This window comes from Ursus arctos, unplaced genomic scaffold (assembly GCF_023065955.2).
Source record: "Ursus arctos isolate Adak ecotype North America unplaced genomic scaffold, UrsArc2.0 scaffold_8, whole genome shotgun sequence".
In the NCBI taxonomy this organism is placed as follows: Eukaryota; Metazoa; Chordata; class Mammalia; order Carnivora; family Ursidae; genus Ursus; species Ursus arctos.
The window spans coordinates 4,147,292-4,290,412 of NW_026623100.1; the positions used below are offsets into that span (position 1 = coordinate 4,147,292).

Below are 143,121 nucleotides of genomic sequence, written 5' to 3' on the forward strand. Positions count from 1 at the left end.
TTATCTCCACCCCCTTTCCACCATGACATCTGGTGGGTTCCTGCTCCTGTCAACCTGGGCTGTTGTGCACCTCCCGTGACTGTTCCTACTCTGGTCCCTGCTGCCAGGAGAGCTGCTGGACAACGGGTGCTGCTGCCCTGGGGGGGGGGGGGGGTTGGGGGGGGTGCAGTCACACCCAGTGCCTACAGACTAAAGACCAATCCCTGAGCCTGATCGGGCTTGGGAGGATATTTTAGGGTGACACTAGAGTATTTCATAGAAAGGGAACTGTATTTGCTTAGAAAGATGGAAGGGGAGGCAACTGGGGTATGGACTGAACAAGGGGACACAAAGTGTACTGCGTAAAGATAAACAGGAATTCCAGGGTTGGGGTGAGATGGGGGGCCTGGGCATGGGGGGAAGGGCAGAGGAGAGAGGAGAAGACAGGGGTGCATGTGTGTGTCTATGTGTGTGTATAGGGGGGAAGGGACGGAAGACTGCACAGATGGCCATCCCCAGTGCTGCAGCAGTCAAAGAACTCTTAGGTGACACTGCTGTACGGGAGTATTGTAACCAGATGATGAAGCAAACAGACGGTGGATGGCAGGAGCCAGGTTTCTCGCTGGGAGGAGCAAGGGAGGAGGCTAGAGGGATCCACGTCGCAATGGATTGGAGTTGGAGACATCAGGAGAAATGCATTCTGGGACCGGGGCCGGAAATACACAATATGAACCTGGAACACTTGCATGCCAGAAAGTAAGGATGATGGATTGGATAATTGAATAATTAGGTATTTATGAATGGGTTCGATGAGACAAAACTTCCTTAATGAAGAATTCCAAATAACTTATAGAGCTACGACTCCCTCGAGGAGGTGGCGTGTAAGTCCCCACTTCGCATGTGTAGGCTGTGCAGGGCGGCTTTCTTGCAAAGAGGACGGAATGGGAAGGGGACAAAGAGTAGCTGTGCAGTGGAGGAACCTGACAAACACACCTTAGCCAGGCGAGCAAGGCCAACATCAGGCTGTCACAAATCATGTTGACAGTATGAAGCCTTGACATGAAGGGACATAAATCCTATGTGAATGCCAAACGTCAACGACACTGGAAAATGGGTGCCTGGGAATGCCCTGTATTACCTTCTCAATTTTTCTGCAAGTCTAAAGCTGTTATTTTTTGAAGCATAAAGCTATTCAAAAAAATAAGGTGTATTTTTTAAAAAGACTCCTAGGAATGGGAATGTTAGATATGCAATTTCAAATTGTTCACATGGCTGGCATATTAAACCCTCCTGCATCCCCAAACCTGACGGAAGGTCTAGTGTACTCATTCATGCTGGTGCGACAGTGGTATGGAGACCTACCTCCCGCCTGTCCGTCTCCTGAGACCCGTGGTGGTAATGTCCTCTAAAAAGGGACTCCAAGGCAGGCATCAGGGTCAGCGCCCAGCAGGAAACTAGCAGTGGCCTCTGGCAGAGCTGGCATGGCATGGAGGAGAGCTTCACGACAAGCAGCTCCAGATTAAACCTCAGACCCGCTAAGGTATTTGCGGAAGATGTGTTCGCCAATGTCTAGTCCCGAAAACTATTCTAAGTATTTCAAACAGAAGGAATGTAATACAGGAGATTGGTGACAAAGCTGTTGGAAGGCTTAAGAAGATAAAGAAGAGAGATTTTGGAGGAATAAGAAAGAATGGAGTGATACCCAGAGATGAGAAGCGGTGAATGGCCCTGGATGGTCAGCCCTGGAATCACCCAGAAGACAAGCCTTGATTCTCCGACAAGATGCTCTGGATTGCTGGGGTCTGGAATCACCCACCTTTGCTAGCAAACAGCTAATGCTCGAAACTTCCAGCAATCACTAGCAATGGCCACCCTTGGGAGCCAGAAGCTGAAGCCGTCTCTTCCTGCCGGTTTTCGACCAGGACCTCCGAGGGGCAGCTCCTGCCAGCGACTGGACAATGTAGTGCACGCACCCTCAGCCCCCGCAGAGCAGAACCGAGACCCCAAGTACAGATGGAGGTGGAAGTGACCGGTAAGTCGCCAGGAAAGAAAGTGACCCTTGACCAGGGCCTGACGCACTCTTGGTTTGTACTAAGCCTCAAGGCCTTCCAGAATCCTTCTTTTCCAACATCTGTACCTTCTCTTCTCAATCTCTGCCCCTTCAGCCGACCAAACCTCCCCACTGTGCCCTCTGGGATCCTCTCCCTCCCCAGCGCTCCTGCCCTTGCTATTTACCGAGGGAGACCCCGCTCAAAGTGCGTGAGTAAAAATCTCACCATGCTTTCAAATTCCGCTCACGCAGTTCCTATTCTGCCAAACCTTCCTCTCACTGTTCTCACCTGGACACAGAGGTGTGCTGGTTAAAGGGGAGGAAAAAAAAAAAGCCCTGGTTTATAGCCTCATTGCCGTGGTATAAACACTCGCGCTGCAGCTGCTGCACCTCAACTTTGGTGAGCGTGTACCTGCGGACTCGGTGCCCCGAACTTCCTAGGAGCAGTGCGTCTGGTGAAATGCCTTAGCCTTCCACAGCGCCTGTCCCACCACACTCACCACTTGCTACTAGGAATTACAGTTGTTTCTGCAAATGTATGTGGTCATTCTCCTGGCCTACAAGGCCTGGGCTAAAACCCCATTCCCAGGCCCTCAGCTACTACTGCCTAAACTCCCAGGGCTCTGTCTCTCCTCTATGAAACACAGCAGCAGCAACAGCGCCCCTATGCCATTGGGCTGTTACAAGAATTACAAGAGCCCACAGGTCAAAGCATCTGGCGTCAAAGTCCCTGGCCCGTGATAGAGGTGTAATGAATGTTGTTTCCTGCCCTTCTTAGGTTTTTAGCAGCCATATTATGATTCAGTTTTTAATCACCCTTTGGAACTAGTAACTGCTCAAAAATATTCTTGTTAACATATCCATAAAGAATGAAGTCCTTGCTAGCAAGGGCAAGGTGGGGGTGGGGACGTGAGCCCAGACCTGTTGGGGTAAGTGGAGGTGGGCGGGTTGGAAATGGACAAAAGAAAACAGAGAAGAGGGGCAGAAGGAATGACAGACTCAAGCCCCTGGTATCTTTGATGAGTTTGGAGGGCCTCTTTGGCGCCTCCTTTCCCTCACGCCTTCACACCTCCACTGGGCACAATGCATACTTCCCAATTCTGGCTTTGGTTGCGCTGGTAGTCAGGGTCCCTGGCCACCAACAGCTTTCTTGGTGGTAATGATGGCAGCAGCAGCATTTTACCTGCATCCGCTGATGACATTTCCAAATACTCCAGTGGGGCAGAAGAACATGGCAATGGTATATGGTAGCAGAAAAAATGCTCAACTAGGAATGCAATTTAGTTTTGTACAGAAATAGCGTGTATTTCACAATGTGGTCCTGTTTGAATTGATAGATACCTATCAACTAAATCCTACCTACAACCGAATATGCTTGAAATCTACTTATAGCTTCAATCTGATTTTCCCAGTAGGGCAAGTGTCAACAAAATCTTTTCTCACATCTCTGCTTCTCACCTTTAATCTAAAACTCACAGGTTCAGAGAATCAGAGGAGCCCAGAGCCCTGCCTGCTCCAGGCACTTGAGTGCAACAGTCATAGATCGAACCCAACCAAAATGTTAACGATAGGTAAACTAAGATTCACAGGCAAAAAGCGATTTGTTCCAGGCTCACAGGTGGGCTCTGGAAACGCTGCCCATGTGGGAACCTAGGCTTCTGGTTCCCACGGTAGGGCTCTCTCTGCCTCCAAACAAAGTAAAGGAAGTATCATCCAGCAGCTTCCTTTGATACTTCAGTCTGGGATCTCGGCTTCTTGAAAGTAGGCCACTCCATCTGTGGGCAGCATGACAGCAGAATGGCTCTTGCCGTGGCAAAACTGCTCAGCATGTTTCCTCCCATTCAGTGATTCTCAGCGAGTCACTGGCGGAGACCAGGGATGGGGGGGAAGGTTGGATTTGAATCACACAATCACAGCATTTGCTCTGTGTAGTTTCAAGGCTGTAACATATGACTGCTTTGACTTACTGCTAGTTGTGTATTATTCTTGGAGATTTCTAATAAAGCTAACACAAAGTATTTGATTTTGGCAAAATGACCTGGCACTCCAGAGATGCTGCTGGCTCCTCTGATTTCTCCCTGTGGCTGAGTATCAGCACTTCGAGCCAGTAGCTCCCCAACATTTTCTGGGTCTCACTTGACTTGGCATCACAGGTCTGTGCGTACCATCTTTTCTTCTCCGTCGGGACCAGCTTTCCGTGGCTCCGACGACAAGCCTCTGGTATCTGTGTACTCTCTGACACACGTCCTTGTCTGCAGCTGGCATTCAATAAATGTTTATGGAATCAATACATTCAGCCACCAATCTGTACACTACCGCAGTTCACCTCCCTAACTACTTGACTATACACTCAACAAAAAGCTTGGAATGAAAACGCATGTGCTGACATGTTCGGTGTTTTTCTCCAGGCGGAGACAAAGCGCGGTTTCATCCCTTCCTTTTCCTGGTTTGTCCTAATTCTATAATACCACCAGCACTACGTTTTCATAATAATAACAAACTATTTTTAGAAGAAAGACATCCCAGTCCATCATAGCAGAGAAAAAAAACAACGCATCGGGTTTTGACTTCAGTGTTTAGAGAATAATTTTCGCTGCCGCTATTGTAACTGAAGCAACACAACAGCCCACAGAACTGGTCAACTTTCTGAAAGAGGCGTTCAAAGAACTTCAAAGACATGGCTAAATTTAGCATAAATATTTCTTTTCATCGCTACAGATGAGTGCCCACCGCTTGCCACCCGCTGGGCTGGGTTCGGAAACCTGGAGACCGCGGTCCCGCCGTCGGTTAGGTGACGCTCCTTTTAGGTACAGAACCCCAACGGCACCTCGGGGGAAAACAAGCCGGCTGGCGCATGCGCCGCGCCCGCCCCGCCCCGGCTCGCAGCCACATTCTTCGAAAACTGAGGCGCTAGCGCGGCAATTGCGCCTGCGGGGAGAGGGGGCGGAGGGGCGGGGCGTTGGGAGGGCGAAGGAGGAGGCGGGGCGAGGGAGGAGTCGCGCGTGCGCGGTGGTGTCGCTAGCAGGAAACTCGGCGCGCGGGGGCGGGACCGCGCGGGCCGGAGGCAGGGGGCGGGGCTCTCCCGGGCCGCCGCCGCCGCTGCCGCCGCCGCCGCCGCCGTTGCCGCTGCCACCGCCGCCGTCCCTGCCGCCGCGCATTGTGCAGCAGGCGGCCCCGCGCGGCAGGGCCCTGGACCCGCGCGGCTCCTGGGGATGGTGAGCAAGGCGCTCATGCGCCTCGTGTCTGCCGTCAACCGCAGGAGGATGAAGCTGCTGCTGGGTATCGCGCTGCTCGCCTACGTAGCCTGTGAGTTCGCGCCTGGGGCCGGCGGGGAGCCCCATTCATTCCTGGGCGCCGTGGCGGCGGGGCCGGGGCCGGCGGGCTGCGTGCGGCCCTGGGCGGCCCTGCTGCCCGGTCTCCCGTCCGGCATGGGGCGGGACCTGCGCTCCCGGCTTTCACCCCATTTCGGGGGCTGCGGACCGGTCTCCGCCTTTCTGCTCCTGCGGCAAAGCAGTTGGCCAACTTGGGCGCAGACCCTCGGGCGCTTAGGCCCCGCGCGGAGACTGGGCGGCCGGGCGGGTCCTTGCCCCGCGGCTCTGGGACAGCTGGGTCCCGCTCGCCGAGACGCCTCCGGCCTCGGCCGACCTCGCGCGCGCGGCCCCAGCCCGCTGCCTCGGTCCCCCCCGCCCCGACGCGTGGGACTGCTGTCCACGTCGCCCCGGCAGCCGGCGAGGGTCCAGCCGGCGATTCCCGAGCGTGCCGCGCGAGGACACCCTAGGGACAGCCGCGGCCGTGCCGCTGTGTTGGTTAAGTAGGATAAAAATACTGTTGCCGTTGGCAGAGCCCCCGCTTCGACTGTTTGCTCCGCAGGAAAATTACTCAGCATTTAACTGTTGGGGAGCCAAGTGTTGCTGGCCCCCGCTGGCCCGTGGCCTCACCCAGACGTCCGAGTGCGCGGGGTCCCCGGAACGCGGCGGGTCGGCCCAGTGGGAAGGCGCAGCGCCGGGAAACCCGGGGCGGCGTTTTGCTGTGTACGGTGTGTAAGGTTCTCGTGTCTGTCATGACTCCCAGCCTCTGCCTGAGACAAGGCAGGAGCGGCACTTCGCAGGCAGGTGGTAGACCCTTGTCTTCTTAGAGGCAGAAACGGTCCTTTGCTTGCTTGCTTTTTTTCTTTTTTTAAAGATCTATTCGATGGGAATATATTTTAATTGTTGCTATTAATACTTTGCTAACTACCACAGTTGGACTAGAAATAGCTCCCAGCGTGAGCTCCGTTTGAGTCCTAGCCACCAGATACACTCTTAAATGAAACAACCTGCTAACTGGTTGAGTTACGAAGATCTGATTCCAGAAGTGACAGGGGACTTGAGAAAGTGACTTCAGTTGAGCTCTAGGAAGACATGTGTTATTCAGACCCAGACTGTCCAGCACAGCCCAGCTGTTCCAGGAGGTGGAGCAGAGAAAGCTCCAGCTGGGCTCTTAGATCCTAGACAGTTTCAAGCCAGGGATGGGTGTTAGATGTGAGTAGTTTGAAAGGGAGAAAGCTACTCTTAAGTGCTTGTGGTCAATCTTGAGTAAGAAAGCTGAGACCCAGGGGAAAGATCACTTAAAATTGCATAATTATTGTTATGAAATAATAATACCTAAATTTGCTGAGTGTTTACATGTATGTGCAGGCATGAGTGGCACTGGCTTATTTACCTCAACAATCTTAGGAAATACTATGGTTATTCTTATTTTAGAGGTGAGGAAATAAAGAACAAGAAAAACTAGTAACATTTATGGATGATTACAGAGGTGACAAACGATAGAGAGCCAAGTTTTGAACCCAAAAAGGCCAGGGAGCTGGGGGAGGACCCAGTCTGCAGCAGGCTCAGTGTCGATTATAGAACTTCTAAAGTTGGACAGAGGTGTTTAGAATTAATAAAAGGGGATCTAGGGAACCATGGGAAGTTTTTCACCATCCAGTCCACCAGGAAATCCTGCCAAGTCCTTACCGTTTTCTGTGACAGTGCTTGGTGTCAGGGGACGCCTAGAAGTGCCATCTTGGCACCTAGAGCAGTGGTTCTCAAACTGGAGTGTGCATCAGAATTGCTCTGAGGGTTTTCAAATTAGATTTTTGCCTCCCACCTCAAGTTTTTGATTGAGCAGGTCTGGGATGTGTCTTTCTCATAGCTTCACCTGGGAAGCTGTTGCTGTGATCTGGGGACCACTGGCCTAGAAGGTAAAGTGGCCAAGAATTAGATAATCACACCAATGAGGGTTAATTTACAAACTGATATGAAGGAGAGGAATGCATGAGAGCTTATGACAGGGACTCCTGAGTTAGAGTGATCAGGGGCATTTATTTCCATGAGGAATTGAGGCTCTCGCTGAGAATTGAAGGATGTGGAGAATCAGGAGGTCTAGGAGGGAATGTGTTCTAGAAAGAACAGCATGTGCAGAGGTCCTGTGGTAGCCAGGAACAGGGAGTGCTATAGGAATGCAAAGAAGGGTAGTGTTCTTGGAGCATGAAAACAAGGTACAGCAATGAGGCTGGCCAGCAGACAGGGGCCAGAGTGGGCCAGCTTGGGAGAGGCCTTGGGCCAGCTTATAAAATGTGTGATTTTAGTTATTAGGGGCTCAAGAATAGGGTGAATCAGTGTTACTAATGAGCAGGGATGGTATATCTGAGACAGTGCAGGAAAAATGTTACTGGGCTTCTGATTGGTAGTGTCCTAGGACACTGAAAATGTGAGTCAACAGGGAGCCCATTGACAATCTTGCCCTCCCTGTTAGGAGTGAAATCTTTTTGAAATAACCGTCCACACTCCCACTTAACACACACCGTCACAGCTAGCCAGTCCTTGTTCTGGAAGTGCACTGCCTGTTCCTCTCTCAAGTTCTGCTAGGCTTTCTTATTCCACTTGGATCTTTCTCAAAGGTTTTTTTTGTTTGTTTTTTTTGTTTTGTTTTTTTTCCCTACTTGGACCAGAGTCTCCCTTGCTGCTCTCCGTGAACATTCTGGACCATGCCTAGGGGAGTGAGCCTGTGCCACCTTACACTGCACGTGCCTGTGTTTTCTGCTCAATAAAATTCCCAATCCTTGAGGACAGGGATTGTCTCTTAAGTGTTTCAGCCCTCGTAGCACTTGGATCAGTGCTGTTAGCTCTTTGGAAGATCTCAGAGGTCTGACTGAAAATCATGCCAGCCTACTAGGCAGAGGCTCCCCAGGCAGAGGCTAAACTGGAATTACCTTTAGTGTTTTTTAACATGCAAATAGTTTGAAAAGTCAATAGCCTCTGTGGGGTTTGTTAGGGAAAACAGAGTCCCTGCCTCTATTTTCCCCCACTCAGAAGCGAGCGCTTAACTCTGGTATTTCTTTGTGCCATAGAATGATATGCTTTCTGATTTGTCATTTGTAGGTATCACCTAGTGACTTTATTCTTTGGAAGATGATTGTTTATTCTCTTAAGCTGCGCTCCCCGCCCCCGCCATGTTCACCATCTCCCATGTAGATGTGGTGTAATTTTGAGATCAACATTTAGTATATATGTGTATGACTAAATGCTGTTCTGATTGCTAGTGAGCCATGCTGTGCGTGCTTTGTTTTCCCTGGAGCTAATCATTGACTTTTCTTTCCTTTCCCTTTCCTTTCTTTTTCTTTTTCTTTTTCTTTTCTTTTCTTTTCTTTTCTTTTCTTTTCTTTTCTTTTCTTTCCTCTTTCTTTCTTCCTTTCTTCCTTCCTTTCCTTTCCTTTCTTTCTTTCTTTCTTTCTTTCTTTCTTTCTTTCTTTCTTTCTTTCTTTTCTATGTACTATTTCTGATTCAACTCCAAACGCTTTCTCAGTTGTTTGCGTCTTTCCCCAAGATGTTCAGGAGCAGCAGGACCTCTTGACAGGAAACCTTCCTCAAGAAGGGCCCCCAGAGCCTTCGGACCTGCCCTGCCCATCACAGACGTCCTGTCCCCCGACTTCCCCTTGCTTATTTCACTTGAACACGCATTGGAGGAGAATCTCAAGACTGTCATAAGTGTCTTTCTTCACCTTTAATTGATAAATTGATAATGTAGAATTCTAGAACAAGTTTCCTTCAGAACTTTTCAGGAATGGTTCCATTACTTTCTGGCTTCTAGTGTTGACAAGTTGTTTCAGGTCTGTCCCTTTCCATGGGACTTGTGTTTTCCTTCTGGAAGATTGCAGGATCTTCTTATGGCCCATAATAGTCATCGTCAACCACACATTTCCAGCTTTCTAGAGCCCCACGGCCTCCGGCAGTCACCATGCCCAGCAGTGGAGGTGGAGTGGGGGGAATCCCTGCTTCACTTCTGGACCCAGTGAGTGGTCGTGAACATGTTGCCTACCCTCTGGTGTGATAACTGGCATCATTTAAGGTGATGGCACTCTGTGTGCAGCCCCTCCCATCTCCCACTCCCTTAGAGTGACATGAACTTGAAGAATGCATCTTTGTTTTTAAGTCTCGTCAGGTCTGGGGCTTCTCTTGCTGCCATTCAGCAGAGCCTGCCCTGACCGACCTGTCCCCTGTGGTCCCAGGGGCGCCTGGCCCGCCTTGCATGCCTCTGTGCACCGCGTGCTGGCAACCCAGAAACTCTTCCGTTTCAGTTCCGGGGATTTTCTTAAATGATTCTTTGGTTGTTTCCTGTCCTCCAATCTGTTTTCTCTCTCTGGAATATTATTATGCTGATGTAGCATTGCCAGTTTTAGTCCTTTTATTTCCTATTTTCCCCCCTTTTTAAACGTTTTGCTCTACTTTTTGGAAACTTTTGCTTTGTATTTTAATGCTTCTAGTGATTTTTTAAAAAATTTACTTTTGCTAACGTTTTTCATTTTTTTTTTTAAAGATTTTTTATTTATTTTTATTTATTTGACAGAGATAGAGACTGCCAGCGAGAGAGGGAACACAAGCAGGGGGAGTGGGAGAGGAAGAAACAGGCTCATAGCGGAGGAGCCTGATGTGGGGCTCAATCCCAGAACGCCGGGATCACGCCCTGAGCCGAAGGCAGACGCTTAAACACTGTGCCACCCAGGCGCCCCTAACGTTTTTCATTTTAAGAGTCTTTTTTTCTTCTGGATTTAAAAAAGAACTAAAAAAAAAAATGGTCTTCATTTCATGGTTATAGTCTCTTCTTGGAAGTTTTGTTTGCTCTTTCTCACTGAAGAGTCTGTTCCCTCCGGGTCCCTTCCCACTTTTCTTGTGCGAGGCTTCCCTTGGCTTTCTGGTGGCCCTAAGTTGTCTGCTCCTGTTTGGGAGGAGTACTGTAGGTCTGTCCTCTGGGCTCTGAGCTCTGGCGACAAGGCTCTGCCAGGCTTCTGCCAGACAGGGAGGTGCCTGTGTCTTGGGGGCCCAGGGGGGACAGGGCTTCGGGTCCCAGCAGTACTTTGATCATCATCCCAGGTGGACTTGGGCTCCCCAGTCCGAGACCCCCTTCCCAGGATAGGTCTGCCCATCTTCTGCCAGGGCAGGGAGTGGAGCTGCCACTCATCCTGTTGTTTAGACAGACTTGAGAGTCAGACCCTCCGTCTCAGTGGCTTTGTCACCCCATTTTGGGATGCATCAGGCATGACTATTCCTGACACCTGGGGTGTGGCCCGGCCTTCCCTGCTTCCTGCCTCATCCTCCTTTCAACTTCTAGCCTCGTTCTGTTCCCCTGTACCCATCTACCTAGGCTCAGATCTTAAGCAAGAATGAAAAATAAGTTTACTTGCTGATGTTGTAGTGAGTTTAGGAGCCATTATTTTCACCTTCAGCTCTTGAAATGTAGTGTTGTGATGTCCTGTAATATTCATTTGGTGTATCATGGATCTCGCGGTAATGACACTACATTTGTGGTACTTCCTGTCCTGTTGCTCTTACTCCACTGGAGAGGAAAGCCACTAAATGAAACGCTGAAAACCATATAGAAGCATGGTGTTTGCATTTATGGAAGAGACTTCAGCCTTGTCTGAGTTGGGCTTCCCTTAGAATACTTTTGCCCTTAAGCTAATCAGCCCCACGTGGCTAGGGGACTGTCCTCGTGAATTCCCTCAGTAAACATCCACTGGCCTGCTGCCAGGGAGACACAGGGAGTTAGCATCGTGATGCCAGCGGACTCCAGGGAGAAAAGGTAGGGGGAAAACAAGCAAACAGTCCAGGTACTCGTTCCAGATTCGCCTGAGCGCGAGCATCAGCTCTGGCTTGTTGCATGCAGGTTCTCAGGATGGTCCTGAAACCCACCAGGCAGAAGCCTGGGAATCTTCCTCCTGTCCCTCCTTGGGGGTTGGGGAGGGGCACTTTGAAATTGTTTGGCGCCCTCAACGTTTTATTGTAAGAATTTCCACACCTATTTTCTATTCTTTCTGTTGAAAGAATAATTCAGTCAACACCCAAATACTCCTCTGCCCAGATTTACCAGCTGTTCTTCGTTTCCACATTTGTTCTTTTTTTCTTAATGTATACATTTTTTGTTGAAATATTTGAAAGTTGCAGACATAATATTGCTTCACCTTTAAATACTTGAACGTAGACCTCCTAAGACTAAAAGCATCTTCTGTATAATCTCATACCCTAAAAATTAACGTAAACAGTATTGTCTAACATACAGTCCATGTTTGAATTTCCCCCAATTGTACCGTCCACGTCTTTGATAGCCTTTCCTGTTTTGTTTTGTTTTTAACTGTAGGATCAGTCAAGGTTTATATGCTGCATTTGGCTGTTAGGTCTCTAATTTTTTTTTGATTTTTCATAACACTTACCTTTTAAAAAAAGCCCAGGCCAGTTGTCCTGTAAAACGTCTTGCATTCTGTGTTTATCCGATTGTTTCCTTACAATTAAATTCAGCTGGACATTTTTTATAATAGGGTTTGTTGATTTGCATTCCGTCAGGGTTGTCGCACCCTTCATCATACGTTGGACGCCTGGAAGGGCTGGCCGTCACCGCATTTCATTGTAAAGGTGCCCTTTCCCTGTACACAGTCCCGGTTATTGGGGACTCTGAGTATCTTCTTGTCCAGCCAGTGCATTCAGTGTCCATGGGCAGTCCTCGCCTGGATCACTTTTTACGTTGGGAAATCCAAAGTGGTGATTTTCTGATTCTATAAGCCCTTCTGTGTTTATAAACACGTGTTCTTCTGGAAAGAACTTGCCTCCCTCGTTCATCTCTCGCTTTCGATGGTAGTTTCCTGTGCCTACTGTAAGAAATTGCCGCAAACTAGGTGACTTTCACATAGGAGTGTATTATCTCACAGTTTGGAGGCCAGAGGCCTGAAATCAAGGTGCTTGCAAGGCCGCTGGCCCTCAGAAGGTCCTTCGAGCCTCCAGATATTTGGGCCTGTGGGTGCATCCTGCCATCTGTCTCTGTGGGTGGTCACATTGCCTTCTGTCTGTCACATCTCTGTGTCCCTTATCCGGACACTTGACACTGGATTTAGGGCCCAACTGGATAATCTAGGGTGAACTTTTTGTCTCAGGATCCTTAATTATATCTTTTAAGGACTCCTTTCCAAGGGAGATCCCATTCAAAGTTCCAGGGATTAGGATGTGGACATATTTTGGGGGAGGCGTCACCAATCAATTCACCTCTCTCCCCCGTTTTAAAAAAATCTTTGTGGACTCATAGATTCTTTGAGTCTTTGGGCACTTCCTTGCTCTCCAGATTTCCAGGCTCATCTTGCTCTTTCCCTGCGCCAGTTCTGGAATTAGCTATTTCTTGAAGGAGTCCTGCTTCCTTTCACTGGGGAACATTGTTAAGGAATCAGAGCCTGCGCCCTGGCCGTGTGCACTGCCATCGAGGTGTCCTTGCTCCCTTCTCTTTCAGGGGACACAGCCAGGAAACGTACACACTTTTTCCAATAATGAGTTTATGCCCATACTACCGGTTTAAATCTTAACAGGTTTCTGCCTTACCTTCCCCCGTTCCATATTGCTGTGTCCTTTCTCCCCCACTGTAAAAATCTCATTTCTGATATCGATAAAAAGTCATTGGCTCTCTACCACTGTACAGACAGAACGGTTTCAGAATTACTATGTCAGTACCATACCAACAACAAACTTAACCAAATTCAGGATTTCTTTGTACTTTTTGTCCTCCCAATATGTCCCACTGAGGATGTGCAGTTGGAGTATTGTGTTAAAAAGCTACTTGTGATGATTTTTTTAAATACCTGATACAAGTCAGGTTCATTTCTTGGTTTGTGTTCCGTTTTCTTCTTCTTTTTTTTTTTTTTTAAGATTTTATTTATTTATTCAACAGAGATAGAGACAGCCAGCGAGAGAGGGAACACAAACAGGGGGAGTGGGAGAGGAAGAAGCAGGCTCATAGTGGAGGAGCCTGATGTGGAGCTCTATCCCAGAACACTGGGATCACACCCTGAGCCGAAGGCAGACGCTTAACCGCTGTGCCACCCAGGCGCCCCCGTTTTCTTCTTTCTGATAAAGTATTTTAACCATATACATGGTTCAAAAGTCAAAGTACCTAAAAAATTAGCTGCCTCTTGGGGACATCTCATGCCTTCTGCACCCTTTCAGTGTGTTTTATCCATCTTGCTGCAAATGTTGGCACGTGTCTGTGTGGACGTGTGCCCTTACGGTGGGTGTTTACCCAGCAGGTAGCATCCTTGCAGACTCTTTGCCTCCCTTTCCTGGAGAGCGAGTGCTCGGTGTGGATGCACACTGATGCCCCCGCACTGTTGCGCGGCTGCCTGATACTCCGTGCACACGCACCTGTCTCCTATGGAAGGCGTTACAGTGATGTCAGATGTGCTGCGGTCGCAAAGACTGCTGCAGCGCAGAAACTCGTGCACACGCCCCCACCAGGGCCGCGAGCAGCTGGTTCTCTCAGCCTCCCCAGCAGAGGCTATGGGCAAATGTTTGCATTTTCAACAGTCTGAAAAATGGCATCTCCTCGTTTTAATTCACGTTTCTCTTATTGGGAGTGTTATGAAGCATCTGAGAACTGTTTATGGGTTTGCTCATTTTTCTATTGAGTTGTTGGTTCTTTTTTCCACTCATTTTTTTTTAAGTAGTCTCCACACCCAACATGGGGCTTGAACTCACAACGCCGAGGTCCAGAGTCACATCCTCCTCCCACTGAGCCAGCCAGGCACCCCCTCTTTTCCACTGACTTTTAAGAACTCTTTATAAATGTGTTAACTGTTCTCTGTGAAGTAAATGGTGATTATTTTCTCATGCCTGGTGTGGTGTGGAGAAAAATATATTTGGTCTTTGTCACCTGTTGGCACAAAGGTCCTAAACCTCTTGGGATTTCCTGAGTGATAGGAGTGTCTTTTGTTGCTCATGAGAGCACCTCTTTGGTCACACTTGAGTTGATGCCAATGAAGTGATGTAGGTTGGGCTCCTAGGTAGCCAGGATGGGGCCGGTCACGAGAAGGACCAGCCCTGTGCACAGAGGGTTGGCACTTCAGCCCCACCCGCCCACCTCCAGGAAGAGAATGGGGTGTGGAACTTGAGCTCTTGAAGTTGAACAGTGGGATTTGTAGCGCTCCCCAGTTGTTGACCTCAAGGGGGCATTGGGAGGGCAGTATCCCAGAGAGGACATGGAAGCTCTAGTCCGCTCCCCATACCTTGCCCTGGGCATCTCTTCCACTTGGCTGCTTCTGGGCTGTATCCTTTATAATGAACCAGTACATGTAAGTAAACTGTTTGCCTGAGTTCCAGGAGCCATTCTAGCAAATTATCAAACCCAACAACGGGGGGGGGGGGGGTGTGTCATGAGAACGCCCAGTTTGTAGCTACTTCATCAGAAGTATAGGGACTTGTGATTGGTGTCCGAAGTGGGGGCAGCCTTGTGGGACTGAGCCCTTAACTTGGGTCTGTCCTAACTCTAGGTTGTTAGTGTGGGACTTGAATTGAATTGTTGGACACCCACACAGTGAGTGTCCAGAGAGTTGGAGAATTGGTTGTTAGTGTGGAAAAAACCAACACATTTGGTGTTAGAGGTGTTCTGAGGGCAGAAACAGATTTTAGGACCTAGGAATCTTTATTTTCAACCGTTTTCCTATTTCCCCACGTCGTTCTTAAGAAACTGGCCAAGGTATTTGACGAGAGCATTGAGACTAGGGACTGGGAAGGAATAGGGGTGCCCTCAAGGCCGGGGTTGGTACTTCAGAGGATGGAGAGGATTTGGACAGGAGGGTTGAAGGCAGAGGTGGCAGCATGACCACGGGCACGGAGGTGATGGTGCAAGGAGCGGGTCCTTCTGGTCCGGAACGGCAGCATTTGAAGTCTGCCCCCACATAAACTTCATTCAGTGAGCTGAGTAAACATTCGATCCAAATTCATGCAGCATGAGAAGGTAGAGATTTCGATGAACATATTTCACGATATGCAAGCATTAGGGCAGGGCCAGATAGAATTAGCTTTACATTTGAGGGCGGCCAACCTAGCCTGGCTGTTGCATTCTGCTGCAGGCATCCCCCTACCTTGTGTAGATGTGCTGGCAGGTTTTAGGCCTGGTGTGTGGTACTGCTGTGTAGGCCAGGATATTGAGAGCCTGGTTGTTGTGATGTCAAAGAGCGTTCATGAGTAGATGTTTAACAGGCAGGACTGGTTGCCAGATTCTCCATATGCGTTGAATCCATATTAATGCCTACTCCTCCCCTTTTTTTCTTGCTTTATATTCTACAAATGTTTGGGTTTTAGGAGCTCCTGCAGGGTACGTGTGGGAGGAATGATTCAGGGTTGGCCCTTTTTGGAGAAGGGCAATTTCATCTGCCTTCATTCGGCTCATTCTGTGGCTTGGGGACAGTTATCTAACCCTGCTGTTTCATTTTCATGCACTTACAGCATGGAGCGACTGTGTTCTCTTATACCTTGCAGGTGATAATACTTTTTTAGAAAACACTATGAGGGGCACCTGGGTGGCACAGCGGTTGAGCGTCTGCCTTCGGCTCAGGGCGTGATCCCGGCGTTATGGGATCGAGCCCCACATCGGGCTCCTCTGCTATGAGCCTGCTTCTTCCTCTCCTACTCCCCCTGCTTGTGTTCCCTCTCTCGCTGGCTGTCTCTATCTCTGTCAAATAAATAAATAAAATCTTAAAAAAAAAAAAAAAAAGAAAACACTATGAGGAATTGACAGAATTTCTTTAAACAGATGATAGCTTCATTTGCGAGCCACCTGGGAAAAAGAATATTTCCAGGTATAGGTGTGAGAAAGTGATGTGTGGGGAGGGCCTGTCCTCATGTAGGAAGGTCAGTGACAACAGGCAAACAGGTGTTCCCCGGAGGGTAGGCCAAGGTGTTCTTTCTCTCCATTTCATACAGAAGGGCAAGGAGTGAATTTCAAGTTAATCCATGAGTTTCTTTGAGTTTTTGGTTAAGCTTTCTATTTTTCTAACCAAAATAAGTAAGTGCCATAAAGCAGCAGCAACAACCACTTGAACTCCCCTTATCATAGTCTTTTTCAGAAAGAGTCTGAACATCTTGGAAAATGAAAACAATTTTGATAGGGTGGTGAGACCTTGAAATTTTATTCTTAGTATCTTTGAACATTTTTATACTCTTTCTGAAAAACAAGCAAGCTGTTTCTAAGTTAGAATTCAGTTGACATATGTAATGTAAGTGAGCTGAGTTTCGTTTATTTATTTATCTATTTTTAAAGATTTATTTTTTTCATTTAGAGAGAGAGTACACGCAGGGCGGGAGGAGCAGAGGGAGAGGGAGAGAGAGAATCCCAAGTAGACTCCCTACTTAGTGGGGAGCTTAACACAGACTCGATCCCACCACCCTGAGATCATGACCTGAGCCAAAACCAAGAGCCGGACACTTAACTGACTGAGCCACCCAGGTACCCCTGTTTGTTTATTTTTAAAAATGTGAGTGACAGCTGTGTTATACCAGCAACAGAAAATTGAAGGGGTAGGATGGCTCCGTTGGAATGAAGTGAAAGAATCACATTAATCTGACGCTGTCAGGGGCCAATGACAGTCCTTGTGGAAATGGTTACTAGTGAATGATAAGGGACCAGAAATGGTGGTTCTCCTTGAAACTCGCATGTAGCCGAATCAGGATCTTAGTTCTGTTCTTCCTCTTAGTTTTTTTCTTAAATTTATTTTTATAAAATTTTATCCTGTTTCCTTGCTATCCTTACTCCCAGTGCATCTTAATTATTTAAAAGACCAAATTTCTGTCCTAGGCTCTCAAAGTGATGAAAGCCCGCCCCCCACTTCCACCACTGCTGCAGGTGCAGAAATGCAGTGTGAGGCGTGACCTATTTTGATAATGCTACTGTTTTGCAGTGAAGCATGGGAGAGGATAATCTCCCCATTTTATAGATGGGGAAACTGAGGCAGAGGGTGATTATGTGACCTGTGCCAGTTCTTAGTCTGGTACTCCATGGTGGTGTAGAGGGACCTGAAGGAACCCCAAGGCTGCATCTACCCCATTTCTTAGCTTCATTATAGACTTTAAGTGACACTTGTCCTGGAAGAATGTTTCATTTTGAAGCAGCCCTGTTGGGGTGCCTACAAGGTGGACGGGGCAGGAGGCATTTTAGAGGATCCTTGGGCATTGCCCTTGTCTTGTTGGTTGGTGATTGACTGGCTTCTGGACCTCTTGTTTGGCCCTGCAATAGGAGTCCACCCACTTCTTTATGATTCTAACCTGGTTGATGAGCCTGGTGGGCCCAGGTGACTGCTGGATAGCTGGTCTGCAGTGGAGCCCCCACAGCCCCCATGCCCCAGCTTGGGTGGTTGGAAGGCCTGTCCCTCTGTTCCAGCAGCAGTGTCCTGTCCAGGCTGGGGTGCTGAGTTTGCAAGGCATGCAACCCTTCTGCGCCAGAGTAGCAAGTCTTGTACCTGCACCTGCCTGGCTCACCGGCCTGATCTCCCACCATGGAGCACCTGGGACCTTCTTGGGGCCTTTAAGGCACCTGCCCCGTCATGCTCCAAACACTCCCTCCCCCCACCCCACCTGCCTGCCACCCACTCTTACCCTTCCCCTTTCCACATGCTTACCTCCCCCTTCTCACACACCCAACCCACCTAGTCCCTGGTAGTACACTCCCCCCACTGTCCACTCACTTCCCCCTTCCTCTCTCCTCTCCCCCTCAATCTCACCCCTTCCTCTACAGAACGCCTTACTCTGTACCTGTCCCCTTCTCCCCTCCCCTGCTGTCCTCCCCACTCCCCCACCTAGGCCATACTACTTCCATCTCTTTCCCTCCCTGTTCTCACCCCCTCTAAACACCCCTTCCACATTAGCCCGCATCTGGCTTCTCCCATGTGCCCCTTTCCTCATGTTCTCCTGAACTGTGCCATCCCTGACAAAGGCTTGGGCAGAAGGCTGGCATTTTCCAGGCCTGTTAGGGTGACATACAGACACAGCCGTTTCATGTGATTCTGACCCTGTGGATGGCCACCCCACCAGTGGGAAATCTGTGCACTGGTCCCAGGGGCGGGGCATACCTGGGTGCCATCTAAATGACACCAGTGGGTGGTTTGAGATGTCCCTCCTCAATCCCTCCCGCACCTTCTTTCCCTCTCCACCTCTTCAAATACGAAATGAAAAGGCCGACTTAAAAGCATTGTCAAGGTTTTTACAGTTCCCATTTAAAACTAAATAATTTGTAAATAGGGAAATAGTGTACTCAATGTGGAAAAACTAGAGAGTGAAGTACAAAGATAAAATCTCAATCCTCACAATTTTAGCATTTTAAAATATCTTTCCCTACAGAAATAGTGATATCTCTTCATTTTAAATGAGGTCTTTCTTTTTGACCCTCAATAAAGTTTTATAATTTCTTTCATGTAGGTTTTGTATATATATATATTTAAATTTTATTTATTTATTTGACAGAGAGGCAGTGAGAGAGGGAACACAAGTAGGGGGAGTGGGAGAGGGAGAAGCAGGCTTCCCGCTGAGCAGGGCGCCCGATGTGGGACTCTATCCCAGGACCCTGGGATCATGACCTGAGCCGAAGGCAGATGCTTAACGACTGGGCCACCCAGGCACCCCGGTTTTGTATATTTCTTGTGAAGTTTATCAAGTTTCTCTATAGCATTCTAAGTAAAGATCCAATAGCAAATATATTATTAATAAAGCAACTTTTAACATCAGGCTGCAAAATTACTCCCTAAAGCTGTATTCCATTTTGTAAAAATATTTCTTCTTTATGCTTTACACTAATTCTTATATATACACATATTACCTTCTCTTTCTGTCTTGTTCTTAATCATAGTGTTCTACTTTCTAAAAAATGTTACTACACCTCTAGGTGTTACCTGGTATCTTCGCATTCTGGGTTTGGTCACATGATGGCTCCTTTCTCCGTTTGGAAGTTGTGATGAGGAGTGTGAATTTTCCTTTTCTTCCTGCCTACTTAAAAATTTTTTGGGGGGAGGTGTTCTTTGCCTTCAGTATTCTAAAAATAGATTCAACAGCGTTTGTTATCAGACTTGATAGGTGGTGTTCATGGGAAGCTGGTTGGAAAGGAAGTGCTTGTACAGAGAGCTGTGGCTTTGTCCGTTTTCAGCAGATTCATCACCCACTTGGCAGCAAGTGTTTCTTGAGTGGCCTGCTCTGTGCTGGGATGTGCAAATGCACGCTTTCTCCTGACTTCTGTTTCCATCGGTGGGTCAGAAGGGAAGAGCCCTGGTCAATTTCAGAGGTCTGTGATTGTGACTTAGCTCCACGGGCTGTCACAGGGACAGTGCAGGCAGGTGGTGCTTTCATCTCTCCTGCCCCCAGCCCCAGGCTGGGCTGGGAAGGATTCACCCTTTGTTGCTCTCCTTTTTCTTCAGTGAATCTTTTTCTTCTTTTTGTCAGAAAACTAAGGCAATGCCTTTATTTGGTAGCCTCAGGGGACGTCTATTTCGGGTTCTATTGTTGGAGAGAAAATATTGCCACACTTCCGTAGGTTGAGGCTACATCTGTTTAAGTGGGAAAAAGCAAAAGAAATAATGTGGCCACTTTGTATCATGCTAGACATCTATTGGTATCCTGAAGCTACAGGAGGGGAGAAGGGAGAGTCTACTTCTTGTCACTTATATCTGTCTCTAGTGTGATTTGAAGAATCAAAGTGCATGTTTGCTTTCTGGGGTGGTCTGGCATTTTTCTATCTTCTTTGTACCTGTTTCTCTAAGCAGCTTTCGAATGTTTAATTAAATAGTACTATGGGACATCTGGGTGGCTCAGTCAGTTAAGCATCTGCCTTCAGCTCAGGTCGTGATCCCAGGGTCCTGGGATGAAGCCGCATGTTAGGCTCCCTGCTCAGTGGGGAGTCAGCTTCTCCCTCTCCCTCTGCAGCTCCCCCTGCTTGTGCTCTCTCTGTCAAATAAAGAAATAAAATCTTAAAAAAAAATAATAGTACTGTGCACTAGAACCTTGAGAATATGTGTGAGTGGAACATGTTTACAAATTTATTGGTGTCCTGTTGTGAAGAGGCGGAAGTCATTTTCTTAGGTGAAGTTTGGGGACAGAACGCATCTTAATTCCAGCTGCAAGAAATAGACACATAGTCGTTATAACATATGGTAAATATCGTCGTAGCTTTCTGTTGATAGATTGTTGCCTCTGAGTATTGACTTCAAGAACCTGGAGGAAACTAAGATATTTTATGGTGGTTAAGAGTTTGTTACAGTTTGGATGCAAAGTAGGGCGCAAAGGGCATTGGTCTCTTATATGTCTCCTGGGGCTTAGTTTTAATTCACAGTTTTAACATTCTAACAATATGGAAACATTTGGAAGATCTCTTTCCTTTTTCCACCTTCCAGCTAACCCTGTTTCCCTTCCTGTCAGTTACTGGTTGACATTTTAGTATGTATGTATGAATCATCTAGATAGTTTCCTCTGCATTATGTGTTCATAAAATATATTTAGGTACTTCTAAGATGTAAATGATTTTATACCTTGGATTTTTCTGTGGTTTGCTTTTGTACTTAACATATGGAGAAAATCTTTCAATGCAGAGATCTCATTTGTCTAAATGGTTGCCTAGAGCTCAGTGGTAGATGTGTATCATGAGTTGTCCTCACTTAAAGGAAGGCGTTGCGTGGCTGAGGCTTTCAATGGGACAGTTCTTTCCCTTCAAACTTGTTCTTATAGCTTTCTTGAATAAAAGTGACACCTGTTAAGTATCAATATTTAGAATTTTAAACCTTTACCTTAAAGACTGTCTTGGGTTTTCAAGGTCAGTGTGTGGAATTTCTGTTGTAATTTTCATTCTGCTAGTGTTTATGTTGCAGAGTAGTACATAGGATGGATAGAACAGGGGACCTTGACTTTGACCTCAGCAATCTTGGTGGGGAGATAGAGACAGAAGCAGGTATAAGGCTCTGCAGTGGTGTGAAAGAAGGGTCAGAGAGGGCATCTGAAGGATGGTAAGGCACCGCAGAGCTTGGAAAGACAATAGAACAGAGTCACCCAACCCAGAGAGGTGGAGGGGTAGGGAGGGCCTCTGTGAAAAGGGGAAGAATGGGGGCCATGATTTGAAGTCAGAGAAAGTGCAGTGCACTCCAACATTGGGGTTCAGTGTTGTGGTGGAGGGGGGAGCATGAGGGGACAGTGACTCCTGGGAGGTGAGGCTGGGGGGGCTGCAGATGGGTCCTTTGGACATCTTACTGAGGAGAATGGGCAGGGGGAGCCCTGGGATTGGCCTCTTTGGAGAGGGCACTCCTTCTGGGCCTCGAGCATGAGGGAGCCAAGGGAGGGAGCATTGGACACCCTTTGGGGAGAAAGTCAGTTGCCACGGTTATGCCAGGGCTTTGCTGTGCAGACTGACTTGGACACCCAGTTTCTGTCCCTGAGTGTGCCAGGTTGAGCTCATGGGGACCCAGTCCTAAGCAATCTTTGTCTCAGTGGCACCTTGCTTTCTATTAGAGATGAGACCATCTATGTTAAGGCTCTGATTATTTCATAATTGGGAAGCACAAATATGATGTAAGAATCCCCCATACATTCAGTGGGGTAGGAAGTCTGGGGAGGGTTGAGTGTGTTCAGAACTGCACTGGCCTGCTGGTGACAGGTGATGGAGGAGTGCGGGCCAGGGTGCTGGGGATGAGGGCGTCCTGTGTGGTTGGCATTAGGGTGGGGGGGGGCATGCCCCATGGAACCCTTCAGATGGAGGCAGTGAAAAGAAATTCTGGAACATATATATGCAGTTTTTACCTCCGCCTTTACAGTGTGCATATACATATAAATATGAGGTGCTGGGGTTCATGCTCAGGACTTTAGATAATTGGAGTGGGCAGTCAAAATTATTTGGAGAACTTGGAAATCTTGAGCAGGAAAATGACAAAGGCAGCAGCTTTCAGGACAGGACACCTGGTAAGGAGGGAGAAGTGCCACGCAGAGATGGATTAAGTGGGAGGACTGCAGTGGAGGGCTTCTGGTCTTGGTCGTGCAGTGATCAAAGCCCATGCCAGAGGCTGGCACAGGGTTGGAATGGGGCATGAACTGAAGGGACGTGTCACGTCAGGGTTGGCCAGTGGCCTGGGAAGGAAGGGAAGGCAGTGCAGAGGAAGAAGGGGCATCTAGAAATGCGCTACGATGGGAGGGAGTGTCCGCAGTGGGCTTATTTGGACATTGTTCAACTCTGTTGTCCTCTTAACAAAACTGTGTTAGGAGGATATGAGTGGGGGAGAACAACAGAGATAGGCAGTTTACCGCAGGGAATCTCAGATTCTGGGTGAATCGGCATCACCTGGAGCTCTCATTAAAACCCAAGGACTGTGTCCCACCCTGGAGCTTCTGATGCAGGAAACCACAGTGGGCCCTAGAATCTGCGTTTCCGACAAGTCCCACGTGACGCTCCTGCCACTGCTCGGGGGACACACGTTGTGTAGCTCTGTTCTAAGCAACCATTTGTCCTGTACACCTATGGAGGGTCCCTGTGGAAGAGAGTTTCTCTTATCCAGGCTTTTAAAACGGAATGGTAGAGTTCTTTGATACGATAGTTGTCCTCACTTAAAGGAAGGCTTTGCATGGCTGAGGCTTTCAATGGGACAGTTCTTTCCCTTCAAACTTGTTCTTACAGCTTTCATGAATAAAAATGACACCTGTTAAGTGTAAATATTTAGAATTTTTAATAGGATTCTGGATTTTTCTCACTTACCAGTTTGGGGGATTTTAATAGGTCACCGTGTGCTTTTGCAAACCGTGATGCTGCCCACCTGGAATGGATAGAAGCAGCTCAGCGTCCTCTCTGGACCTAAAAAATGGATCTCAGACTTCCTTCCTGTGAGTTGTAGAAATTAAAATAATACAGAACTATATAAAAAGGTCTTACCCCATGTCTCTCAGACCTCTGTGAAGACACTTGCATGTAGTTTTAAACATGGATATAGTTTTAAAAAGCAAAAAGTTGATTTTACTAAGTTTCTGTTTTCACTTGGTATCGACATTTTTACATGTAATAAAGACTCTTCAGAGGACCATATGTCCTCTGCAAAGCCCATGGTTTCTTGCCTTTTTAACCACTTTGTAAAAAAAAAAAGGAACATCTTGGGGCAAATTTTTTTCCCATGGGAATGTCAGTACAATTTTATTAGATAAGCCTATGAGACTGTATGAGTCACTTAAAATGTTTTATAGCTGAAGTTTGGGACCTGCCAGCTGGGACTGCAGGGAGCACAGGGCAGGGCCTAGAAGGTGCTGCTGTTCTGCCTCCTTCTGGTACTTGCCTGCTTGCACAGCCTGGCCTGGGCGAGGCCCCAGAGCGGGGCGAGTGTCACGGGGAGGTCGCAGAGGCAGGTGCCAGCCGTGAGGCTTGTGAAGCTCGCCAGTTACTGGAGTCTGCTCGGCCACCCCAAGTAGCCTTTTTGTCTGGGACAGTGTTCATCCTGTCTAACTGCTCAGGACAGTCAGAGGCCTCACTGGCTGGCTGCGTGGGGTTCAGGGTTTTGGGCTAGGCTCCTTCAGGGTAGGCAGGAGACAAAGATCCCCATTCAGTGACTGCTACGCTTTGAGGTGTGATGCTGCCTGACCCTGAACCCCTAATTCTTTTAGTGGGAACTGGAGGCGGTGAATCTCCCCCCTTCTGCACATCTCCCTCTCTTCGAAGAATTGATAGCAGAAGAGTATCTCTTAATTTGAACCTTCTCTATTTTAACAACTCTTTTAAAGCTTTTCTTATTGCACGAGTAGTGTATTAAAAAAAAAAAAAAAGAGTAGGGGCGCCTGGGTGGCACAGTCCCGGTAAGCATCCAACTCTTGGTTTTGGCTCAGGTTGTGATCTCAGGGTCGTGGGATCAAGCCCTGCGTCAGGCTCGGGATTCTCTCCCCCTCTCCCTGTGCCCCTCCTGCTCATGCTCTTGACCACTGTCTCTGTCTCTCTTTCAAATAAATCAGTACATCTTTTTAAAAAGTGATATATTCTTACCTTCTTTGAAAAGCATGTCAGTTGTGCTACTTCCGAATTTACCCGAGGGGACTCAGGTATTTGCCGTGTTCTGGTTCGAGGATTGTTGAGGTTCCTTGGTGGTGAGCAAGGGGTGCCTCTTTCCTTGGCACGTTTGAAGTTCTGTTCGGGTGGAGGCAGGCAGCCTGGGTGGTTGGGGAGGGAGGGTTTCCCCAGGTGCAGCCTCAATCCAGGCTTTTTTTTTTTTTTTTTTTAAGATTTTATTTATTTATTCAACAGAGATAGAGACAGCCAGCGAGAGAGGGAACACAAGCAGGGGGAGTGGGAGAGGAAGAAGCAGGCTCATAGCAGAGGAGCCTGATGTGGGGCTCGATCCCATAAAGTCGGGATCACGCCCTGAGCCCAAGGCAGATGTTTAACTGCTGTGCCACCCAGGCGCCCCGATCCAGGCTTTTTACCAAGGTGGTGAGTCTGCAAAGGTGTACCTTGGGCGTGGGGAAAGGTGCAGGTGCACTTGGTGGGGAACGCATCAGGTGGGAGGGATGAAGCCCTGTATCTTGGGTTGACTTAAGGCCGCCTCAGTGCTAGATTGAAGGGCTGGGGACATGCTGTTTTGATTCTGCTTATGTTTTTGCTGCTTGACGAACTACTTCAAAACTCAGGAGTATAAAATAGCAACCATTTTATTGTGCCTACGGGCTCATTGGGTCAGGAATTTGAAACGAGGACAGCTCTCCTCTGCTACATGATGTCTGGGACTTGAGTTGGGATGGCTCAAACAGCGGAGGCTGGGGAATGTACTTCCTGGGGGCTTCTTCGCTGGCACATCTGGCCCCTGTGGACAGGCTCAGTGGGGACTGGCTCTTAGCACCCACACAGCACCTGCTGGGACCCGTCTAGCGGTGGGGTGGGCAGACTTTGTCCACAGAGACCCAGTGGCCCCAGAGACAACATGCCAGCGAACTCGAGGGAAGAGCATGCTGTTTATGACCAGCTCCCGCAGCCACATCAGGTCACTTCCGGCGTCCCCCATAGTGGAAATGGTCCCACGTCCTCCCGACTCAAGGGGAGGGTGCACAGACCCCACCTCCCGACAGGAGGCGTGTCAGAGAATTTTTGGGCTGGTGTTATGGTGCCACCAGGAAGGCGCTGTGTGAAAAACACAATGACACCATACAGCTCTGCAGTGAGCACTTGGCACAAAGTGAGTCATAGCTTAGACGAGGCGTTCTGTTGTAGTTAACACGCTCAGAAAACCTGGGGAGGAACAGTAAACAGAGTCACAGCGGAGCGCGCGCAGCAGGGTGGATGGGCTCTAGTGTTGCTGCGACTGCCTCACCACTGATACTCATTTGCAGGGAGCCCGAGGTGCCCAGTGTTTGTACAGGCTGCTGATTTGCATGCTTCTCTCAGAGTGTTCTTGGCCTGAGCAGACGGGGATTGGAATTGCTGCGCAGTCTCTCGAGACACGGAACCTCCTCAGCACGTACAGCAGCTTTGCTGTTCCCCGAAGGATTTGATGACCTCGGTGTTACTCAGTTTTAGCTGGCGCACCTGCCGCACACAGGGCTCAGAGGCCAGGGGATTAGCTTAGAGGACAAGTTTAGAAAAAAACAAAACCAAGATGCCTTTTTTCACTGGAGATGGTGGTGACTCTGGGGCCCTGGATGAAGTCTCCCACTTGGAAGCGTTGGCAGAGTGTGCATGGTGACTGGCCGTGTGACCTTGCGCAAGTCCCATGAGGCTCCTCTTGGTGCTGGCCGTCGGCTGTGAAGCGGAGGTGACAGCGTGACCTCGTGACTAGAAACAGTGAGCAGGAAAGGCTGGTGTGGGGTAGCTGGCGGCAGTGACATCATTGCGTGCTGCTCGCATGCCTTGGCCTTGTCGTGAGACTCCCCAGGGCTGTGGCCGTCGCCGGGCTGGATGCACAGTCAGGGCCACGTTCTGTTGAACCTTTGACATGCTGGCCTCAAGCGGGTGCCATGCCTGCACCTCCAGCTGGCGCTGGCCTTCCCGGCTCTGGGCCTCGGTTTCTACTTGCCTGGTAGACGGCTTTAGCCTGGATCACTACAGAATGCTTCCAGCGGGAGTGTATGCTAATCCCCTACCAATATCCCCTCCCCGCGCCGCCATCCTCCACCTCTGGTGTTCTTGTCTCCTGATTACACCCATTCACCCTCCCACCCTGATACACCCACCCATCCTCTTCTGTCCTCGGCATTCTCAACCCATCTGTCCCTCACACTCCTGCTTCCTGTTCAGCCGGAACACAGCTGCCCTGCAGCACACTCAGAGCCATTGCTGGTTGCCCACCCACCAGAGCCCCGCTATCTTGGAATGCTAGGAGGAGGAAGCAGGGTGCTCAGATTTGGTTCATCAGCAGAATGTCCATGGTTGGGAGGCGGGGGAGGCGGGGCAGGGGCAGAGCTTGCTAAGAAAACCACCTTGGCCCATCTGAGCCTACACCTTCATCTTTCCCTTCCAGGGTACTTCTGCTAGCATTGCCCTCCCCACCCTTCTCCTCCAAGGACATCTTCTTCACAGGCCAGTAGACGTCCCCGCCGTGTGCCGCCCGCACCCCCATCTCCACAGGTCACGGACCTGTTGCCTCCTCTCTGCTCCCCAGGACTGGGTCACCTACAGCCTTTACTTCTCTGATGTGTGTTATGTAGAGGTGGCTTTGGCGCTTCTCCCTGTGACGACAGGACCTCCTACACTGGAGTGACACCTAGTCCTTCTGCAATCTCTTAGAGCAGGGATGGATGAGCAACTGTGGCCCATGAGACAAATCCAGCCCACCCTTGAGCTAAGGAAGTTTTTTTTTTTTTTTTTTTTTAAAGATTTTATTTATTTATTTATTTGACAGAGAGAGAGACAGCCAGCGAGAGAGGGAACACAAGCAGGGGGAGCGGGAGAGGAAGAAGCAGGCTCCCAGCAGAGCAGGGATTCCGATGCGGGGCTCGATCCCAGAACACCGGGATCACGCCCTGAGCCGAAGGCAGACGCTTAACGACTGCGCCCCCTAGGCGCCCCGAGCTAAGGAAGTTTTAACAATTTTTACATGGTTGAAACAAAGTCAAAAAAGGAATGTATTTCATAACACACGAAATTCAAATTTCTGTATCCTTGAATGAAGTTGTGCGGGGCAGGTCATGCTTTTACGAATTACCTATGACTGTGTCACACTTCAGTGGCGACGTGGAGTCGTGGCTTCAGAGATCAAATGGCCCACAAAGCCTAACATATTTACTCTCTGCCCCTTTACAGAAAAAATTTGCTGACTCGTGCCTTAGAGCAGTGATTCCCAGGTGTTTGGGAGAGCTTTTCATTCATGCATTCGTTCTTCCAACAAATATTGAGTGAGCACTGAATATTTTGTGGAAGTATCTCAACATCATCGAGAACAGCAGTGAACGAAATAGTCTTTGCTGTCTTGAGGCTTCCATTTTCATGGCTGGAAACATAAGCCCAGAGGCTTATAGATAGAAACGTGGGTATATTATCTGGCGGTAAGTGCTGTGAAGAAAAAGAAAGCAGGTTGAGTGTGGGTAGGGAGGAAAGAGGGGAGTGGGCGGCACTGTTAGGGATAGATTGGTCAGGAAGACCTCACTGAGTTGATAACTGGATGAACTGAGGAAGGCAGATGAAGAAGCATCTGGGAGAAGAGTACAGAGTACAAGGACCCGGCGGCAAGTTGGAGAAATTACCAGGGACCAGAGTGGCTGGAGCCTGGACTGTCGGAGCAGATAGTTGGGCAGCCTTTGAGGTGTGCTGTGGCAGGCCACCAGATCCCTTGGGATGCAGGCTTTCCACCTTCTCTCTCCAGGGGACTCTGCCCCCTGGGGCACTTGAGAAAATGCAACGCCTAGGCTCCTCTGCAGAGATCCTGATTCACAGGGTCTGAAGACAATGTAGGGCCTCCCAGGCTCTGGGAAGCCCAGATTTTATCCCTTGAGGCTGGAGAAGGCAGACCCTGCCTCCCCTCTCCCCCTAGACCTCCTGCCAGTTCCTAGTCACTGTTAGGTCCTGGAGAAACTTTTCAGTCTAAAGGGCACCATGGATTAGGAGCCTTTGCTGCAAGACCTCATCAAGGGCCTCACTCCTAGCAGGGACTCAATACCCAGAAGTTTGCGTTTTTAAAAAGAGACTTGCATTTATGCCAGTGACCAGCCCCTCCTACTGGAGTTTGTGGGCATGCCGTTTCTCCCACTGCCCTGTCTTTGAAGGACTGTTTATGATCTGGGTCAGTTCCCCACTGTCTTGTGGGTGGCTGGCGAGCCCCACCTTTTCCTGCATGAGCGGGGTCAAGCTGTTTCCCCTTGTGGTTCCAGGTGGACCCCTGGTGCGTCTTGTCAGCCTCGCCCTGCCTCCTCCTCTGGCCCACCTCTCTTGGGGTCCTCCCTTACCATCATGTGTATGTTGCCTACCATACAGGTGAGGTTGTGCATAGGGTCTTAGTGCTCTGCTCATCTGTAGGCACCAGTTTTGTTGGACCGATGGCTGGTGGATGAGCAAAGAAAGGATTCTAGCAAATACTGAAGACAGAATGCAAATCTTGCATGGGTTCTCCATGCGGTTATTCTGTCTAATGTCACCAAGCCGAGTTGGTGAGCCCCTAGCATGCTGGTTTGTAGGACGTCTGGTTGTCTGTGCTTGCTGCAGGCATGCTGGGTATAATTGTGTGCAGTATAGGTGTGTGCCCATTAGCCGAGCTGGAGAGTGGTTCTCTAACTCACACTCCTTCCTCTGACTTAGGATAAAAAGTACATGTGCTTTCTAGGTGAAAATGGTGACCAGGATGCCCAACAAAAACATGCTAAAGCATAGTGCAGCCGTTTAAAATGTACAGGTGTGAGAGGGAGCTGGTTTTGTTTGATCCAGGATCATAACTACTTAAAATAGGGTAATAGGATTCCTGGTGAAGAATCCGCAGCGTCTGTGAGGCCTGGTATTCGAGGACTCAGAATCTATCCCCATTCTAAAACATTCTGAAACCAGCGCACCTCTGAAATTTCAAGCTTTTCTGGGGGATTTTTTGAGAGCTTTGTATGCATGGTTTTGCATGGACTTTCAAGGATTTTCCCCCTAGACTTCCTGAGATTCATTCAGGAATCTGGTGGAGACCCACAGGTTTCAGATTGAGAAATTATGTTCTAAAAGGATTTGTCTCTAGTGCTATCTGACTAATATCTAAAGAACCATGTTAGACTAATAGGGACTACGAAAGCATTGAGCATTTTAATTTTTTCTCTGTTGGAAAAGGACACTCATTTTTTTTTTTTTAAGATTTTATTTATTTATGTGACAGATACCAGCGAGAGAGAGAACACAGCAGGGGAGTGGGAAAGGGAGAAGCAGGCTCCCAGCGGAGGAGCCCGATGTGGGACTCTATCCCGGAACGCCGGGATCACGCCCTGAGCCGAAGGCAGACGCTTAACGACTGCGCTACCCAGGCGCCCCAAGGACACTCATTTTTAATCATACTCTTAAAAAAAAAAATCACTCAATTTTTTTGCCCTCGATGAAAATTTCTATGTGAAAGATTTTCTTGAACGGGATTTTCCTGCATAGCATGAAGTCTGGATACAGACAGAGAATTGGGAAACCAGTGTGCCTCAGTTTGGGTACAAAGTATTTTTAAAATAAAAATCAGAATAAATTAAAATATCTTGAAAGCTATGTAATGGAATTTGATTTTAAGCCCTTTGTCAATGATGGTGAATGATTATCTTTTTAAAATACTTTTCTTAATACCGAGTCCTTGTATGTAATTGACTTAATTTAGTTCCATTTAGTTCAGGTATCTGTGGAGTCAGCTCTTAGTAATTCCCAGTGATCCCTTTGCGTCACTGTAAGGTGGGTCAGATTCACTTAAGCAGGTTGCAGAATTCTAAAAGCAACATTAATTTTTAATACTGTTTAACTTTTAAACTCCGTGCCCTCCAAGGTTCCAGGCCAATCTACACAGAATACCGAGAGCAAGGCTTCGTAATTATTGGGAATTGCCTGTGTTTTCCTCCTTGGAATGAGTCCGCAGTAATACAGGAACTTTTCCTGCCTGCTGTTTGTCTTTGGTCTGTGCTGGGTGCTGAGTCCTTTTTGTTCTCTAACACAAAGCATGCGGAGCTTTTGAGAGTTTAGAAGGAGGCCAGAAACACTTGACATAAAAACATCTTAAAGATTAATTGGTAATAACACCTCTGAAGAAAAAAAGTACAAAGCACGGGATAAATGTAATAAAGTGAAAACATTCTTTGACCTCCTCCATTCCTCTAATTTTGGTGGTTGGCCTGCTTGTGTTTGGTGTTGCAAATGTGAATCAGAAACCCCTCCCCTCAGGGAGACCCACCTGTAAACTGCCAATTAAAAAAAAGTATGTTGTGGGTGCTGTGACAACTCAGAGGGCTCCTGATGTCCCCTGGAGCAGGCAGGGAGTTTGGCGAGGTTTTCCCAAGAGTGTCATGCTCAGGTGAGGTGTGTACGCTTCTGGCCAAGGAAAGCACTGTATTTGGAGCTGCTTTAGGGAGGGTGGAGGCTGCAAGTGGGCAGGGAATGTTGGGGGGGGAAGCCTTACATGGAGGACTGATTGGTGAGGAGGAGAGATGGGGTTCATGAAGCTCTCTGGTGGTGAACTGGGAAGAGCAGGATGAGTTTCCAAGTGCAGGGAGCCAATCGAAGATGTCTTAGCCAAAGAATAGGTTTGGGCGTTAGCCATGTATGGTCGTTATTACCTCCTTATAAAGGGTTGCAAAGATGTGGCCATGGGCATCATTCCCTGGGGCGGATCCCAAGGCCCTCACCTGCTTCCCAGGGGAGGGATGCTTGCACAGGACCAGTAGGAAAGAGGAGAGCCCCCAGAGCCCTGATGTCGTACTTCAAGGAGGGAGAAGACATCCAGGAAGGGCAGGTAGCCTTACGTGCTCTCAGATGGTCTAAGGGATGATAGAAGGATTGAGAAACATCTCTGAGACAGACCATTTATTTATTTATTTATTTAAAAAGAGTTTTTATTTATTTGACAGAGATAGAGACAGCCAGTGAGAGAGGAAACACAAGCAGAGGGAGTGGGAGAGGAAGAAGAAGGCTCCCAGCGGAGGAGCCTGATGTGGGGCTCCATCCCAGAATGCCGGGATCACGCCCTGAGCCGAAGGCAGACGCTTAACGACTGAGCCACCCAGGCGCCCCTGAGACAGACCTTTTAAACTAACTCAAGAAAAGGCTAAAAAGAAAACTAGTAACCATGGAATGATTTGAAAAGGTTGTCAAAGGGCATTATCTACCCTAAGGCATCTTAAGGAGTAGGTAATTCCCCTCCCGAGTTTCCACAGCCAGAGAGGGACCACTTCCTGGTGTATTTAGACAAGCAACAGAATCCTAAAGCCAAAATGAGACAGTATGTTTATTTGAGATACACAGTGAAGAACAGGGCCCATGGGGTTTGGCAACTGCAGGTTCGTCCACAATGCCAGCTGCCTGAGCTGACCCCTGGCCCACGAGTTCCCAGGTCTTCTGGGGGGAGGGGCATGGCGTTCAGCAAGGGTTTGGAAATCTTTTCCCCCTTTTTTTAAAAGCCAAGGTAAGAACATAGATACAAGGAAAGATAAACAATTATGTCACCATTTAAACTATATTTTGGCATCTTCAGACAGTCTTATTCTGTGTGGTTTTTAGTAGAAGTCATACTGCATATATATTTTCTCATCTGGAATTGTCATAAGTGCATTACCATGTTACAGTGTATTGTCATAACCATATTTTTAAACCAAGATATAATTGACATGTAACATTATATATAGTATTATATTAATAACATCTGTAATATTACAGATATTATAGCAGCTCCCCAATAATATTTGTAATATTACAGATGTTATAGCATCTCCCCAATTGTAGGATATTTGGGTTTATTTCCCTCTTTTTTATTTTTAATAAGTAAAGCCGTGATTTGTGAAGGCAGCTTTCCCGTACATATTTGTATATGAGGATAATACTCAAAAGTAAGCTCACACGATCCAAAGGTATAAACAGTCTTTATTTTTTTTAATGAATAAGGAATATAGTATGGATTTAGTTTAATTTCTCCTATTTCTTTCTTATTCGGCACTTTAGTTATTTATTGCTATCTTTTGTATCAGTTGCTTACTACTCTGTTTGGAGAGGAATGTACTTGTATGGAATCAGCAACACGTGATTTTGGAAACCGAGTCCTATTCAGTAAACATTTATTAAACCCCTGCTATGTACCAGACAATGACATTAAGAAGATGCCTGGGAGTAGATCCTAACCTGAAGGCCTTCCTGAGCTCACAGAATCGCCATCTCTGGGATTGGGGGTGGGGGGGGGGGTGTTTGCATTTGCTCTCTGTTTTTCTCTAGCACCTAAGAGCATCTGGCCCCTAGGAGGTATTCAGTATTTGGGGAATGACTACAGGAGGGCCAAAGAGGAATGAGTACAAATATTAGAGACACCCATTCATGGGAAAGATTTCTTTATTACAGAATTCTCTGTTCAGTAACTTCACGTGGTGGCTCATAGTCTAGTATTATGTTTTTAAGGTAATCCATGGCAAAACTTCACGGTGGCAGCTGGGCTGGTTTATTCCCATTTATTGAGCACCAGCTGTGTACACATGATAACCCTCCCTCCAGGTGTCTATAATCAAGGGAGCAGGCCGGCAGACGGGAACCTAGACTATAAGAGAGATGTGGGAAGTGTGAGAAAGGATGGGCTTCCAGGTGAAGGTAAGCCCCAGTGTCAGGCCATTATCTAACCTCCCTGGGTTTTGGTTTCATAGACATTTAAAGGAAAAGGCTGGACTGAGCGCTAGGATCTCTTTCAGACATGCAGTTCTTTGATGCTTATGACGGGCTCTTCCTCAGACAAAGGTTGGGGACATAGTCTTTATCAAAACACAAGCACAGCTGAACTCCAGACCACAAAAGAGGTTTTCCAGAATTAAAGAGCTGTATCGGATCCTCTTTTCACTTATTTTTGGTAGGACTCAATACTTCAAAGTATGTGTTTTGTTGTCTTCATGAGCCATAATTTAGATTTCTTACTGTACTTGAAAATATTGGTTAAACATTAAAATTGTATTAGTTGGAATCCTTGAATACCACGAAGTTAAATATTGACCTATTTTCTTCTTCTTTCCCTTCCAGCTGTTTGGGGCAACTTCGTTAATATGAGGTAACTGTTTTTAATAACTTGATGTTGTGGTCGGGTTTTATGGAAACATTTCAGTTATTACAAATAGACTGTAGATGGCAGGGGTTAATTGAACATTTTAAAAATGAAACTTTTTTTTTTTTTTTTTGCCATTCACACATCTGAGCTTTGTCTTTTTTTCTTATGGGTATTCTCGAGGACTACATCTGATTTTACTCTTTACTCTGGTAAAGCCCCTTTCTCCTGGCCGGCACCTCAGCATTGCCCACCTCAGGATCCCTTCCGTCGTTTTGTACACAGGAGAGGGTTGAGCCTAGTTTTTACCCTGCTAAAACGTGATTGTGTTTCTGAGTGGCTTGGACAAGAACACGGTGGGGCGAGTGTCTTTCCAAAGCCTTTTGAGAAGGGGGCTGTTTTAAGGAAAGCCTGCCTGGCCCCCGGCCCTGGGAGCGGACCAGTGCATTCTGAGGCCACCTGTTTATCTCAGGATTCAGCGCCGAGGAGCCTTCTGGCCCGAGTGTACATTATCTGTGCTTTGTGATAAATGTAGGAGGGGCACTCAGAAGAGTAAAATCCTGTGTTGATATTCTTAAAAAAAAAATTAAACATTTGTTGTAAAAACAAATTTGGCACTGCTAGTACAGTTTTACATTTAAAGAAAAATTCGTTCCACTTTGTATTCCTTGGTCGTGAAAATCAAAGGGCAGCAATCACAGTTGCTGTGCTGGCGGTGGGCTTGGCAGTCAAATGCCCCTGCACTGGGCTACTGGGTCAAGGATTGCTGTGCCCCCACCAGGCTTTTCATATTGAGTACGTCTCGCAAGGCTAGTGGGGTCTCGCAAGGCTAGTGGGGCGGTGATGATCTGATTCCTACCACCAGGGTGTAAGTGTCTCCTGACAAAGACTTCTGTGTGTGGCTGGGAGGGGTGCTCAGATCCCATTTAAAGAAACTGTTTTTTCACTTAGAAAAGCTCCATTTTGCATCAAATTTCCGGGAAAGCCCAGCAGAGAGACTTGGACTCCTATAGACACACTTCCTGCCTCTAATTTAAAATCTAATTTAAAATTTGAGTATAACATTAAAGTGAGATTATTTTAGTGGAATAGAAATAACCCTTAAAAGGTAGAGGCGAGATGAATTTGATTTCCTCTCCTCCATTGTCTCCCGTGCCTCTGGTGCACCCCCTTCTGGAGGGAATTGGAACCCGGGACTGATGTTTGGGAAGGGGAGTAGCGAGATGGTCTGCAGCCTTTGGTTTGTGTTGTCATTTGTTCAGAAATAAATCTTGAGGTCATCAAGATTCTCAATGGATCTCAGTTTCGCAGCTTTCTACTCAACAGGTCTATCCAGGAGAATGGTGAACTCAAAATCGAGAGCAAGATCGAAGAGGTTAGTTCCTTTCCTGTATTTTGCTCCTGGTTTCTCATTATGTCTGTCAATTTCGGTTCCTTTGCTTGTGCTGGTACCTTTCTTGTGGGAGCCTGATGCTAACCTGTGATTTGGAAACATCTCATCAAAAATTACTCCCTTTCCAGCTGTTACGCTGTGGATACACCTCTGTGTCAGCCATTTGATCAAGGTGTGATGTACTAAATTCTCCCTCAGGGGCAAAATGGGATTTAAAAGTTTGTCTGGCTTTTCAAGTGACCTTCCCAGAATTTCTTAGAGAAAGGGAAGCGAGTACCTTCATCAGGGATGGAGGCAAGTGCCAGCCAGCATCCACTCACCCCAGCAGTTGCTGTATGGAAAACTGGGATGCTGGGACTCAGGGAAACATAGGGAGGTTCCACATGCACACACCTGCTCACGGAAAGCTGGCTCCTCTGGTTGATTATATACCTTCTTTTTAAAAATAATTACTTATGTTTTTGTCAAATAATTACAGATACAGGTACGCTAGTGTAACGTGGGCTGTGGGAGGAGATGGGGAGTCAGTCATTTTGATCTGAAGCCAATATCAGGTCATGGGGAAGCTCTAAGACTGCTCTTTCCTTCTGTCCCAGCTCCCGGTGTTAACACGCAGGAATAGGGTCTGCTCACAGCCTGCCCTTCATTTGCGTGCTGAGTAGATGATGTGGAGATAATGTGCAGAAACAAGGGGTTAAGCTTTGTGGGCAGCATTGAGGGGATTCTTTCATTCCTGAAAAGAAGAGGGTGGTATGGATCTGCCTGTTTTTGTGAGCCTCAACCACCTCGCTTGTCGTAAGGAAATTAAAAGGTTAATTTTCCCAGAGACTTAAGAGTCCGTGGAGTAAGAGTTCCGACATGCAGTGTATCATCTTGATTCTTGACTTGTGATTCAAGTGGTATAACTTAATCTCAGACTGAAGGTGGATAGAAGAAATTAAAATCTGTTTTGCGGGGTGTCGTGCCCGTGTGGAACATCAGAGAGGGAGGAAGTGGGGGAGAACTGTGTTTGCTTCAAAACTGATGTTGGTTATTTTTGTTTTAGATCGTTGAACCACTAAGAGAGAAAATCAGAGATTTGGAAAAAAGGTATGTATACTTTTGAGTTTTTGGTTTTTGTTTTTTTTAGGAAAATACTTCTATCTTGTTGACTTTAGAGGGTCAGTATCTGATATAAATTCATCTCAACTGTGCAATTCTTTTTTTTTCATCTGTGTAATTCTGTAATATGAAAGATATCAGGCACTTTCAACACAGGAGCTTGTCTGAGAGAAGGTAGATGTTTACTGTAAAATTTGGATGCAGTGTTTTTAAACTTTTTATTCATTTATTTTTTTTTGCTTTTATCATTATGAACTATTTCTGATGAAAGCTGCGGAAAGCTTTTTTGGAAGCTATGGAAGCTTTTTTTTCTCTCTAGGAAGAAAATTATTTATTTTAATAAAGTTATTTTTTTCAGGAGTCTTCCTGAAGCCCAGCCACACAGATCCTACATTAAAAGTCCTTCCTCTGTTATCCTCTGTCAGTTTGATTTCTACAAACTATGATGATGTCAACAAATGCCCATATAAATGTTCTGGCTTTTTTTCTTAACCCTGATTTGAATATGATACTCAAATAGTCCAAACATTAGAAGAAAAGAGGATCTAGGTGTGTTGAAATCTTCCTTTTCCAAACCCTGTGAATTTCTCAATTCCTGCAAATTCATGGCATACAAGTTGAGGCTAAGCCTTACCTTCTTTTAAGTTATGCAGGGCGATCAGGTGGTTTCTAGCATATATTGATTCGTCTGAGAGAATTCCAAAACAAGGAAGTAAAGCTGAAAGGGCCTAAAACCTAGTACTGTGTGTAAGTACTGTAAGAAATTAGGGTCAGTTATTTGCTTGTCACCAAACACCAGGAAGGTTCCAGAAACTGAGTCCAGGTAAAGTGGCTGGAAGGGAAGAATTATATAATACGATGGGAACTTATTTGAATGAGATACCAAAGCAAATTGCTTCTTACCTTTTGTGGTGTCGTGTCCTGTCCATGCCCCCCGCCCACCACCATGTGTGGCTCTGCTGCACCCACATTCCCTCTTTTTCTAAAACAGTTGAGCTCCAGGTGCTGGAACTTTTCCCTGGAGTTTATCAGGGAACTGTGTGTTGAGAGTGACAGTTGGGTCTTTAGAGGTTTGGAATAAAAACTTTCATTAAAGTTTATGTAATTTTTTTTTTCTTTTCTTGGGATGAGTTTGGATGATGCGTGTCAGCGTTTGTATGAGCCTTTTGTCAAGCCCAGATTAAAAAGAAAGAAATGGAGAGGAGTTTTTCTTTGGTTTCCGTGTTTACAGTAAGTGATCAAAGAGAACTAAGGGTGGAGAAGAGTCATCAAACAAAACGCATTCATTCATTTTCTTCTTGTCTTCAACTGATTATATGCAGTCAGGCAAACTATTAATTTCAACTCTTACTGGGCTACAAGTTATTTTTTAACAGCTCACATTAAGTAATATAAATTTGTTATTTGTACTTTAAATTTTCTTGCCATCATTTGGGCTGAAATTATGCTGCTTCTAACATTACATTGGATGGGAGCCAGAAATTCCACCTTCAGTAAGGCTGGAATAATTTGAGAGATTTTAACTGAAACTTAAAAAAATTGTTTATGATAAGAATAACCCACCAGGTTTTATGTTGGGTGCCCTCCTAAAAAATTGCTCACCACCAATATATTCTTTAGAGAGTAATATTTACGAAAAGTGACTTAATTGGATAACTTCCTTAAGGCAATGGTTTACAGACACGATCTCTTGAAATAGGAGAATTTTATGATTCCTTTTGATACTTTGGTGATTTTCTTTGTCCTTTTTAAATCGGAAAGTGAAATACAAGTATAAATATAATCTTGAAGAATGTACCAGTAACTCATTCTTGTCAAACTGTGAGAGTTACCTTTAAGATAGGTGCAGAGGTTAAGCGTTTTCTACTTACGACTGCTTTACTAGTTACTCATCCTAAAATGGTTCTGGTCTCTAGGTTGCTGAGCCAGTCAGGTGACAGATGAGCCCCGGTTGTTGTGTTAGCTAGAAAGTCAAGTACGGACATGACTTTGTGGTAGAAATTGATGGAGCTCTGTCTGGTTTTATTTTTCCTGACTGATTTGTATGATAAGAATGATCAAACACCCATCTTGACACGAACAAGATAAAAATGTAACTGGACTATGTTGTCTTGATGTGCTTGTCATTTGGGGGCAAAGTGACCGCCAGGAAATAAGGATATTTTTGAAAGGTAGGGATTATATGTATATGCGGAAAGAAATGGGGACATTCCATTCTAGAAGCCTGAGTAAGTGGGTTATGTGAGTTTTTTCTCTTCTTTACTACACCCCCATTTCTTAACAATTTGATTGCCTGCCATTTGTTTAATTTCATCTCAATATCTTTAAATGTCCTGTGACTAGATAGGAAGTAATGATGAGAATTTAAATTCTAAGTAAAAAGGCTTCTTACTGGCTACCTTATTGAACAGGAACGTTAGAGTCTGTAATGGCATAAAATAATTACTAAAGGATTAATTTTGGGGTGTAAGAAAAGATCCATTATTCAATTCCTGTTTCATTCACCTCCCTTGCTTGTCTCTCTCACACTCAGAAATGAAGAATGCAGGTTGCATGTAGGCAAGGCCTTGCCTCTACGTTGTTTTCTTCTGTGTCCTCAGTGTGTGGCACAGAATAGGTGCCCACTAAAAATTTCCTGAATAAATGAGTATATGGATGAGCCAGTACACTGCTGCATAGGGTTTTAACCTACTTCAGGCCTTTAAAAAAGCCCGTGCCTTTCCCTTGCCCACTTTGCCCAATGCTGTAAAGTGCGGGAGGGGAAAGCTGAGTGGCATGGTGAAGGAGTGGCCCAGCTAGCACCGTGCCAGAGTCACCTCACACAATCCCCTCATGCCATCACCTCAGAGTCACCTCACACAGTCCCCTCACGCAGTCCCCTCAGGGTCACCTCACACAATCCCCTCATGCAGTCCCTCCAATCACCTCACACAGTCCCCTCACGCAGTCCCCTCAGGGTCTCTCACACATTCCCCCCAGAGTCACCTCAGCAGTCCCCTCAAGCTGTCACCTCAGAGTCACCTCACACAATCCTTTCACACTCACACAGTCCCTTCACACAGTCACCTCAAAGTTATCACTCAGCCCCCTCACTCAGTCCCCTCACGCAGTTCCCTCAGAGTCACCTCACACAGTCCCCTCATGCAGTCGCCTGAGAGTCACCTCACGCAGTCCCCTCAGAGTCATGTCACGCAGTCCCCTTACACGGTCACCTCAGAGTCACCTCACACAGTCCCCTCACACACCCCCTTAGCTCTGTCATCCGTGACTGCAGGAAGGCAAAGAGTGTAAAGTGCAGACTGAGGAGGACCCTGAAGGAGCTTACCCCTGCTCTTATTTCTGGCTTTGTGTGCCTGACTTCTCAAAGGAAGAAATGAGGGTTATAAGAAAGTTCTTCCAACAGTCTAATAACTTGATCATACTTATGAAATCTGAAACTTGGTTTGCTGCATGTTGAAGAAAAACAAAGCAAGAAGCCCAGCCAGTGTTCTCGTTTTTTAAAGGTTTTAGCACAGTGTTTGAAGTAGGTTAATCAGTCCGTGCTCCACATGGGTCCACGTGTCAGGCAGTTGTATTTTTGCTTCAGTTTTATTGAACTGTATTCTTGTAAGAAAACTGCTCTTTTGTCTCCGGTACAAATGGGCAGCACTGGACAGGTGGGAGAGGGTCAGCCTGGAACGAGAGAGCCGCCGTAGGTGCGCCACATGGCTGGCTGCGGGGTTTGGGCTGGAGGCTGGAGGGGTGGATGTGGGGTGCTTAGAGAAGACAGTGGATGTCAGGGCCATGTGAGGGTTGCACACAGTCAGTGCTATGGTTTGCTTGGCCACCAGCTGACTGATGGGGAAAGTATTTGGAATGACAAGAAGTGTCACTTCACAAACAAGGCATCTGTGAGGCTCCCTGAAGGCTTCCACTGTTCCAGCAGGCCAAATGTGCCCTGCCCCACAGCCACTGTGAGAACAGTCACTGGGCCACTGCTGTGTGGTCTGTGGTAAGGACAGCTCCTTCCCGGGCAGCCCTCTGGGGAAGGTGCTGTGATTACCCTTTGACGCAGGAAGCCCCGAGGTGCACAGGGCTTTTGGGGGTCTTGCTCTGGGTCACAGAATAATAAGAGGGAAGGCCAAGATTCTCACTTATTCCCTCAGATACTCCCACTTGCCTGCTTCTGGTTTTGTAGTCTGCAAGGGGAACTTGACCTTTCGAGAATCAGGAAGCTCTTAATAGGGGAATTAATCTGCTTTGTAAAAGAAAGCCCTCCTGCCCCAAGCTCCAATTTAAGCATGTTTCCACTCTTCCAAGAGATGAGAAACATTTGCTTCAAGGTCTTCTGTCTAATGACCTGTCATATTCTGTTCAGTTCAGCGTCCATTAAGGAAATGCCTTCTGTATCCCAGCTGGGGATGGGGAGGGGATGAGACAGTGCCCCTGGCACCTCTCCAATTAAAATAATGACTGTGAAGTTGGTTTCTCTGAATTTACTAAAAGCACTTTTGTTCCTAACTGAATCACTTAACCACTTTAAGAATGGATATTTCAAATCTTCATTTATCAACTCTCATTTGATCTTTTATCTGCTGCTTGCAGTGCCCTGCTCCCGAAAGAAACATCGGGAGGGGTTGGGGACCCATGTGACCTTTTCTGGGGGCAAGAGGCATTATGGAAAAATGAGGTGAGACTTCAGATGGGTTCAGAGCAGACCACGGGAGGCAGAAAGTGCTGATGCCCAGCCATTTGGTCCAGGGGCACCAGTGCAGAAGGAGGGGCTTCCATTGTGAAATTGCGCAGAATGAGGGAACAAGCTTAGTTAGTTTTTTCTTTTCTTCCCCTTGCAAGACACAGTGTCCTGCTTTGGGTCTGTGACGTCATGCAGCTGCTTTCTTCCTTCCAGACATCGATACAGCATTGTGAGGAGGCCACCACATCCCTTACTTTGTGTTTCGCTCTGGCTGCTCGTAGCCTGTACCTTGGTAAATTTTCCTTTCTCCAGGATGGAATCTCTACCCCAGCTTGATTCTACACAAGGAGCAGGTTGCAAATTTCTTGAATTCCTATGAGCCAATAACCACTTGGTTCCTACAGCCCTCCCTTGGAATGGATAGAAGGAGCAGACAATAAAAATGCCACAATCTAGCCTTTGTTTTGATGTAGTAGAGAAAACCCCCCACAGGAGATGTTTGACTTTTCTTTTCTCATCTCTTCATGTTCTACAGCTTCACCCAGAAATACCCGCCAGTAAAATTTTTATCAGAAAAGGACCGTAAAAGAATTTTGGTAAGTTTGTACATCTGATTAATATTTGTAGTATCAAGAAACTGGCTTTTTAAATGGAGGTATAATTCACATACCCTAAGTCACCTGTACAGAATGTAAGTTTACTGCTTTATTGTATGTTCACAAAGTCCTACGACAGCACTGCATTCTAATTCCAGAAGATTTTCATCACTCCAGGAAAAACCCCATCCCTGTTGTCAGCCATCCTCCTCCCAGCTCCTGGCAATCACTGAAACTACTTTCTGTCTCAATGGATTTGCCTGTTTTGGACATTTCCCATGAATGAAATGATACAATATGTGGTCTTTAGTATCTGATTTCTTAAACTTAGAGTAATGTTTCTAAAGTTTATAGCACAAATCAGTACTTCATTCCTTTCTGTGGTTGGATAATATTTCATATTATGGATATACCACATTTTTGTTGATCCATTTGTCAATTGATGGACATTTGGGGTTGTTTCTACTTGGAGGCCATTGTGAATAATGCTGCTATGAAACATAAGTGTACAAGTTTTTGTACAGACATAGTTTTTTGGTTCTCTTGGGAATATACCTAGTGCCACTAGCTGATGAGACTAATCGTGTCCCATTGAATTGTTTTGGCACCCTTGTCAAAAATCAGCTGACCATAAATGAAAATATTTTTTTCTAGACTCTTAGTTCTGTTCCATTGATCCTGCCTGTCCTTATGCCAGTACCACTGTCTTGGTTACTTGGTTTATAGTAAGTTTTGAAATTGGGAAGTGTGAATCCTCCCACTTTGTCTTCTTTTCCAAGATAGTTTTGACTGTTCTCGATCCCTTACAGTTCGTGGTGAATTTTAGGATTAGCTCATCAGTTTGTTCAAAGAAGCCACCTGAGATTTCATTACAGACCACATTGAATCTGTGGATGAATTTGGGCAATATTGTCATCTTAACAGTATTGTCTTCCGATCCTTGAACATGGGGTGTCTTTCTATTTTATTTAGGTCTTCATTAATTTTTTTTAACATTCTTTTTATAGTTTTCAGAGTATAAGTTTTACACTTTTGTTAGATTTATTCTAAAGTGTTTTACCCTTTTTGATATTAGCATTCATGGAATTGTTTTTTAGTTTCATTTTTATATTTTGTATTGCCAGTAAATAGAAATATAATAGATTTTTGTATTTTCTTATATCCTGCAACTTTGCTGAAATCTTTGGGTTCTAATAGTTTCAAGTAGATTCCTGAGGAGTTTTTATGTACTGTTCAAGATCATGTCATCTGCAATTATGGGTGGTTTAACTTCTGCCTTATCAGTGTGGATGCTTTCTTATTTCACTTCCCTGCCTAATTGTCCTGGCATAGAAGTGGGAAGAACAGACATCCTTGTCTTGTTCCTCATCTTAGGGGAAAGCTTTTAGTCTTTCACTTTGAGGTATGATGTTAGCTGAGAGCTTGTCATAGATGCCTTTTGTCAGGTTGACCAGATCCCTTCTAGCCCTGGTTTGTTCAGTTTGCAACCCAATCTTGCATATCTGGGGTAAATCTCTATTGGTTAATGTATAATCCTTTTTTATATACTGGTAGATTTGATTTGCTAGCATTTTGTTGAGGATATTTTTATCTGTATTTATGAGAGATTTTGGTCTGTAATTTTCCTTTCTTCTGATGTCTTTTGCTTGTTTTGGTATCAGGGTAATACTGACCTCATAGGATAAGTGGGAAAGTGTTCCCTCCTCTTCTGTTTTTAAGATGAATTTGTGAAGATTTGGTATTAATTCTTATTAAAGTGTTTGGTGAAATTCACCACAGAAGTTATCTGGGCTTAAGCTTTTTTTGGTTAATATCTTTTTTAACATTGCTAATTCACTCTCTGGTTATAGATCTATTCAGATTTTCCATTTCTTCTTGAGTTATTTTGGTAGTTTGTATCTTTAGAAATTACATTGCTTTAGCCGCCTACCCTAAGTTTTGGTGTGCTAGTTCCTCATAGTCACCCATTTCAAAGTATTTTCTAATTTTTCTTATAACTTATTCTTTGATCCTTTAGTCATCAGGAAGTGTGCTGGCTAATTTCTGCATACTTGTGAATTTCTCAAATTTCTTTGTTATTGAGGTCTAATTTCATTCTATTGTAGTCAGAGAACTTACTTTGTATGATTCAATTCCTTTTAAATTATTGAGGCTTTTTTTATGGTCTAGGATATCATCTGTCCTAGAGAATATTTCATGTACTCTTTTTTTTTCTTTTAAAGATTTTATTTTTGAGTAAACTTTACACCCAGTATGGAGCTTGAACTCACAACCCTGAGATCAAGAGTCTCATGTTCCACTAACTGAGCCAGCCAGGCGCCCGTCATATATTCTTAAAAGGACTGTGTATTGTGCTGTTGTTGAGTGTTCTATAGATATCTGTTAGGTCTAGCTGGATTACAATGTTTTTCAAGTCCTTTATTTCCTTGCTAATCTTCTGTATAGTTCTGTCCATTATTGGGAGTGAGGTGTTGATGCCTCCAGCTATGATTGTTGAATTCTCTAGTTCTTCCTTCAGTTCTTTCCACTTTTGCTTTTTATATTTTGGGTCTCTGTTAGGTGTATAAATGTTTATAACTGTTTATCTACTTGATGGATTGACCCTTTTGTCATTATAAAATGCCCCTCTTTATCTATTAACATTTTTTTGTTTTAAAGTTTATTTTGTCTGATATCATCATAGCCACTCCAGCTTTCTTATTATTTCTATGCTATGTGTTATACTTTTTTACATTCAACACATTGTAACTTCCAGTCTTCAGTCTGTTTCCTTAAGATTTTATATAGTTGGACCTTGTTTTATTTTGTTTTTTTCCAGTCTGGCAGTCACTGCCTTTTGAGTGGTTGGTTTAATCCATTCACATTTAATGTTATTACCAACATAGTTGGATTTATAACTGCCATTTTATTTTGTGTTTCCCATATGCCTCACATCTTCTTTGTTCTTCCAGTCTTCCATTTTTCTTTTCTTATGCATTAAGTAAATCTTTTCTTATGTGACTTTTGAATTCCTTTAATTATTTTTTACTGTATTTTAAAAATTCATTTTGTTGCTATTTATTCTAGTGGTTACCATCTACATTTTAACTTAGGATACTCTACTTCAGTTTTATACTGAGTTCCAGTGAGATATAGAAATGCCAGTCCTACGTAGTTCTGTTACCCACCCCTTCTCGTGATATTATTCTATACATTTTATGTATTACTTTAGTCCAGGTTATAAACTCCACAATACATTGTTATAATTGTTTTATATTTTATAATGTTTAAATTTTATATCTTTTAAATAAGCTGAGGGAATAAAGGGTAGTTAAGATGTATTTACAGAATTTGTTACATCATCCTTTTCATTACCCTGTCTAGTTTCCTTCATTTGTTCCTGTGGGTTTGAGTCAACTTTTGATGTCATTGCCTTACAGTAATACAACTGCCATCTACCCACTTCATGCTGTTGTCAAATATATTTCTGTATTTTACAGGGCAAATAATACAGTAATATACATATTATTTTATACAGTTGTTTTGCTGTGGTGATGGTGGTGGTAAAATATACGTAACACAATTTATCATTGTATCATTTAAGTATGTAGTTCTGTGGCTTTAAGTATGTTCACATTGTGCTATACAATTTGGTCTTTAAATCGATTAAGAGTAGAAAGGAGAGAGTGCCATTATATTGTCTTTTATAATTACCTAATTACTTTATTTGTTCCTCCTTCTTTTGTTTCCTCTGTGGGAAATGCTGCCTGGAATCGTTTGCTTTCAGCCTGAAGAACACACTTTAGTATTTCTTGTATGGCGGGGCTGCTGGCAATGAATACTCTCATTTTTTGTTTATCTGTTTTTGTTTTTCAGTTTTAGAAGTTTGAGTTGTATATAAAATTCTTGGCTGACAGTTTTCTTTCTTTTCTTTCTTTGAATGTGTTACCCCACTTCTTCCTCCGCTACTTGTGATCGAGAGTAGGCTGTTATTCATGTTGGGGTCCCTTGTATGTGAGGAGTCCTTTTCTTTGTCTCCTGTCTACTTTCTACAGGCCTCTGTCACAATTATGAGCTCAGCGGCTTAAAACAACAGAAACTGAAACTCTCCCACTACTGGAAGCTAGAATTCTGATGTCAGGGTGTTGGCAGGGCGCTGCTCTCTCTGGAGTTCCTAGGAGGAAATCTGTTTCATGCCTTTCTCTTAGCTTCTGGTGTGGCCACTAGTCCTTGATTTCTTGTCCTGTAGACACATCCATCTTTGTATCCATCATCACACGGTGTTCTCCCGTGGGTCTCATACTGGATTCAGGATTTACCCTACTCCAGTATGACCGGATCTCAACTGATTACATCTGCAGTCGCCCTGTTTCCAAATAAGGTCATGTTCTGAGATTCTAAGAAGGATATAAATTTTGTAGGGCAGTATTGAACCCCGTACAACCGCTTCCAAAATTTTATCTCTGTCTCTGATTTTCAGCATTTTTAGTATGATCTGACTACATGCATCTATTTCTGTTTGCATTTATCCTGCTTGGATGGAATTTGTTGAGATTCTTGAATGTGTAGATTCATGTGTTTTATGAGTCTGGGTAACTTTTCAGCCATTATTTCTTTGAATATTTTTTCTGTTCCTCTCTTTCTTCCTTTCTGGTGCTGCCATTACATGCATGTTGGTGTGTTTACTGGTGTCCCATGCTGGTCTGAGGTAATTCACTTTCCTTTCTTTTTTCTCTCTGCTCTTCAGGTTGCATAAACTCTCTTTGATTTATCTTCAGGTTTGCTTTCTTTCTTCTGCCACATCCAATCAGTTGTTGACTCTCATGAATTTTTCTATACCTGTCAACCCCCAAATTTCCATTTGGAAATTTTTAGTCTCCGTTTACTTCTTCAAGCATGGTTTCCTCCCATTCTTGTGAACTTGTTTATGCTGGCTGACTTGAGGACTGTTGAATGTGACAGCTGGGCCCTGACACAGGCAGTTTTTGTCGCCTGGTGGTTTTCCCTGTGTCCACATCCCACATTCCTGTTTCTTTGCATGTCTCAAAGTCTTTTGTAGAGAACTGGGTATTTTGGGTAGTATATTGTAGCAACTCTGGGTACTATTTTCCTCTTTCTCCAAGCTTTGTTTTATTTTTCTTGTTTGTTTACTTGTTTAGTGACTCGGCTGGTCTCTTTCAGTGGTGTCTGCTCCCCTGGAGTATGGGATTCTGATGACCGCTGCTCAGAGGCTACAGCCTTGGAGATGGACACAGTCACCCTGGGATGGCAGTGGTTCTACCAGGGCTCTCTTTGACCATCTCTTAGCCTGATTTCTCTGTTAAGCTGTCTGCCTTGTATGGTATCACACTGACCGTTAGGCTCTAATAATTGCTAGTTGAGCAAACTGTGCTTTAATCAATGCTTTGCATTATAAATTGCTCCTCAGTCTGATCCCATTAAATTCTGGCCACTTTGCGGAGGTAGATTTTTAGGCCAGTCTTTGAGGTTTACTCTGACCCCAAGAGAGTCTGAGGCGTGTCTTTCCCTGGTTCTCTCTACTAAACTAGCTGGCCTGTGGCTAAGCTTGTTGCTTTCATAGAGCTACGGGCCTCTTTTTTGTTGCTTACCACTTAAATCTCTGGTTTTTGAGATAGCCTTTATGCTTGAACTTTCCCACTTTCTCTTTCAAATTAAGTCCATCTCTCTGGGGAGGGCTTTGGAACTCTTGTGTTTTTATTGACTGCCTCTGTCCCCAGGGGAAAATCTCTGAGCTACTACTGTGGAGCTGGAGGAGGGAGTGACGTTCCCTACAAGCAGGAGGCTGGCAGGAGCAGTAACCCTGGTCTTCTTGCCTTATCTCTCTGGGCATGGAATCCATTCCATGAATGAGCTGGGGCAAGGGTGACCACAATCCCACTACTCAGTCACAGCCTGCCATGCCTGCAGTAGAGCCCCTGCCACCTGAGTGGGAGCTGGAGGAGGAAGGTGTCTCTTAACCACTTGGCTCACACCTCAGGAATTTAGCCTGTGCAGCTCACAGCTGGGGGGAATGAGAAATGTGGGTGGCCTGCCCTTCCTGGGGAGATACCATTTATCTTTTGACCAGGAGCACCATTGTTTTGGCCACACCTAACACCCACCCACTCTAAACTATGAGGGTGGGAGTGGGCCATGGCCCAGGTGTCACTGATTCTGTCTGTTCTTACTGAATTTTAGTAGATCTTCTTGAATAAATGTTTCTTCATTTGCTTTATACCCTTAAGACAATTTCCAGAAACTTTAAATGGCTAGATTTTTATTTTTATTTTTTATTTTATTTTATTTTATTTTATGTTTTTTTTTTAGATTTTTAAATTCTTACCAGTTATGGTTCTTTTGCCGGGGGACAGGTCTGTGGAGCACCTCACCTTGCCATTCTGTAAGAAATATTTTATCTGTGACTTTGATATATAAATGGTTGGTACACAAGGTTGTTTTTTGTTCTTTTACCTGTTATCTAGGCTGTAGGACTGTGTATCCCAAGCACCAAAGTAGTAGTCTTGAATCAGTATTAAACTGATTCACCCATAATCTCCTTTTTCTTCTGGAAGTTATAGAAAACCTCTTGCCTTTTTAGATGGTTTATATAAATCTCACCCTGAGCAGACTCTTAACATCTGTTATATTTGCACACCCATCTTTTGGGGTTATTTCTACCATATCAAAAATGCGTAGGCATTTAAGCATGAATTGAGAAATATAACCGTGTCTTCAACAGCAGAGAAAAGTTAATTTTCCAGTCTTTCTGCTGCCACATGTTGGAGCGATCAGAATATTTGATGCCCTACACTAATATATGAGCCATGCATAGTTTCGCAAGGGTTATTATTATATTCACATGGGATGATCTTCCCGTCGATGCTGAGTATTACCAAATTTATTTCACTTTTCACATAACCACAGTAAGTGGACTGAGTGTCCTTCACTCCTCTGCCATCTCGTAGGTTAAGCCGCATTTCATAGTCATCTGGTGCCACATTGTTGCTAAAACCCAAAGCCTTTTCAGTGATTGTGGAAGCCTTGGCACAAAGAAGAGGTTTGTCAGAAAGGCATTCTTCTTGCTGACTGAGCAGCATGAGTTTGAATGCTGCCCTTGAACTGGACCAGGTTCGCTGCCTGTGAGCTCCCACAAGAGCAGGAAGTACAAGCAGTTGAGATGAGCTCATAACTGCAGAGCCGTGCAAAGCTGTGTGGAGTCCATTCAGTTCCACTGTCAGAGGTCTTCTGTCCTTTCTTCCTGCTCTCTTTTTGGGGTGTTAGCTCCTTGTTATTCAAAGGATATGCCTGGGTTTGGCGATTTGTTTTCCTGGGGGAGCTTGTAAGTGATGAGATTCTGCCAGTTTTGTTTCTGTTTGAAATGCTTGCCTAATGGGCTGAAATTGATTAGGGAGTGACATTGTATAACCACCAGCTCCGTTACATAAATCTTTAAGTATTTTCGATAGAAAGTGCTTACTCAAGAGAAAGAGTTCAAATGCATTTCAACCAAGGCTGAGGCGCTTCCAGCAAGTTTATGTCACCACTAAAACTAGTGAAATGTTGGAGGCAATCATGTATAATTTAGTACGCTGCATTTCTGCTAGCTCTGAGTAGTCACTCGGTTATTTTAGGTGTGGAGATAAAGTTAGCATGTGACAGAACATCTTAGTTTAGGGAACATTTGCATATAGATATAGAGTTACATTAAAAAAGGTTAAATTTCTTCGAAAAGAGATGTAATTTTTCTGATTCATGAACTGTGGAAGGCTTGGAAAAATGGAATAAATGAAGTCCAAATAAAATGAATTTTCATCCCTCGAGTTAAGCACTAATAGAGCTAGATTTGGAATTCATGTGTTTTTCCTGAACGTTCTGTTTTCAAATCATCATTCGGTTATACAGGTGAGATGTAGGCATTCTGAGGATAAAACATGAACCAGACAAATCTACAGGTAGTGGAGAGAATATGAAATTAGGAAGACTCTGAGCTTATTCTGTCCTCACTAGTGATCTGGGGATCATGGTCCAAAATGCAGTTCCCCTGGGTGTCAGTTTCCTATCTGCGAAGCAGAGAGGGTTTAGGAAATGGTGCTGTCCTTAAAGAATGAATGCAGCTGTTTGAAAGCTGTTGAGCGTCAGGACTTTTCAAGCATCCACGTTCTCAACCATGATACAGCTGACCCTTGAACAACTCAGGGGTGAGAGGTGCTGACCACTCACCCCCCACAGCCCCACATGCTGTCCAGAATCCGTGTGTAACTTTTGACTCCTGTTGCCTGCTGTTGACTGGCAGCCTTACCATAACACGAAGAGTCGATTAACACATATTCTGTGTGTTACGTGTATTACATATTTTGTTCTTACAAGAAAATAAACTGGGGAAAAGAAAATGTATTAAGGACATCGTAAGGAAGAGAAAATACATTGACAGCCCCGTTCTGTGTTGATGGAACACAAATCTGCATAAGAGTGGTGCCTGCAGTTCACACCCATGTCCTTCGAGGCTCTGCTATGTTTGCATTTTCATCAGAGCATATGTAAATGTCTGGACGGGGTTGACGTGGTTCTTCTGCGGCTGGCATGACCCCGCCCCGTCCCCCAAATCTACTTCCTTCGCCCCTGGCTGCTTTGCTCTCGCTCGTGGTGAACATGTGAATTATGTGTCAGATTTATCTGCACTTTGTGGCAAACTAAATGCTTTAAAACCGTGTGCCTAAGGGTTTATGTGTGGTTTCTTTTTTTGTTGTTGTTTTTTTTTTTTTTTGTAAAAGAATTGGCGTCTTAACTCCTGTTAATTCTCTCAGTTTGGAACAGGAGGGTGGGGTGAGTGCAAGTTTGACGGCAGAGAAGGCAGAGCGGAGAACAGAACAGGGCAGAGAAAGTAGTTTCTGATGGCTAGTCTGCTTTCTGAGTTTATTCTTTTCACTCCTTCCTCCCCAAAATGCAGTATGGTTTTTGTGGCCCCCTCCATTTATACTGTTTAATTTGAATCAAGTCTATGTATTAAACAGCGTGTTAAGTCGTGATTGCCTCTTCGCATTTGTCGTGGCTCAGGTTTTGGAAGCACACTACTGCCGGCCCCCCGCCCCCACAGCGGACCCCCTGTCCCCATTGGGCCCTTCAGCGGACCCCCTGCAGCGGTCGCGCTCCCGCTCAGTCACCGAATGGTGGAACTTAATCATTTAGGGCTCTGGTCTGCAAACAGCATCTATCGCTTATTCATTTGTTCTCATAAGCAGTTGGAAAGATAATTGTTTTTTATGACCTATCTGTGTCCAGTTTAAAAACCACATATATTATTTGGTCATTCACTGAATCTCTGCATGTTGCTAATCACTTTTTAAAAGAAAGTCATTCTGAAACTTCGCAGGAGTGGTGGTAGAACGATACAAGTGATATTCAGTGACCTCTCCGGTATAAAATAAGAACTTTCTAATGTAAAATTCTCTGTCAGAGGAGACACTTGGGAGCTTGTAACTATTGCGACAGCTTCAAGTTTTAGGCTGCTTAGAAGTTGACAATAGTATAACGACTTGTCCTGGAGGAAGAGTGAAGATGCTGTCGGTAAACTGTTAGTGTCTTCCTTCCTTGCTCTCCTCCCAAGTTTGAAGCTGTGGCTGCACCAAAGCCATATCCCCTTGAAGTTGGTTGTCACCGTGTCCTCTTGTGCTTTCTCCGGGGATGTGGGGCATGTGCAGATCACCGGAGGAGCGGGGTTCGTGGGCTCCCACCTCACCGACAAGCTCATGATGGACGGCCACGAGGTGACTGTGGTGGACAACTTCTTCACGGGCAGGAAGAGGAACGTGGAGCACTGGATCGGCCATGAGAACTTCGAGCTGATTAACCACGATGTGGTGGAGCCTCTGTACATTGAAGGTGGGTGAAAGTGCACGCTGACAGTGCCTGGAGCCTGGCGGGTGGGTTCCTCAGAGCAGCCGGACCCCCCACCCCCCGGAGCCTTCTGACCCGGCCACAGTGAGTGTGAGTTGTGCCTCGTTTCTGAAATGGTCTTACTGGGTACAAGGCACTCTCCTAGTTTCTCTGATAAAGAGCAGTGGTGGCAGTGTGGGCGCTTGACTGCCCTGTCCCGAGCACTCCTGGCTTGGAGTGTCACTGTCTGTTCCATAGGGCTGGTGTCGTGCACGACCCTTCCCACTGCATAACACATCCAATGCCTGCCCCATTTGTGTGAAAGTACTTCGAGCTTCCTGCGGGTGCTAGTTGGTGTGGAATGCTTTTTTTTTTTTTTTTTTTTTTTTGCTTTTTTTTTTATGATGCTATGTTAGTCACCATACAGGACATTATTAGTTTTTGATGTAGTGTTCCATGATTCCTTGTTTGCGTATAACACCCAGTGCTCCATGCAATCTATGCCCTCCTTAATACCCTTTACCGCGCTAGCCCATCCCCCTGCCCCCTCCCCTCTAAAACTCTCTGTTTCCTGTGGAATGCTACTTAATAGTGAAATTCCACATCAAGAGTTTAAAGCCTCAGTAACTTTGCCACTCTAAAGGAGTCAGGGATTGAGGGCTGTAGTGGGTTGGACGGTAGTCCCCAAAAAGATACATCCATGTCTTAATCCCTGGAACCTGTGAATGTGAGCTTCTGTGGGAAAAAGGTCTCTGCTGATGTAACGAAGTTAAGGATCTCTGGATGAGATCAGCCTGGATTACGCAGCTGGGCCGTACTTCCAATGGTGAGTGCCTTTCTAAGAGACAGAATGGAGAAGATGCAGATGCATGGGGAGAAGAGCAGGTCTCACGAACACCGAGGCAGAGACTGAGGCCATGCAGCCCCAGGCTGAGGACCGCCTACACGGCAAGAGTGGTTCTCCCCTAGAGCCTTTGAGGGAAGCGTGGCCTTGCCAACACTGTTTTCTACAACTGGGAAAAGAAATTTCTGGTGTTGTAGTTCACCTAGCGTGTGGCACTTCAGCTAAAACAGCCACAAGAGGCTAGTGGGGGTGGGGGTTTGTCTGAGGTGTGCTGATGAGAACCTCTACCTGGTGCTTGCCTAGCAGGCCTCTTGGGATCACCAGACTTCACCTTCCTTCTCGTTTAAATCTGACCAGAACCCTGAGAGGTAAGTGGTATCGTCCCCCCTTGAATGTTTATGGAAAACGAATTGGGCTGTGGTCTGCCCAAAGCCATGAGGTCTGTTAAGTGGTCAGGCCGGAGCTCCGCCTCAGGTTGCAGGCTCGGAAGCTCGAGCGTCACCTGCCCCTCGTCATGCATGGATAGGGTACCGTTCTGCTTTTCCACGTTATTCAGTCATGGATATTTTCCCATGTCAATACAAAGTATCTTGCAGAACCGGTATGGTTGCTGAGCAGTGTTTATCATATGGGTATACCAGGCTTTATTTACTCCTATCCTTAAACGTTCTCCAGTGTTTACTTATAAGTATCTTTGTCTGAATTTTATTTCCTTAATAAAGAGTTCGAATGTGGATTTTGCCATATGCTGATCTGTCCTCATTATTTGGTGTTGTCTGTTTGACTAACAGGAGTAGCACTGAGCATTATCTTCAAAAACTACTAACAAAATAGTTTGCTAATTTGATAGAAAACACATGGTTCTTTGACTAAAATAGATTTTTTTTCCTAACAAGTTAAAATTCACAAAAGAAATCTAAATAGTTCTTTTACCTTTTTTTAAAAAAATTGCTTTTCTTAGGGGTTCTTCATTATAGGGATATTAATCATTTGGTATATATTTAATATTTGCCCCTCCCCCCAAATCTGGTTTTTGTCTTCTAATTCCATTGAAATTTTTATAATTACAGTCTCATGTTTATTTTCCCCCTTTGTTCTGTTTCTTTTATGCTCTCAGTGTCCCAAGAATAGAGAAATATTCAGCCATGGTGTCTTGTTTGTGTGATTTTTTTTTTTTTTTTAACATATAGTTTTTAATCTACCAGGGATTTATTTTGTGGTTCGGCTGTAGTTTCTGAGGTGAACCAGACAATCTAGGTAATAGATATATTGGCTCACATTCCCCCTGGACTTGATCGTGGGTTTGCTGTGAGGGTTAATTGAGGTAATGCACATGGCAGGGCGCTCACAGGCAGGCTTGCAAAGTGTGGGAGTCTGCGCGCTGCGGTGAAAGGCCTCGTGGAGTTAAGGTCATGAATCCGCTGGTATCAGTAAGATACCGAGATTACCTGGGGCTCTGTGGGCGGGCCCACACAATCATGCAAGTATTGAAAAGCAGCGGCAGCAGCAGGGGGAGGAGCGAGTTGGAGAGACTTGGTAGATGGGATGCCTCCGAGACACAGGCACAGGGAGGTCAGGGGGATTCGAGGTATGAGGGGGACTTGACCCACGGCTGCTGGCTCCATCAGCGGAAAAACTAACGTGGAAGGGAACTATGGCAGGCACCGTACGCACAGGCGAGGACAGGTCACTCAAGGGTGCCCTCAGTCATGTCATCCCTGTGTGACAATGCAACCCCGAGGGGAGGGGGCAAATCAAACTGAGTTCATCTGGTTAAATTCATGCTGTGTCTGGCTGAGCCTGTGGGCAGCTGCTGGGAGTTCCCAGCCCACAGCCAGCAGGGAGACTCGGACCTCAGTGCTGCAGCCTCGTGCAACTGAATTTTGCCGACAGCTTGACTCACCCACTGATGACAGGCATGCAGCCCTGCTGACACCCGATTTCAGCCTGTGAGGGCAGAGGGAGAACCGGCTGAGCCACAGCGCGCCTGACCTGCAGACCCGGTAGATCATTAATGGGCATTTTTTTTCACCTCTAAGTTTGTTAGGGCATCAGTAGAAAACCGCAGGGCTTAGCAGAGGGCCTGGTGCCTCAGAAGTGCTCCCCGAATAGTAGCTGCTATTATTATTCCTCTTTCCCCTTTTTTTGCACATGGCAATAAACACTTGTGAAATGAAACAATTGGTCACATAATTTCAGTACTATCGAGAAACCAAAACTTAGTAAAAACAGTGTGTTGGTAAGTAAATTATCTGCTTTTCCTCTGAGCTTTGACACCAAAACTATTGGAGACCATTTCTCCCACTTCCGGCAGTAGACTCCGTGTGGAGGGCACACACAAATGCACCGAATGGACTCACAAGAACGGGGTCGCACTTCTGCCCTTCGCTGGCAGTGGGAATAGCACCGTGTGGGAGAGCATAAGACACATTTCTCCACCTTCATAGTCCAAAGCCTGTTTTTCACTTTCTCCAACCTTAGCGTAAGGGGTTTTGACATGCCTGGGACAGTCTCCCCAGCCCCTCCCCATCTCAGTGCCCATCTGACTCAGCCCCAGACGGGGAGGAGAGCATCCATCACTGGATCCTGCTTGTGGGTACAGTTGTACGTCTCAGGGGTAGTAATCCTTCCCCCCCTGAAGCCAGACACAGCATGAATTTAACCAGATGAACTCAGTTTGATTTGCCCCCTCCCCTCGGGGTTGACATGACTGAGGGCACCCTTGAGTGACCTGTCCTCGCCTGTGCGTACGGTGCCTGCCATAGTTCCCTTCCACGTTAGTTTTTCCTCTGATGGAATGTTACAGCCTGTGCTCATCCTGAGTGGAATTACCATTTGGTGTAGCGTGTACTCCAGTCTTTTAGCGGCAGTGAAGGAGTTAATGTGTCCTGTCGATGTGATTGAATTATTCTTCTCCTCTGTGCGGGAGAGAGTGTTACAAGGCATGTACACCGAACGTTTAATGCGTAACTCTACTCTTGAGTACCTTTTTCCCCAGAAAAGACACTCCACTTGAGTGGTATTGACACCGCAGCAGGAACGTTCTTAGGCTCTGAAGAGTATTATATGGAATTTGTTTTGGTTTCTTTGTCTTTCCGGGGCTGGCGGGTTGTTTGGGTTGTAACGGGGTAGCAGTGGGGACACCTAATTCGGCAGCGTCCTAGCGGAGCTTCATGAACTTTCCTTCACAGATTGCCGCCTCTCATTATTTTCCAAGTGTAACCAGGATGCTTCAGAGGCAGAGGCATTAGCTGTTTCACTGTTGTGGGAAAGTAACTGTTCTCTGCACTCGGAATGTGGCGGTGGCATTTGGGAAGGGAGAGAGTGATTGCCACATCCTCGGGGTCGGGGCTGAGGGTGGGGTCCCCTGGAATTTGGGGATGGCCATGAGGTCATGAATTGTAAAACTGAAAAAGACCAGTGGTGCTGGTGTCATAGGGGTTCTGCCAGAGGCCCTGCGTGGTCTGGAGAGAAGGAATAGCGCTGCTTTGGAGGGAATTATAATACTCACTGAAATAAGTGAATCTGGTTTTAGATTGCTTTAAAAGAACTCTGGATTTTACCAAACGAGACATTGAAGTTTCAGATGATGAATCTCTGGAAGGAGTCAAGTTAACCCTTCCAACCCATGTATTAAGGGTTCCGGGAAGTTTCAGACAAGCCAGGGTTTGGGGGTTGTGGGGTGTGTTCAGGTTTTGTGAAGGAGATGCCAGGCCACGGAGATGGTGGAAAGGAGGCGCAGCGTTGGGGCAGCCCCTCGTTCCAGCCTTGAGGGCTGGCAGGTGGGTGTCGGCCACAGGCAGGCTCCCTGAGAAGAGAGCATGTCTAGACAAAGAGCCGTGTGATCATGGCAGCAAGGATTAGGGACGCATAGGACACTGAGCACTGACCCTGGAGGCTTTTTCAGAGCAGAGCCGACTCTGCTGGAGGAGGATGGAGGTCTGGCCAATCCCTGACTTTCAGTGGTCAACTTAAATGATTTTCTGACTTTACAATGGTGTGATAACAGTACACATTCAGTGGAAATCATATGTTGAATTTTTAAAAAGATTTTATTTATTTATTTGAGAGGGAGAGAGAAAGAGCAGGAGCAAGGGGGAGGAGCTGAGGGAGAGAGAGAAACAGACTCCCCGCTGAGCAGGGGTCATGACCTGAGCTGAGTCTAAGGCGGACTAACCTACTGAGCCACGCAGGCACCCCATACTTGAATTTTTAATCTGGATCTTTTTCTGGGCTAGGGACATGTGGTCATGTCTTCTTGTGATGCTGGCAGCGGCAGGAGCTGCAGCTCGCAGTCAGCCAGCCAGCAATCACGAGGTCAGCAACCGATAGATTTACCACCACTCCATACCCAGACCACCCTTCGGCTTTCACTTTCAGTACCATGCTGATAAGGTGCAGGAGATATTCAGCACTTTGTCACAAAGTAGGCTTTGTATTAGAGGCTTTTTCCCAGGGGTGGGCTAATGTAAGTGTTCTGAGCACATGTAACGCAGCATAGGCTAAGCTATATGTTCTGGAGGTTATTTTATTAGCACTTCCGCATCCTGTGAATATAGTATGGTTTTATTATTGGTGTTGTTGGCTATCTGGGGAGTTTGCAAGTATGGGCCATGATGACCCCTCCTTGAGAAAGCTGCCCCGTATACACATCAAAGTCACTTGTCATTGCCTTAGACTCATGTCCAGGCTCATGGTGTATACAGCCCGTGTCCTTCCCAGAAGCTATCCCAATTTACTTGTCCACCGTCTACACAAGCAGGAATCTGGAAACCAACATTTCTATAGAGACGGAAGAAGACAGAGACACCCATTGCTTCATGGGGAGCCTGCTCCTGGAACATGCAGTCCCTGTGAGTACGAGGTCCAGGACAATGAAAGCAGAAAATGACAATCGTAAACACTTCATGAATACTCACTGTGTTCCAGGCACTGTTCTAATCACTGTGTATAATAGATTTAATTCTTTCAATGTACGGGTGAGGTAGGCAGTTATTATCCTCGTGCGCAGGTGAGGGAACCAGTGCGTGGAGTCCTGTAACCCACCTTGTACCCGGGTGCAGGGATCCTGTGCAAGGCCAGGAGGGGTGGGCAGCAAGACAGGGAAGACACGAGAGGCTGGACTATCACACCCAGGTGCCCTGGAGTTGACCAGGAATGGTGGATGGAAACTGTGTTTGCCAAGAGCATTGAGTCTGTGTTGATGTAGATATTTGAGGAGTGCTATTTTGATTAGAATATTTTTGTTGGATTATAATTTAGAATTTTTTTCTCCCGTTCAGTTTTTGTTGCAAATGTAAACATAAAATGCAGAGGCTACAGATGCGAGATCCCCCCTCTGTTGAAGTTGGAGCCGTGGGGAATTCCTGCAGTGAAGCTCTGGGACCTTAGCTGCCTTCTTGCCACGGTGTTAGCACGGTGACCCCTGAGCACTTGGGGGATGTTCCGGGGGAGGTGAGGGCCCTGCTGGCTGCAGGAAATTGACAGGCAGCAGTGCTGACCAGAACTTTTGATCCTGGGGCTGAGCCAGATCTCTGACATGTACAGTCTTCCCTTTGCATTAAGTCAATATTTGATATGAATCAAGGCAAAAAATCCCACTCGTTTAGTTCTTTGTGCCAAGAGAAATTTGGTCTTTACACTGAAAAGTCCTGCATCTTCTTAAATCCTGTTTTCCATCATAAATACCGGTGTTGAGGGACAAGGGTTAAGGCTGCACATTCCATGTGGCAGAGAGGGACATCTTGTGCAGTCTTTATGCCAGGGCTCTGGCCGGGACTGCAGGGAGAGGACATGCTGTATAAACAGGAGTATCTTTATGCTGGGATTTTACTGTATGCTAAATAATCACACAAAGTCACAGCAAGAACCAACCTTGTTTTACTATATAGTTTTTCCAAAGCTTCAGGGTGCAACTCCTTGGTGGGTATCTTACCAGTTTATTATGGTGCATCTCTGACACAGGGAAGCAGTCAGACACAGGCTACACTAGGAACTTATATTAAAAAAAAAAAAAATCACGGGGAGGTGTAAACATTCAGTTGGCTTTTACATGGATTTCCCCTTCGGTAGGAGATTACACTTTTTTTTTTTTTAATTTTTATTTTTTTTTTTTTGAGATGTTATTTATGGGGGGGGGGGAGCATGAGCAGGGAGAGGAGCAGAAGCTGAGGGAGAAGTGATTCCCTGCTGATCAAGGAGCCCCAGGTAGGGCTCGATCCCAGGACCCCGAGATCATGACCTGAGCCAAAGGCAGATGCTTAACAGACTGAGCCTTCCAGGCTCCCCTACACTTGATTTTTTGGATGGAGTCTGAACAACGATTTTGGGTGATCTGGAGTTGTTCGATTTCAACACCTTTGTCCTTTTATATTTGTGTATCATCTGTGTATTTCCAGGCACAGTGAAATTCATCCTGAAAACCTGTGGGAAGCTGGTTTGTGGTTAGTGTCGCTACAGGATCGTTGTTTTGAGAATTCACTGTGGGGCTGAGCAGGCCTCAGCTGTACCCCACCCCTTGCCCATCCTCTTCCCAGCATAAAAATAACGTCCTGTGGGGGCGCCTGGGTGGTGCAGTCGTTAAGCGTCTGCCTTGGACTCAGGGCTTGATCCCGACGTTCTGGGATCGAGCCCCACATCAGGCTCCTCCACTATGAGCCTGCTTCTTCCTCTCCTATTCCCCCTGCTTGCGTTCCCTCTCTCGCTGGCTGTCTCTATCTCTGTCAAATATATAAATAAAATCTTTAAAAAAAAATAACGTCCTGTGTTTGTCAGGAAGGCTGTTTTGGACCTATTGAAGGAAATTCTGTGAAAAAGGAAAACACCAGTTTGCCTTACTATTTCCCTTCCTTGATCATTAATTTGAGCTCTTTTAGGGCTCATTGCTTAGGCTCCTATTTTTCTGGCCATGATTACCGCACGTGGCCCTTGTAAATGCTTCGGGCTCACAGGAGGGTCACCTGGCGGTCACGTTGAGAGGCGCAGCTCCAGCGAGTGAATGGCCATGCCTTTCTTTCTCTTGTTTTTTTCCTCTCTTCCTTCAACTTAGATTTTTGAATGTCATGCTCATTTTTGGTGTAAGTTTTTTATGATGCAATTGACATCTTTTGAGGGCTTTTTTTCCCCCTGGGCTGTGAGGGTTAATTTTGCTGCTCTGTTATTATTGATATTACTCAGTATTTTTGTAGCACTTCTCATACTGATTATTTATGCTTGTTCTAAAATCCACCCCCCCCTCTCCTCTTCACAATTTCTTATGCAAATAATTACTCAGCATCCCCTGTTGCTTGGTCCTTTTTAGGACAGGAACCGGAGTTACTTTCATTAATGCTCCTAGCAGAACACATTCTCATGGGAAAGAGGAGCTATTGGAAATACTGATTTTCCGTAAGACTTCAGGTTCTTCTTCTTCTTCTTCTTTTAAAGATTTTATTTATTTGTCAGAGAGACCACACACAAGAGGGGGGTGGGGGGTGGCAGGCAGAGGGAGAAGCAGTCTCCCTGCTCAGCAAGGAGCCGGATGGGGGACTCGATCCCAGGATCCTAGGATCATGACCTGAGCCGAAGGCAGACGCTTAACTGACTGAGCCACCCAGGTGTCCCAGACTTCAGGTTCTTTTTAAGCACGATGCATCAGTGTTGCTACTTAGACTGGGGGACATAGTTTTTAGGGCACACCTTAGCCTTTCCAGGTGGGATGACCAGGGAGCTGCAGTCAGGCTGAACTACAGATGTGAAAACAACAAACCAGATGGAATAGCGTTTTAGATGAAGAGGCCCCGGTCTATGGCTCGCCTCTTCACTCAGCTTGCTTTTGGTGAGCACAGTTCCCAAACTGGCCCCGGCTATGGCAGGAAATTGGTTTTCCATCACAGATCCCCAGGCCCATCTAGCCCTACTGATGCATTAGATCTCCCCAGGAATCTGCATTTGTGCGTGCGCCTAGGTGACAAGGTGGGCACACCCTCCTGCAGAGAGCAAAGCTGCATGGACAGCCTAAGGAAGAAGAAGGATCGCTTGTCCTCAGTGACTTTTCATCCGGTGAAGAGGACGTGCGGGAAGCTCTGAACAGGGCAGAATGCAGTAATTAACCAGTGGCATGGGCAGCTGGTAGGGAGGGTGATTATCCCCAACCAGGGCATGCAAGAGGGGTCACCACACAAACTGACATCTGAATTGAGCCTCGAGGGAGAAGGCATGGACTCCTGCATTCGCAAAGGAGACAGGGAGCAGGTTGGAAATGTTCGCGTCTTTTGCTTAATGTCGGACTTAACAAGGGATGAGCTCTTAGGGCCCCCTTTTCATTAGTCTCTGATGCTCTGAAAGACTTTCTTCACTGCAGATATTGTCACCTCAAGAGTAAAAACAGTGCTAAATGATTTCTTCTGTGAGATCACAACCCATACCCTTGATTTAAATGGTCTTTGGGAAGCACATGGTGGCAGCACCTGTGTGAGCAGAAATCTGAAGGGCGCCAGCTCCAGGGCCAGGCACGTGGGCGTGTGCTCTCCAAGGTGGTGCGCAGCTCTGGAGGCCTGGCCAGATTTGTTCCGCGGTGGATCTGAGAGCGGGGTGTGATGAAGTGCTTTCCACGGAGGAGGTGCAGCACGTGCATGTGGAGTTGGTGGTCTGCGTACACCTGCAGTCCTTGAGCTCTGAAGCAGGTGAGCAGGGACAGCAGTGAGCTCTTACTGGTCCTGTCTGTAAGCTGCAAGGGTAAAACAGCCTAAGAAGGATGGCATTCCGTGAGACCTGGCTTGTTAACTTACACTTCACACAATAAACTTTTTGTTTTTTATTTTTAGCTGTTTATCAGCTCAGAATGACTTGGGAGTGCTCAGAAAGATTCACAGGATTTTCCTCTTATTAAGATACTCTTAATGAATTTGCATGTTAAGACTATTACCAATTTCAAAAGATTTTTGGGTTTTCATAGTTTTCTTGAAGAAAGACTAGTCTTTCAAAAGTGTGGGTTCTATTTTTAAATTAGTAGTTTTCAATTGTGGCTTTAAAATGTGTGTGTGTGTGTGTGTGTGTGTGTGTGTACATACACATGCATAAATATATATATGTATATATACACATACATATATATGTGTCCAGAGTCTGCCCACGTGGAGCGTCTGCATCCGGGTGCTGGCGGTCCAGGTATCCCTCATTCACTGGGTAACTTCACTGGGTGACTGCTATATAGCAAGGATTGAGTGAGAATCTTGAATGATTGAGTGAGAATCTTGAATGGGCAGTGGCCCAGGAGCCTGATTTTAGCTCTTATATTCCCAGGGTAGAGAAAGGGAGGAGAACAAACCATTCATTTTAACTTCAGCCTTAGTAAGTTACACCCTTTTTCCACTATTACTCTTTTTATCTGCTTTTATTGCTCATAAGTATCTTACTTTGGTTTTTTGCCATCATAACCGTTTTTCAAGTGTACTAGCCAGTAGTGTTAAACTTACTGTGTTAGAACAGATTCTCAGAACTTTTTCATCTACAAACTGGAACTCTGTACCCTTTGAACAATGGCGCTCCTCCCCCAGGCCCCGGGACCACTCTGTCTCTGAGTTTGGTGACTCTAGGTACCTCATGTAAGTGGAGTCCTACAGGATTTGTCTTTTTGCAACTGGATTATTTCACTTAGGGTGATGTCCTCAAAGTACATCTCTGTTGTAGTGTGTGACAGATTTTTTTTTTTCATTTTAAGGTTGAATAATATTTCACTGTGTGTGTGTGTGCGTGTGCACTGTATTTTGTTTACCTGTTCATCTGTCCATGGACGCTTGGCTTGCTTTCACCGGTTGGTTATTGTGGGTAGTGCTGCTGTGAACATGGGTGTGCTAATATCTCTTTGAGACCCTGCTTTCAGTTCTTAGGGGTATATACCCAGAGGTAGGATTCCTGCTTTTATGTTAGTTCTATTTTTAATACTTTGAGGAATCATCACACTGTTTTCCATAGCGGCTGCACCATTTATATCACCACCAAAGTGCGCCAAAGTTCCATTTTCTCCACATCCTCAACAGCACCTGCTATTTCCAGTTTTCGTTTTCTTTTTTTTTTTTCCCTAATAGTAGCCGTCCTAATTGGTGTGAAGTGATTCCTCATTGTAGTTTTGATTTGCCTTTCTCTGATGATTAGTGATGTTGAGCTTCTTTTCATGTGCTTGTTGGCTATTTGTATGTCATCTTTGGAGAAATTATTCATTCAAGGGCTTTGCCATTCTCTGAGTTACTTGATTCTGTTGTTGATTTATAGGACTTCTTTATATATTCTGGATATTAACACCTTCTCATATATATGACTTGTAAATATTTTCTTCCATTGTGTAGTTTGCCTTTTTACTGTTGATTTTGCCCTTTGATACTGTCAGAAGAGTTTTTAAATTTGACATAGTTTCATTTTTCTATTTTTGCTTTTGTTGCCTTCGCTTTTGGTGTTACATCCAAGAAATCTTTGCCAAATCCAACATCCTGCAGCCTTTTCCCTTTTTTCTTCTAGGAGTTCTAGGAGTTTTATTGTTTTAAATGTTACATTTGGGTCTTTTGTCTATGTTAAGTTAATTTTTATATGTAGTGTAAGATAAGGATACAACTTTATTCTTTTACGTATAAGATCCTCAGTTTTCCCAGCGCCGTTTGTTTAAAGAGACTGTTGTTTCTTCATTGAGTGGCTTGTTATCCTTGTTGAAGATCATTGAACCATGTACACAGGATTTATTTCTAGACTCCATATCCTTTTCCATTGGTCTGTGTGTCTGTCTTTATGCCAGTAACAGACTGCTTTGATTACTGTAGTTTTGTATTGTTTCGAAATCAGGAAATGTAAGTCTTCCCACTTTGTTCTTTTTCAAAATTGTTTTGGCTAGTCAGGATCCCTTGAAATCCCATACGGATTTCAGGATGGGTTTTTTGTTTTTGTTTTTTTTGTTTTTTTTTTTGGTTTGGTTTGGTTTGGTTTTTTCTGTTTCTGCAAAAACCACTGTTGAGGTTTTGATAGAGATGGTGTTACAGCAGTATTTTTAAAATAAGAAGACTTTTAAAACAATCACTTCAGGAGTTGGCCTGAATAGGCTTAGCCAAATAAAGCCTCATAAATAAGTATCCAGAAGATGAGACCTATAGTCTTTTTCAAGTTGTTCTTGCCTCCCTTGAGGTATGGTCATGGAATAGGGAAAACCATTACTAGGTTGTTCCATGAGCCTATGCAGTACCTAGAACCCCTTCCCAAAGATACTATCTGCTTAGAACCATCCGCTTCCCCCTTCTCCTAGTGTTAGTGGCTCATGTGTACTGAGCCTCCCAGTTGTGTTGGGCTTGAAAAACTGAGATAATTAGGGTAAATTAAATGGAGACCAAGCTCACAGCCTAGAATACCATGCTCTTGTGTGGAACCACCACTTCTGCCCCTCTGGCCCGTCATCCGGCCATAACGATAACCTGTCATCCGGCCCTCACCCCTGAGTGGGAGAGTGTGTTCAGAAGTTGCCCCAGCCCCCAGAAGGCACTGAAGTGATTCCCATGCCATCCTGGGCATGACGGGAGATTTTCAGTGGGAGAAAGGTGGTGCGTGGATGTGGGTGGGGTGGTTGGGTGGGAGGGAATGTTTTCTGAGAAAGTTACATTGGAGAATTCACCATGGGGACTGTTTTCCCCCATTTGCCTGTTTTGCCTGTCGTTTCTGAAACCCAGCCCCTAATGTGCTGTTACCTAAAAGAGAGCAGTGGTCCCTGGTTGGGAAGAGGGTGGGAGACCAGGGAGGTCCCCGTGGGCCCTCTTGCATGGGGGCTGAATCTGTGTACAGGAGGGTTCATTTTGGCAGTGGCATCTCGGATCCCTCCATCCCTCGGCTCGCCGTGATGGTGGTGATGTTTTCTCTCACCCGGAGCTGAGTGGAAAGGCACAGCACAGAAACACGTTTGTCTGCGGGGAAGGCCTTCTTCTATGTGCTTCTTCATCGCTTCTATTTAGAGGGAGACGTTGCTTCCCAGGGCCTCTCTGCTGCGTGGCCGGTGCTCCCTGACCCTGGAGAGCTAGGGTTGGGGATGGCGATGTTACGGCGAACACCTGTGTGCGAGGGGACTTGTGCAGAACACGATCGTTTTGACATCCACGGCTTTAACAACCACTCTCCCGACTCTAGCTCTACTGACGGTAGTACCATATGATGCTCAACAAGCTCTGGGTGCGGATTCATATGGAACTGGGTTCAGATCCTGTCATTGTCCTTGTTCAGCTGCTTCACCTACAAGCTTCTTAGTCTCTTATGTAAAACAGGAATAATGGTACTTTGCCCTCGCAATTATGATAATAATTATACTGCATTATCAGCTGCTTAGTGTTTGGTGCCAAAATCTGTGTCCTCAAAATGTCTCCTGCTCACAACTCATTATCAGTGCACATCCAGACTCTATCCTGGCATCTAAAGTCTCATACACGGTCACCATACCAAACTTGTCCCCTAGACCTTTCAGAGCCTCTGCAGAAATTCTTGTCTTTTCCCATCCCTGGTGCACAGCACCCTCATTCCCAAGTAGCCCACGCATGAATGAGCTCACAGCCCAACTCTCCGCACAGCCGGGCCCACCTAGAGACCACATCCCCCGCCTGTCTCCTTCATCAGACCGGGATCCTCCGAAGCTGGCAATTTGTCATTGTATCTCCGCCTGTGTCCTTCCTGAGATGGGCATTTGATGACCGAAACTTGTTATTAACCTTGGTTTCCTATGTGTCTTTTTGCTCATGAGCCACTGAGCAGATCCTCAATAAATAATCAGTCAATGAAAACAAACAAAACAACCCTCCGACTGTCCTCTCAGGGTCTGGTTTTATGTACACAAAATATGCAAAAACAAAGCAATTAAAGCATATTTTAATGCTTTTATGTCAGATTGGTTTTACAAATTAAAAACCTTGCTTGCTTTAGATAGTCATGCTTTATTCAGTGTCTGAAAAATCGGTCTTCCTTCTGATTTGCGTGCTGTATCTGGGACAGATCTCAGAAACAGTCAGCTTGGTAATCAAATTGCCTCTGATTGGAGAACAGGCCCAGACAGTTAGACTTTCTGTTTTTGTTTAAAGTTCTAATTGCAAAAGCAAATTAGTTTTTATGAAGAATAAAAGAGTAACGACTGGAACTTCAGTGAAAGATATAGAAATGCCTTTATCGTACAACCTGATTCTTAGGAGTTTAGAATGTTTTTAGTATTTTCCTTGGAAATCACACACTTCCATTTTTGTCTCCTTTAGTTGACCAGATATACCACCTGGCCTCTCCGGCCTCCCCTCCAAATTACATGTATAACCCCATCAAGACCCTGAAGACCAATACGATCGGGACACTAAACATGCTGGGTAAGTTGTCCTTTCTTTATTTCGTAGCTGTTGCTAGGAATGTTCCAGACAATTCCAGGCATAGATCCTTGACATTCCGTTAGAGTTTGATCTTGGTCTTTGGACCCCTCCCTCCTCCCTTGTCCATGTTCTTTCAGAGTGCCTTTATGAGCCATCGTTTTCACGGGGAACACAGTCATCATAGTAACCGACCTGCATGGCCTCAGTTAAATCCCCTGGGGGTGACCACCCATCACTGTGACCACACATCCTTCTTCACCTTCCCCTGTGACATGGTGTATATGCCTCTGGGCTGGAAGAGGCACTGGTGACTCTGATCCAAGGTTGGGTCGGTGTGGACTGCACACATGGGGGTGTAAGGAGCTGTCCTGAGAGGAGCAGACCAGCCGAGCTAATGGGGCTGTCGAAGCTGAGTACCTGAGTCTAGACTGAACCGCGGGATTCACTTTGAAGGTGAAAGGTGACAGCATGAACACTGATAAAGTTGGCCACATGTGTGCATTCACAGACACGCCTCAGATTCATAGCTGTGGGTGACATGTGCGTATTAATACTTAAATTAGAGATATCTGAAGTTTGACACAGGTTTCAAAAACTAGGGCTTTGATTAGTTGCAAAGTAGAAAAAAGGAACCACTTTTTAAAATGTCAAGTGAAAAATGGATTTAATTATGGGAACATTTAAAACAGCTTCTATAAATGGATTTGGGAATTACAGCACTAAATTTTAATTTGAGGAAACCTGGAGACGGGATTGAAAGGGCAGCCCGAGGCTGGTTTTCAAATCTGTCAGACTAAACATTCTGGGGGGGTCAAGCTCTGTGTGAAGTAAAGTGATTCATTCTCCTAGTCAAGAAAGGGCATTTGTTCTCCTCTTTGTGGCAATCCCTGCCCTGGCCACCAGACAAAACAAAGTCCCCACTTGCGCTCAGAGGTAGGACTCTGGTAGAGCTGCTTGCTGCCCATCCTTGCCACTGCCGGCTCCTACCCCTGCCCACATTCCATCTACCTCCCCAGCCGCGTCCTTCGTACCTGAGCTGATACACCTGGGGAAAAGTCACGAAGCCCAGGCTGTTTAAGAAGATAGCATTCATGGTGAAGTCACTAGGCCCAGGGCACTGTCCTGTCCTCAGATAAGGGTCATCCTCAGCTCTTCTGCCTGGGAACTTGACGTTTCCTGGAGGAGGTCATATGGGGCCAGGCACCAGTGACACTGAGGAGGAAGGGACCTTTCCAGTGAAAGCTCTTAGAGTTCCAGGTGGAAGGGACCCTTGAGCCGTGGCTGAGATCACACCTGGAAGACTTGAAGGAAGGGTAAACTCCTTTCAGGAATGACAGGGACAAAAGGCGAAGAGGCTGGGGGGAGACAGTTGCTAGGCCGCGGAGACCCAAGCAGGACTTCATATTCTGAACGGAGAGTGGCACTGTCATTAATAATTTTGCGCTTGAGACAAGATGCAGTGAACCCCTCACAGCCCCTTCCTGGTGGTGCCCTTCCCTGTCTGTGGCTCACCACTTCCCTGGGCCTGTGCTCGGCTGCTTCAGGACGACACTCCTTTGTCCTATCTCTGCATACACAGCTGGGCACTCTAGTGGCACCCGTGGCCTCCCCTGGCTCCCCCACTGAGGGGTCCTCATGGTGACGGAGAAACCGTGTCCTGAGTGTATCCGTGTCAGTGTCCTGCGTGTGATATCGTACTCTAGTTTGCAGGGTTTTACTGTTGGGGGAACTCAGTAAAGGGCATACAGGGCTCCTCTGTATTACTTTGTACGACTGCAAGTGAATCTGCAGTTATCTCAAAAGTTTATTACAAAAAAAACAAAACCAAAAACCAGCTTGGGGTCCTTCCTTTTGAAACTAGTATCATTGTGGTATAAACTATAAAGCCTATAAATTCCATATCTGGCTACGTCCCTCTGACATTTTTGTTCCCCTGCGCTGTGGCATTAGCACAGATGATCTCCAGAGCCTTACTGTTTGGCAGCCCAATTTTCTTGTTCTTGTTACTTGTCTTCCCTCTTCACGGCTCCCTGCTTCCCTCCCCCCAGTGCTCCCACACCCACCCCTGGGCCCCGCACGCTGGGGCCTTTCTAGGTCGCCGGCTGCCCCTAGAAGTGCCTGCAGGTGGTGTGTGCATGCCCAGCACTTCACGGGCACCTCAGTGTGTGGCACAGCTAGTCCCTCGCTCTGGTGACATCAGTGCAAAAAGGCTCCGTGGGGGAGTACATTCTGGAGGCCTTGGGTTAAGTGAAGGGCAGCGGGTTTCTTTGACTCAGGGCTGCTGTGAGCCTCTCTGATGAACTGCTTAACGTTGGGAGTTTGTGTCTGGAGGACTTCCCATACTTACTTGACCACCATAGAGCACGATGTTCTAGTCTGTTCTTCCTGCGAGGGGCTTATGCAGGACACGGTTCAGATCTAGACATAGGAATGTGGCTTGCTTTGGAGAAGGGGCCGTTGAAGCTGAGCCTTGAAGGAGATAGGAGGATAGGGCAGAGAGCCCAGCCAGGGAGACTGGTTTGGGCACACTCGGAACGCCAGGCGGCATGTTGAGGAAGTGGCCCGTGGACCGACGTGCGGGGCGGGGGTGTAGTGAAAGTGGGGGTGTGAATGGCCTTGCCTTCTGCCTACCAGTGGTAACCCTGAATCCACACCTTTCCAAACTAACAGACTCTCCATTTGACCCTGCCTCCACTTATCAATATCTGACTAAATACTGTGCTTCTAAGGGTTCATTTGTGTTTTTCTTACTGTTTATATTTTGGTTCCAACGTAGATGCAATATGAGTGGATGGTTCGCAGTGCACAAATGATCAGATACGATTCATACTAAAAAAATTGCATAAATTGTCTACAAAAATATGCATGCACATGTCATCTCCTTGTTTCCTTGAAGCCGACAGCTTCTCTCATCGTATCTTTGCTTTCTATAGGACTGGCCAAACGAGTTGGAGCTCGTCTGCTGCTGGCCTCCACCTCAGAGGTGTATGGAGGTGAGTGGCAGGGCCCCCACAGGACGCTGGCTCTGGGCCCATGGGACTGTGTTGGGTGAAGAAGGAAGCAAAAATGAGTCCAGGATTCCACTGTAAGAAGGCCCTGCCTGCTCTCCCTGTTTGTGTGAGAGCAGCAGAGAGGCTTCCATATCTGCTCTCAGTGGACCGAACCCCTTTTCCTCCTGCTAAAGAACACATGTCCTGTCACCTGGCTGCTAAGGCCCCACCACGACGAACCCATGGAAGTACTTGTTCCATTCTTCTCTGAAAGGACCCTGGAGATCCTTGGTCAGGGATCTCTTTTGCCAGTTTAGCTCGTCCGTGTTATTCTTCCGTGTGAGCAGTGGGTGCAGTGAGCCTGACCCACTGAGGTCTCAGAGCTTGGCCTTTGCTCGCTTGGCAAAGAGATAGGTACCGATTGCCTTGCCTGTTGTATAATGACTTCTGGAAGAATCTTAAGTAGGTAGTACCAGGAAACTCCTGAGCCTGCTTTGCCAACCTGCAGCACTCGCCACCCTCGAGGCCGTGAAGGCAGCCAGCATTCGGAGCAGGCCGAGGGCTGCAGTTCGGTTCACAGTGATTTCTGTTCGGCCCCAAACCGACTGGGGCAGGCTTAGTTGAAGCAGCAGAAGCTGGACTCTGACATGGTGTAATTTATCTGCTGCACATTACTGTTTTGGACGGAGAAATGAGGAAGTCAAAGGGCAAAATAGGAAGAGGTGTGTTTTGTTTTGTTTTTTGTTTTTTTTAAATAAGGAAACCAAGTGAAAAAAAAATTATAGAAACAGAGAAATTCTACTAAATGCAGTTGTGTTCTGTGTCATCCCTATGAAAAGGGAGAGCACATCCACTTTGAAATCGTGGCAGTTAAAAACATCCACCGCCAACCTGTGCGCCCCGTTGCTTTTGGAACAGGCATCGAGTGGACTTGGATTCCCCCTCCCTGTCCTTTCCGTAGCAAGACTTACCAGGGATCAGTATGTTTCCCTTTATAGGGCATTGGATGATTCCCCGAGAGGACGTGTTGATACAGTTCAAAGGGCTAAGCCTTTTTAAATGTCTCAGATATAAAGATATTCCTCTTAGTGGTCCAAGAGTGACATGTTTTCCCTGTCCAGCCTTCTTCCTCCGTCGCCTCGTTTATTATCTGCATATTTGATGACACCTCGTGTTCCTTAGGGTTCTTAAATGACATCAGGGTGTAACTGGCCGGCTCCGGTGTTTCATCAGTGCAGTAAACGGACGCTTCATGGAGTGGGTGTTCGGTGGGTTAGCCTCACAACATGCTGAGAAGGGGAGACTAATTGGAAATCAATTTCGACTCTAGATCTTTTATGACAGTGAGAGGACTTTGTAAAGCTGTGTCTTGAACCTTGGGCATCTGGACACCTCAGCCAAGGGGTGCCCATCGAGGAGATGGAATCAAGGGTGTGCCTGATCTTCTCTTTCTTGCCATTTGCTAAATTTCTCACAGTCTCTTTGGAGTCTAGGTGGCCCAGCTCTTGTCAGAAATCCCCAGAAAGGGTCTGCTCTCGGTCGTCTGTTACATCTGTGTGAAATTAAGTCACTGGTTATTTTCTTTCAGGGAATATTCGCCATAGACCTTTTCTCTCATCCTGCAGTAAAACTATTCCCCCTTCTTAAGACAGTTTTAAACCACAGCAGTGGCTAGAGAGGTCTGATTCTGTGCCTTGATTCCATCACCCTGCAGGGGGGTGCCAGCCTCCTAAAGGGGACAGCCAGCTCGGGTACCTGTGTATTCATGTCTCTGTCCTGCCCAGGTCCCGTTGTCCCCACGAACTGAAGTCAGGTTTTGGCTTTAAGATAAGCAAGAAATGAATTTAGAATATAGAGCTCCTGTACATTGTCTTGGTTTCTTGGCAAAGATTTATACATTTTATACTATGGCTGTATGTACCATATATGTTAGGTATTAATTCACATTCCAAAAATACACTAGTGTTACAGAAGAATTTGTTACTAGCTTTCTTTAAATAGTCTGTTCCCTTGACACATGTTAAAATGTGATTGATTTACACACCAGAAAAACAAGAATTGGGAAATAAAACGTGTGCTACAGGAACAAGCAGTCATTTGCCTCAGGGCACTCCGTCCTTCTACCTACACAGACCAGGGTACTGATCGCCTCACTGAGATTCCCAGTGAGGTTCTCAAGTTTGTCCTTGTGTTGTTGGCATGTGGGAAAGTCTTCGTGTTCCACAGAGATACTCTTAAAATTATTTCAATAAGTACATGCTTTACTATAATTATGTATTTTATAAATATAAAGTGGAACCATATATCCTTTCACGTAGATTATGTTTAATTACAGCCTGTATAATTAAGTGTTAAGAACAATTTACGGGAGAGAGGGGAGACTTGCAATTGAGAGACCTTGGTCTTTTTATTTATTTTTTTCCCTGTAAAATACTGTCCTTAATACGAGAGGTAAGAGCAGTGCATCCCTCTGGAACTGGGGAGAATGGACGGTGCCGCATTGTATGTCCCCATTTGTAAATGTTTACCTTGATCTTTCTAGAGCAGTCTCGTGCGTCATAAATATTCATCGTTCAGAATGCATATGAGCTCGATGAACCCACAGTCTCATTTTCCCACACTCCTAGATCCTGAAGTCCACCCTCAGAGTGAGGATTACTGGGGCCACGTGAATCCAATAGGACCCCGAGCCTGCTATGACGAAGGGAAGCGCGTTGCCGAGACCATGTGCTATGCCTACATGAAGCAGGTATTGAACCGTGTTCTGGGGGTTTGGGGTGTAGACGTGTGGAATGCCTGTTCCACCAAGTACAGAGCGCCGTCCAGGAATTGAAATGGTGTGATTAAGTTTGCCCGATGGTGGCTACTGGGGAAGCTTAGTTTCCCACTACTATAAATTAATAGTATTATCAACAGTTTTTCCTGTGTATGTCCTTTTTAAAAAACGATTTCCTGGAACTGAATTTTTCAGTGTGGAATGCTATTGCATGGCTATGGTTGATACATTTCTCTATTGCCTGATTTCTCAACAGCAGTTAGTGCTTCTGTTTTCCTGAAGCCTCCAAATCTGTGAATTTTATTATTATTATTGTTTTTACTTTTCTTTGCGTTATTTAATAGGTATAAAAATGAATTTGTGATTGCTTTAATTTGGATCTTTTTAGGGATTGTTATTTATAGTTATTTACTACTATTTCCTGATCTCTTAATTACTCTTTGCCGCACTGGGGGCTTCTCCCACGGATGACGTCATGTTGCAGATCTGCTCACGTGCTGTGCAGAAGGAGCCCACGAGACCGAGAGGTAGAGGGTCTGGGTTCCCACCCTGGCTCTGCCTCTGTGTGCCTTGAACCTGTGACTCATCCATCACAGCGGTGTGACTTCAGGCAAGGGCCCAGGCTAGCCTGTCCTTTCTGCAGTCACTGTCCCTGAGCTTGGACCAGCTTTCTGACATCCTCATGGACGTGCCCTCTGGTAGAGAGAGGGGCCTGGGGGCAAATCACTGTAGACTGGAGTCAGCTGCTGTGACCTGTGCTCCTAGGACTTAGAGACTTGGATGTGTGTCCCTGGGAGCAGCATTCCGAGGCCGAGGGTCCCGCCTGCAGGCGAGCTCAGGTGGTCATGTGTTTTGTGTGACGGAAGCGGCACGTCAAGGTGCCGGCCACTGAGTGTCCCTGAGCATCTTTTATTCTCAGAAGAGAGTTGTCCGGAGCTTTTTTCCTCATATTTTCAATGAAATACCACCATTAAAGACCCACAGAATACCGTGCCAATGGAGGTATTTATTTATTCTGTCTTCTTTCTCAGCCAGAGAAAAAACTAATTGCTTTCTAAGCTACTTTGGGCAATCAGCTTGTATTATCTATTTATTTTAAGAAACATAAATGAGCTCTGGACAGGATATACCTTTATCGTTCTTGAGTCCAGAATACTTGACTCCACAATTTAGGGTGGTCTCCCAGATACCGAGAACAACCTCTGGATATGTTGGTACTTGAGAAAACTAACCTGACAGCTTGAGGGCCATGTGTTGTACTTTACTGCATAGTAAGTTTGAAGACTGTTGTGTTTCTCAACTGTTTGCTTGTGCTTTCATTCTTGTGGTATTTCTTAGTGAACTTTTATATAGGTTAAAGCTGGTGGGCAAATAGGACATTTTAATTGAACTCTTGGTTTTTATTAAATGAGTCTAGTGAGTGTATAGGTAATACTTACTTCCGCAAGGTATGAGCTCATGGTAATTGTAGTATTTAGTAAAAATATAGCTAGCATTTATTGAGCACTGACTGTATGCCAGGAGCTGTGATACACACCCAGGCACTAACCAGGGTACTCCTTTCAAACACAGACTAGCACTGCATCTGTATACGTCATCCGGCTCATGAGCTCAGGAATATAGCATCTAGAAAAATCTGGATCTGTCAGCATTTACATTTCTGCCCACAGAGGTCTTAGGAGGTTAATGGCATAGGTAGCATTGCTGTAAAGTCATGTTCCCATTAGAAGCCCCTTGTGTATACAGTTGGTCTGTGCCTAAGTGTCCCTGATAAGAGCTCTGACAAGAGGGTGTCCCTGCATAGCAGGCCGTCCTTGTGAAGGACAATCACTCACTGGAATGATGCCTCTGCTGTGGAATGTCTGGCATGTGCTTCACACCCCGGAGGCCCCAGGGGACAATTGTTGCATGGATGGAAGAGGCACATTGGTGCTTCTCCTTGGGACACCGAGGGCTCTGCATGTGGGACCAGTGTATGGATTGCTTTCTCTCGTGGTACTAGGGTTGAGAAGGCTTTGTGGAAGAAAGGCTCTGTGCTTTTTAAGAAGCTTTGGGTCTAGACTGATAGCACCCAGTAGTCTGTAGATGTGTCCAGGCTCATCACATTGCTTAGCACACCTATTGCCCAAGGACTCATGTCTGCTTGGGTGAGTGTTATGGCCACTGTTGTCTGGAAAGACCACCTGCCCCTCATGGCGAGTTGGGACTTCTGAGCAGATGTGACGCACCCACCTTCCCCCGTAGCGCTGTTCCCGCTCCTTTGGGATGGCCATTAGGTCAGGGAGTGACCATGCCTCTGGGTGGCAGGATCATGTCTGGTTCTGGTGGCAGCAGACAAGTGGAGGTTATGTGTCTTGATGTGGGAAGAGCGTGGCCAAGCGCCGGTGGGCTGGGACAGAGGTCACTGGGACCTTGCCCGAGTTCTAAGAGGCCTGTGAGGAAGGCACAGCATGGGCTTCCCACCGTTCCTCCCTTAGTATTTGTCTTACAAATAGTCTGCTCCCTTGCGGGGAGAGCCATGGGTCCCAGACCAGGCCCCCATGGGGTTCTCTCTCCCTCCTTTGTCTGGATCCTTGCTGAGGAGGAGGAAGGAAACATGGGTGCATTTCCTGTGGTTGAGAGGTGTTTGTGTTCCTGCTTGGGCAGGACACGTGGCCAGGAACAGAAAATAAGAAAACACAGATGAGCAGGAAGAAAGAAAAGTTGTTATCCATAATCCTATCCCAAGATGAAAATAAGGACAAAACAAAGGAAAATAAACACCACCATGTGAAGATTGTGAAAATGTAAACGTTTAGGACATTAAAACAAATCTTTTACTAAGGATTCTATATTAGCTACCAGAAAGAGTGGGTCAGAGTACGTCCTGCCCACATGCACTTAGCCCGTCTGGGTATCAGGGTTGGTCTCAGGGGGTCAGGGTTGGCTCTTTGGGTGTGGCCTGGTGGGGGGGTGGTGGTTAGGGTTGGCCCCTCTGGGAATGGCCTGGTCTGGGGCACATCAGACCCTCTTTGGGGTTACTCCAAAGTGACTGATTTTCAGAACTCTAACTTTGCTGCGTCTCGTCCTTCCTTAGTGGATGTAGGCCTTCTGGACTCTGAGCGCTCAGTATGGCACCCTGCAATCCGGAGGCTCTGCCCTGCAGGCTTGCAGTGGGTGTTAGAGAGGAGGCAGACCCTGTGGGCCAGGAGTGCATGTGCTGTGCTGGCCTCTGTTAGGGCTCAGCCTGTAGGGCAGATCTGTTTAATCTCACCTCATTCTCATGACCCCTTGGACGTAGGGTTGGGTAGCCCATTTTACAGTTGGGAAAGTGGCCACAAAACTTGTGTTGAGCTCCTCAGCCGGTAAGTGGAGTTTGAACCCACACCTGGCTGTCCAGCTGCCAGTGGCCCCGGTGAGGCATTGTAGGTGAGGAAGCTTGGCTCAGCAAGAGAAGATGCCACTGCAAGTCCAAGGGCATCGACGCTCCTCTGAGGCACGCACGGGCAGCGAGGACACCCAGAGCCAGCAGTGCGCACAGCTTTGCTCTGGAATTGCCAGCTGCTCCTTAGAGCGGTGTGGTCAGCCAGCGAGGAGCGGTGTCGTGATGTGCTCAGTTCATAGTCAGAAATATTCAGCCGTTCAGGACAGCAAGATAGATTCAAGACTTTAGGTGTACCGTTTATGCTGTCTGTCTGGAAAGCAATGAAGAAAGAATGACCAGAGAGAAGGGGAAACCATCATCCTTCGGCCGATTTTTAATTAATTATTTTAATAACTTTAACTCTTATTTTTTTTCACCTGACACATCCTTTCTTAAGTTGTCACTTCATTGTGAAGACTGCATACGGTATGTGGTTTTATCTTACTTGGAATAAATCCCAATGTATAAGGATTGAGAATATAGTCAAGATAAACAGAGATATGAATTATCTTTTTCTAAAGATTTTACAGACGTGTTTCTGAAGAACTTTTCTAAAGATTTACAGGAAGATTTTCCCTTTTCCAAAGGATTCTCAGAATTCTGAGTTCGTTTTCATGTATGGAAATACCCTAATGTGTTTGAAATAGAACTGGATTTCCCAGAAAGATCTGTGCCACATACGCATTTCCAAATGCATCCTTCCTGGAAAAGAAGCTCCTGTGACTCTCCTTCCAGGGGATGGAATGAAATGGAACCAAAGAGGATTTCCACCTTTACAAAAACATGCGAAAAGTGAAACTAGTATTCAAAGTTTGTTCTGTGGTGAGCCGTTACAGAGGTGGTGTACACCCTGAGTCCCTCCCCGGGGAGCCACACTCAGCATCCCGCCAGGTGCCCGAGCTCTGACCTGTGTCTGTGAGCGTCTAAGTTTCATCTCGATTTATTCTGTTCTTGTTAGCAAGGTGTCTCAGTGGGTATCAGAAAAGCCTAAGAGAGGTTATTTTTGGGGTCTGGGAAAGCTCAGAAATCTTTCCATATAAATTGATGGTAGAAGGAGGAGAAAAGATGGCGGAGGAGTAGGAGACCCTTTCTCAGCTGGTCCCGAGTCAAGCTGAATATCTACCAGACTGTCCTGAACACCCATGAAATCAGCCTGAGATGCAGGAAGATACATCTGGATCTCTACAAACGAACATTTACAGCACTGAGTATTGAGGCACAGACTTGTTAGAAAGTACTTTGTGGGAGATTGCACAAGATGGCGGAGGAGTAGGAGACACCTTTTTCAGCCGGTCCCCCGAGTCGAACTGGATAGGTACCAGACCAGCCTAAACAACCACGGAACCAGCCTGAGACGCAGGAAGATACATCTGGATCTCTACAAATGAACATCTCCAGTGCTGAGTATTGAGGTACGAAGCAGGGAGCCGTGACACCGCGCACGGATATCGGAAGATAAACGGAAGGGGGAGGGAGCCGCCGCGTTCGGGCGCCAGGAAGCGGCAGCCACCTGCACGGGGGAGCGGGCGGACTCGCGGACGGCACCCGCAAACTGAGACCGTGAGCTGGGTGCGCGCGCCACCAGGCATCTCGCGGAACTCCAGAATCCAGGTGTGCTGACTGGATTCAGACTGAGACCGGGAGCTCCAGGAGCGCGCGGGGCGGCTGGCGGCGTTAGAAACACAAAGGACAGAGATGTGCCGGCCCTGGAAGTGAGGGCAGGGACGCCGGGTGTGGGGCGCACATCCCGGGACGCTGCAGGGTTGAGCAGCACCAACAGTAACGGAATTAAAGTGGCCGGAACATCAGTGGAGAACGGGCCGCGATCCCTCTGTTCTGAGACAGAGGCTGAAATTCGGCCGCTGCTGCTCTGACTCTCAGAAGAGGCACAGCAAACCGCCAGGGAAAGCCGCCAGAGCACAAAAGCCTGGAAATACCGGCTCACAGCGTGCCCATCCCCATCCCCCCTCGCAGGGGACACGGAGACTCTACCCAAACAGGGTGGCCTGAGTATCGGCGCGGCAGGCCCCTCCCCCAGAAGGCAGTCTGAAAAATCAAGAAGCCCACAACCCGGGCGCCTGGGTGGCGCAGTCATTGAGCGCCTGTCTTCGGCTTAGGGAGGCTTAGGCTAAGCGTGATCCCGGCGTTCCGGAAAGGAGTCCCTCATCGGGCTCCTCCGCTGGGAGCCTGCTTCTTCCTCTCCCACTCCCCTGCTTGTGTTCCCTCTCTCGCTGGTTGGCTCTCTGCCACATAAATAAATAAATAAATAAAATCTTTAAAGAAGAAGCCCACGTCCCTAAGATCCCTATAAAACAAGGGGCACAGCCTGGGACCCATTCAGTAATTTGGGCTCTGGACAACCCCACAACCTCTCCTCATCAGAATGACAAGAAGAAGCCCCCCCACCCCCCAGCAAAGAAAAGACAGTGAGTCTGTGGCCTCTGCCACAGAAATAATGGATGTGGATGTAACCAAATTATCAGAAATGGAATTCAGAGTAACGATGGTCAAAATGATGAGTAGAATTGAAAAAAGTATTAATGAAAAGGTTACTGAGAATATGGAATCCCTAAGGACAGAAATGAGAGCGAATCTGACAGAAATTAAAAATTCTATGAGCCAAATGCAGGCAAAACTAGACGCTCTGATGGCCAGGGTCACCGAAGCAGAGGAACGTGTTAGTGAGTTGGAGGATGGGTTAATAGAGGAAAAAACGAAAATAGAAACTGGTCTTAAAAAAATCCACGTCCACGAATGTAGCTTACGGGAGATTACTGACTCAATGAAACAATCCAATGTCAGAATCATTGGCATCCCCGAGGGGGTGGAGAAAAACAGAGGTCTAGAAGAGATATTTGAACAAATTGTAGCCGAAAACTTCCCTAATCTAGCGAGGGAAACAAACATTCGTGTCCAAGAGGCAGAGAGGACCCCTCCCAAGCTCAACCACGACAAACCTACACCACGTCACGTCATAGTGCAATTCACAAATATTAGATCCAAGGATACAGTATTGAAAGCAGCCAGGGCAAAGACATTTCTCACGTACCAAGGCAAAGGCATCAGAATTACGTCAGACCTGTCTACACAGACCTGGAATGAGAGAAAGGGTGGGGGGGGGGGCATTTTTAAAGCTCTTTCAGAGAAAAACATGCAGCCAAGGATCCTTTATCCAGCAAGGCTGTCATTCAGAATTGATGGAGAAATAAAGACATTCCAGAATCGCCAGTCATTAACCAATTTCGTAACCACGAAACCAGCCCTACAGGAGATATTAAGGGGGGTTCTATAAATGTAAAAAGGCCCCAAGAGTGATACAGAACAGAAAGTCACAACCAATACAAACAAAGACTTTACTGGCAACATGGCATCATTAAAATTCTGTCTCTCAGTTCTTAGTGTCAATGTAAATGGTTTAAACGCTCCCATAATGCCACAGGGTTGCAGATTGGATAAAAAGAAATGACCCATCCATTTGCTGTCTACAAGAGACTCATTTCTAACCCAAAGATGCATTCAGACTGAGAGTAAGGGGATGGAGTACCATCTTTCACGCAAATGGACCTCAAAAGAAAGCTGGGGTAGCAATTCTCATATCAGATAGATTGGATTTTAGAGACTATAGTTAGAGATGCAGAAGGGCACTATATTATTCTTAAGGGAAGTATTCAACAAGTGGATATGACAATTATAAATATATATGCCCCCAACAGGGGAGCAGCAAGATACACAAGCCAACTCTTAACCAGAATAAAGAGACATATAGATAAAAATACATTAATAGTAGGGGACCTCAACACTCCACTATCAGAAATAGACAGAACACCCTGGCAAAAACTAAGCAAAGAATCAAAGGCTTTGAATGCCATACTCGACAAGTTGGACCTCATAGATATATATAGAACACTACACCCCAGAACCAAAGAATACTCATTCTATTCTAATGCCCATGGAACATTCTCAAGAATAGACCATGTTCTGGGACACAAAACAGGTCTCAACCGATACCAAAAGATTGAAATTATCCCCTGCATATTCTCAGACCACAACGCTCTGAAATTGGAACTCAACCACAAGGAAAAATTTGGAAGAAACTCAAACACTTGGAGACTAAGAACCATCCTGCTCAGGAATGACTCGATAAACCAGGAAATCAAAAATCAAATTAAACAATTTATGGAGACCAACGAGAATGAAAACACAATGGTCCAAAACCTATGGGATACTGCAAAGGCAGTCCTAAGGGGGAAATGCACAGCCATCCAAGCCTCACTCAAAAGAATAGAAAAATCTAAAATGCAGTTTTTATATTCTCACCTCAAGAAGCTGGAACAGCAACAGAGGGACAGACCTATCCATGCACTAGGAAGCAGTTGACCAAGATGAGAGCAGAAATCAATGAATTAGAAACCAGAAGTACAGTAGAGCAAATCAACAGGAGTAGAAGCTGGTTCTTTGAGAGAATCAATAAAATTGACAGACCACTGGCAAGACTTATCCAAGAGAAAAGAGAAAGGACCCAAATTATTAAAATTATGAATGAAAAAGGAGAGGTCATGACCAACGCCAATGAAATAAATTGATGGTAATTGCTTCTTTGTTTCATGTCATTCCTGCTTCTGAAGGGTTTCATAGGAATGCTGTACTTTCGGATACCAGGAGAAACCTGTCCTTTGAACTTGTCAGAGAGGAGTTTCTTTGTGCACTTGGATGCAGTGCTTTTTAAATGTGGGGACTTTAAATGTGGGGACTTGTCTGCATGCTGTGGTCAGTGGTTGGTGTGCATTTGAGCTCTTGGCCCTGCATGAGTGTGACTGTCTGGGGTCTGTGGCCCACCCACGGGGCTGGGTCTGCAAAACAAGCCGCTGTTCATAAAACTGTAGATTGGCAGATCAGAAAGACACAACACTCAGAAATCATCTAGCCAAGTGGTCTCAAGGGTTTTGTTTTATTTTTTGGCATCAGAATACTTTTTAAAAATCAAATAGTTGGTATGTATATTTTAGTTCAAAAAATGGATATTCAGCAAGCAGCTAACAAGTCAAATGTTTGAAGGTAGTATTCGCCCTTTAGGGGTGAAGACCCAGTGTCGCCGTGTTTGCAGGCTCTGCTGCTTGCTCGCTGAGCACCTGCCCTCCACACCCAGAAACTGGCAGAGTAGTACTTGACCCCTCCTGGCCTCGCTGTGAGCCTTGGCCTAGCCTGCTGCATAGCGAACACTCTGGACTGATTGTTAAGACTAAAGCAGGGCTGTTGAGGGAGATTGCCAGACAGACACGTCACTGCTGTCCCCTGACCTTGTATGGCCTTGTCCCTTTGCCACCACCAAGAGTGACTTGCAGCTTTTTTAGCACCTTGGAGAATCATGCTCAGCAAGATTGCTCCCTGTTCTGTAATGGCCTCCATCCTTTCCCCAGGTAGGGAGCAGACCCCATTAGGATGTATTTAGGAGAGGCCATAGGGGAATTACACAGTGTTCAGGGTCTCACGGCCCTGTTGCTTTTGTGATGTGTGTGCACTTCTCCTGGAGGCGTGAGGAAGATTAGGGAAGCATCACAAAGTCAGGCCCATTGTACCTGGGGGCACTTTGTCATTTCTCTGAGCCCATCCCTGCCTTAGATACCCCCTTCAGGGCAGGCTGTCTGCACCGCAGAGGGGGTGGCAGACGGTCAGCTCTTGGTCAGCACCAGCTTCCTCCCTATGTGGGGCTTCTGTGTTCCATCTTCCAGCACCTGCCATAGTGCAGACAGTGACTGTGACCATACTGTGGTGTTCAGTGGCTTGAGACAGTACTCGCCAAGGAATGATCGCATTTAAAAGAGAGCTTTTGAGGGAGAGCCCATTTAATCCCTACTGGCAACATTTCTGTCCTCTGGAGATATTTGGGGAGGAAAGAGTCTTCGTCCAAACATCACTGTATCTCTTGGGTTACTGCTGGTTGATCAGTCAGCCCTGCCTACCAACCTGCTCACCCCTCCTGGCATTAGAAATAGGGAAAGAGACATTCCGATGGCAGCTCACCCATCTGGGCTTGTATATTATTGTAGCCTGGCCACTGTTTCTGAAGCCCAGTTATCAGAGCAAGCCACATGCTCTTTACCTGTGTGTGCTTACATACACTCACTCGAGTGGTGCCCTGCGCGTTGTCTTCTCTTACGTTGCTCCTGGTTTTATGTTGCTGTGACTCGAACTTGGAGGAGTTGTCCTGATGCTTGACAAAAACTTCTTAATGCTTGGAATCGTAAGTGAATGACTCCAGATCCCCATCTGGGACAAAACCACCGGACGCAGGGAAATCCAGCCATTCTTAATGACCCGGCAGTTCCTTTTCTGAATCACTGTTGCATCTGCAAGTGTGCAGAGACCCTGCATTGTACCATGGTGGAAACTCAGACGTACCAGCCGGTAGCCAGCAGGACTCTGCCCCTGGCAGATGGAATGTTGAATATGAGTTAAGAGTTTGTGCATGTGTTTGCTTATTGGTCCTGCAGAGGAGGGTCTCCCTGAAGAGGTATCACGGCCCGTTCGGCACTTTCTGGGTTTTCGTTCAGGGAAGCAGGCTTTGGGTCAGACACTGACCCTTTGTTCAGGCCTGAGATGAGGAGTCACTATACTTTCGTCCAAGGTGTGGATGTGAGCACCCACTGGGCTGCCACCATAAGCATCCTTGTCAGTACCTGCTGGCGGGTCCGCCCTCCCACTTGGGGCCCCTGCGGGATCCCAGGGGTTGAGGGCTGATGAACTGTGCATGCTGAATGGGGGTGACCTTTGTGTCCTGATGAAGCAGTACACAAACTCTAGGAGATGCCAGTGCATGACAGGAGAGCAGGTCTTAAGTTGAGTGAGCCTTGGGGTTATGTTTCATTTGAGTTTGAGAGCTGGAGTTTTCAGAAAAGCATGCTCGCTACCCCAGCAACTGTACAGGTCCAGAGGCACCTAAGTTCACAATTCAAATGGGAAAACCAAAACAAACAAGTCTGTGTACATGCTGGCCAGTTCATGTCTGCAGAACGCAGCTTCTGTACGGCTGTGTTCTGGAGGGTTGTTCCTGAGGACAGAGAATTCCGGAGGATGAAAGCATTTGATTTGTTACAAACCTTGCGTAGCCTATTGAGTTTTTCCTCTGCTGGGCATGTTGGTTTGACTCTTGTAAATCTGATGAGGTTTTTCCAGCCTTTTTCTAGAATAACACCATATTCATTCGCTTCTGAGTATTTCTTCATCTTAACAATTAAATGCAAGTGGTTGCTTTTTGAGTTCTTTTCTGTTGAGATCAACATTTCTGCTTCTTTCTCCCCCAACCCCCATTTTGGAAATATTCTCTGATTAGTTCAGTAGAGAAAGGAGTTGATTTATTCGTGGACCTAGGATTATAGCTCATACCATAATCCTAAGACCCTGAGTAGCTCACGTGAACATTATAATGCATTGCTGGGAAGAATTAGCAAAAATATAGCTGTCTGGTTTCTAGAAGTGAGCTGTATGCTGGATCCATGCTTCCCAACCTTTTCAGATTTCGGTGCACGTAAAAACTGCTCGTGTTTGTCTAGTAACTGGGGCAGAGATGAGGCGGCGGTGGGCAGAGACGGCCAGCTGGGTGGCTCCAGCCACAGGAAGGCCCCATGAGTCCTTGAGACACTGCACCTCACCACCTCTCCCTCATAACACTGGTGGAAAAGTCTGCCGAATCAGCCCTGTTCGTTGAGGATCCTTTGGGTCCCAGCCTGTGCCAGACCTGAAGCGGTAGAATTAGAAAAGAAAACTTTCTGGATGAGTAGAGACAACAATATCAATTACTGCTTTTTGCTCCCAGGCCCGTGCCAAGGGTTCTCAGGGATTGGCTTCCTTTTTGTGAGCCCCCTGTGGGGTGAGTACTGGGCCTCTCCCAAGTCCAGTACAGCTGTGCGAGGGTAAGTGGAGCTGGAGGGCACACAAGCCCCTGGGCCTCACCCTGCCATCCTGCCTGGCCTCAGACACCTGGAAAATGCACATCCGTAGTCTAATGGGTGAGACAGATTAGACACCACAGACGCTGTGAAAGTCCACGAATTCAGAGTGTGATAAAAACATTCATTTAACGTTTGATTCATGAAGAAGCAGCCTGTGAAATTAATAATTGCCTGAGATAGTTTCAAGAAGGCTTTGGGGGTGATAGTTTCAAGAAGGCTTTGGGGGTGTAAAAAAAAACCATACTTTCCTGATTACATATTTGAAATATACTTTTCCTGATACAAAAGTAATGTATATTTATTTTTTAAAAAAATAGAAAGATTTGAAAAACACATAGAAGAAAATGAACACCTATAATCTGACCACATAGAGATAGCGGTTCTCAATAATGTTGGCAACGATCTCTCCAGGCCTTTTAGCTAATCGCCTGAAGGGGGCGCTGCATTGTCTTTAGTTTTTCACTAAAACAAGTTCGTTTTCCATTGGAACAGATTGGGGGTATAGGGCAGTGTGCCTCTTTAAGAATGCGTGTGTGCCCCTCCTTTTCCAGGATAAAGCACTTGCTTATTTTTCTTTGCATCAGCTATTAAACATTCATTGACTTTTAAGTCACTATTGACTGATAAACTTGCGTGAAATACCATGTGAAGATTATAAAAGAGTCTGTACAGCATGGCCCTATTTGGGAAATAGATATTTATTTACTGGGGAAAAAAATGTTTTGCAAACATTTTTTCCCCTTGCATTGTTTGCTGCCTGGCAGGTTCTCTGCCGGGAGGTCGATGCCAGTGGCCTGATGGGGGTGGACTCGGGGACACATTCGAGTTGGTATAACTCCGTGCAGTGTTCAGATTTGTTAGTGAATGTATTATATAGACACAACCAGAAAGCCACGTTCATCTGGAATAGAAAAGCAGAGTGCTTTCAGACTTCATTTATGGGCCAGGCACCGGAAGCGTGAGGTGAAATGAAATGTATCCCACACCCTCTTCTCCTGTTCCAGGAAGGCGTTGAAGTGCGGGTGGCCAGGATCTTCAACACGTTTGGGCCACGCATGCACATGAACGATGGTCGGGTGGTCAGCAACTTCATCCTACAGGCACTGCAGGGCGAGCCGCTTACGGTATGTGCCAGCCTGGAGGGAGGGGGGGGGGGGCAGAAAGAGTTGGCAGTCTGCCAGCAAGTGACAAAGGAGCAGTGCCTCTTGGCTTGGGGAGTTACTTTCCTGAGGTTGCCCCTTTGCCTTGGGTACATCCTGCTGCCCTTGGTGACAAGGAGGGGAGGCGCGGGGGGTAGAATTCAGCAGAGGAGTGACAGAGCCCTGGTGGCCTTGCCTAGTGCATGGGCTGCCACTGGGACCTTGGGGCGTGTCTGCCCCCACCAGCCTGCCAGCCTTTCCAGACATTCTCCTGCTCCACGGGCTGTAGCCAGGGCCATGTGTACCCTCGGTGCCCCTCAGGTTGCTGAGAAGTGAGGTGTCTGGGGCAGGTCGTGGCAGTTTTCTTGGTGATGCCCAGAAGCATGCCCTCTGCTAGTCACGCTCAGCCAGGGAGGCTTCTGGAGCCCAGTTTCTGGTCCTCTGTCATCTGGGGTCAGTGGTTCAAGTGTATGGTGGGGGTGGGTGAGCACCAGCAGCCCGGTGCCCTCAGATACCCGCCCTGCGTTAGGGTGAGTGGCTCATTCCACACACATCCCCACTGCCCCCGTCCCCTCCTCAGGGAGGAGTGGCCCTCTCCTGCTCTACGAAGGGTTTGCTGAATCAATTCGGTTGATTTTCTTTGGTTTTGCTGAATTCTCAGTGCTCTCTTCCTCTCCTCTTCCAGCTCCTCTGTCCTCTTGCTTTTCTCCTCCCTCCTCCTCCTGTCTGCCTCAGCGTCCTCTTCCAGCCCTGTGGCCTCTGCATCCTCTCAGGCTGAGTGTCTGGTGGGCATCCAAACACATGTTTGCATCTTGTCACTCTGAAAACTGCAGGAGGGTTTCCTTATCAGCTGAGTGATTTCCAAGGGGAAAGTTACAGCTCTGTGGACATACATATCCATCTGTCTGTCTGTTTCTCAGTAGAGTAAGTTAACTGTTTTCTATTCAGTGATGTTCACATCCATTAATTCACTTTGCCTGATGCTCACAACAGATGCATGGGGCCCGGGTTCTGTTATTAGCCCATTGTCTAGATGGGGAGACTGAAGCGTGGAGGTTAGAGGAATCGCCCAGGCTTCCGTGGCCGGACAGTGGCTGCTGGTGTCTGAGCCGGAGCCTCTGCTCTTGATCACCGTCCTTCATGGTGCTTGTTTCTTCTTGGATGGGTTAGCTACACTGCTGCCAGTTCAGAACAAAAAGCTGCTACAAAATGGTATGCTCACCCCCACCCCCACCCCAGGGCAAGACACATGTTACAGGTGACTTTTGCTGAACACATGCAGGGAGAGGTGAATCCCAACCCCATCTCAGGGTGTCAGTGCCCCACTCCTGCTCTCTCCTCCCCCCTACCAGCTTTAGCTCTATGCCTGAGGGCCTGCAGACGGCCAGGCCGAGGTCGCCCTGGGTCGTCTTCTTCTCACATCACGTATTGCTCCACTGATACAGCCTGGTGGTCTTGCCCTAAGCAGATCCAGAATCCATCCCCGTCCACTTCTCCCACTGCCCCTGGGCCTCACTGACGTGTGCTCCCACTTTATTGCCCTGGCCTCCTAGCCACTCATTCTCCCTGTCAAGGGCTCTTCACCCAGCAGCCAGGAGAGCCTCTAAAGAAAAGCAGCAGCTCCAGGGGGGCTTTCATCTACTGAGAGCATGATGCATGGGGCTCCCTGTGCACCCCAGCTTCACCCCTGCTGTTCTGCAAGCTCAGCCCCTTGCCCCCACTTGTCCCAGGAGCACACTCCTTCCAGGCATCTCCCTCCTTCTAGGCATCTCCCTGTTCAGTCATCCTCTCATTAGGGGAGCGCTGGACCATTCTATATGTAATGACACCCAGCCGCCACTCTACCCGCTCTTAACCATGCTTTCTGTTGTTTTCATTGCACTTCTCAGTGACTGAAGTATTATTTTTCCAGCCCCCAGCCCCCTTTCGAGTATAAGCTCTTTGAAATCAGGAACTGGTTTCATTCATGGCCGTGTCCCGAGCTGCCAGGAGGGTATCTGGCGCCCTGGTGGCATGTGATAAATGCTGGTCAAGCTAAGGGTTGGGTTTTGAGTGGCTGCTTGCCTTTATGATGAGCACAAGTGCTCTGTGGCTTGTTCTGGAAGTAGTGATCCTAGTGTTACTGCAAGGTGAAGGGGCCTCTCACCCGTGCTCCCCTTCTGTCCGCTGTTTGGGTCCCAAGGGTTCCTGCACAGGGACCCCTCAGCCAGCTGCTCGGTGGAGAATTCCTCACCCTCAGAGACACTCCTGGAGCTTTTTTAGCCACTGCCCTCACTAAGTCTCCTCACACCCACGGTCAGAGCTGCTTTGTTGGCAGAGCAAACTGGAAAAGCCTTCTGAGAAGCGGCTTCATGACTGATGCCTCCTGGGCAGCAGCCAGGGCCCCAGTCAGGTGGGCCCGCCCAAGAAAGCACCCATTGTGGCAGCCGGCTGTAACTCATGTGTTGTCGCCTTGGTGCCAGGGCTCGAGGAGCGGGGTGGCTGGTGCCGTGTAGGACCTCAGCTTGTCCAAGACGCTGCATTTCATCTTTTCTAGGCGCCTCTGGTGGCAGGAGTCCTCAGGGAGGCCTCTCAGAAGTGTGTGGTCCCTCTTGTCACACAGAACTCTGTGTCCCCTCCGTGTTTTGATGAAGCCGCTCACTCTTCACCCTTTGCTGTCCCGTTGAGACGGCATCTCTTGCTTTTGTCAGGCGGCTGTGGAGAAGTTCTGGAGGAGGGGGTCATGCGTCCTGACCCTCAGGCCAGCCCCGCTTCGGGAGCGCTTTGTTTATCCACGAAGGAGAGTCAAGAGGTCCATCCATGCTTTCCTCTCCCGCTCTGTTTCCAACATGTTCTTTCCAAGACCAGAGACCTCTGTCGTGACCCCTCAGTATCTCTCCTTCCCCTTTTTAAGCTGGATTACTGTCACCGCTTACCTTCCAGCTGCTTCTTCCCGAAGCCCTTTGTTATCTTACCTCGGGGCAAATTTCATTCTTTGGGCCTGTCCCCCCATCTTGAGTCACAGAGGTCTGTCAGGGTAGCTGGAGGAAGCTTTTGCTGAGCTCTGCGAGTCACACACACAAGCTGTGTTCTAGCTTGAGTGCACAGAAGCTCAGAAAATTCCGTGTTCAGTTAAGAAAGTTGGGAAACAGATGGCATGCGTCAGGTAGAGCGAGCTCAGTCCATTTTGAAGAGACTTGAGTTCACCACTCAAAGCCCTCGCGTGTGTGCACACGTGTGAGCGTGCACACATTCACGTTAGCGTTTAATTCTGCTTTCTCACCTACTGTGATTTATTCCAGTTTGCAAATGAGAGAGAACAGCTTGACTGAGGTGAATTTTTCAGATGTGGCCGAATTGGGGTTGGAGTCACAGTCTGTATCTTTTTAAAAAGCCCTGATGTTTTTTCTAGAGGGAAATTCTGAAGAAACCATACTTCTTAGACCAAAATCTACATTTTATTTACCCTTTGTATTTACCGTGTGGTATCAGAAGTGATCCCTAACTTTGGGCCTCATTCATGGAGGCACATGAGGCACAGCAGTGGGATTGGGGTTGACATAGTGCCCCCCATGCCAACCCACCGTGCTCCTCATGCCTCACTCCCTCCCCCCACGTTCCTTATGGTCCTGGGCAAGCTTCCTGGCAAGCTCCCCGTGGTGCTCACTGTGCTCCCCTGCAGTGCTCCCCTGCAGTGTTCATACTCCCCCAAAGTGCTCCTCATACCCCCCGTGTTTCTGTGTTCCCCTGCAGTGGTCCTTGTGCTTCCTGTGCTCCCCTATAGTGCTGCCCATGCCCCCAAAGTGTTCCTCGTGCCCCCGTGTTTGTTGTTCTCTCCCAAAGGGCTCCTCTGTAGTGCTCCCCTGTGGTGTTCCGTCCGCAGCCCCCTCCCCCCCCCAGCTGCAGTGCTCCCTGGTACTACTCCTTGTGCTCTTGGCTCCTGTCCACCCACCGGTTTACCTCTTCCTTTCGGTGATTCCGGAATCACCATGCCGCTTTGACCTGCACATGGCCCTGGTTACCCAGACTGAGCAGGGAGCTGAATCTGCTTGCACCTCTGTCGTTCTGGGAAGTGAAGCCAGAGCTGCTAAAAGCCTGTCTTCTCGTAGAGGCAAACAAGGCGGCTGTGGGAGCTGGGCAGGGTGCTCACCATCCGCACTAGACTTTGTGTTCCTCCTGTCGTAGCATCTGTCACTCATCTGCTTTTGTCCAGGTCTGTAAGTGAGGTCTGGGCTCTGCCCTGGTGTGCCCCACCGTCGGGCAAGGGGGGTGCAGGGCCTTCAGCTGCTCCTGAGGTCAGGATGGGCGTATTTGCTGCGGGAGGTGGGATCGCATCTCCTTTGTTGCACACACACTCTTTTTTACTTGTTCATGTTACATGCGTGCAGAATGAAAGTACACGCAGGAATTAGATGTTGTTGTATTGTAAATACGAAGACGTACGTAGGGAGGCTGATTTAAACCAAAATAGAGATGAACAATAGAACACGCTACAGAAACTTAAATCCAACAGGACTTTATAAGGGTGTCAGGGAGGAAGGGTCCAGGGGTCCCTGCTTACACTGCACTTTAACTACGTGCACGCTCTGGGGCACGTCTTCAAGGTTGATTATCGACAGGACCCAGGAGAGTTGTGCATGGGGGTCCCCAAGATCCACGCATTCCTGCCACAGCCTGGAGAGAGGGGCCTCCCAGTGGCTCCTTCTGTAATGAGGGCTTTTCCCCAGAGGCCCGGTTGCCACCCATGTGGACATGAGGTGGGACCTCAGCGGTAGGGTATCTGCAGTGGGGGTGCTGCTGAGGGGCTTTCGTCACTGGACCTGGAGGGAGCAGGCTGAGCTCCCCTGACGACTCTGGTACCTACAGCTCAGCTCTAGGCCCCTCGAGCCTTATGGGGATGTTGTCAGGTAGGGAGGGCGCCTGAAGACACCCTGGCCTTCTGGCCATCACTGCCCCCCCTCCAGGAGGGTGCGCGGAACAAGGCAGGCGCAGCTTATTTCAACCTGCAGGAGCTTTTTTGGGCTTCCCAGTGCGAGGCTCTAAACCTTCGGGTTTATGACCTTTTCTGCCAGTCAAGCCACTGAATGCCGCCATCACTGATTCTCTTGTTCCTTTTGTTGAGAAGGTGTTTGGTGTGATTCTTCAGAACCCTAACCCTGGAGGCCCATTCACCTCCGCCTGGCCGTGGCTGAGCCAGCGCACAGTGCTGGGCCATGTCCCTTCCGTCACATCCTCTGGGATGGACGACTGCCCCCACGTGTTTTTCTGTGGGCTCAGCTCCGGTGCAGCACGGCTCGGAGGGCTGATGGGAGGGAAGACCAAGCCTTCAGAGGCGTGGTGAAGGCCGCTCTTGCTCTGCACGTGCACTGGGCTCTCTGCGAGTGTTGCCGGCACGCAGCAGCAGACCCCCTGTGGCAGGGACCTGACCAGGGGTGGTGCCAAAGTGCCGAGAAAGGAGACAGAGGAGGGTTTCCGCTTTGACTGAGCAAACCCAGGAATGGTAGGTCCATGCAGGTAACCAGAAGTATAGCTCCACACCCACAGGCCTGTGCGTCAAGGATGCTGTAACTCAGATTGATGGGTGTTGTGCAAATCTGATGCTTTATAATGAGATGGGAGCATGGCTCAGTGCCAGCTTCCTGTGGGCCATAGTTGACAGCTGGAGCTACAGGCGATTCTGAGATTTTGATGCAGTGGGGTAAGGAAAAGATTCCTGAACTTGGAGTCAGGATAGATTGTACTCTCCTGGATGCCAGTTGCTGCAGCACTCAGAGCTTCCCTGACTTCATCTGTGATGAGGTTGTACAAAATAATAACAGGTATCCCACCTGCGGGACTCCCTGGGTGCAGGTGGATTTCCAGGATGACAGACCAGCGATGCAGTCGTGGACGGACCCCCTACCCCCCCAACCCCCATCCTTCTTCCTACTCATTGGGCCCGTGGCTTCCCTTCTGACTTGCCCAAACGTATCAGGAGGGTCGGCAAGACCAGGGAATCGGGTTCAGGCAGAATTGCCAAGGAAGGGTGAGTCTGCTGCGAAGAGGCCCATTCATCTTTCTTCAACGTTCCTTTACTGAGTTTGGCTGTTGCCAAAGACTTGTGTCTTGTAGACAGAAACCTCTGTAAAGCCGCTCCCTGGCCCCTTCTCACTGGGGGGGCCTCTGCCTAAGTAGGTAAATCTGGTGCCTCTTTGACATCGGTATATGCGAATGCTTATTAAGATAACAAAAACAGCCTTCTAAACCTGCTTTCAAAAAAAGAAAAAGGCAGTGGGTCCCTATGAGGCATGCTTTTCTTCCCTTTCCTGTTTCTTCTCATTTGCTTCTCAAATCTGATGGCCTGAGCCCTGGGGAGCCCGCTTGGAAAGCAAGGCCAGCGGGGCTGGTATGGGCTGTGGAGCTGTTGGCCTCTGGCTCCTCTTTGGCATCAGGTGGCCAGTGACAGGAGGCACCAGCATTGTTCTGTTCTGAGCTTGGAAATCAGGCTTTTCTAGAAGGCAGTACCTGCTCCCAGCTGCCAGCTTTCCACCACTACAAGCAAGCCCACAAAAACCCCCTGGCTCCTTCCTTCTCTGTGACTGTAGGATGAGGGAGTTCCTCAAAGAGCCTCTGTCTCAATCTCTCCATTCTGAGTGGTATAAACTGCACACCCCACAAGGTTGTTGTTCAACGCATGTTCATGGGCGCAGTGGGGCGCAGGTGAGCCTGACCCCGGAACCTCACCGCCTGGGAAGTTGATGTGAGTGGCGGAGTCTAGAGGAGTAGGGGAGGGTGGCTGAGCACGAAGGGCAGAGCCGTTCATTCTGGCTGGGGAAAGAGCCGGAGGTGTGTCACAAGGAGGGAACATTAAGGGGCGCCTGGGTGGCACAGTCGTTAAGCGTCTGCCTCCGGCTCAGGGCGTGATCCCAGCATTCTGGGATCGAGTCCCACATCAGGCTCCTCCGCTAGGAGCCTGCTTCTTCCTCTCCCACTCCCCCTGCTTGTGTTCCCTCTCTCGCCGGCTGTCTCTATCTCTGTCGAATAAATAAATAAAATCTTAAAAAAAAAAAAAAAAAAAGGAGGGAACATTGAGACAAGAGGGTCTGTGGAGAAAAGGAACCGAGTACAGGCCTGGAGACATGGCAACGTACAGGGGACACAAGTGGAGAGTGAGGGCCTCCCCCGCCCTTCCTTCCACCACCTCCGTCTCCTATCCGGAATTTCCTGGGTTGTTCTCAAACTTGGCTGCATGTTAGAATCAGCCGGGGCTGCCCGCCACCGCCTCCCCAGAGATTCTGGGCTGGTCGGACTGAGCGCCCAGCTGTTCTGCTGGGCAGGCAGGGTGCAGGACCCGCGTTCTAGGTGCTGCTTCCTGCTTGTGTAAGTGCGTCCGTCACCCTGCTGGACTTGGAGACCCCAGATCCTAACGTAATCCCCGACGCATCACACTGTAATAGGAGCCGACTCCTTCCACTGCTGACTTGGAAGGACAAACCTGATACATGGATGCATGACTTCCCCACTGTTGGGGCATGACTTGGAAGTTCAGAGTGAGTTGTAGCATCACTGCCCCTCGGCATCAGTTCTGAGGCCAGTCTGTGCCCCTGGAGTTTTAAGGAACCCCGTATTCCCATTACGGTGTGGTTTTCTCGGGAGGCCTAACTGTTGCTTTCCTCCTAGGTGTACGGGTCCGGATCGCAGACAAGGGCGTTCCAGTACGTCAGGTAAGGCAGCCGGCCTGCAGTGCACCACTCCGCCTTAGCGTTGCTTCCAGCAGAGGCGGTGTAGACCAAACAGCCCGCGTCTGTTCGACACGTTCATTATTTTCACATCTCTAACATGGCTTGGTTTAAAAGTCCATTTTAATTTTCAGATGGGAAAGCCCTCGGGGTTCTCTGTGCCAAAGGTAAAGTTTTAGGGGTGCCTGGCTGGCTCAGTTGGTGGAGCGTGCAACTCTTAAATCCCAGGGTTGTAAGTTCGAGCCCCATACTGGGTGTAGACTTTACTTAAAGTCTTAAAAAAAAAAAAAGTTAAACTTTTACCTGTTAAGTCTGTGACATTCATGACTCATGTGCTAATCTTTTACTGCCACCTAGTGTTCCGTAGGGAAACTCGCCAGTTCCTGAGGGCGACTTGATTTCAGATCACGCCCGTTGGAGAGCTGGCCTTCATCATCCAGCAAACCTACAGGTGCTGAAATCAGACCCATTTTAAACGTGGCTTTCTGGGGCAGGTGACTGTCTTCATTAAGGGAAAGATAAGGTAGATTGTCCTCATGTCAGATTTTATGTGGGACCTGAATGCAGATAAAAATACATTTGAGAACCTTGTCAAATAGTCACAGTGGTAATTATTATCGCTTTCTTGTTAATCCTCCTAAGTCTAGTAGTTTTGTTGGTCAGTTCGGTTGGTGACATTTAAAAATGCGGTTTGGACTCTAGGAGAAGAATTACCCTATATCAGTTGCGTAGAACAAAATATTTCCCCACATGACACGTTACTATGAACTCTGTGTAAGTTTCTGATATCCTGAATCATCATAAAATCCAATTCTGTATTTTGGTACCATTTATTTTCACTTTGCAGTGTAAATACCCTGGAATGCCTGTCAGTCCGAAAATGCTGCTCCTGGTGTGTCCCGAGGGCATCCCGGGGTGCTGTAAACGTGAAGTGGTAGCAGTGGGGGTGTAGGTCTGGGCCACCTCGGCCAGAGCAACCACGTAGACTTTTGTCTGATAATGTGAGAATCCTGGGGAGAAGTCTCTTTGAGAAAAAGAACTGCTAGTTAAAAAAAAAAAAAATTAATAAAAATAAAAACAGCCACTGTAGATTTTTTCCCCCAAATTGTCTATCAGTTTTTACATTTAGTCTAAAGGAAAGCTATGAATAAGCATACATCGTGGTCAGTGTTTTTTTCTCCCCAGCCATGAGTGTCTTGCCAAGCAGGACACAAACCCTGGGAGTAAAATAAAACTGGCACACTTTGGTGCCTGGGTATCCTAAGAAGAGATTAACCAGGAAATAAAAGTCCCTGTAGGACTGTTTTCATTTCAAAGCACTTACCCCAGGAACCATGTGCTCAGAGAAAATGAATCAAGCCACATTTCTGTATCTGGACCATCTTAATTGGACTTTGTGTACTGAGTACTTTTTTTTCATAATAACACACCTTCCATCCTACCCGCCTTCACCCACCTAACCCCCCGCCCCGGTCTGTGTACATCCTGAGGGAGTCGTGTGGTTGTCAGTGACGTGGCATTACCTGGAACCACCTCACCGGTGGCCCCCAAACTTCTCCAGCTGTGACAGCTCATGCAGTGTCAGGGAGTCTGCAGTAAAAGGCAGACCAGTTAGAACTCACTCTTCCTAACTGTGCTCATTTACTCCAAAGGCAGCACACACAAAATTCATTTGGAAGAGCCTCAGACTATTTCTGCCGGTAATTAAAGATTATAAGAATTCAGCGGTGCCCGTGCCGCACGCCGTCCCAGCTCAGGAGCAAACGTGCCCGTGGTGCACGGCCTGCCCCGATGTGCTTCCACGGTGTACAAACTCAGGCAGCTTTCCTGACTTCCCGGTTTTGTTATTTAAGACTCAGTTGAGATAGATAACTTACAGTTTCGCTAGTTTTAATAAGCTGGGATCTTTTTTTTAGAAACAGAATTTATTTGTCTGAATCTATAGTTGCCTTACTAAGTCAACTGTTTCCAGAATCCACCATTGCCTTGAAGCGGCAGTTCCCGGTTCCTGAGGTCCGGGTGATCATACCATATGCATTCACATCTTGGCATGACCGTGTCTGACGTTTTCCCGGTCAGGTTACGGCCTCATCCCCATAACAAAGGCATGCTACCTTTTTTTTAAAAAGTCACTTTGTCAAAATGACACTTTTAAAGAGCTTCAGGTTAAATGGGTGTGATCTATGCAATTTTGACCTTAAAAGTTGCCAGTTGATTACATAAAAGATGTGTGCCCCTGCCACGAGGATGCTTGCATGAGTCCGTTGTCTTCCAGCTTCATGTGGACCCCCCCATTTCAGTATTAAAATTGATTGTGGATGGTGATGAATGGCAGCTTTTAATGTCTTCTGACAAATATGCAGAGACCTATGCCATGAGAGACGTGTTGTGATGTAATATAATAATTACTGCCATCGTGATGAAGTGACTTTTTGCCAGTTTCTAGAAAAGTCATCCAAAATCAGCAGTTACTTGCATTTGTACTTGACCTATGAGAATGGAACGGACTTTAGGCATGTTCACTTAAAATACCCAATCATCGGAAACAAAAATTCGGAAAATAGTTTGTTTGCCAAATACCCTGTACCCCCAATTTTTTTTTTTTTTTTTTTTTTGGATGAAAAGGAACGCAAAAACAGGTTTTGTTTTGGAAGTTGGCCATAGCAACCTGCTCCTTTCTGGTAATGATGGAGGAGGAGGAGGGGAAGGTTTCAACACAGACTGCATTTGGGTCCCCAGGACAGAACTTTAAAAGCTTCTGAGAAGTACACCCGATGAAAGTAGACGTAGAGAACATGCTCGTGTGCAGCAGTGAGGTGTCATTTTTACGAAGTAACTTTTTTTTAACAGAGCCACACTTTAAAGCCTCTGAAAATAAGAACCAAACCTTGGTAAGCGAAAGTTTGCTTACTTCTCTTCACCTTCATGGCCCAGTCGGTCACGATCCATCCGAAACATCCAGACCCCCGACCGTTCCATGCGAGGAGTCGCGGGGGGCGGGGAGGGGGTGGTGTGGGGAATTGAAGGTTGAGGGACAGGGAGCAGCGGTCCGGTTTATTTCAGCACTGTGTTGTTTGGCTTTATCTGTGATTTGCCAGTATGAGAATTACATACTGGAGTGCATTCATTTCAGTGGGTCTTACTGTTTTTTCAAATCATTGCTTTTTCATATGGACCAGCTACGTGGGCTCACATTTAAACGTGGACTCTTCATCAGAAACTGTATTAACACCATCTTTTGGGGGGCGTGTGTCTATTTCATTTTTATTTTTCAATCGTTAAAGGGTTTCAGAAATATATGAAAGTAGAGAACTTAAGCCCATCCTCGCTTCCATTCCCGTTTACCCTGTGCACTGAGAGCGAATCCCAGACATCCTGTCATCATCCATGAATACTTGAGCATTCTCAACGCCGCTTATTTGCAGGATTTTGTTTTGACATCGGCTTTCCATTTGGGGTTTGGTTTTCTTCCGGGAGGTGGTGTGGGTCTGCTTGGCACCTGCACGCTGCCCCAGGCGGCGCCTGACCCTGCGTTCCGTTCTTTTCCAGCGATCTGGTGAACGGCCTCGTGGCTCTCATGAACAGCAACGTCAGCAGCCCGGTCAACCTGGTGAGTACGTCCACTCCTTGCATGCCCCTGGAACAGGTCAGAGTTTCGTGCTTTTGTAAAACCGTAAAGAACAGCCCCCTTCACTTTATTTGCCATAACACACGTAGGGCATGTGTGTGTTTGCTTGCTCAATAGTAGAGGGGGGGAAGCACAGAATAAGAGTGTGCAAAGGAGTAAAGTGTCTGCAGGGCATGGGTGAGTGCTGTGATAAACACTCACCCACCTCTGCCATCCTGAAGGACTGGGTTTGGGAAAGCCGTTCGTGGCAGTGAGTGGACAGTTTTTTGTGTGCATTCATTTCTCCATTGTTTGGCATAATCTAATCTCTGTAAGACTTGATTAAGTGAGCTTTAGATCAGGGAGGTTAAGAACATTTCCCAGGTTCTGATCACATCTGTAGTCCAGCTCGCTGCTCTGGGCACCTTTGTTGCTTCTTCCTTCATTGCTTTCTATGGTCCCAGAGTCTCCCTGTTGGAGGGATCATTAGGTTCTTTCGCTCTGTGTTTTTAAGCAGTTTTACTGCTTGGTGAATGTGTGTCTCTTCAAAGCACTTCATTCTGTCCCTGGCCGGTTCTCACTGGCAGGAAGCGTTTCCTTATATTTAGAACTAAAATATCATTCTCCACGAGCTACCTACTGGCCTTACTTCTCAGTGTGGGGGCCGTTCAGGCTAGTCCAATGCCTCCGCAGTAAGGTAACTTTCCAGGGATGTGGAGGGCAGGGTCATTCCCTCTGAGTCTCTTCCTCCCCAGCTCTCAGCCAGAGTTCGTGTTCATGTCAGTCCTCCTACCCACTCACTCACTGTCCTCTGAATAGCTTCATTCCATCTCATTTAAAATGTGAAGTGCTCAGTGCAGACCGTCCATCGTTAAAAATGTTCTGCTTCGGCCAACGTCCCCTGACGTTAACTTATCGGGAGCCATGGCCTCACCTTGACAAGCCTTGGAGTCCGCTTCAGGTGCTTCTCCCCAAGCACCTCATGCGTCCTACAAGGTTTTAAGGTTCACAGGTGTGGCCATGCCTGCTGATTCCTCAAAACCACTTCACTCAAAAACCTTTCTTTGTACTTTTCTTTGTAACCGGCAATCTGAAACATGTTCTGTCGCATTCATTTTTCACTGAGTTGGGAGGGAGTTCTTACCAAATAGAAAAGGTGGAGACGTCACTCCCTTCCTTGTTGGGCTGTTGACCAGTTTATGGGTGCTGATGGCTGCAAGCATTCAGCCAGGGCTGCTTTTTGCACTTTTCAAGAAACATGATATTAGAAACAGAATGAGATATGTCTTGTGAGCCCCAGTTTCTTTTGAGCATTTATCTTCCTGATACTGTAAAGGCCATGCCACCTTCATCCTGGGTGTTGCTCCAGGCCCTTTAAAATGTGCATGCTGTCAGTGATGTCCCCCTCTCCCCAAGGAGCCATAGTCTTGTTTTTAGATACTAGGTTCCTTCTTTCTTTTTGAGGGGCCTTGACACAGGGCTCTTTGGGACCTCCCGTCCCTTGTAGAAACCTGTCTTCCCTGAAATCTGAAGAGTGTCTGCCAGTAGGCCTGACAAAGACGGGGCCCCTCTCTCTCAAGTTCCCATCACTCCACTTTGCTAGTCAGTCCTTTCTTGGTGCTCGTATGTAGAACTAGGGTCTCTTCCTGCCTTTCTTTCCTTCCAGCTTCAGGCCAGACCAGGAAGTTGGGAGTGCAGCGTATGTAGGACACCTAATTGTCACACTTGATGGTGTTCTCCTCCGAGGGGGTGGGGGTGGCAAAGAAGAGTAGCAGGATTGGGAAGGGAAGAGGGGCAGTGGCTGCTATCTTGTGTAACGGAAGGAAGAAAAGGTGAAAATGGTTTTCCTTGATGCCTCCTAAAGGCAAGCTCACTCTATAAACCACACTGAGGCTTTCCCTCTGGTTACCCAGAGCCGTCATCTGCGAGTGCCTTTCCGTTCCATTACGGCTCCCACGTGCAAGTTTGCAAGTCTGTTACTGCTCAAGTTGTTGACACAGTGCACCCTGAAGAAAAGATATTGTCTTAAGAGAGCTTGTTTTGCAGACCCAAACTTCTATGAAAGTGACAATGCAGTTATAGTAACGTTAGATACGGAAATTGTCCTGTCTCTTGGCCAGGTACTACGTGTCCATATTAGTTACTCTTGACCTAGCCGAGGGGCATTCTTGTCAACAGACAGTTAGTCTGGAGGACAGAAGCAGGACCAGGCATAGCCTAGTACTTCACTAGGTGGGTCAGTCATCATCTGGATCAGGGAGGCACCCGAGGAAACATGAAGAGGCAGGAGCCTCATGACTTTCCAAGATCCAGAGTCAGCCTGTGGATACTCGGAAGACATGCGTGTGGTTTGGGTGGTGGTCTGTGCTATTCTAATGACACTTATAACCAGCAACCATTTCTTCCTTAGGGGAACCCGGAAGAACACACAATCCTAGAATTTGCTCAGTTAATTAAAAACCTTGTTGGTAAGTAAGACAAACACGTCGCTGAGTGAAATTGGCTGCACTCACCCTATCAGTTAATAACACCCTGATTAGAAAATGTGTAATTAATACAAGCTAATTGAATTGGATAAAAAGCAGAACTTTATCAGGAACACTTAATTGTCTTCTGATTCTTTAATTAAGTAACAGAAAGATAAAGATGAAGGGGCATGGGAAGGGAGGTTGGTTGTGTTCACAGTTGTATCAGCAGGTCGGGGTGGAGTGGAAGGAGTAGATTTGTTCCCAGGGCTTGAGATGCGGTTGTGGTAGATCACTCTGCACAGGTGACAGGTGTTATTTCCAAACACGGACAGGGATGAGAATGGATTTCGAAGAGCCAAAAGGGAGCAACACCAGCTTGTGAGTTTCTGATGGAATCCGTCGGTGATTTTCGAGTTTTTGGCAGTTCCGGCCAACCTGATCACAACACGTTGGCAGCAGTGTAGACATTGGGAGTATCCCCAATCAAGGGCGTGCTTGGAAAGTTACAAGAAGCTTTTGTGTTTTCAGACAGCACTTGTGTTGCACATGCATACTGGGTGAGCCCTTTGTCACATCACAGGCTTCCTAGAGCTCTGGGAAGTCTGCGGGGGGCTCTGTTTTCCATGGTTGATCAAGAAATTTGAGTCAGGACACAGCTAGATTAGAGTGTGGCTGGCTAGACTAGGGTAACCATGATACGTAGGACATTCTGGAGTACTTGTCCAAACCCCATACTTAGCTGGGTTAATTCTTTGGGGCTGTCCTTCCTGATTTGGAACTATCATCTACTAGCATGTTCTTAACAGCTCTGGACACTTGGACAGGAGGGAGGCTGGCCTTCCTCAGGCATAAATTGCAGGATCTCATGGCCCCAGCAGCCTCCCCGAGATCCGCTTCCCCAGCTTTCCCACTCTGGGTCTGCCTGTCTCTACTGAGGTAAGGAAGGGATGTTCTCATCTAACAGTTTTTCCGGGATCTAGGCCATCCAAATCCTCTACCCCTAGTGTGGCCCGGGGGCCAGCATCTTCAGCGTCACCTAGATGCTTGTTAGAAAGGTAGACTCGCACACCCCACCCATGTGTTCTGGATCAGAATCTGCATTTTGACAAGATCCTCGGGCATTGCAATCATTCTAGTTCTACGAAAGGTTGAGTAGCACACCACCCCAAACTGCAGAGGAACTGTTGTATTTGTCTGCCATTCTGTGCTCAGGGCTGGCCTCCGCTGGGGGTTTCCTCTGCAGGTCTTTGCCAGTGGTCCCTCGCGTGGCTTCATTCTGCTGGCCAGTGAGGTCTGGGCCCCGCTAGGGTGCTGGACAAGCTAGGCTTTCTGTCCTTCTGCACGTGGTCTCTGCAGCAGGGTAGCTGCACGTCTTATGTCTTGACTCAGGGCTCACCCCTGCAGGTACATATATGGTTAGGTCTTCCATAAGGCATCAGCCCAGAACTGTTTGGTTAAACAAGTTGAAAGGCAGCCCACTTCCAGGCCAGGGGCTCCTGCAGTGCGTGAATGCCTCAGGTGTGGCTCACTGGGGCCGTCGGCATCACAGATGACCGCACACCACATTTGCCACTTTTACTTTGGAGTCTGGCTCTGTGGGCATGCCTGCTCTGTTAGCTGATGGTGGGTGGTCTGCCTGGGAGCCCTGCCCTTTTCCTTGGGGTGACTCAGGCCTGTAGAGGCAGAGTGACTGCCTCTTACCCAGTTCTTGTGGGGCCAGAGTGCAGTCCCCCACGTGAGTCAGTGACTCCGTGAGAAAGGTGTTCCGTCAACTGCAGCCTTATTCACTGCATGAAGAGGTACAGTAGAAGTCCCACCCAGAGTGGTTTGTGATTCTCTTACCTTTCTTTTTTCTTAATTCAGGTAGTGGAAGTGAGATTCAGTTTCTCTCCGAAGCCCAGGATGACCCACAGAAAAGAAAACCGGATATCAGAAAAGCGAAGATGATGCTGGCGTGGGAGCCCGTGGTGAGTACATAGCCCCATGCTGCCCCATCGACAGTGGCCCACGGTGGGTCCTCGAAGGCACTGGCGTGCTTGGGCGGACCGGACTTAGGGGTTTCTCCAGGCTGTTAGATGACTTCTCCTTTCATGTGTCTCATTCTGTGATGGGGGAAATGGGAGCCCACCGTGGAGTCTGCTTTTGTAAACTTGCACACACACATGGCTTACTCCGTGAAAGAAGCATCCAGGGCAATGGCCACGTGCACTCTGGGCCTGGGTTGTCCTGGCTGACCTGCCTGTCTCCACTCGGCTCAGGATGTCCTTGGATGTGCAGGGTTGGACGAGCTTGCCGCATGAACCAGGGTGAGCAGAACCACCCCAGTTCCCAGGAAGGTGGAACACCAGGTTGGGAGTGTGAGAGTTTGAAGGCCAGGAGCAGTGACCCTCCATGCCTTTCTGTTCCTAGACAGACTCCTTGTGGCCTGTGGGAAGGTGTGCAGGTGGATTCGCGGGCGGCCTGCAGGTAGACGTGGGAGAGCCCCAGGGAAAAAAAAGTAACTCAAGAGGCGGCTTTAGAATTTAGGCCTAAATACCATCTTAATAGGGAAAGAAGAGGGACTCCTGAGCCTCTTAGAGGACAGTAAACGATTTTTAAGAGCTGTGACCGGGCCCTTAGAAGAACAGAGGGAAGATAGGAGGCCGGTGACAGTTTCCCTGGTGCCTGTGTCTCGGGCCCTCTCCTGCGGTGAGAGTCAGTGCTCCCTGGTGGATGACACCTCCAGGAGGGGGCTCAGGACAGCTGAGTTGCCATTGGAGGACCTGTGTTTGGGCTGGTCGGAGAAGTTCAGAGACAGCCTCGCCCTGTACTTGTTCAAGTGCCTGAGCCCAGCATGGTCCATATAGCAAAGTGGCAGATTTGGGAGTGATGCGTCCTGAGCTCTCACAGTCATGTTTTGGCGTAGCCTCTTCTGCTGCCATCCAGAGAGCTGAGTGAGTAGAATCTTACAGTGTTGGGCCTTAAAGGGACTTGAGAGTTCCAGTCCCATCTTATTTTATCACTGGGATCTACAGGTCTGAGTGATCTGAAGGCCGCAGGGATTTGTTGAGTGCACTAAAAATAGGGTCATGCCCAGACAAAATTTATTACGTCAGAATTCCCACCGCACAAAACAGCAAGTGCACGTCTTCATTTTTAGAATGCCTTTGCCATTGGTCCTTTTGTGAGTAGAGCCTATGTTTAAACAAAATGTTTTTTAAAAAGCTAAATGCACACTTGCCATGTGGTAACTATTGCTTTTATATTGTGTGAGGCGTGTCGGTACTTTTATTTTTCCAGAGTTTAGATGTATAACACTCTAACACGTTTAGAAGATGAATCATCTACCACTAGTTTCTCTTCCTACTAATTTCAGCTCATTAGTGACTTTTGAGGGATCTTCTCCAAAGAAGCATTTAGTCGTATACCCTTCTTGATCCTTCTTTTTGACAGTGCTGTTGTGGTACAATTTGCATACAGCACACTGCCTATATTTAAAACGTACAACGTGATAAGTTTGATGTATTTCTATACCCGTGAAAGCATTACCACAGTCAAGGTAACAGGCATACCCTTCTCCCCCAACAGTTTCTGGGTGCCCTTTGGCACTACTGACCTTCTGACTTCTCCCCTTGTTCTTCTCATGGCCAGCCACTTGGATTTCCTGTTGGCTGCAGTGAGGGGCTCTAAATTAAGATTGCTTCCGTGGTGTCGTCATGGGTTCTTCTCAGACTCAGCCTGTTAGGTCACTGGGAGTCAATGTCCCATAGGAGAGTGAGGGGTGTGGGTCACACATGGGTGCTTCCCAAGGCCCCCTCCCTCCATCACACACTTCCGAAAGAAAGGCACACACACCAGGGCTTTATTCTCAGGTGCTCTTTGTGTTTGATTCAAACCGGATAGACCCCAAACCAGCAAGAGATGGTTCAGGGTCTTTGGGGATTAGAGCTCCTCTTATGTCCGTCAGGGGTGTGATTTGTTAAGTTGCCCAGTGTGTTCTGAAAGCAGCTTTGGAAGGACCTCCTCCTGGCCAGCCGTGATGCCATGTGACCCACCCGCGGTGCCGTGAGTGCCCCTGCAGAGGGCGGACCGCTCATCAGCACTTCCTTCCTTCGAGGCCCCGGGCATGTCTGCTGTTTCTTTCAACAGTGACCTTGTCTCCCCTTCTCACCTTCTCTTTTAAACAGGTCCCACTGGAAGAAGGTCTAAACAAAGCCATCCACTACTTCCGTAAAGAACTCGAGTACCAGGCAAATAATCAATACATCCCCAAACCAAAGCCCGCAAGAATAAAAAAAGGACGGACACGCCATAACTGAAAACCTCACTTCTTGGGACAGGAGACTCCGTTTCACACTGATGGGATGTATTTTTTTTTTCTTTTTTCTTTTTTTTTAAAGAAAGACTTAAAACAGGTGTCATGAAGAACAAACTGGAATTTCATTCTGAAGCTTGCTTTAAAGAAATGGATGTGCCTAAAACCTCCCCTCAGAAAACTGCAAATTTTGCCTTGCACTTTTTAAAATCTGTCTTTTTATGTAAAATAGCGTAGATGCATCTTTGCGTATTTTCACGTTTTTTATCTTGCTATGAGAGCATATGTCGTGACTGTCATTGACAGTTTTATTTACTGGTTTCTTTGTGAAGCTGAAAAGGAACATTAAATGGGGTGAAAAATGCCAATTTTATTTATAAAAGTGGGTACTTATAAATGAGACATTATACTATGCATAAAGGACAAAAAAAAAAAAAAAAAGCAAATTTAGCAGTATTGTCAGGTGGGTGACACACCGGCATTTATTCTTCAGGCAGATAAAAGAATTCTGTTTGAGAGCTTTATGTTTCTTTTTAATTCAGAATTTTTCCAAGGTCTAGTTTTTAGTTGCAAACTTGACTTTGAAATACTTCTGTTGGTTATCACGATCAAGGATATTTGAAATCACTACTGTGTTGTGCTGCGTATTTGGGGTGTGGGGGGGGGGGACAAAGTTAACGTATTCTTGGTTAACAGTGGTTAAATATGCTATTTTAATAAAATATTGAAACACACTTGCAGTTTTAAAGGTTGGCTCTCTGCTTTGCACAGTGCATTGTTGGATTGCTAAGAAAAATACTGTAGAATTTAAAGGAAAAATCCGAAAACATCCAGGTTTGTATATGTAACTTGATGAGTGAATATTAAAAACATTGCTCGCTCCTGGGGCTGAATCTGCATGTGATATTAACTGCTGTGTGGAGAGACTTTTCCCGTCTCACCCAGGGTTTGAATCACTGTGTGTCCTTCTCTGACAGCACAGACCAGATGGAGAAAAAGAAGTGCCATTTGTTGTAAAATCTGTAAACTAGGCACACTGAGTGAAAACTTTGAGAGCTTTTGCTTTCATTAAGAATTTTTCAAGCTCCAGTGTTAGGAGTTTTGTGTTCCTTTTGTAATAAATGGGAGAACAATGCAGGGAGTTAAAGCAACTACATTTTCCAAGCCAGCTGGCTCTGCACGACAGCAACAGAACCTGACCTGGCACCATGAGAGCTCGAGCATTTGAGCAGAATGCGTGTTTCCATAACTAACCAGGGTAAGCCAGACTTGCCTGCCCTTCACAATCACTTGGGGATTTTTTTTTTTAATTGGACATGTTTTTCCTATCAGAATCACTGAGGCCAGGCCAAGGAAGCTGTGGTTTTGTTTTATTTGTCATGCTAAATTCCCCAGAAGATTCTGGAACTCAATTGTTGCTAGATCAGACATTGTGTGAAAAAGAAAGAGAGGATTGGCAAAGGTTTCTTTTTTTTTTTTTTTTAAAGATTTTATTTATTTGACAGAGATAGAGACAGCCAGCGAGAGAGGGAACACAAGCAGGGGGAGTGGGAGAGGAAGAAGCAGGCTCCCAGCAGAAGAGCCTGATGTGGGGCTCGATCCCAGATCGCTGGGATCACGCCCTGAGCCGAAGGCAGACGCTTAACCACTGTGCCACCCAGGCGCCCCTGGCAAAGGTTTCTTATTTTAATTATTATTTTGGCCCAAACTGTGCGACACACCATTTACTGGGCAGAGGTGAACAGAGCTGAGAAGTTTGGGAGCTGCTAATGGTGACCTCAGACACCGCAGAATGAGCAGAGACCTGGAGGGAACTTTTGTAGAACTAAGCTGGGCAGAGCAGTTTGGAGGTACCCAAAAAAGCCCTGGGGTTGAGAATTCTCTTACCTTTTTATTTGCTCGTGTCTAGAATTCTGGAATTCTTTTGACTTTCATCCCCGTGATTTTCATAAAAGTTTTCAGGGAACAAGGAAGAAGGGGAAGAGGGATCATGTCTAATTCCCCTGAAGGAAAAGGGTAATGCATCCAGGGAAATAATGTAAACTTTGGAGTGAGCATGTGACTGTCCCAGGGAGAGAGGAAAGTGGTAGTGAGGGAGCCTGGGAAGGGCAGGTGGGTGGTTAGATGATGGTGTCCCTGCATTTCAGGATTGGCTCCTGACCTGGGTTTCACTGCTGGGGTACAACTGCTCTTCCTTCAATGACAGTGAGTGAGCTCAAGCAAGGTACACATTACAGAGTCAGAACATGCTGGATTTCGCCTATGTGCTCTTCAGTACTGAGCCTGGCCCACTGGCCCCAAGTAGACTCTTGCAGCAGCCTGGCTACTCTTGAACCCTGGTGGAGTCTTCGGTCATGGCATGGCACTGGGTGGGCTGCCACTCTAATAGTTCTGAGTTGAACTGGGAGCTTGACTTGGTTCTCAGTCTCGAAGTTGTATTGAGTGAAATGCTGGTCTGGCCATGAAAGTGAGTTTTAATTTGGCCACATAAGAGACTGTGGGAAATCTGGGAACTCCTCAGTGATTTCCTGGGGCAAAGGAGGTGTGAGTTTTAGCGTTTCAATTTGCATAGGAAGGTGATTTGTGTGTATCACCTAGACTTTCTCTGTGGTTGATTATTACATTTGATAGGGAATTGAAAAATTGCATTGCCCTGAGAACCGTTTACTACAGTATCTGGAGGTGGGGGTGCACACTGCTTCAAAGACTCCAATAGGGCTTTGTTCTCATTACCAAGATTAACCCACCTGTTTTCTCTGTATTAAAAATTCTTGACTGTGTCCTCTTTGTACCCTAGGCACATTTGGGGAACAAGGGTCATTTTTATCTACAGCTGTGCTATGGGAAGGAAAAGTAGGGATTTCACTATCAAAAATCTTGGGTTTTTTTTTCCTCCTTTTAGGTGGGATAATGTCTAGGAGGGCTGGCATGATTTCCCTTTCCCCAGGTCAGAGTTAGGCTCTGATACAGAAGCCAAATACCATGTGAAAAAATTGCAACTGACCCCCCCATTCCTGCCAGGAAAGGCCAAGTGGGGCCTGAAGTTCCCCTTGCCTGGCTTTACAAGATGCTTCAACCCCCTCCCCACCCCGCACCCCAATTGTATCAGGGAAGACCTAGCAGGAGCTAGGAACTAGACAGCTGGATCTGGGACTTGCATCTCTGGTGGGTGGTAATGACCCCGTCTCCATTATGTCAAACCGTGTGGGGGTCCTGGACTTCCACCCCCACTAGCAGTATTGACACACCCCTTTCACTTCCCACTGGGGTGGTGTCAGAGGAACCCTAGTGGAGAGTCAGGACTTTCAGCACTTTGATCAGTAGTTCCAAAGCAACCCCAGTAATGGGGTGTGCCCTCCCCTTCCAGCCTGATTATCATCATTGAGGAGCCTGGACTTCTACCCCCACCAGGCGATAAAGAGCAGTGCTCCTCATTCACAGGAGTGGTGTCAGAGAAGGCCCAGAGTTTTATCTTAGAATGTTCAACCAGGTTTCACATCACCAAGATGTGAAAAATCACATCACACCAAGAACCAAGAAGATCTCAAATGAATTAAGATGACAGATGTTAGAATCATCTAACAAATACTTTCTTTTTAATTTTTTGTATTGGATTGTAGTTAAAACACCGTGTTGCATAGTTTGAGGTGTATAGCATAGTGATTTGGCAATTCTATACATTACAGTATGTTCACAAGTGTGGCTACCGTCGGTCACCATTCAGTAGACACTACTTCAATACCATTGACTGTATTACTGATACTATACCTTTCTCATCCCCACCTGACAAATATTTTGAAGCAGACATCATAAAAAATACTTCAGTGAGCAATCATAAATGTGCTTGAAGCATGAAAAATAGAAGATCTCAGCAAAGAGAAGGTATAAAGAATTAAATGGAATTTTTAGATGTGAAAAATAAAAAAAAAAAAAAGCTCTGTGGGTGAATTCAACAGCAGAGTGGAAAGGGCAAAGGGCAGACTCCATGAACTTGAAGATGAAACAGTAGAAATTACCCTGTCTGAACAAGTAGACTGAAAAAAAGATGTGTGGGACTATAATGAAAAAAGTCAAGTCATTGGAGTCCCAGGAGAGCTCGAGAGGGGGAGGTGGAACTGAAAAAAAAAAAAAATCCAAGAAAAAGAATGGACAATTTCCTAAAGTTGTCAAAGCAACATAAACCAACAGATTCAAAATGCAAAGTGAACCCCCGATAAGATAACCCCAAAGAAATCCATGCCAAGATGCATAATAGTAAAACTGAAAACTAAAGCCAAAGGAAAACAGTTTCAAAGACAGTCAAAGGGAAATGACACATTGCCTCTTGGGGCAAAACAATTAGGATGGCCATGAGTTTCTCATCAGAAACCACGGAGTCCACAAATAAGTGGCACATTTTGCAGGTGCTGGAAGAAAAGAACTGTCAATCCAGAATTCTATATCCAGTGAAAATATCCTTCAGAAATGGAGGGGAAAGCCTTCCTTCCTCTCAGATGAAGGAAAAGTATGAGAAGTTTTCACAGCAGTCCCATCCTAAAAGCATGACTAAAGTAAAATTATTTAAACAAAAGGGAAACGATAAACGATAAAAGATGGAACCTTGGGATATCAAGAAGGAAGAAAGAACATGGAAAGAGCAAAAATATGGGTAAATGTAATAGGTTTTCTTACTCTTAAGTTTTTAAAATTATGTTGGATGGTCGAAGCAAAAATTAAAACACTCTTGTGGTTTTCAATTAATTTAAAGGAAATAAGGCAACTGTATATAAATGCTGGGGGGTAAAAAGTTTCCATGTTACACTCAAACTCATAAAAGTTGACCTCAGAAGATTTTGAGAAGTCACATGTATATATAATGTAATATCTAGAGTGACCACTGAGAGACCTATACAGAGACATACCCCAATGAGCCAATAGAATTGTAAAAATAAAAGGGGGGCAGAGTGACCCATAGGAAGGTGGGGAAAGGAAACAAAAACACAACAAGCAGAAAACAAAACGCAAAAAGGCAGATTCAAGCCTTAACATGATAATTACATTAAACGTAAGTGGCCAATGACACCAATTTGGAGACATCAAGAGAATATAAGTGAATAGTAGGTATTGCAGGCCTCCTGAAAAACCTCCAGACCCAGAAGGGTTCAATGGAGAATTCTACCAAATATTTAAAGAAGAATTCACATCACTTCTACACAATCTCTTCCAGAAACTAAAAGAGGAAGAACACTTCCCAATTTATTTGATAAAGCAGTATTACTCTGACATCAGAACCAGGCAATGAGTACAATAAAAGAACTACAGAACAATATCCCTCATAAATATAGGTGCAAATTTTTTATTTTACTTAATTTTTAGGTGCAAAAATTTTAAATAAGAAGTTAGTAAATTGAATTCAACAACAGCATAAAAAGAACTATGTACCATGACCAGTGGAACTTATTCAGGGATACAAGGCTGATACTGTATTTGAAAACCCTGATCAATATATTCCGCCATAAACGGAAGGGGGGGGGGGAATCCCATGATCACACGATGCTGAAATCCAATCATGTGAAGTATTCCAGTTATATCATGGTTGTGCTTGATGCTGTGTGTTGTCTTCCTGACAAAACTTGAATTTGAAAGATCACTTTAAAATCAAGGAAAATTTAGTAGGCATTGTGAAGGATTAAATAAGAATCAGGAGCTAAAAATGGAATTTCATTAACCAAGTATTAATGAAATAAAACTTGTTGAAGATACACAAAAAAGACGTAGGTGAAGGTGATAACACCTGATTTTCCCACTTTAAATGTGACCGTGGGGTTGCCGTGATACACAGATGTGAAGAGGAAATGATGATAATTGTGTTTATTCTTCCCACAACAGAACCCTGTCTGAGTCAGCTGGCCAGCTGGAAAGGTCATGGATGGACAATTAATCAAAATCGTCATTCCTAGTTTCACAGATCAAATGGCAGGAGGTGAAATTCATCTGTTGTCAGCGCAATAAGGACCCTCCGTCAGCGTTCCTATCAGCATTTGGGCTTCTTTGATACTGGATGCTTATTTACCATGTTCTATTTCACCATTTCCTGGTTTATTTTCACAAAATCCATTTCTCAGCAAAAAGGGAAAAGGAACTGGAAATCAGAAAATAGGATGACAGAGCTCAATTAAAAACAACAACAGAAAACTAGCCATGAATTACATCCAACGCACCCACACATCCGTTATAAGAGTCTACTCCACACATTTTGGTCAGAACTACTAGAGCTGCCTCTTCCGCTGCTTCTCGGCCTCTGTTTAATGCTGTTGGTCACAGCAGTGGCACCTCTGGGTGTTTTTCTCTGCCCTCTCCCCGGGCTGTTTTATGTTAGGTGGACTAGGTATTTATTTGCAAGAAAAGAAATGAACTTTCAAGGAAAAGACACAGCTGTTATAAATCCAGATTTCCTGAATATATTTCCCTTTTTTCCTCTGGTTGCTACAATATGATGCAGAAGCAGGGCAGATCCCAAACTACCAGAAAAGTAGTGACAAGACTTCCTTGAACATTTATTTAGCGGTCCGTAGCCTGAATGGGATGTATTTCTTTTGGCTCTAACGTTTCTACCATTATCTAGTCTTGCCTATGATCCTTATGTATATACACTCTTAGTTTTATGAGAGAAAAAAGTTTAGTCAGAGGAATCAGGTCCTAGATCTCTTCACAAGGGCTCAGTGGGGATGGAGAAGTGAGTCGCTGTTGTACAAGAATCACCACTGGGTATCCCATGATCTCAAACTTGAAGAAACTTTGATCTTCAAATGCAGAATTTTCAACAGTCTTCACAAAATGTTCACTCACCCTGCTGGAAACACTTAACTTTGTGAAGCAACCCATTCTATGTTTGGAAGTTTGAGCTAAAATTGAGTTCTGGTTCTGCCCTCGGGGCTCTCCAAGAACAAGACAAAGACTTTTTTCTCTGAACAGCCCTTCAGATGTTTGAAAACGAGCAGTCTGGTACTCCAGGCATCCCATCCCCAGCACGGATTCCTAGTCATGTTCCCGCAGATGCTGTCTACTCAGTCTTTAAAAGGATGCGGTAGAGGAAGAGGGGGAGAGCAATGTCTAGGCACATGCTGTCCTTCCATTTCCATTCTTTTCATCTTGTTACAATGACATTTTTTGCCCTTTGTTGAAGCTTTATAGGAAAGTAGTTGGTTTATAAAGTTCTAGAGAGTAATTCTGATCCATAAAAAAAAAACAGTATTTCTTGATTTAAAAAGGGACACTCAGAGAATTAGATGGGATGACGTGGAAGGCACTTGGCCAAGGGCCTCTGATCAAGCTTGGGAAAGCTTCCCACCCAGCCTGGCCTCAAGTGCTCACCCTTGGTCACGTGAGCTTCTGGTCAGAAGGCTGTCAGTGCAGTGGTGAGGTGAGGAGAAGTTGATGGTTTCCAGTCTGAGTACAGGTTCAGAAAATTCTAGGCCCATTGAGGCACACTTTGGAGGGAGGAGGTGGACACTGCCATAGGGGTGGGGAAAAAAACAAGCTAAGGTATGTGGTACTTGTCCTGGGGAGGAAGGAGAGAGATCATCTGGTATGGGAAGGATCCCCAATACTGGCTTATAGTTCCTGTACTGTTCCTAACTCACTTTGTATCTTAGGAAGTGTCTGTCATCCAACTCTTCTGGCCATTTTCCTCAAAAATGAGACTAGATCAACGTTTCCCTTCCCAAAAGCAGTCAGGCTCCATCCAACCCATACTGAAGAGCACTTACTCTGATGGGCTCTGTGCTAGGTTCTGGGGATTCAGTGGTGAAGAGATGGTCATGCTGTCTGTCCTGGAGTTTACAATCCAGGAGAGAAAGAGGTTTGTCAGATAATGGTCCAGGTGATGATTTTCTCTAGGGAAGTGCTGCATCACAGCACTGTATCAGAGCCTGTGCGGGGAAGCTGGCCTGGAAGAACTGGGGAGGGGGAATGACAACACTGAACACTGAAGGAAGTCTGGGAATTAACCAGGCAGAAGAAGGAGAGAGAAACTTCCAGAAGGAGAGAGTAGATGGCATGCTGAAGGGATTGAATGGCTGAAGTGGCTGAATCACAGAGCAAGAGGGAGTGAGGACAAGAGGAAGCTAAAGGAAGAGGCAGGGCCCAGACCTCGTAGGACTCATCATGTGTTTTCACCTTTAACATAAAAACAATTGGGAACTTTCACTCTGGATATGCTACAGGAATTGGACTGGAAATCCCTTTTAATAAAGAGTTTCATGAACTTGAATGGGGGAAAATCTTATGTTATTTGTTTTTACTACCCCCTAACTCAAATTTAGACTTTTCTTTAATTATAAATACAGGCAACAAACCGCAATAGTCTTAGCTCTTACCTGGGATTTTGTCATACATACAAATCAGATATGCCTGGGATTTTGTCATGCATACAAATCACAATATACTTTTTATGAATATCTCGAAATACTTTCACTACTTGGAAATTACTGTAATTGTCTACCTGTCACCAGATCTTGTTACTTATAGCACATTTATTACTATATCACAAATGTGTCTTTTACTATGTTGGTGACTTTTTCAGTATAATTGGTTTCATTTGTAATCCTATATATTTCATATATTAAAAAGCATTATGCTTCAGAGAGATTCCTAGACATACAAAAAAGGTGAAGAATGTCTGATTTGAAATAAATGACCAAATAGTAGTATGTCAGATTAGATAACCCGAGTAAATCTTCAATGAGGGCAAATAAAATGCTGAATATAATTTTTAAAAAAAGTTGTTCTAGATGTATCTCTTAAATGATACAAAAGTAAGGAATCCACCTAGATGGATAAATAAATAAGCCCATCACACTGAAGGGGGCAATGAGGATGCTTTCTTTCAAACAGCTGGGTAGGGATGGATGAGCGGGTGTGGAGAGAGCACCCAGGAGAATCTTAACTGCAAGGTGTCCATATGGGGTCTATAAATCCACAAGTGGAGAATTTAATCTACAGTGGTCCCGGTTTGGTAAGACTCCCCCTCCCCCTGGCCCTGCACCCAAGAGCACTGATAAAGGGAGATGCAAGTGACGTCTGGAAGAATTCAGCTTAAATCAGGCATCAAATATTTCTCGATCGAATGAAGCTCTAAAGAAAAAGAACAGGAATTAAGACATTACACGGAATCAAGGAGAAGACATTATGAGTGAAAAACAATGAATGGAAGACAGAGGGTAACAGATCCACAAAGACTTCTTCAGATATTGGAAAAAAAAAAACAATAAAAAAAGAAGTCTAATATATTTAAAGAAATAAGAGAGAAAATTGAAAATCTGAGTAGGTAACAGGAGACATATATTTGAAGAAGAAAGGAAAAATATAACTGAAGCTAATATACTTGAATAACATTTTGGGAAGAGATAATAGAGTATGGAGGAAACAACACTCAAAGAAGTAACGCGGAAGATTTTCCAAATTTGTTGAAAGACACTGACCCTCAGATTAGGAAGCCCAACAAACCCCAAGCAATATCAATACATAAAGACCTAGCTGTAGGAGATAGGAGGTATGTCGGTTATAAAAGACAGTTGGAGGGACAGTGTCACGCACAGAGAAGTGATGGATGAATAGCAAAGTTCTTCATGTCAACGGTGGAGACCGTGAGACAGAATCATATCCTCAACGTGCTGAATAACCAAAAATTCTGTACCAAGTGAAACAAGGGCAAGGGTCAAACTTGAGAGTTTACCACCAAGTGACCCTCACTAAGTGGATTCTGAAGGATATCATTCCAATCGAAGGAAAATGACTGCAGGTGTCTGGTCTGAGCGGCACGGAGAAATAGTGAACCAAGGTAACTACGTGGCAATCTAAACAAACTAATGACTATACACGAAACAAAGATAATCTATGGGGAAAATAAAGCAGGCTAGATTTAAAATGCCAAGATACAACCACCTAGAAGTTGGGAGAGGAGACTGAGAGTAAGGTTTGGCAAGGTCCATTTATTGTCCAGAAGACCACGGCCACCGAGTGCCTGTCATGTTGTTAAACAGGCATTAAAAAGAGCACACACTAATAGACTCAATGTATACCTTCAAAAGAAATAACGGGAAAAAAAGAAACCAAGGAAAACAAGGCAGTCCAAAGGAAGGCAAGATAAGAAGAACAGGGACAGGAACAGGTGAAATGGAATGAGTCAAAAGTTCAAAATATGGGGCACCTGGGTGGTTCAGTCAGTGAAGCCTCTCTCTTGATTTTGGCTTGGGTCAGGATCTCAGGGTCGTGAGGTGGAGCCCCGCATCAGGCTCTGCGCTCAGCATGGAGTCTGAGGGAGATTCTCTCCCTCTCTCTCTCAATCTGCTCCTCCCCCGGCTGTGCTAGAAACAAACAAACAAACAAACAAACAAACAAACAAAATCTTTTTTAAAAAGTTCAAAATGTGATGTTAGAAATAAAATGAGACTGTTAATTACGATAAGTGTAAGTGGACTAAGTTCTCCCAGTAAGGCCTTAATAGTTACGCCATATTTTAAAAACAAAATAAATTTCAGCTATCTACTTTTTACAAAAGACACACATAAAGCACATAGAAAAAAAGACCAAACTATGGAAAAGATATACCAGGCACTTAGTAACCAAAAGGAGGCAAATATAGTTATATTAATACCAAAGGAGAATTCAGGCAAAACACATTATTAGAAATAAGAAATTTGCTGCATAATGATCAATGATTCCATTCACCAGGAAGAGGCATTGATTCTAAATTTGTGTATACCATGTAAATTTGCCTCATATGAAGCCAGACTGACAGAATTCAAGGAAAAACTTGTCAAATCCATCATCATAGTAGATTTTAACACATTTGGCAGTCATTAGTAGGTCAAACAGACAAAACAAAACAAAACAGTAAGAAAATAGAAAAATCAAGCTTGAACTAACTAACAGACATGACTGCATCTGATGTCTGGAAAAGACACAGCCCTTTCAAACACACACGGAACACTTGCTGGGGCTGATGCACTGGCCAGTAAAGCTGACCTCAGTATAGTTCAAAGGACCAGGGTCTGACTATAGTTGATTTTTTTTAAATTAATTTTTTAAAAAAATGTTTTTACCACAGTGCAATTAAGTTAGAAAACAAAGCCAACACGATAATTAGAAAAATCCATTCACTTGGAAATTTAATAACACTTGTAATCAACTTAAGGGTCAGAGGAGAAAACATAATTGAAATGAGATGATTTCATCATCTTAACTTTTCACATCAAACTCATGGAATACGGTTCTTGGAAGGAAACAATATTAAATGCCTTCAAAAAAAAGTAAGGCTCAAAATAGAGCTAAGATCTAATATAAATCAAAGACCCACAGACGCAGAAGGAAGGAAATTAAGAGAAAATAAATTCACGAAATAGAGAAACATACAAAAGAACAGATCAACAAAGCAAAGTCTTCACGTTTGAAAAGATGATTCATTTTTTTAAAAAGGCACAAGTGGAACGGAATGAAAAAATAAATAAAACTACAGATGCTACAGAGAAAAGCAGTAAGAGGATACTAAGAACAACTCTCAATACTTTAAAACTTTGATGTAATGGATGCCCACCTAGAAAGACTGAATTTAGCAAAACAGATCCAAGGAGAAACACAAAGTCAGAATAATCCTCTACCTGTAAAAGAAATGCAATCGATAGGAAACAATTTTACCAGAAAGAAAATACCGCATTCAATTGGCCTTATCTGAATGCTACCAAACATTCAGGAAACAGATCATTCCATTCCTACAGAGAATAGAAAAGAAAACAGGTCAATTTAAGAGGCCCGAATAACCTTGATATCTAAACTGACAAAAACAAGCAGAAAAAAAACACTGAACATGTATGTAAGAATTGAGAACACATATCCAACCAGATCCAACAATAAATGAAAAGAAATCACGATCGAGGTAGGTTTCACTCCAGGGATTCAATTCATTAATATTAGAATTTTATTAATAGAACTCACATTAATTAACAGATTAACAAGGAAAAGTTGTATCATCTCAACAGATAAGGGAAATAGAAATTGACATCCAGACATGACATTTAAAAATTATCTTAGCAGATTTTTTAAGCCAGCATGATGAATAGAAAACCAATTTCCTTAACTTGATAAATTTCCTTAATTTGATAAAAGACATCTACAAAAATCATTCAGCAAACATACTATATGGAGAAACACGGTAAGATTGGGACTGAAGCTGCGATGTCCTCTCCATCACCCCTCCCTCCCTCCTCTTTAATTGTGCTGGGGTTTGAGCCAGCCTCATAGTAGACAAGAAAAAGAAACACATTTCAAGGGTGAGAATGTAAAATAGGACAGCCACTGTGAAAAACATGTATGGCAGTTCCTCAAAAAATTAAACAATTGCCACATGATCCAATAATTCCACTTCTGGGCATATGCCCAAAAGAACTGAAAGCAGGGACGTGAAGAGCTATGTGCACATCCATGTTCATAGTATTATGCACAATAGACAAAATGGGGAAGCAACCCAAGTGTCCATTGACAGATGAATGGATAAATAAAATGGGGTATAAACGTACATTGCAATATTATTCATCCTTAAATAGGAGGGAGATTCGAACACAGGCTATAACGTGGATGAATCTTGAGGACATTTTGCTGAGTGAAATAAGCCAGACACAAAAAACACTGTATGATTCCACTTAAATGAGGTCCCGGAGGTAGTCCTATTCACAGAGACTGAAAGTAGAAAGGGGGCTGCGGGAAGTTGGGGGAGGGGGATGGGGAGGTCATGTTTCATGGGGACGGACGGAGTTTCAGGGCAGATGAAAAAGTTCTGGACATGGGTGGTGGTGATGGTTGCACAATAATGTGAAAGTACTCGATGCCACTGAACTGTACACCTAAAAATGGTCAATTTTATGGTATGACTGTTTTATGAGAATTTTTAGAAGTTGCAAGGACTCCAAAGGAAGAAACAAAATTACCTTTATATGCAAATGTTATGAGTGTCCATAAACACCACTCTCCTGAAGCTAGTACTTCCAACTAAGCTGGCTTTTTTTTTTTTAATTATTTACCCATGATTTGTGAATGGAGATGTGTTTCCACTATACACAAAATTATCATTTTGGGACTGTATACAAAATTACCATTTTTTTGAAAAAGAACAAAAAGCTTCCATTAGACTGTCAGAGGGTCTGTGACCCACAAACGTGTAAGAGCCATTTTGAGTGCTCCCCGCCCTCTGCCGCAGCTCTGCGGGCATTACACAGGCTGTGACCAGACTCCCTCCATCAGTAATGCCTCAGGAGTCCACCTCACTTCCCAACCCCCCCCATCTTTCTCCCCTTCCCTCTCCCCACCCCCACACCACTTTTCTCTTTTATCTGCTCAGGTTGTTTAAATACTAGGTGAATTATATTCTTAAATATTTCTTGAATTCATTGGCGAAGCTTTAATTTTTTTAAGAGAACGGAGGCCTTGAATTCACCCAAACTTTAGCTTTTTCCCTATGACCCTTCTTTCCCTGCATGGTCATATTAAACAGGCCCAGTTCTAGCTCAGGGCCTGGGGCCCAGAAGCTCTCAAACACCTGTGCAGTGATTAGAATACTCCAAATTGTGTTCTGTCACCTTAAATAATTTTTGACCAGATTCTCTTGCTGGTTTCCTATCTTGTATTTCGCAGGGGCAGAATTTTAACAAGCAAAAGACCCCTGCTCATTCCCATGGTCTGCCCGGGCGGTGGCGCGGATTCCTGGCAGGGTAATGGTGACAGAGAGCTGCCTCTCCAAGGAGGCTTCAACTTTGAGAAAATCCAGGCAATGAAAACAGTGGCCGGCTTACTTTCCATGCAAATGAATTCTGAGACTTTTGTTTTCAACAAAATGCTTTTATTTCTATTTTTTGATGGGATGCATTGTTAGGTGCTTGCATGGAATATCAAAAGGCATCGATGCTGTTTTAACTTTTCCTTCCTGGTTGCAGAAAGGGGGTAGAAAAGATCTGCTGAAGGAAAGCCCAGCAGAAGCCACATGGTGCGAGGCAGTGAAGGGGTCATTTCCGTGGCTGGCCACGGAGCGCGGAGTGATGGTCAGTAGTCATCGTAGTAGTTGACGCTGGCTCCGTGCCTTAAGTTGTTGGGGTTCTGGGGACCAGTCGCTGCGTCCTCATCATAGTGTCGCTGGTAGTAATCGTAGTCGTGCCCATTCCGACCTCTGTTTAGCCAATAAGTGATGTCATCTTCAAATTTCTGGAGAAAAAGAGAAAGAACAGATTTAAGGACACACACTCCCCCTAGACTACATCCTATCTCTGGCTCTTCTCTGTGACGGCTTTTCTTCAGTGATTAACAACTCTTACCAAGAATCACTCTTCGTGATACTATTCTGTGCTCAGAGGTCAACACAGCCCGCTGAAAAAAGCCATTGTCCCCAGAGGAGTCCAAGCCCTTGAAAACGTTTGCGCCATGAGTTCTAAATACACCCGACACTCAAACATTGTTCTCTTTCTTGGGAAATAAAATGGACATCTCCCAAAGATAGCAGTAGCTTGGCCTGACCCCCAGGCTGCACACATCTCACAGACATTGCCTTCTCTCCCTGGCCTGCCCTGGGCCTGTCCCACTCCAGTGCACAGAGTAGATGCTTGATAAATTCAGTCACCCCCACCCTGGCATGGCAGAGCCACACGAACTTGCAGTGGCGGCTCTTTTATGCCCGTGGTGTTGGCTAGCGCTGGCACGGCTCCACTTGCTCGTTCCACAAACCCTGACTACGTGGGCCCGGCCTGTCAGCCCTGTGCCGGCCACTGAAGGGCCACCCAAAGCAAGTAGGCCGGACTCCCTGCCTTCCCGAAGCCTGCAGTTGCTGAGAGACAGTTGCAGTTAGCAGGAATGAAAGGGAAGGGGAAGAACTGAAGCGAGTGAGAAGCACGGAAGGACTTTTAGGTTTACAGCTGGGGTCACTGGTCTTCGCTATGGATGCCTCTCTTAAAGGAAAGACTAATTCTCTGTGGGTACTGAAGGTGCGAGATGAATGTAGATGGGCACTCGCATGTGTCAATGCTGACGGCTTGGTGAGAGGTTTGGTGCGAGGCCAAAAAGGCAGGGATAAGAGAAGGATGACCTAGGGAGACTGCAGGGTATTTAAAAGTTTGGGTCCAATTTTTCTCAAAGTGTGGCCAGTGCACCCCTGCATCCTAATCTCTAAGGATGCTGTACAGCAAGTTCGCAGCCCCCCCCGCCCCGCCCACTGCCTGGATGGAATTTTCCCGTGGTTAGGTTGCAGGCGTCTAGTAAGAATGCCAGGGAGCATGAGTATTTGACACTGGAAGGCCCGGCCTCACCCATGATGGTGTTCTCTGTGGCCGCCCCCTTCGGGTGAGCAGTGGGTCAGCCCATGCCACGCCGGTGAGCACCACTGCTGCCCTCCTCTGCCCGCCGAGCCCCAGTGGCTCTGGCGTCTGCTCAGCCCTCCCTCGGCCTCTGCCATGAATGTGAGAATGTTTGCTTTCCCCACAACACGGCAGCTTTTCCCAGAGTGAAATCATCTTTCTCCTTGGTTTTTCGCATTTTATAATCATGTTTGAAGTTTTGGCAAAACTCAGACCTTGAAACATCAAGGTTTTCCATAAATTAAAGAAATGTTTTGTGAGTACAGAAATAACGCAGACTCACATTTTATAAATTGATACGTGGGAGTGGGACAGAGAAAAGGGGGATCGTAACTCCACTGCCAAAGACAACCACAACTGACATTTTTGATGTATTTCCTTCTAGTCTCTTCTGTGACTGTTTATTTTTTTTAAAGATTTTATTTATTCATCAGAGAGAGAGGGAGAGCACAAGCAGGGGGAGTGGCAGGCAGAGGGAGAAGCAGCTCCCCACCGAGCAAGGAGCCCAATGCAGGACTCGATCCCAGGACCCCAGGATCATGACCTGAGCCAAAGGCAGATGCTTAACCGACTGAACCACCCAGGCGCCCTTTTCTGTGACTATTTAGTTATAATCTTATGGATCCTCACCTTTATTCTGGTTTTTGTCACCAGTCATTATTTTAGCCATTTCTCCATGTTAGACTCTTAATACATGGACTACATCAAAGAAATGCAAATTACTACAAGGACATACCATTTTCATGTTCAAGCAAAGTACTTTTTTTTTTTTTAAATTTTCAGTGAGAATTCAAGGTGGTGCTGAAGATGCCAGAAAATTGGTGCTCTCGCACGTGACTTCCGGGAATGTGCAATCCAACAGCACCCAACGACCCTCAAGTGAGTCTGCCTTCTGCCTGAGCAACTGCACTGGGAAGACTGCAATGCCAACTACGGAGCAAGAGGCACACAGAGATGTGAATCATAGTACCTGTCGTTTGGGTTGCTGTGATCGTAAGTTAATTCATACAGGTGCTTAGAATCCTGCCTGGCAGAGTCTGGGTATACATATTTAGCTTTTTGCACAGAAAAAAAAATTATACTTGAGTAGCAAAAAGATACTTAGGGAATAACTGATATATCCAATGATTGGGAATGGGAAGGAAATTATAATCCAGCTACACAACTGCATTTTATGCAGCCATTAAAAATGAGGCTTCTAAAGAGTTTAATTTTGTGCTATATCTATTGCGATGTCTTATACATCCCCTATGTACAGAATGCATCTTGGGCCCTTTGGAGAAGTACTTCTCCAGCTGCCCCCGCTTGGAGATGCTGCCCTTCATCTGTCCCGGTCCCCCTTCCAGCTGGAGTGGCAGCCTGAGTGTTCTCCAGGCCACAGCCGAGCCTCCAACACAGCACTCCTGCTGGCGCCGCCCTGCTGGTCACTCTGTACAATTGCTTCTACGCATCAGACCCTGCGACTTGAACTCTGCCCCCAGCTACAGTCTGTGATTGTAAACATTCTTTTTCCTTGGCTTAGTGAATACATCCACTCATCCCCCTGCCTGAACACATGAATGGAATGGCACCATCTCTTTCTGCAAATGCATCGCCAGATTTTCCCGAACACATCTGCAAAGACCCATCTCTCTTTAAAAAGTCACTTCTCATCTCTTCCCATTATCCTCACGGGTCTTTGCATCAATCTTGTTGTTTCTGACATTTGGGGGGGTAAAGCTGCAAATGTGTTTTGGGGAGGTTGTGAGTTATTTCTTTTTTAAGATTTTATTTATTTATTTGATAGAGAGAGAGAGCACGCACAAGGAGGCAGAGCAGCAGGCAGAGGGAGAGGGAGAAGCAGGCTCCCCACTGAGCAGAGAGGTTGATGTGGGGCTCGATCCCACGACCCTGGGATCAAGACTCTGAGCTGAAGGTAGCCAGCTGCCCAACCAACTGAACCACCCAACCACTCCGGTTGTGAGTTATTTTAAAGACACCCAGGCAAACTGTGCAGATAAGTTACATGGGATTCCGGGATGAATTTACGTGCCAGCCATTTTGGACAATGGCTTCCCTGGAATCCCGCTTCTCAGTCACGTTGGGAGAGAGTCCCATTTGCATGTGGTATGTTGAAAAATGCCAGCTGATGTCCCTGTATCCCGATGGAAATGTTATCCAATGCCTGGGGAGGACTTGGCCTGTAATGGGGGCTCATCCTTTTTGGAGTGAATTCTGAAGCCTAATTATCTGTGCCCTGTTTCCTCAAGCCAAGCCTCTGTCCCCACCCCACCGCCCTGGGAGGAGCCAGGCTGCCAGTGGGTGGGAATACCCACCGCTTCGTCGAAACCCATGTAGAGGAACTGCTGGTACCACTGCTGGACCTCCGGCCGAGAACGGTCCCACAGCTGCCGCTTCTGGCGCTTCGGGCTGTTCAAGAACTCTTTGGCCTTGCTCTCGTCCACCACCACTTTACCCTTGGTCGGAGCGGGGGCTGAAATGATCAATTCCCCCCCCCCAAAGTACAAAGAATGATTTCTTTTCTTATTGGGATGAATCACTAGATTATACCCCGCACCCCAAGCCCACCCTGCCCCAGATGGTTTTGATTTTCATTCTTACACCACATGTGATAAAATATGGCCACCTGTCATCAGTCTCCATGCCCCTTGGTAGTAAGCTCTCCATTTGGGGGCAGCCGTATCAAGGGGCACAGGCTAGCCCCCAACTTCTAAGGCACAGGGAAGAGAGAAGATTTAGCCCATCCTCTGCAGCGACTCACCAGGCCTGGACCCCAGGCCTCAGGCAGGGGCTGGTGGCATACCCCTTAAGCGTTTAGGAAACAACTGGATGTCTAAGGCCACGCAAATGTATGTTCCTTGCACATGCCAACCAGAGAGCGCTGTGCTTGCTTAGGATAGGAGACCACGGAGAAAAAAGACCTGGGATGCTGAGCCCAGGCCCAGCCCGGCGGTACAGCAAGCTCTCACCCTGGAGAGCTGGAGCAGACCGGACCACCCTCTGCGGGCCTCACAGATCTTCAATGATTCAACCAAGTCTTGACGGGTACTGGCCCTTACTTTCACACTCAGCTTCTCCCAACATCTTCCCATTGTGGTCTCAACTGTTTAAAAGGCACCACTTGTGCAGGCTGGGCTCAGGGGAGGCAGCTGTGTCACTGCGTCTGCCCCTGCTCTCGGCCCCTCATCTATTAAAACTCAACTGGCAGTCCCCATCTTGGTGTTGTCATGAAGGCCGCATAGGATGATGGGAGTGAAGTGTGCTGTGTGATCCCTGGTCACATGAATAAGTAGCCATGGATTTGTTTCCTCACTTCCTGTTCATCTATGTCTCTCTCAGGGCTTGTTACAACTCTTTTGTGCATAGTAGGTGCTCAATATGTGTTTCTAGGCTTGGCTCGAGTAAGCGCTGAGGATGTACACCAGGACTCGTGATTATCTTGGTGGTCTGCTCTCTCTCCCCTCTGACAGGCTGGCCCTTCAAGAGCTTCCATCGCCCTGGGTGTCCTGGAGGAGCGGGCTGCCCAGCACAGAGATCGGGGATTGGCCAGGGCCTGGTGAGCAGCTGGAAATGCTGAGAGAGATGCTGCGAGCTCTCAGGAGCCTCCTGCCCCTTTGAGGGGCCCCAAGTGCTCAGCACCTGGGGGATCTCTGGAGGGCTGACTGAGAAGCATGTGAACAGCACTAGGGAGCCACATGGTCAGGGAGCAGACTTGAGCCTGCCAGAATCCCCCCTTAACTGGGTGGGGGGCGGGGAGGGAAGAATAAGGGATCAACGGTTCACATCAGAAACGTGGTCACACTCCTAATTTCCAAGAGGTAGACAGCTTCTTCATTTTCCAGGCGAAGATGACAGTTCCAAGGGAAGATGGCCTTCACAAGACCCATGACTGGTCCAACTGATCTACCCGATTACGGCGGGCCCGGAAGGCACAGTGCGTGGCTCCCAGCACTTCTGTTTCTGCCGCCGGCTACCACATTCGTCACAGGAGTATTTTTTCACAACAGGTGTTAGTAACAAAACAGCGTTTTCTGTTCCACCCTGCCCCCACTGTAGCACTGTTTCTTTTATTTGGGGTCCACACTGACAGCTTTCAGAGAAATAATCTTCAAATTTTTACTGGCAATAATATTTACCTAATGAAATACCACACGCATAGCCACCGAGTAAGCCCTTCAGATCTGCCAACCTTTCAAGGAGTAAACCCTTCGATGTTCCAAACACAGACCCCAGTGGGCACACCCAACGTCGCCTTTCACTGCGACCCGCTAAGAAGCCGCCCTTCTCCGTGGCGGGTGCCCTTACCTTCCCGCTTCTGAAGCAGCAGCTTCAGTTTATTCCCACTCACGCCACCTAATGGGATGAACAGAGAAGTCGTGTCAGAGTTGCACCAAACCCTTTAATTTCTCAGGTGCAAGAATCAGAGCTGGAAAAAGTCCCCGCCCGCCCGCATCTCTGTCTGGTAACCTGAGTTACCAGAGTCAGCGTTTCGCCGATGGCCGCGTTCCCTGTCATGCAGGAAAAGCAAACCGGGCTGCTCATGACCAGACCGAGGACAATGATGGTGGCTGAGCAGGGGCATTACGATTTGAGATACTCCCTAGGAGAAACGACATTGTCTTTCCAGCCCCTTATGTCTTATTATGAGGCCGGGCCACCCGGCATGCGTACCTTCCTGCAGACTTTCCCTTTTTATGGCATAGTAAGTGGAAGTGTTCCCCCCAAATTCATATCCAGCCACAACCTCTGAATGTGACCTTGTTTGGCAAGAGGGCATTTGCAGATGTAATCAAGGATCTCAGTTAACTATGAGGGAGATGATATCACCTGGCTCTAAGGTGGATTTTTTTTTAATGATTTTTTATTATATTATGTTAGTCACCATACAGGACATCCGTGGTTTTTGATGTAAAGTTCGATGATTCATCACTTGCGTATAATGCCCAGTGCACCATGCAATACATGCCCTCCTTACTACCCATCACCAGCCTATCCCATTCCCCCACCCCCCTCCCCTCTGAGGCCCTCAGTTTGTTTCTCAGAGTCCATAGTCTCTCATGCTTCACTCCCCCTTCTGATCACCCCCCTTCTTTATCCCTTTCTTCTCCTACCGATCTTCCTAGTTCTCATGTTCCATAAATGAGAGAAGTCATATGATAATTGTCTTTCTCTGTTTGACTTATTTCACTTAGCATTAGGTGGGTTTTGAATCCGATGGTTGGGAACTTTGGAGGAGAGGGAGAGGGTACAGAGAAGGTCGCCATGTGAAGACAGAGGTGGGCAGACACCGAGAAGTACCATTTGCTGTGATTTTTATTCAGTTCTGAAAGTATTTCTAAGCAGCTAAACATTTGAATAGAAAATAACATGCCTGGCCTGGTAGGATACCCTCCTCTTCCTGGTGCGCAGGTGTGAGGAGGACCTGTAGACACGTCTGATCCTTCAGCGCTTTATGTAGGTACAAGGCTCTCCCCTGAAGGGGTATCCATAGCCCCTGGGAGAAAAGTGCGGCCTCAGAAGTAACGAGCCGAGTGTGCTCCGGTGTAAGGAGCTGGTCAGGCCCCAGGTTGGAGGGGGTGCTGTCCACCTTTTCAGGCAGGTCCTTCACCTCCCCATCCCTGGACAGACGCTAAGGCCTGTGCTTGCATCTGCAAAGGTGCAGTTTTCTGGGAATAGCAGCCATAGTTTTAGCCAGCCTTTCAAAAGTGTCTGGGACCCGGGTAAGATTAAAAACCACCCCCTGCTTAAAGAATTTGCTATGTAATTGGGGGGAAAAAAGCACACTTGGGACCAAAGGTCACAAATGGGCGGCCCGCAGCTGAGCTTTACCTGCACAAACACCCAGTGTTTACAAAGCTTGAATTTGAATACCTCTGGGCGGGAGTCACTCAGCACACCGCATGGTCCATTGAGAGCCATCTCACTTAGGAGCCCTCTGTGGGCATCTGAACTTGAGCGCCACCCAGCTGCCTTTAGAGGAGGTACGCCCGCCGGGAAACATGGTTGGGAAGAATTTCTAGGAACCAGGGATTTGGGATTTTTTCGTACATCAAACATTTATTACCAACAACCCTCTCAACCCCAAAATTAGGCACAGGGATTAGAAATAAAAATACATCGCACTTCTCAGTAAAGCATTACTAGCAACTTTCACTAAAAATGTATAAACTTTGTTAAAAATTTACCAAGCCTTCAAATGATTTGATTATAGATATTTATAATACGTACATTCTAAACTATGTTAACTGGTACAGTGGAGTACCATTTGAAAAAATGAGTCAACAAATAGTTTCCAGAAACACCCTTGGGCCATAGATTAGGGCATAAACTAAGGTTTCCAACACCTGGGCAGCCACTCCAAAGATGGGGTGAGTCACCCCACGAGGTTCCCCGTCAAGAGTAAATAAGCAGAGATGGGCACTTGATGGGACTCCTGTAGAGGGGATTATTTAATTAGGGTGGGACTACACTTAAAGGCTGTGCTTCCCATCAGATCTTAAGAGTCAATAAAGAAATCTATGAACACATTTGCCAAAGCAGACAGATACATTCCTTGGCACAAATATTAGCATTCATTAATATCTTAACATTGGTCCATCTCTAACAACAGCGTGGCACACACAGAATTAAGTATCGCCCCTCCATCTGTTTGCCTTCTTAACAATAAATGAATGAAATGCCGCCTGATGTTGAAACAGACATTGAATTCAGGCATTTGCGATCTCGTTGCAATTTCTAGCTGCAAATGTGTCACTACTGTTCTGGAAATGAAAGCCTCACCAGATCTCATCTCTACAACGGAAAGACACAGAAAAATCCTAAATGATGAATTATTGATGTTGCCACTGTGCCAATTACTAGACACTGAAATATAAATAAATACTAATACATGTGATTGGACACCACACTAAATTTGTTTGAAGAAAAAAATGAACAACTGAATAGCTGTGAATTTTTTCCTATAGTATGGATGTTTTTTACCCCAATATCATCAGTCACTACTTCTAGGCTGATAATAGGCACTCCTGAATTTATTAAACCTGACATTAGCTCTCCCAGCAGATACAGAATTGCAGGACGCCCCCTTTGAAGGCGCTGACTATTTAATAAAACTCTTCAAGAAGGAGCAATGATCATTTTCTCCATTAAATGTTTTTGATGTCATACAGCCACCTGTGGGACTGGATGTATAAAGATTTTCATGTTATGTCATAAGAACTTTCACATTCCAGCTCAATGATGATAATATTTTAGCTGACACCTTTCATCGCGTTCTTGGCACAAATGAAATAAAACACATATCTGAAAAGGAGTGGCTTATAGCAGGTGCTCGCTCCTTTAATTCCGATGTGCTTCTGAAAATGGGAGGAACAAAGTAGGAGGGGGTAGAGCAATCATGTAACTGATTAGCCTCCCCTGTGGTTGTAACTTAGAAGAGCAATTCTCCCCACTGGAACAGGTCCCCTGCTGTTCTGGAGGCCTGGGGCTTTGGCCTCAGGCTCCTAGGGCAGGCTTCCTCCCTCCCTTCCACCAGGAGTTGGCTTTTCCATTACCTGTTTTGAATAAGCAAAGCAGGGAAGCAAAGCAATCACGGTGTCATTAGGCAGCTACTTTGTAGGGGGAAGAGCACCAGTCTCCTGGTCCTGGGCAAGCGTTCCATGCCTTCCTGCCCCAGGACCCTTAGCAGAGGATCTGGGATCATCCTATGCCTCTCAAAGTGGTGAGCCTCAAAGGCCCTCATGCAGGCATGAGGCCCCGAGTGAACCATAAAGGGTCCTACAAGTGGAAAGGTAGTCCGGTCAGGACAAAACCCTCAGGTGGGGTCTGTGGACTCCCAGGGTTCAGATGCCTGCACCCCCGGCAAACGACTTCATTTTGGGGTTGTATATGAATGTGCTCATTTTATAGGGTGCGAACCTGGAATTTTCAACTGATTCACTGAGGGCTCCACGAAGCACAGAAGGTTAAGCATTTCTCCTTTAAAAGCATTTCCCCCATAGGGGATCTGAGGCCTGTGCACAGTCTGGCAGACCTGGAACTTGACTCAGTTGGGAGATGCTTGGTAGGGAATTGCCTGGAAGGACCTCTCCATAATGACGCTTTTGGGCTCCCCTCAGTCCTGGAGGGCCCCCACTGCTGATAGCTCCCGTTACCCCTTTGCCCCTTATATTAGGTCCAAAACACTTCTTGCCCCTCCTTCGGACCTTGGCCCTCATTCTTTCCCAAGGTGACCACGCATGTCTGAGACCCTGCCCTTGACCCTGGTACTCTGTCTGAGGGCCCAAGCGCACCGCTCCCACTTGTGCATGTGCAAAACCCAAGACCCCTATCACCCCATGGTACTTGCCCAGGCTCCGGTTGGGTCCCTCCGCCCTCACTCCATCCCCGATCTTCCTCCCAGGCGCCCTGCCATCGTCCCACTTACCTGGGCCCAGGCACAGCAGCAGGAGCAGCGCCAGAGCGATCAGGGCCAAGACGGTGGGCCGCGCGGAGTAGGCGGCCATGGCTGCAGCGAGAGGGCGGGAGGGAGACGCGCACCTCGAGCCGCTGCGCTAGAGGACTGGGCGCGCCTGGACAGGGGCGCAGGCAGGCGGGCGCTCCCTACATTCCAGCCGGGGCGGGACCTGCCGGCTGGGCACAGAGCCAACGGGCCGCGGGCCAAGCGGTCGCTCGGAGCGCCACCAAGCCCCGCACCCCGGCCCCCGTACCCCCGTCACACCGTCACCCCCGCCGCCGCTCCACTGGGGCGCCGTCCCTCGGCTCCAAGGCCACGGACGCGCGCGATGCCGGGGCCACCGACGGCCGCAGGAATCAGGGGAAGGGATGGGGAGATGGACTACCCGGTCCCAGCTCAGGTTTCTCTCCCCCCTTCCCCTCTCGGCCGGCCTGGCTCGCGCACTGCTCGCTTTCCCCCCTTTCCCCTCCCCGCTGATGCTTCCCTTCGTCAGCATCTCGCTCCCTCGCGGGCGCGGGGGCCCTGCTCCCGCCTTGGCTTCTAAAGTAGCCTTTGGAATTTCCTTAATTCTGCGCGCTGGGCTTAAAGATGCCTTTGGCGGTGCTGAGTTTTGTGAGATTTTGAAAGACTCCACAGTCTGGATTCAGAACTGCTGTTCAGGAAGACTTCACCCCCCAAACTACTCTGGTAGAAAAGCCTTTCAGAAACCAGGAACCTGGTGAACTCCGTAGGTGTTCGCAGGACAAAGGGGCCCCTCTGTGCGCCCAGTAACTGGTGCACACCTAGAAGATACTAAAGGGAGGCCTGGTGAGCCCGCAGCAGTGCCACCCCCGTGCCAGGCCTGCTCAAACACAGAGGATGCATTAAGGGGCAGTGTGGGGTGGTGGAGGAAAACTAAACCCAAGTTGTCCCAACTGACCTCGAGCTGGTCACCTGCATTTACAAAATGGCCACGGTGCGGATATTACTTTAGCGGCCCTTCCCACCCAACATCTGCTCTGAGCTCAGCTAGATTGCTTTTCCTCAGCTGGTTTCTCCCTTGTTATACCTTCCCCTGGTCAGTGTTTACCGTCCTGCCGTAGGATCCGCTCTCCATGCGAAGCAGTTGGCTTTCCCCAGCAGGCACTGGGAAAGAAGCACCTTAACCCTGAGCTACAGGAGGCAGATGGTGGCCGAGGGTCACACACCTGACGATTGTAGGGAGATGCTCACCAACCTTTGGGGGAACGGAGGAACCAGGGAGAAGGAGGAAAAGCATGGTAGCATGCTTTAGCCCAGGGATGAGACATTTACTAGCAGGAAGAAAACCAAAGCAAATACAAAGCCAGTGTTCTGTTTGGATTGGTTTAGGACACACATTAAAGATGTTAATTGTAACCTCTCATTTATCTTGTGGATATCATCCCCTCTATGCTCCAAATCTCCAGCGGAATTTGCTTCTAATAGAACATTTAACTTCTCTCGTAACTAGGGTCCGATCAGAACTGAGTTCGTGTAGCCATAGTAAGGACAGTAGCCATCTCCCTGGACAGTTTCCTTCTTCTGTCTTTTGGATGCAGACCTACATTTCCTCCCCTCCCCCATCCCTTCTCGTTTTTAGCTGAAAATACAGAGCAGTGATTTTATTTTCTCATAATTCAAAGATTCCAAGGGGAAAAAAGGTCTGCTTTCATCAGCTTATGCAGTTGTAGTATTTGAAGACGAAGTGGATATTGAATCCTAATGTTTCCTGAGCCTGTATTTTTTAAAAAATGAACTTTGATTTAAAAACAAACACTGATGTAGAATTGGTAAGACAAATCAAGGATCCTACAGAAAATTTTTTTAAGATAATTGCCATAGGCGGGAAGAACAGTTCCTGAGATCAGGCTCCGATTCCTTTGCAGGGAGCTCATTCATGTGCCACCTCCAGTCTGCTCCAGCCAGCACCCTGGGGCACCGGGAACAGCCGCATCTTTCACAGGGAGGGCGGTGGTGAGAAGACGTTGCCAGAAGAGTACGCGGAAGCTCAGTTTACACCCAGCAGATAAACATGATCATGTTTACTTGCAAAACAAGGATGGTTTTCCAGAAGATTTTATGGTTCCCGGAGAAGTGGATATTACACATCCCAACTTATGACCGATTGGTCCATCTCTGCCAATCAAAGAGACAGCCTCTTCGGGTCAAATTTGTATTGGAATATAATCCAAAGTGTGGAGATCAGATATATGATACCAAGATCAGGAAACAACTTTATCAACCCGCCAGGGGCCCCTCCCCACCACCCCCCTACCCCACAGGTAATGTGCCATGATAGTTTGATTTGAAGCAGTCGTCTTTAAAAAACATTTTAGGGGCACCGGGGTGGCTCAGTTTGTTAGGTGCCCAATTCTTGATTTCCGGTCGGGTCATGGTCTCCGGGTCATGGGATCCAGCCCTGCGTTGTTGGGTTACGTGCTCAGTGGTGAGTCTGCTTGGTGATTTTCTCTTTCCCTCTCCTCCCCACTCGTGCTCTCTCTAAAAAGGCAAAATTTCATTGGTTTGATTTTCATTTCCTTAAAAAGAAAAAAAGCCCCTCAAAATAAATACTTAGGGTTACCAACAGGAAGACATTAATAAAAAGAGCTATTAAAAGCATCAGATTCATGACTGTGTCCATCGAATCCTGTTCAGTTCTGTTCAATCCTGTCTCAATGTTTATTTCTCAAAATGCTCACTGGGCGTCCTTTGCCTCGACCGCATTCCAGAGGGAAGTGTCTTCGGCTCCAATATTCTCGTCTGCTTTCCACACCGGTAGTAACATCTTATCACCACTGATAGAACAGCACACGGCTCTCACAACCACCCATCGCACTCAGTCCTTTGTTCACGTTCCTTCAACCTGGTCCAGGGTTACTACATCCTGCTTGGTGGGATTTCTGCATCTCTCCCACACACACATGGGACAGTTCAGTTGTCAAGGGGGCTGGGAAAGCTTGGGCCTCAGTGACCGTTACTGTAGCTTCTTCAATCAGAGGTTCCCAGTGTGATGGAAGTCTCTGTGCTCCCCACAAGGTAAGAAGCCCTTTCATAAGCAGTATTTGGTGGCAGGGAGCCACCAACTCTGCCTTCCTCGGGGGCTGCGAAACTGGGTGCTTCGCCTGGAGACACTGTGTCAGTTCCTGATACCAAAGTTCCTTTCCACGTGCTTACTCAGCAGTATCTGTGAGTACGAACTACGTATGAGGCACTGTGAAAAGTCCTTTTCTCCCTGTTTACTTCAATTTGACATCCCGCTCAAGTGCATGGCTCTCCTTACTCCCTCTGCTCGAGCTCGTCCCATTCTTTATTCCAGTGTTTCTCAAACTAGGGCGAAACATCCCAAGGTGCCTATTAGTGCACGTTCCTGGGTCAGACTCCCAGGAATTCTGATCCAGTCCGTCTCGGGTGGGCCCAGGGCTCTGCATGTGTTGTAAGAAGTGGCTCTTCGAGGGTGCTGATGGCCACCGTGCTCTCGAGTACGTGCTGAGATGCTGGGCTCACGGGGCTTTCCATGAACCTCGCCTGCTTCCCTCAGTCTGTGCCTGGCCTCCCTGCCCCCAACAGCATACATCCCCCCCCCCATTTCCCAGAGTAGCCCCAGGGGCTTAATTTCTGCCATTTGGCACAGCAGCGAAGAACACAGGCTTTGGGGTTCTGGTTCATTATGTGTTGTGTACTAACCATGCACATAAATCACGTGTCCCCTGTGGTTCTGTGGAATTTGAGAAACATCATCTAGCAGGTGGACACCAGAATTCTCATGTAGGGAGCTTGGTAAGCAGTAAGCACCTGAGAGAGGTTATCTTTACCAGAACTTCCCCGTGACCTCTCCACTCACGGTCTCTGTGTTCTCTCCTCACCCTGCAGGCTGGCCCAGGAGCCCAGGAGCCTTCCTTAAGGATGGGTCCCCATCTTCCCTACACCTCAGTATTGTATGTTATCAGACTGACCTCAAACAGAGCCCTGTCGTGGCTCCCTGACCTCAAAATGCTGCCCTGACCAACTTCCTCCCTCTCTTCCTGCTCTCCTAGAGCCTGCTGACTGATACACTTGGTGAGGGCACCAGGAGCCCAGCGCACGCTGGGGAACTCTACGGAACAAAACAGCACGGGCAAGAGGGCAGCGTCTGACACGCCACTGCCGTTTCTTACAAGAGGCCTTAGAGACCAATCAACCGAAGGCAGTGTGGGACCCAGTTTGACTCTGAGTCCAACAAACCAGGACTAAGAACACAATATGAGAACTTCGATAGGGGAAACTTGATTATGGAATGGGTGTCTTACTAAGATTGTTACCTCCTTAGGCATGAAAATGACTTTACAGTTACTTCTTAAAGCCCTTATGTGTTAGAAGATTTATGGATAAAATGATCTGATGTATGGGATTTGCCTAAAAATATTTCAGGAAAAAAGACTGGCAAACATTGATAATTCTTTTGCTAGGAAACCACTTAGACGTGGCTTGAACCCCAGTGGTGATGTCTACAGAGGATCATTATATTATTTTCTGTGTATATTTATAAATTTCAATAATCACAAGTTGAAAAAACATAGAATTTTAGTGGCACCCCATTGACTATAGAATATATAACATAACATATGACCTTCAGACTCTTTATTTAGCCTTGAACTATGGATAATAGTTATTTTTGTCCCTTACACTTCCTGTAAGTTTACTGATTTCCCCAAAACTCAAATTCTTGAGTAGATTCTCTTCATCTTCATGCCTTCGTGGCTTTGCCCACCATGTTCTCCTTCTCTGGGATGCCATCGGGCCATCATCTGTGCGGGTTAAAACCATCCTCTGCTGGCCACCTGTCCCTGCAAGGCTCAGCTGGGTGGTTCTTGTGCTGCACACGGTGGTGATGGAGCTCATTCAATAGTGCTCAGTTGGCAAATGGGCTGCCCTGGACAGTCCTGGAGAGCTGTGCTCACGTGTCTGGTGCCTTAGTGGGGTTATCTGCTTAGTGGGCTCAACTCAGCTGAGACTGTCACCTGAAGTGCTTCCATGTGGCTTCCATGCTGGTCTATCCAGCATGAGGATCTCAGGATGGTTCCTACAGGGAGACCCGTGGCTCCCAGAGAGACTATTCCAAGATCAGTTGTTTCAAAAGACAAGAAGACGGAGCTGCAGGTATCTCAAGGTCTTGGCCTAGAAAGTGACATGAATCTGTGCCACCATCCTCTATGGATTGAAACAGTCAGAGAACCCATCAGTTTTCAGGGGGAGGGACAAAGATGCCATTTCTCAATGGAAGAATGTCAAAGAATTTGTGACCATCTCTAACCCGCCATACCCACCCAACCTTCAGGCCAAGAGGTCTCTCCTACTTCTTTTGGGCCAGGACTATGTTTTCCTTTGAATTTGCGTGACCCCGAGTTCCCCCTGAATGTTTCCCCATTCCCCCTTGGATTTATTTGTGTACTTTATTTTTCTTTTCTCCAATGGATTTTAAGCTTTTGAGCTCCTCAATCTGTTTGTTCTCGTTTTTTATTGCCCCATAAAATCAAACACTCGGTAAATATTTGATGAATGAATAAACGTTGCCTTCTAAAAGCGAATTTGCCGTCACACAGGTTGTGTATAAACAAGAACACCTTGTATGTTTCAGTTTTTTATTTTAAGTGAGATATCAGAAAAATAGATGTTACACATAGCAAAAGGTCATAGCAACTTCTCAGTTATAATAATAAGGAAGGACCATTGCATAAAGACCCCTGCCAAATGCCAGCCGTAGACACTGTCTACACCTAGGGCCTGGCAACTGGGGGTTAATTTTCATGCTCAGTGGTGGGTCTTCAAAACTCCTTTCTTGTTTATTAAGCATATTTCTGTGTTGGAATTTTAATAACTTTTGCCATTTCAAATAACTGAAGCCAAAGGCAGGGAAAGTGGGAAAGTTTCCTTTTGATCTAAAAAAATATTGAGAAGCACAAAGTCCTCATTATGCACAGTTCTGGCTCACTGAAGGGCTCTGTATAAGCAGGGCTCCTGAATTTGCCAGCAGGGCTCCTGGGGAGGTGCCCAGGATGCCACAGGCAGATGTGGTCCTTAGCGCAGGTGAGTGTAAATCCTCCACTCGGGGGCCTGGGGACAGCTGAAGAGTCTTGGGGGGGAGAAAAAAAAGGTTATTTGTATCCCCAGGTGACCTCCGTGAGATAGGTGATGTGATCAAAGCAGATGAACGTGTGGAATGGGGCCAGTTTTCCAATCTCTTCGTGCCTCGAATAGGCAGCGTTCTAACAGAGAATATCCCGACAGCTGGGGGAGACCACAGAGCCCCAGAGCAGACTGGCATGTAGAAGGGTAGCACAGCTACCCACGTTAGCACAACTCCCGCGCACATTCCCCAAATTCCTTTTACTTGTGGGGCAGAGGACCCCGGTGGGTTATTAACACAAAGCCCAAAGCAGCCGCTCAACCACTGCACAGAAAGTATGGCTTTGATAGGAGGGGGCTCAAGGTTCCAGAGGTGATGGACAGCAGCACTGGGCACCAGGACCAAAGCCGGAGGCCTGCTGCCCGAGCTGGGTCCTACACACCAGGCGGCACTCCGGTCAGCTGGGAACCAGCAAGGCCAAGCCACCCCTGGGCACTAGTGGTGCAGGCAGAGGCCAAAGGAACCGACAGGCGCCACTAGCACCTTCATGATCTCTGGCTTTATAAACAACTCAAAGCAGTCCCCTCAGCTTTTAACAAACAACTTCTTTTTTTTTTTTTTTAAGATGTTATTTATTTATGTGACAGAGAGACAGCCAGCGGGAGAGGGAACACAGCAGAGGAGTGGGAGAGGAAGAAGCAGGCTCCCAGCCGAGGAGCCCGATGTGGGACTCGATCCCGGAACGCCGGGATCACGCCCTGAGCCAAAGGCAGACACTTAACGACTGCGCTACCCAGGCGCCCCAGCTTTTAACAAACTTCTTGAATCCCAAAAAGGTGGAACAGATACCCTGTCGTGGTGCCGCTCCTGTGGATCTTGGAGCGTCGCTGATAGAACCCTACTGAACTCTATTCAGGGCCAAATAATAGAGCTCCAACAGGTAAGTGCAAGCAACACCCACACGATCCAATCCACAGAACTCCTCTGATGACTGTTGCTCTTCTTGTTCATTTCCTTTTCTTTCTGGGATGTTTCACTTTGTTACCTATGTATGTTGTTAATTACTGCGCGCAGAACTGAAGAGCCTTGTACATGCAGAGCCAGAGAGAAGATGCCGTTCCGATTAGTCCCATGCCAGCGTCAGACATTCGTGCCTTCTGTTAAGGCACGGTATCTCTAAGAGCTCTGCGAAATGAAAATACGATATAGTAGTAACGGTTAAAGAGCCTCCATTCATTGAGGGGAGAAAGCAGCGATGCCAACCTCCCCTCCAGGCCTGTTATCCATCCCCAACGGCACCAGCTCCTATGAGGACAAGGGGCTGCCCGAGTAATGCCAACCCTCTAGTTTAAAGGCCACTTGATGAGTCCCAAGTTGGTCCTCTCCAGCTCCTGCAGGGTGGGCAGGAACAGAACCGCCCTTTTCCAGATAAGGAAGCCGAGGGCCAGAGGTTGTGACTTGCCCGTGGGCGGTTCTCCCCAGCATCGAACATTTCCTGACTCAGTCCTCGCTCTTCCATTTCTTGGGTCCATTTGCACTCTGGGCTCGCCTTCTGTGTTGGGTGCTGGGCACAGGAAGGTGTGAGCCGAGTCTGGTGCTCAGGGGGCCGGCGGTCTAGTCAGGCAAGCAGCAGGTGGACACTAACGTCACAGACTGCACTTGGATTTTGCCAGCTGTTTGAAAGCTATCTGGGAACTGGCATTTTAAAGACCCCAAATAATCCCGATTTGTCTTATGAGAAACAAGAGTGGTGAAGGCTTCTGTGAGTGATTGAAAGTCTATGCAGCACCTTCACTTGGAGTTCATCATTTCGAACCCGTGGTTCAGGGGTGATCTTCTTCCCGTCTGCCAAACACGCCTCTTCATCTTAAGATTCTGCTCAAGAGCCTTGTCTCACCCAAGATATTGACACAGGGAATTTCCTTTTCCCTTTGATGTTTATATCCTCTTAGCCTATTAGTTTGAAATAGTTTAGGTATTTGCTTTGTGAGCTTTGTCTTTGCTCTATTTTTTTCCCCTATGCGTGTGTGTTGCAGGGACGGGAGAGGTGGCTGTGTATTTTGAAGTCATCTCTCACACTGCATTTGTCAGACCCCTCTAGGCTTCGGATATACACTCCTGACTCATTCATTGTTTACTCCCTAACCCGTGAGCCTCATCCTTGGAGAGCCTCAGGGTGCTGCAGGAAAGGGTGGGGTAGCCTGGGTTCCTGGAGCAGCTCCAGGTGGAGGGGTGGAAGGTTTTGTCGTGGAGGTGGCTCCCGGTGGCCCTTTCCATTAGTCCTGTCTTTCTACTTTGAGGGTCCTGGCGGTAGGGGAGCTCCTGCACCCAGGAAGGGGGGACAGCAGTCACAGGGCACAGCCCCATGATGGCCACTGAGACCACTGGGTGAGCCCTGTTACCCTTTTCTCTGCCCTGATAAGCCCTGGGCACCAGTCCCTGGAAACGCAGCCCCAGGGCCCAAGAAGTAAAAAATTTCTCGGAGCCCTGCTTCCTCTCATGCAATCAGCTGAGTTACTTAAATATAACTTTCCAACTTTCCCCAACTGCCCCCAACCCTGAAAACCGAGTCTGAGAACATCTACGTTCTCCAGTGACTTTATCGAGGTGTCAATAAAGTGCAAGAACTAAACTGCACATATCTGGAGTGTGTAATTCGAAGAGTTTTGACGAGTGTACACAGTTGCATAGCCACTACGTAGTCATGACAGAATATTCCAGCACTCCAAAAACACTCCCTCTTGCCCCTTCGCAGGCATTCCCTTCTCCCACCCTCTGGCTTCTGGCAACCACTGACCTACTTTCTACCACCACAGATTTGGCTTTTCTAGAATTCCATATGAAGGGAACCACACGGTGCTCACTCTCGTGTCCAGTTTCTCTCACTCGGTGCGCTGTTTTTTAAATTCATCCAGGTCGTTGCGTGCACTGGTAATGTGTTCCTTTTTACTGATGGGTTTTATGAAGGTTCCGTTGTGTGACTATGATGCAATTTATTTATTTATCTATTCACCAGCAGATAAATATTTGTGTCGTTCCCATTTTTTTGGCCATTAAAACAAAGCTGCTATGGACATTCCCGGGCACTTCTTGGTGTGGACGCGTTTCGTTTCTCGTGGCTAAATCCCTGGCAGACAATGGCTGGGCCATATGGGAGTGTGTGTTTAGCTCCATGTCTCCACCTCCATAGTGATCCTGAGGGCCTGTGAGGCTATTTGTTCGTTCATCAAATGGGAATAGGGAATAGTGCAAAGCCACTAAGTTCCGGTCTTTAGGGGGCTTACATGTAAGAAGGAGGATGTTTCTCAGAAAAGCGTGTCAAGTTCTGGCAGCAAAGTGAGTGGGATTGCTGGGCTCTGATAGGCCGTGTCGTGATGCCTGTTCAGGGCAGCAGGCCACCCTGCATGCCTCTGCACGAACGCGTCAGATGTTAGGGATTCCCCACTCCATGGAGAAGCCATTCCCATTTTAGAACCTTCAATCGTTGGAAAGTTCTTCTCTTGTTGGGCTGTTGTCCATTCTTTCTTGTCCAGCAGGGCTTTCTGTGGGAAGACTCCCCTCATCTTCCCCCCCTCCCCAACCCATGAACCCACAGACTCTTCTTAGCTCTGTCATTTACATCAGACGCACTCTTCCTCTGCCATGTTCTTGCCTTGCTGACCCTCACGAGGCCATGTTTAAGCTGCCGTTCAGGATGACTTCCTTGCTTCCCATTCTCTGTGGCATTCCCAGCTTACCTCCTGGGATTTTCCTCTGAAGATTACTGAGTACTGCTTCCAGGAGGTCACTGTTTTCCCTCCAGGGTTGTTGTCAGACTGAACTGAAAGCCCTGTTCACAGAGTCTCTGTGTCTCTCAGGCAGCACCTGTCCCCACCCTCTATGAAAGTTCCATTCCAAACCACTAACCCCTGCTCTTTAGTTGGTAACTATGGTTCATAGAGCCAAACCTTGTTGCTTCACTGCTGTCTACCTGACTACAAGCCTTGGACGGAAAGATAAGCATAACGTACTCTGTATTTCAAGGACTCGCCATCTTCCATGCCCCCCTTCACTAGAAGCTTCCCCAAACACCCTTGCTCCTGCCCTGAGTGGCCATGGCAGGTCGCCTTCCCCTTCCTCATTTTCTGCTCCCTTTCCACCGTCTTCTCCTTCAATAGGGTTAGTCCTGATGTTAGAAATATTGACATAAATTCATAAAAGAATACATGAGTTTTGGTCTTCTTAGTTTTGACAGCTTTAGAAGGAAAAGGATACCATTTTTGCCAGTAGAACACTGTGGGCAGGTGAAATCATTTTCTGTGGGTTTTCTGAGTGTGATCGGCTGGGGAAGGCCACAGACTCTGCCCCACCAGTGGGAGCTGCCTCTGTAGGTGTTGGCTTTGCAGCTCTGCCCTTTCCTTCTGTTAGAGCTAAGCTCCTGAGGGGGCCAGAAAGCCAGCTGTCTGTCCTTCCCAACACTGTCTTCACAGTCATGGCGGGTTCCACCGACCTCCCCGCCCTTCACTGGCTGGCTCGTGAGACCCAGGGCCTCACACTGTGCCAGTTCACCTCTGAGATGGTCTGGCCCTTCCTGTAGGCACGCGCCATTCCTCCCCTTACATCGGGCTGGCCTCGGGACTCTGGTGACTGACAGCAGGGATCAGCCGGCAGGTCCCATCCAGCCTGCTACTCGTTTCTGTAAATAAGGTTTTACTGGGACACAGCGGGGTTCCTTCATTTCCGTGTTTTCTCTGGCTGCCTTCACACCACAACGGCCGAGTTGAGCAGTGGTGAGAGAGACGTCTGGCCCTCAAAGCTGAAGTACTCACTTGCCTGGTCCACTGCAGAAAGCTTGCCGCCCCCTGTCAGTAGGACACAGTGCAAGGTGACGTGGGCGACCTCCTAGCCCAGGCCTTTGGACAGTGGGCAGCTTCCCTTTCTTCTCTCTGGGCAGCCAGGTGCCACGGACAAGTCAGGGCCCTGCCAGAGGAAGCCCACGTGGATTGAGGCATTGTGGGTGTCTCTGCCCCTGCCAAGTGCCCCGCCGAATGAAGCCCTGTGCTGAGTCCGGGGAGACCCGCCGCAGAGCCGCCCCGCTCGGGGCCACGGTGAACAGTAGTCTCGAGTTGTGGTCGGTGCCCCCGCCGAGTTCAGGCGGCTTGTTATGCAGTCACTGCGAGTCTGCACGGCACCCTGTGATGCTGAGGGCCGCTGCAGGCTCAGCAACGCCTCGGCTCTGGCCCCTCGGTGACATCTGGGGGAAGAGCCCTGGGAAGGACACACAGACAACCAGAAGGAAGGAAAGGCCGGTGAGGCTCAAGAAGACTTGTGCTCAAAGGGAGCCTAATTCAGTCAGGGGGACAGAAGAGCCACATGAGGGATGGTGCCACCGCACAAGGAAGGACAGGCTCTGTGGAGGGGCACCAAGCAGGGCGGGAGGGGGCACATAGGGGAGGCCTCACGTGACCACTTCTGGCCACAGGCGGAAGTCCGTGTCTGGCTTTGGATGGAGGTGCTGGTTAAGTGTGTGAAATTATACAACACACACCACAGGCACGTGTAGGTTTCAGGACACGATCAGTTTCTACGTAAGAGCCACATGTTACCTTAGTAGCGATCTTACTATATTTAAAATTACTTTTTGTGATAATGTGCAGTCTAGTGCAAAGCCACGAGAACTTCAGAGCAAAATACAAGAGTCTCAGCAAGTCGAACTGCAAACATAGCCTGGCCTCCTGCTGCTGCCCGGGGCATGCGGCGCTGGAAGCTTCCAGACTCACCTGGAAAGCCTTCCATGACCACCCCCACAAGAGATACTCCTAGGCCGCTGCCTGTCTGAGTGTGCTGGTCCCGCAGCCTTCGTTAAAGGCTGCCATTACTTTCTGGTGGCACTTTTGTTAAGTCTGTCTTCATTCCAGTGTGTAGCCACCCGTTCACATTTCCACCGTGGACACTGGGTGCATAGCAGTTGCCTATGATTTCCTGAGCTTGATATTGGTAGGACATTTTTTCCAAAAATTGACTGTAGTCAGACTTTAGAGAGTACTCATATGTGCAAGGCACTGCTCTAACACACGGTAGGGAATCAGGCATGAGCAGGGCGGGCTCCTGCTCTCAATAAATATACCGTCTAGCTTAATTACGTGTTTTACTAGGTCTTTGTTTTGGACGATGGTGGGAAACCACACAACCAAGTCTGCAAAATACTGTTTCTCTTGCCATGACTGGAGAAAGTCGTAGGTGGGTTAGAGCACTGCTTGCTGTTTTTTATTTTAAATCCAGCAAATGATGACCATATCAGTGATATCGGGTCTGTGACAATTTAGAATTGGATTAATGGCCCAGACTAGGACAAATGCCCACCTTGCCCCTTGTACTGAAGGGTGTTCTTGTCTGCTCAGCGCTTGCTTACTAGTCTTCCCCCTTCTATCCACTTCTACCAAAAACTTCCTGTCCCTATTCCAGCATCCCTCAATGTGGCCGAAGTTGTGCCGGGGAAAGTTCAGGAACTGTTGGTGGCCATGTCAGCTGTCACGTGGAGGAAGCAGTCCGTAGGGAGGGTAAAGGATGAAGTTGTGGAGGAAGGACCTGTGAGAGATGGACACCCGGGACCTCGTTGGGCAGACTCTGCCAACATGACCTTCCTGAGCCTGTGAGATATCCCACGATCTATCCAGTAAGTCCCTGTCCTTGCTTTAGGACTTTGTCCCTCAAGTGGTCTGATACACCAACATTTCCACAGAGACAGGCTCCTCGTGATTCAACACCTAGTCTGAAACAGTATAAAAATAATAGAGACCATCCCACAGAGCATGCTCTGTTACAGTTCACATTTTTGTCCTCGGGCCAAAACCCTTTTGCATTTCCTGTCTTACACCCACAGAGCCTGGCATCTGGGAGGGTTCAGATGCTTTGAATAGCAGACAGCCAGCAATGTTGGAATCTGACAAGGAAAAATAAGAGAATCCATTGGCATTAATAAGAAGCAACAAGGCTCCTCATTGAATTGCTGGGACCTTCGTATAATTTTAGCATTAATGCACTCTGTACACCTCAGGGGGGTGTCTCTCCACCAGCTTCCCTCTCACCCCTCACATACACGCAGACCTGTTTTGCTGAGCTCAAGATCAGACGTGAATGCAGTTAGCAGTTCTGTCTCTAAGATCCCGCATATAGGAAGCTCATATTGATTATACAAGCATTTTGACCTCGTATCATAGTTGCTTTTTCTATGAAGTAAATCATATTTTGCACAGTGTGAAAAAGGCCATAAGCATCCGTATACGCTATAAGAATAAAAAATGAAAAATTCCTGAGGATAGATGGTTCTTTACAACCCCAAGCAGCTCGGTTAGTCACTCCCGCCTGTGGTATTGAGAGAAACTTAAAATAAAATCTTTAGCAGAATTCCAGAGAAAAACACATTGGCCAAAAACTGTGCTCTATTTAAAAAGAATCAGCTTCATTGCCATGGAAGTCTGATATCTAAATCAGCCGAATGTTTAGTTGGCCCAAGATTAATTGTCAAATATTTTGAGGAAAAGGACTTTGATTAAGTACCACTGACTATAGATTTGAATGAAACCAGTCATTTATACAAAGCTTAGATGCAAATATTTTTTTCTGGATCAGCTTTTGCTTTTTCATCACAATTCCTGATGATGGCAAAGATGTGAGGAACCCACTAAAGAAAACTTCGATCATTCATACTGGGTTGCTGCACATCCCATTATTACTGCCAACGAGACAAAGTCTTTCAGTGTCCCCCAAAACGTTAGATATTCGACTAGTGGGGGGATTATTTAACCATCAGTTATTAAAGCTATCTGGTCCATGCTTACAGATAAGCCCCTCCGCCTCTTCTTGCCTGTAGAAATGGGGAATTCAAAGCTTATTAATTGATATAATCAACTCCGTATCAAACAAGAATGATGCAGTCTTTAGAATGGTAGGATAGTCACTTCCGGAACCATACTTTGAGCTTTCGAGTGTGGTATTGGCGTAACTACTCTCATTCACTGAAGTCACTTGTCTTTTGGTAAACTCTGTAGGTTTGATTGTTTTCTGAATTTGGTAACAGAATGAAAGAGGCATGGATGAAGAAGGGAATAGAGAAACTCCAGTGAAGAGCAGACTTCAAAATGATTCCTTTACTTGCACACCCCTGCCCCAACACCCGTGCCTGAAGTGCTGGCCAGGAGTCATTTTCTTGGTTTTCTTGTGCACTGACCTTCCCTGTCCTAAGTAACCAGGTACTCGGGAGGGCCACATGTTAATAGCTACTCTCGGTCATTACTGTTTAAGATCAGTCTGGTTTTCTACAGGGATATCATGGCTTGGAATAACTGGCATAGAGAATAGATCAGTGCTGCTGGTGAGGACATGGGAAAGACTGGACAGAAAGGACATGCCCAGGGATAGGTAGAAGCTGTGTTGGGAGGGCTGAACCCCCTGGTTGAACTGGGGTGCTGATTCTGGTATCCAGAGGGTCAAGAAACAGGAATGTCATGGGAGGACGGCTTGAACACATGGGCAGGAGGGCTCCACATACTCTTTTCTTCTCTCTGGTGAGAAGGTGCTGGAACCATTGGACTCATGATAAAATCCATGAGTAAATAAATACAGCCAGCCCAAACCTTGTTGGTTTTAAACTACAGAAAGCACAATGGGACAAGGTAGTATCAGGAGCCAAAACACAAAACCAGAAAACTAAGCAACCAAAGAAGCAAAATAACAACCAAAGCAAAACTCAAGAGGAGGAAAATGTGGCAGAGGACAGGAACCAGTAAATAAGCCCTGGGTGGCGAGATGCATGTCACCAAAACCTCAGTTATGGAGTGAACCAAAACAGTATTATGAACACTCTAAGCTTCGCTGTTGTGGGCAAGAGCCCAAATGTGGTGAGGGTGGAAAGGCACACTGCGGCCAAATACTTGTTATTGTAAGAATTTAGTATAGAAACTACAGTGCACTGCCACACAATTAAAATTCCATTACAAACAGACAAGTACATATACACACATGCAAAAATGCCCAAAACAACAGAAGAACCTTAATGAGAGAACTTTTATGGGATGGAAATTAAAACTATAGTGTTAGGAAGTGGGATCTATTTTTTACATAGAGATGTTTATTCCATTAGTGTTCTAGGGAGCTTAAAGCAATACAATGCTCAAAGAAAGTATTTTGCACATTGATGTGTTTACACATCGCAACAAAACCACAAGAACTTAATGTCCCATGGGACTGTCATGGTGCTTTGCACAGGGTAGGACTTTAAATGTTTTTCTTTGTAATGAGACTGTCAGAGACTGCTCAAGCCATGGGCCTTATGTTAGAAAATGCTATAGGGAACTCCACCCCCAAGGATAATAAGATAACTGGTACCAGACTTAATCTTCTGCTGTAAATAAATGGAAGCCTGTACACAATATGGGAGACGATCGTTTCCAGACATTGAGCAACAACCAGCATAAGACTGTGATCCCTAACAGAAAGTAAGTAAATGAAGGACCTCTACAATCACCCTGGGGGTTTGTTTTGTTTTGTTTTTTGTTTTTTTATGGAGGCATTTTTCAGACTGTAGAACAGAAAGGGGGGACCCAGACAGAGGACAGCAATCTCAATGACATGCGGACACAGTTTGGGGTTTGGTGAGAATGAAATGGTTAGAATTTCTGGAGCAGAGTGAAGGAGAAGAAGGAGCTACAGAATGAAAGAGCTCAAGACTCTGTATAGGGGTCCCCTCGAGTCTTTTGCGGAATACTGAGTAAGCACACGGAAGGTGAACCTCCACGGGGTATTCCAGGGAGCTACCAGGGAATGATAAGCTGAAAAACACCCACATTTTGCACAGAGCTTAAAGACATTCCTGTTCTGAACAACCAAAATGGAGAGAGTTCATTGAGTACTAGGGGTCTTAATAGTGACCCCAGCTGGGTCATGCCAGGTAGTAGGACTAAATTAAGCCCTAGTATAAAGCTCACTAATTGTTACTGTTAGCCCACAGTAACAACACTAAAAAACAAGACTGTTTTTGAGGATTCTTTTATTAAAATGATTTGCAAGTAATTTAACTGTTTACCACAGTAGAACTCAACACTCTTTAGAGGAAGACAACAAAATCCAGACATGCTACAATACAGCATGGAATCAAAGTCACTGGAAAAGGGAAGAAACAGGAAAAATGTGACCTATCACCATGGGAAATAAAATCATCCAATAGAAACAGGCCTAGGAGTGTCAGAAAAGATGATAGGATGGGCAAATGAATTTTAAAAAGCTATGATAATTGAAAGGAAAACAGGACTGCCAAGAAGAGAGAGATGAAATACATATAAAAAAAGATTCAAGTGAAACTTCAAGAGCCAAAAAAAGACAATAACTAAAATTTAAAAATTGCTGGATATACTTAACAGCAAAATAGACACTGGAAAAGAAAAGATCAGTGATCCAGAGATCAGAGCAATAAATACTACCCATATTAAGGCACAGAGAAAGAGAAAAAAAAAAAACTGAAGAAAAACGAACATCAGTGAAAAGGGGCATAATATCATGTAGCCTAATATACGTATAACCAGCGTCCCAGAAAGGGGGGTGGGGGCTGCAGAACAAATTTTCAAGGAATAATTATTAAAATTTTCCAAATTTGAAGAAGAGTATTAACCCACAAATCCAATAAACTCAAAAACCCTAAACAGGTAGGACAGACACAAAGAAAACCACACAGAGGCACATTATAATTAAATTTTTGACAACAGTAATAAACTAGAAATCTTAAAGGCAGCCAGAGGTAAAAAGTAATACCACCTATAGGGTAATGATGATAAGAATTATCACTGACTTCTTGTAAGAAACAATGCAAGCCAGAAAACAATAAGATATCTTTAAAAGTCAGAAAGAAAAAAAAAACCTGTCAATCTAGAACTGAAATTCAGAGACAGTCTTTCAGAATGAAGGAGAATTGGACTTCTTTAGACAGAAACAGAAACAAAACAAAAAAACAAGCAAACAAACAAAAAGCACATAAATCTGAGATAATTAATTGCCAGTAGGCCTATACTGCAAGAAATATTAAAAGAGGTTCTTTAGACTTAACCAAAATGATGTCAGATGGAAAATTCAGATCATTAAAAAGGAATGGAGGGCATCAGAAATGGTAAGATATGGAAATAAATGTGAGATTATTTCTCTCTCTCTTAAAATTTTTCCTCAAAAGAAAATTGACAGTTTAATACAAAAATAACAATAGTGTGGGGTTTATAGCATACTGTGGTAAAATGTTTGAGAGCCACAGCCAAACAGTGGGAGCAGAAAATGGAACTGTCTCGTGGAAAGTCTCACATTCTACAAAGTGGTGACCTATGGAGTCCACACCATTCCAGTCAAAAATCCCAGAAGATTTTTACATAGAAATTGGCAAGCTGATTCCAAAATTTATAAAGTAACATGAATAATCCAGAATAACCAAAATGATTTTGAAAAAGAAGAAAGAAGTTGGATGACTATTGTATCTGAGTTCAGGAGGTATTACAAATGTACGTAAACAAGACAGTGTGGTGTTGGTGTTAAGAATAAACACAG

At 46.5% G+C, this 143,121-nt stretch overlaps 2 protein-coding genes across 5 annotated transcripts; one reads left to right on the top strand and one right to left on the bottom strand.

Annotated features, from left to right (window-relative positions):
- Positions 1–5,124: 5,124 nt before the first annotated feature.
- Positions 5,125–102,364, top strand: UXS1 (UDP-glucuronate decarboxylase 1). 4 transcript variants are annotated; one of them, XM_026515820.4, is made up of 15 exons: positions 5,125–5,335; positions 33,479–33,506; positions 34,827–34,875; positions 35,939–35,982; positions 41,205–41,265; positions 50,943–51,123; positions 65,203–65,307; positions 68,241–68,300; positions 70,925–71,046; positions 83,430–83,549; positions 91,203–91,246; positions 94,811–94,871; positions 97,279–97,336; positions 99,200–99,303; positions 101,503–102,364. In XM_026515820.4, exons 1-15 carry the CDS (start codon positions 5,242–5,244, stop codon positions 101,632–101,634), a joined length of 1,263 nt encoding a protein of 420 aa, XP_026371605.1. In that variant the 5' UTR covers positions 5,125–5,241; the 3' UTR covers positions 101,635–102,364. The 4 variants fall into 4 exon arrangements, with proteins under 4 accessions (XP_026371605.1, XP_026371596.1, XP_044235000.1 ...); XM_026515811.4 differs by having other exon boundaries at positions 5,136–5,335; positions 34,812–34,875; XM_044379065.3 differs by lacking the exon at positions 5,125–5,335 and adding an exon at positions 5,890–6,065.
- Positions 102,365–115,503: 13,139 nt separating this feature from the next.
- On the bottom strand, positions 115,504–125,636 carry ECRG4 (ECRG4 augurin precursor). The gene is made up of 4 exons (XM_026517677.4): positions 125,427–125,636; positions 121,307–121,354; positions 119,317–119,474; positions 115,504–115,859 (listed from the first exon to the last, which is right to left on the bottom strand). Exons 1-4 carry the CDS (start codon positions 125,503–125,505, stop codon positions 115,701–115,703), a joined length of 444 nt encoding a protein of 147 aa, XP_026373462.1. The 5' UTR covers positions 125,506–125,636; the 3' UTR covers positions 115,504–115,700.
- Between the last annotated feature and the right edge of the window lie 17,485 nt (positions 125,637–143,121).

Excerpts from the sequence above, each read along its gene's own strand:
- ECRG4 (XM_026517677.4), bottom strand. The coding sequence starts at position 125,505 with ATGGCCGCCTACTCCGCGCGGCCCACCGTCTTGGCCCTGATCGCTCTG. Across the intron at positions 121,355-125,426 it reads GCTGCTGTGCCTGGGCCCAG|GTGGCGTGAGTGGGAATAAA; the intron begins GTAAGTGGGACG and ends TCATCCCATTAG. Across the intron at positions 119,475-121,306 it reads GCTGCTTCAGAAGCGGGAAG|CCCCCGCTCCGACCAAGGGT; the intron begins GTAAGGGCACCC and ends TGATCATTTCAG.
- UXS1 (XM_026515811.4), top strand. The coding sequence starts at position 5,242 with ATGGTGAGCAAGGCGCTCATGCGCCTCGTGTCTGCCGTCAACCGCAGG. Across the intron at positions 65,308-68,240 it reads CGGGACACTAAACATGCTGG|GACTGGCCAAACGAGTTGGA; the intron begins GTAAGTTGTCCT and ends TGCTTTCTATAG. Across the intron at positions 99,304-101,502 it reads TGCTGGCGTGGGAGCCCGTG|GTCCCACTGGAAGAAGGTCT; the intron begins GTGAGTACATAG and ends TCTTTTAAACAG.